The following is a 139,533-nucleotide window of genomic DNA, read 5'->3' as shown; positions in this document are numbered from 1 at the left end:
TTATTCTCCATTGAGTTTTCTGTATTTTCTACACTGAAAGCTAGAAGTTCAAAGATATACTGGAACAGAGCTGAATGCCTATGAATTCCAATTCTACACATTTTAAATTTATTTAATGCGTCTCTGGTATCACCCCAATAACAACAATAATGGGCATTTAGATTGTATTTTTTCATGGAGTAATATGTCCAAAGGCATTTCATGTAAACATAATCAGACACAAGTTAACCTCAAACAAAAGAAGATGATATAAAGCTCTGTCAAAGACAGATTTAATGAAGTACCTTAAAGTATGAGAGAAAGGGAACAGAAAAATAGTGGTTATATTATTACTGGGTTAGTGATTAAGAGACCTGGACCAATGACCCAGAAATGTCAGTTCTATGTCCTGCTGTGACAATGGAGGAATTTAGATTTGTTTCTAATCAAGTTGTTCAGGAGGTGTTTTTACACATCTGGAGCAAATGGAATATGAACCCAGGCCCCCTGACTCAGATAGGGTCACAATTACTGCTCCACAACAGCCCTAATGGAGGAACTTAAAATTAATCAATCAAACCTGAATTTATAAAAAAAATTAGCATTAGTAATGGCAGTCACAATCACTATACTTCTATGAAATCCATCTAGTTTGCTAATAATCCTTTGGGAAGAAAACCAATCCTTAGTACTCTTGATCTGGCCTACATGATACCCACTCCATAAAAATAAGAGGATGATATCCATTGGATAATATGCAGAAAATGCTGATGGGCATGTACACAGGGATGCTTCGTGCCTTGTGTAGTTCATTGCCCTTTGGTCCAGCAATTTTCTCAGTTCTATTAGACTGCTATAAAAGAGCTTTATAAGATCAAAAACCAGGCAGAATAACCAGCATTGACTTGAGATGTTGGATTCATGAATGTCAAAGACTCTCTTACATCCGCCTCACTAACACCTGGGAGTTGTCAAAAAATTGGGAGAGCTGATGAACCTGAGTGAATGTTTAATAGGGATGTATTACGGTCAGCAATAAATCACTCTTGTACATTCTTTTGGTGTCTTTCCCTGTTCAATCCTCTGCAGTGATGTCCACCTGGCTACATCATGATTGTTGGAGGGCTGCATACTCCCTTTTGGGAAAGATGCCCTTGAGCAGTTCAGGCCTTAAGGTTGGGCTTTTGACCATACCATACCATCTGCATTGTGAATAGCAGTCTGGGTGGGCAGTTTGACAGACAACTGTGGGGACACTGGTGGGAGGGCATATGCTGACATCCTGAACAAGGACAACAGAACTTTGCAGAATGGCGCCAATGTCACTCCCTTTGGAAATGCCTCTGATCAGTTGGAGCAGAGCTCACTACATTGAAAGATCCTTTTTGCACTAATATTCACAACTGTGATTGCAGCAATTTGAGCATGGTTGGCAACAAATTGAAATTTCATGATCTCTGTTTGAATTTCTACTGCAGCACTCAAACTTGCTTCTGTTATGCTCTAGGTGTTATGATGCAGACACACCATGCTCTGGTGTGCACATGTTCTCATGAAGTTAGCTACAAATTCAATGCTGAAAAGATATATTCCAAGCTCTGTACAATGGGTCAAGTTGGAGCCAAGCTCCTCCATGCTATCTGACAGTAACAGTAGGCAATCTATCATGTCTGTTAACACACAAAGCATTTCTGCATATATGTTCATCAGCTTTTTCTGGATACTATCCAATCGATATCCTCTTAGTTTTATGGAAAGTAACCTACATACACACTCACGTTGAGGTGGTGGCACATATAGAATTCTTTTGTGTCTATCTTTGTGCAATTTAGTCATGCCCAATATGTCATCATATGTGCATACAATTTCTATGCTAGTGTCTTAAGTACGTGCAATACTAGTGCCTCAAATGATGGCTGCACATGTGAGTTCTGATTGATGGTGTTTCTTTGTCATCAGTGGCTTGCTCTATTTGGTCTTTACAATCTATCACCACTGCCTAACAAATGGTAGTTCTTGGATGTCTGAAAGCAGAAAGGCTCAAGAATAAAGTTGAGGTCTGTACTGAAATTTGTTACAAATATCAAATTGTAGGATTCATATGTTGTAGAAATATAACTTCTTAATTTCAGGAATTCATGTGTTACATGCAAGATAAATTTAAAAAGCATGGGTTTGACAAACTTGTAAACACCATTAAATTAGTACAATTCAAAGGCTGGTCAACATTTAAAGGGGTTAAAGTTAGAGAAGTGAAATAGTAAATGACAGGTTACCCTCAATTGGTTTTGTAATGGAGTGGCAAGTCTGGTAAAATTAAAGTTATTCCCTGTTAGAGATACAAATTCTTTACTTGGGTCTCAGAATCAAAGGGATGTTATTGAAGGTAAATTTGATTTCCGTGAATCACTGTCGAGGACCATTGCCAGAGGTGCCCATTAGTGGGGAGACATTTATAGGGAGGTTTCCTGGTTTCATATTTATTTATTTTTTCCACAGAAAAATGCAGTGAGAGTTTGGATCAGTTTGGAAGTAGTGTCAAAAGTGTTTTGGAAAAGAATAAGACCATAAAAAGTAGGAGACACAGTGGACCATTTGGTCCATTGTGTCTGCTCTGCCATTCAGTGAGATCATGGATGATCTGCTGATCTTCAACGACTTCCCTGCTTTTCTCCTATTACCCTTCATTTCATTACGGATCAAAAAATCTGGCAATCTCAGCCTCAACTATGGGTGAGCCTTGATATCACCCTGTGCTAAAGAATTCTACATTAACTACCTTGGTTGAAAAAATTCTCTAAATCTGTCTTAAATTGAAGAAACTATGTCTGCATTCTCTAGAGTTTCAAAGAATGAGAGGTGATCTCACTGAAACTGACAAAGTTCTTACAAGGCTTGATGTAGACAAAATATATCCCATGGTTGGTGATTCAGGATAAGAAGCAGGCCATTTATGATTAGGATGAGAAGGAAGTTTTTCACTCGTAAAGTGGTGAATCTTTGAAATTCTGTACTGCAGCAGGCTATGGAAATTTAGTCATTGAGCAGCCTCAAGACAAAATCAATAGTTTCTGGAGACTAATTCCATTAAGAGAGTGGAGATAGTGGAGGAAAATGGCATGGAGGAGATGATCAAAAATGGTGGAGCAGGCTCAAATTGCTTGTTTCTATACTCCCAACTTAAAAGTTATTGGCCTCCATTGACATCAAATGTGTTATCTGCCAATGTACATCATTATGGAATGAGAGGCATGTGAGATCTCAGAAAGTAGGTTGATAGTTATAGTCGTTAGCCATGGTCTCTGCAATGACTACCCAATTATGACCACCACCATCTACTTATTAGAGATGAGGACATGCAGCTGTGACTAACCCTTACCTTGCTTCCAAATTGTTTGTGTGATTCCTTGAGCTGGCCCATCATTGCAGGAATCATAGTGATCAGGCCCACTTAATTTCAGTCAAAGTATTGTGTTAGTCTCCTGATGGCAGCAAAATCTCACCCAATTAAGTTGAAGGATGGCTCATTAATGAGCCATTTGACACTTATTATTACTGTACATATGATGTGACAAATGTAGGAAACTTGAAAATTGTATATAAGACTTATTAACCAAATGATACTCTATTACCTGCATGTAAAATTGTTAAAACATCAATCAGCAGAGTGGAGGGATTTCAATGCATGGGGAAGAGAAATAGTATTGTACAGAAATATATGAACGTGAACTGTATTCCTATTATTACTAACATATGCCTTGTTCAAAATTGAATAAACAATCAAGCAATTTGAGCATGGTTAAAAAAAAAATTATTACTGGTGTATCAGGGTTAAATAAAAGTCGCACAGCTTTCCTCACTTCCAGGTGCTGTGCGGCAAGAGATTGTTATCTCCCTTGTCTGGGTCTCTTGCTAAGATTATAGGACTCAGGAGGAGGAGGGGCACTGAAAGTCAGCACCTACCGTTTTGCCAATACCCCTTTGATTCTATAAGTATATGAGAAATAAAAGGATGATTGGGCCAAGAGTTGAGAGTGAGTTGCTGGAAAAGCACGGGAGGTCAGGCAGCGACCGAGGAGCAGGAAAATTGATGTTTCAGGCTGGAGTCCTTTATCAGGAATGAGACGGGGAGCCTTGGGGGTGGAGAGATAAATGAGGGGGCTGGGGAGAAGGTAGCTGAGTGTACAATAGGTGGATGGTGGTGGTGGTAAAGGTGATAGGCTGGAGAGAATTGGATAGTGGGAAGGAAGGTTGACAGGTGGGACAGGTCATGAGCTGGAAGGTTGGAACAATGATAAGGTGGGGTGAGGGGAAATGAGGAAACTGGTGAAGTCCACATAGATGCCATGGGGTTGAAGAGTCCTGAGGCAGAAGATAAGGCATTCTTCCTCTAGGTGTCGGTTGGTGAAGGAGTGGCGATGGAGGAGGCCTAGGACCTGCATGTCCTCGGTAGATTGGGAGGGGAAGTTGAAATGTTCGGCCAAGGGATGGTGGGGTTGATTGGTGCGAGTGTCTCTGAGATGTTCTCTAAAGTGCTCTGTGAGAAGGTGTCCAGTTTCCCCAATGTAGAGGAGACCGCATCAGGCGTGATGGATACAATAAATGACGTGTGGACGTGCAGGTGAAACTCTGATGGATGTGGAAGGCTCCTTTAGGGCCTTGGACAGAGGTGAGGGGGGAGGTGTGGGTGCAGGTTTTGCAATTCCTGTGGTGGCAGGGGAAGGTGCCAGGAGGGGAGGGTGGCTTGTTAGGGGACATGGACCTGTTGTGGAGGGAACAGTCTTTGCGGAAAGCAGATAGAGGTGGGGAGGGTGCTGGGGTCCATTTGTAGATTGTGCAAATGTCGGTGGATAGTGTGATTTACATGGAGGTTGGTGGGGTCAAAGGTGAGGACCAGGGGTCTTCTGTACTTGTTGCTGTGGAGGTTGGTGAGGTGAAAAGTGAGGACCGGGGGGGGGGGGTTCTGACCTTGTTGCGAGGACCAGAGGGGTTCTTCCGCCTTGGGACCCTTCAACCCCAGGGCATCAATGTGGACTTAACCAGTTTCCTCATTTCCTCCCCCCCCCCCCCCATTCCAACCTTCCAGCTCAGCACAGCCCTCATGACCTGTCCCACCTGTCAATCTTCCTTCCCACCTACCAGCTCCACTCTCCTCTCTGACCTATCACCTTTACACCCACCTTCATCCACCTACTGCACTCTCAGCTACCTTCTCCCCAGCCCCACCCCCCTCCCATTTATCTCTCCACACCAGAGGCTCCCAGCCTCATTCCTGATGAAGGGCTCTGGCCTGAAATGTCGATTTTCCTGCTCTTAGAATGCTTCCTGACCTGTTGTGCTTTTCCAGCAACACACCCTCAACTCTGATCTCTGGCATCTGCAGACCTCACTGTCTCCTAGGTTTAGGGCCAGTCAAAGACAGAAGTGGGAAGTTGTGTGTGGACCCTGTGGAGATCGGAGAGGTGCTAAATGAATATTTCTCATCAGTTTTCACTCAGGAAAAGGAGAATATTGTAGAGGAGAAGAATGAGATACGAGATATTAGACTAGAAAGGATCGAAGTTAGTAAGGAAGAGATGTCATCAATTCTAGAAGGAGTGAAAGTAGACCAGTCCCCTGGGCCAGATGGGATTTATCTGAGGATTCTATGGGAAGCTAGTGGGGGGAGATATTGGAGCCATTGGGCTTGATCTTTGAGTCGTTATTGTCTACAGGTTTAGTACCAGAGGACCAGAGGATTGCATGTGTTGTGCCCTTGTTCAAGAAGGGGAATGGAGATGACACAGGTAATTATAGACCAGTGAGCCTTACGTCTGTTCTAGGAAAAGTTTTGGAAAGGAATGTGAGAGATAAGATTTATGATAATCTCGCAAGCAACAATTTGATTGCAGATAGTCAACATGGTTTCGTCAAGGGTAGGTCATATCTCTCAAACCAGAGTTTTTTGAGGTGTCTAAGCAGGTGGATGAGGGTAGGGCAGTTGACATGGTGTACATAGACTTCAGTTGATAACGTTCCACATGGTAGGCTGTTGGAGAAAATGCAGAAGTATGGGACTGAAGGTGATTTAGCAGTTTGGATTAGAAACTGGCTTTCTGTAAGAAGGCTGCGAGTGGTGGTTGATGGAAAATATTCAGCTTGGAGTCCGGTGTGCCACAAGGATCTGTTTTGGGACCACTGCTGTGTGTCATTTTCATAAATGACTTAGACACAGGCATAGGTGGATGGATTAGTAAGTTTGCAGATGACACTAAAGTCGGAATAGTGGACAGTGTGGAAAAATGTTGCAGGGGGACTTGGATAAACTGCAGAATTGGACAGAGAGGTGGCAAAGGGAGTTCAGGGAAGAATAACAGGAAGGCAAAGTACTGGGTCAATGGAAAGATTCTTGGTAGTGTGGATGTGCAGAGAGATCTTGGAGTCCATGTACATGGATCCCTGAAAGTTGCCACCCAGGTTGATAGTGCTGTTAAGAAGGCATACAGTGTGTTAGGTTTTATTGGTAGAGGGATTGAGTTCCAGAGCCGTAATGTCATGATGCAGCTATACAAAACGTTAGTGCGGCTGCACTTGGAATATTATGTACAGTTCTGATCTCCCCATTACAGGAAGGATGTGGAAGCATTGGAAAAGTTACCAGGAGATTTACCAGGAAGTTGACTGTTTTGAGGGGAAGGTCTTATAAGGAAAGGCTGAGAGACTTGTGTCTGTTCTCATTGAAAGAAGAAGGCTAAGAGGGTATTTGATCAAGACATACAAGATAATCAGAGGATTAGATAGGGTAGACAGTGAAAGTCTTTTTCCTAGGATGGTGATGCCAGCTTGTACAGACAGATGTCAGAGGCAGGTTCTTTACTCAGAGTGGTAAGGGTGTGGAATGCCCTGCCTGCCAATGTAGTTAACACAGCCACGTTAGGGAGATTTAAACAATCCTTGGATAAGCATCTGGATGATGATGGGATAGTATAGGGGGATGGGCTTAGATAAATTCCCAGGTCAGTGCAACATTGAGGACCAAAGGACCCGTTCTGTGCTGTAATGTTCTATGATTGACATGCTTCTCTTGACGAATGGAACTTCTATCACTCGGTCCTGAATCCCATGGAAGGCCCGATGCTGGTCTCTAATACCATCATGCTTCTGAATTGATCAAGGTTCCCCATTGTTTGAATAGTGTGCAAAATGCCTGTCAGATCACCTAATTCCTTTGCTTACAAGGGAGAGGGAATCAAGCCAGTGAGTTGTTTCAAGGAAAACAGTCCTAACCAATCTGCCTTCACAGCTGAAATTTCTCATTCCTGGAAAGATTCTTTGAAATGTCTTGCCCGGAAGTAGATGTAGTTCTTAAGCGGAGGCTGAACTGCTGTCTTATTAAAGTTTAGCTTAACCTAGTTTCCATACTCTCTGCCTCTGCTAATAAAGGTTAGGATACTCTGTTAACTGCTCTCTTTGACTGTGATATAGATCCAGGTGCACGAGAGGATGATTTAGCTCATTGAGTTTGCTGTGCTATTCAGTGAGATGATGGCTGATGTGACAGTAGTCAACTCCACATTCCTGCCAAATCCCCATAACCCTGGATTGATTTAAAAATCTGTCCATCTCAGCTTTGAAGATATTTAACCCAGCCTCAACAGCTTTCTATGGTGGTGAAGAATTCCATAGATTCACTATCTCCTGAGAAGACATTCCTTTTTATTCTTGTTATGACTGGGTGATCCCTTACTTTGAGATTATGCCTTCTGGTCCTGCTGGTTTGTCTTCAAAGAATTCTAATAAATTTGTCAGGCATTGATTTTCCCTTTATGAAGCCATGATGATTCTTGATATATTAGGTACTTCCAAACACTATTACATCCTTTATAAAAGGCTTCTATCATTTTCCTAATACAATAACATATTAAGCTAACTGGTCTTTAGTTACCTGTTTTTGAATTAAGGCTGTTGGTAGTTTTCCAATCCTCCAGTATGTTTTCAGAATCTAAGGATTCTTCAAAAGATTACTACTAGTGAGTCCACTATTTCTGTTGCTGCTTGTGTTAATATCCTAGGATGCATCTCATCAGATCTAGGGGACTCATTGGCTTTCAGCTTTATTAGTTTTCCTAGTACCTTTTCTCCGGTAATAGGTATAAAATATATTCCCTCTTCCTTATTTGCCCCTTGGTTGTTTCATAGTTTTGCAATGGTGTTAGAGTCTTATACCATGAAGACTGATCCAAAGTATTTATTCCCTCTGTTCCTGCACCCTCTTTAGTTTTGTCCCCTTCATTTTGTATCTGTTCTCTGTGTTCTTCCTACAAAAATGAATCACCTCATATTTCTCTGTAATGAAATTCACTTGCCACTTTTACATCCTATCCACCAACTTGTTCTTTTAATATTCTACACTGTCATCCACACAGTTTAAAGTGCTTCCACGTTTTGCACCATCTCTAAATCTTTGTATGTCAAGTCCTGTGTCACTGATATATATTTAAAGAGAAGCAAAAGGCTTATCATTAGTCCCCAAAGAACTCCACAACAAATCTTGGTCAAGCTTAAAGAACATCCATTAACCACTACTTTATTTCTTGTCACTTAACTAAATCTATATCCCTTTTATTCCAGGAGCATTCACCTTCCCATTTATTGGAGCTCACTTGTCAGCATTGGCTTCCAGTATCTGACAGAATGGCTTTAAGTAGTGCAGGTGAAGTGCTACTAGTCTTGCAAAAACCTAAGCATGATCACCATCAGGAAGCACGTATACTCACACGAGGAGTAAGTGAGGGCTGAAAATCGGAGTCGAGGATGTGGTGCTGGAAAAGCACAGTCAGGCAAGGAACATTTCAAGCATAAGCTTTTCATCAGGAATGAGGCTTGTGGCCCAAGGGGGCTGGGAGATAATAGGAGGGGTGGGGTATTGGTGGGGCTGGGGGGAAGGTAGCTGGGAGTGTGATAGGTAGATGAAAGTGGGGGTGAAGGTGATAGGTTAGAGAGGAGAGAGATCCAACCTTCCAACTCAGGACCATCGTCTTGAGCTCTCCTAACTGTCTATCATCCTTCCCACCTATCCACTCCACCCTCCTCTCCAGCTTATCATTTTTACTCCCACCTTCATCTACCTATTACATTCCCAGACACCTTCCCCCCACCCCACCTCTCATTTATCTCTTAGCCCCCTTGGGCTACAAGCCTCATTTCTGATAAAGAGCTAATGCTCAAAACATCGATTCGCCTGCTCCTTGGATGCTGCCTAACTGGATGTGTTTTTCCAGTACCACACTCTTCAACTCTATAGTCACACTGCATGTAATTTTCATTTAAATTAGGCAGCACCAAGTTTGTACAATGGTCCCATTAATTTAACTGGTTATAGGGGTCTGACAAACTTGGACTTTGTAAGGTTTGTGGCAGAATTAGATGAGGCCTACCTCAACATCCGGAATGTCCCACACCATGTTTTATGCTTTTGATGAGTGGTACAGTGAGTTTCTCATTAGTCACTGGTAAGTTGTCATTAAGGGGGATTATTGGTTGTTAATGGCCCAAATTGGCCTTATTAATATTCTTTGACTCACAGAGTCATAGAGATGTACAGCATGGAAACAGACCCTTTGGTTCAACCCGTTCATGCCGACCAGATATCCCAACCCAATCTAGTCCCACCTGCCAGCACCCGGCCCATATCCCTCCAAACCTTTTCTATTTATATACCCATCCAAATACCTTTTAAATGTTGCAAATGTACCAGCCACCACTTCCTCTGGCAGCTCATTCCATACACGTACCACGCTCTGCACAAAAACGTTGCCCCTCAGGTCTCTTTTATAAACTTTCCCTTCTCACCCTAAGCCTATGCCCTCTAGTTCTTGACTCCCCCACCCCAGGGAAAAGATTTTTGTCTATTTACCATATCCATTCTCCTCATAATTTTGAAAACCCCTATAAGGTCACCCTTCAGCCTCTGACGCTCGAGGGAAAACAGCCCCGCCTGTTCAGCCTCTCCCTATAACTCAAATCCTCCAACCCTGGCAACATCCTTGTAAATCTTTTCTGAACCCTTTAAAGTTTCACAACATCTTTCCGATAGGAAGGAGATCAGAATTGCATGCAATAGTCCAACAGTGGCCTAACCAATGTCCTGTACAGCCGCAACATAACCTCCCAACTCTGTAGTCAATACTCTGGCCGATAAAGGAAAGCATACCAAATGCCTTCGTCACTATCCTATTTACCTGCGACTCCACTTTCAAGGAGCTATATTTCTGCACTCCAAGGTCTCTTTGTTCAACAACACTCCCTAGGACCTTACCATTAAGTGTATAAGTCCTGCTAAGATTTGCTTTTCCAAAATGCAGCACCTCACATTTATCTGAATTAAATTCCATCTGCCACTTCTCAGCCCATTAGCCCATCTGATCAAGATTCTGTTGTAATCTGAGGTAACCTTCTTCGCTGTCCACTACACCTCCAATTTTGGTGTCATCTACAAACTTACTAACTGTACCTCTTATGCTCACATTCCAAATCCTTATTAATAAACTTTCTATCTCACCCAATGTGATAATCAAGAGATATGTCAAGAAATGTCAACATGGGAATCAGAGAAGGTTCTTGGGAAATTCAGTTCTCTGTTGGTTCTGAAGGACCTCTGTGGGTTTGGAAGATGTTTTCAAGGATCTTTGGTGTTTAGTGGAATTAAGTGGCAGATCTATCAATGAGTTCAATCAATAATCCAGGTTAATAGCATCTTGTTCAAGTTTTAAAACAACACATTTGTCATATAGAAGTGATTTGATTCAAATCTACCAACTTTTATGATGATTTTTGTGGGATCAAGAATAAGAGTTATCTTCTTCCACAACCCAAAATATCTTAAGGCCTGCTGTTTTATTCCATTTGATAATTGTCTCCCCTGGGTTTCCTCTGTGTCTCACAGATGTTGTTAATTAGTTTGTTTGTTTATCTTTTGTGACATTATGCCAATTAGAATTGTTTGCTAAATTCAACTAATTTGCTAATTTTCCAAAAAAACAGTAATGGGAGAAATAATCAATAACCTGTTTTTGTAATATTTGTTGAGAGACATATTGTTTTTGACATCAGAAGACCTTACTTTTTCTTCTTGGAATTGTGCCCTGGCACTTTTTATGTTCTTGTGAGATTGCAGACAATTTGATCTGCCAACAACAACTTCCATTTATATAGTGTCCCTAAGAATGTTTTAAAGTCCTTCACACATTAAATTGCTTTGAATTAAATGACAAGTTGTCAATATTTCACACATACTGCAGAGGTTTGTCATATTCTTCAGTTTTACCTTCAGACGTCAAATTAATGCAAGACTTTGATCCTTGCACTACAGTATCTCATATTAGTATTTCATTTATACAATTCTTTACACTGCTAAAGCAGAATCTAAAGTTTTCATCCTTTACACTTAATAGGTGACTAAATGTATTCATAAACAATATAAATTCATACTCTATTAGTGGGATGCCACCAGCAATATGGTATTTGTTATCATTTGAAAAGAAAATTTAAGTGTCACAAAATGTGATTACTGTAAGTTTACATAAACCAGTCAATAGGTAGAAAATACCTTTCAGTGCTTCAAAATAAATCTTATTTGGTATGATCTTTACATTCAATTCTGAATTACATATTTAATTGTAATGCATGATAAACTAATATTAAATTACATCATTTGAGCACATTGAATGGAATTCTGAAGAAGTCATGCTGAATTTGAAATGTTAAATCTGTTTCTCTCTCCATAGATGCTGCAGACATTGAGTTAATCCAGTACATTTTGTTTTTATTTGTTTTCAAGTATACCGCTTTAAAATGGTAGTGATAATGGAAAGGATATTATCAAGGACATGTCAAATTTCAGATTTATGAAAAAGTAATTGAAAAAACTCATCACAATGTTAAAAGCAGATGGTTACAGCATTTTCATTGTTGGATTTTAGAACATGTACATATTAAATTTTACAATAGTCCAACCATGACCACGCTTCAAAAGATTCCATTGGTTGTAAACTGCTTTTTATTATGCTGATGTCATCTAAAGTACTTTTTCACTCCCAAAGCTTCAAGCTCTTAAAGAGACCCGAAAAAGAACAGATCTCTCTCAGTTCAATTCGGTATCAAGTGTCATTGATCTTTATAGTGATGTTCTATAATCCTATAATCAAAGATCAAAAATTGGTTAAAGTGCCTTAGTCACTATCCTAAATCATTTTCGACTGTAAATGAATGTACTTTCTATATTCTCAGTGCTGAAATGTGGAAAATGTTCTGATTTTTGTCATTTTTAAAAATATGCAAGGGTCATAAGGGCTAGATTTTGCCATGGTCTTCAAGAGCTTGACATTAGAATTAAATATGCATCTAAGCTCATCCTTGCCAGCAGAGTGAATGGCTTACCAATTTTCTGAGGCAGCCTCCTAACTGACCACTTCCACCATTCTTGACTTGATTGGTCTAATTGAAGGTTGGCAACCTGCCAACTTAGTGGAGCTATACTTGCTGGGCTTTGTAGCAGTGCATAAATTACAAAAAAAATCTCACTTTAGGGATGGAGGCAGAAACCCCTCTGCTGGATCAGATTTAGCCACAATGTGACCTTTTATATTCACAGCTTCATCAATGGGTCATTGAGCCTTTGTCTCTGATAATCCCTCAGGGCTGGCGGTGTCCACATTCACCAATGGCAAAATGCTGGCAGACTGCAAAAGTGTACATAATTGGAACTGTCAGAAGGATTTACTGCCTGCCCCCAAGGATATCTAATTCTTAATTTTTTCCACCAGTTGGATTGTATTAAAGAGTTGTTTTGACATGGACACTGAAATAACTCCACAGAGGCCGGTATGCCATCACTAAGTCACCCTTTATTTACATGTCCCTGACACACCCTCCCCTATTTTTTTCAGTTCCTGTACCGCTAAGCTTCCAATCACTTGCCTGTGCCTACCACTGTCTTCTACATGGCAGTCCCAGGGAACAGCAATAACTGGGATTCTGTTATTTCATGGGCCAGACATCAAAGATGTGGTTGTGGATGTCTCAGTTTGACACATGGAGGAATACTTCAGTGAGATAACCTCATTACCTAAATATTCTGGCATTTCTTGTCAAATCCTGTTGTATCTTGTCCAACTCCAGAGTAGAATTTCTTCCTTTTCTAAAAAATACTGGATTAACAAATACAGCACACAGAAACTTTAACAATAAATATTGTGCAAAATTCCTAATACGGTGGAAGTGTATAATTGAAAAAAGTAGCTTCCAGATGTCAGTGTAAACATTGATTGAAATGTTTAAACTAAACAAAACCTATTTTAATCACTTCTATATAACAAAAATGCTTGTCATGTGCATTTGCAGAGTTTTTGCTACCTTAGAGTATGAGCACAGTTTTCCATTGTAGGAATTGTCTCTGGCAGTCTGGATGATCATTGATTTATGGTGTGAGTAATGCTTTCCAAACATCAGCTGTAGCCAGTCTGCTCAGCGACTGGTCCTCAGTCTCACCCAGATCATTCATTTCCTCTTCATCTTTGGCCTCTCTCCTGTATCTTCTGGTAAGGTTTTGATTTACTCTTCTCATTTAACAGCTTTCAGAAATTCAGAAAAAGAAGAGTTCATGGTTAAATGCGATCCTAACACTCATTGTTAGAGCCAACATTTCTTCAATGATTTTCGGGTTGGAGATGGCACAGATTCTTTGGCAGCTACTGTGTTATTTCTGAGCTGAGCAAAGCAGGAATCTGCATGTTGAATCGGTTGATTTTAAGGCTTATTTGTTTCTTCAATACTAACCTGCAATGTGTGAGCATGACCTTGACATTTTTGCTACTGCAGCAGAAGCAGAGAATCATTGAAGATATAATAGATATTCACAACTTGGGACGGGTAGTGATTCTTACATTGCCAGTTGAAGTTCTTGTAAAGGCTGAAACTGTTTTGACTTGATAAAGACAATCCATTTGTGAGCACTGTATCAATGTTAAATGTCTTGCTGCTTTGGCATAGGGCTGGTGGTGTTGGCCATGTGTGAGGGTTAACCATAAGTTGCATCTTTGGGAGACTATCTTGGAGTTAGCATGACAGTTCATGACTGAGAATATTTAGCTTCTTCTGAACCTCACAAAATTCTTTTAATTGCTTAGTTGATCTCTTTTCAGGCTGCATAGACTAATAGTGCAATGCATGCTCTCATTGGTAGCTTCACAATCATGGAGTGGTGCAGAAGAAGGTCATTGGGTCTATCATACCTATGCCAATTTCCTGCAAAAACAGCTCACTTCCTCCCAGATCCTGCCTTCACACCATAGTCCTGAAAATCTTCTCAGGTGATCATCCAATTCCCTATTTGAGAGCCATGAGTGAATCTACCTCCACCACACTGTCAAGCAGATATTACAAATCCCAACCACTCCCTGGGTAAAAATAAAATTCATGTGTCATTTCTGGTTTTTTTGCCAGTCACTTTAAATTGGTATCCTTTCTTAACCCTTTCATCAATGGAATATTTTCTTCCTATATACTCTTGTCATGCAATTTGGACATATTCATTTTGACATAAAATCCAGGGCATCACTTTGATGCTACACAGGATTGATCAGAAATGTCTGTAGGACCTTGCGACAGAGATTACTGAGATTGGCAGGACATGTATTTGAATTCTCAGCCATATACCCCTCCATAGAGACAATAGAATGAAAACAACACCAAATGGAAAAAAAGATGCTCTGGTGAAGTACATTTTTAAGAAGTACCTTCAAGTTTGGGTCTCTGGATTAAAAAACACAGGGTCACCCCCCCCCCCCCCCAAATGCCCAGGAGAATTCAATCAGCAGGATGACCAGTCAGAGGCAAGTTACCCATTTAAGCAGAATGGAGAAAATCTCTTTGGAGTGTTCCTCCAATCACAGGCTGGTTCTCCTCTGTTCGTTAGTGATCCTTTTAATAACCTATGATCAGAGGAGTAGGAAGCATTTAGAAAAGTAGTGTAGGCAGTGAGGGTTTTGCTGGGGGAGCTAGAGCTGCCTTAGGCTGGGGGGGGGGGTTGGATTTTGAGACTTTTGCTTGGACAAGGATCTTGGGGATTTGCCATGTACCATGATCTTTGCTGGGCCATAATTGAGGCTGTCTACTTGGGGCAGTGGATGGATGTTTAAAAGAGGTTTGGAGAGGGAAGATGCGGATGGTACGAGAGGGATGTGGGAAGAAGAGGAAACTTCAAGAGGGATGGGAGGGAGAATGGAGAAGTGAGGACTGCAGTTGCTGAAGATCAAAGTTGAGAGTGTGGTGCTGGAAAAGCACAGCAGGTGAAAGATAAACCGCCCCCCCCCCCTCCTATTTATATCTCAGCCCCCGGCCCACAAGCCTCATTCCTGATGAAGGGCTTATGCCCGAAATGCCGATTCTCCCTCATCTTGGATGCTGCCTAACCTGCTGTGCTTTTCCATCACCACGTACTCTACTCTGGGAGGGAGGATGGGAAGGCTGCAAGAGGAATGAAGAGAGGACAGCTGCAAAGGAGATGGACAGAGATGCTGCAAGCAGGTGAGAGAGGGGAAACAAGATGGAGGCAGACAATGATGTACAGGAGTATGAAAAGTGTTAACCCTGTTCAAACTCAGCTAACTTTGAAAATTTGAAATCATAGAAGTATTGAATTCCTTGCAAATGACTGTGGAATTCATTTTTGACCCCTGTGAGACATTACCTGAGTCATAGAGATTGAAATGAACCAGAGTGGTGGTGAAACTTTGCTGCTCAATGTTTTGCATGGTATCAAAGGAACTAAGTCCACATATGGCCACACATATCCTTCTTCTCTTCCTCCTCCTCCCAAAAATGTTTCCACAAAGCATTTGGGAAAGGAGGAAAATGCAACTTGAAAGTTGACTTGATTCCAACCTCCACTTTCAAATAAATTCACCAAAGTCTAACTCAGTGTGTGTCACCAGAGATGAACAGGAAGTTAGGGTTAGTGAAAATCCATTTAGCTCAATCCTCGTTTCTTCCACATTCCCTAGTAATCAGAGCTTGGGGCCTAGTCTGCCTCTCTATAACTCTGCTTCTTAGCTGAAATGGCAAAAAACAGTTTTATTAGTCAGCTCAGCTCCTTGGCACTTTTAAATGTTCATTTTTACTGATTGTGTTTATTATAATTATTATTTTATTACTTTGGAAATGGGTTACTTTTGTACCAAATGTTTTATCTCTGAAAATCCATCACCATTCCCTCCTAAATGAGAGAAATACTGAAATTGATTGCCCACCCCATGCAGAAAGGTTGGTTAACCCTGAAATGGATTAGTTGTAGGTTCAGTAGTCCAATATTTAAATGATAAGTGTCTACAAAGTACTTTAGAGTCCTCTTAATGATTGACTAACCAGATAAATCAATAGGGCAGGATTCAACTTATCACCAGAAGGTTTTAGACTATATTTGGCCCCAGGGAGCCCAATAGCAGACCTTCCTCAGAAAGCAGCAATGGTAAAGAAAACTATATTCCATTCTATATAAACATAAGAAGGGAATATCTACTATTTTGTTGAGTTTGCCTCCCTGAAACCAACATTAATTCTTGGATGTCTAGAAAAGAGCCAATAAATGTGTTTAAGTTGAAATCTTAATAGATGGATTTTGCAGTCAGTGACAGTGAGTTGGTGATAACGTTTGTCATTGACATCAAAGAAAGGTGCCCACTAAAATCGTGAGATGGGACTTACATAGAAGAAGGTGATAGGAGCAGGAGGAGGCCATTTGGCTCTTCAAGCCTGCTCTGCCATTCATCACAATCATGGCTGATCGTCCAACTCAATAGTCTAATGCTGCTTTCTCCCCATAACCTTTGATCCCATTTGCCCCAAATACTATATCTAGCTGCCTCTTGAATACATTAATTGTTTTGGTATCAACTACTTCCTGTGGTAGTAAATTCCACAGGCTCATCATTCTTTGGGTGAAGAAATATCTTCTCATCTTTGTTCTAAATGGTCTGTCCAGAATCCTCAGACTGTGACCCCTGTTTCTGAACACACCCATTGGGGACATCTCCCTGCATCTACCCTGTCTGGTTCTGTTAGAATTTTATAATTCTCTATGAGATTCCGACCCCCCCCCCCCTCCGCTTCTTCTGAACCCCAGCAAAAACAATCCAAACCTAGTCAATCTCAGTTCCGCCATCCTGGAATCAGCCTGGTAAATCTTTGCTGCATTCACTCAAGGGCAAGAGTATCCTTCTTCAGAAAAGGAGATCAAAACTGCACACAATATTCTAGGTGTGGCCTCACCAAGGCCCTGTATAACTGCAACAACACATCCCTGTACTCGAAACCTCTCACAAAGAAGGCCAACGTACCATTCGCCTTCTTTACTGCCTGATGTACCTGCATACCTTCCTTCAGCAATTGTGCACAAGGATATCCAGGCCTCATTACACACTCCACTCTCCCAATTTACAGCCATTCAGTTAGTAAACTGCCTTCTTGTTTTTGCTTCCAAACTGAACAACCTCACATTTATCCAAATTATACAGCATTTGCTATTTATTAGCCCCCTCACTCAACCTGTTCAGATCATGCTGAAGGATCTCTGCATCCTCGTCACAGTTCACAGTCCATTGTGGACATAATCTTCATTTTAATTTGATTCGGGAGCAAATTACAGGAATCTCCAGTGACCAGTAACATTATTTCATCAAACAGGCAATGCAACTGATCATATTGAAGTGTTCTCAGTCAGAGTATACCAGGAAGTAAAATTATCCTACACTTTTAATAACTCTTAAAAGCAAAATGAAAATTGTGACATACATATAGGTTAAGATGGGGGCTGAAAGAACCATATACCGTTGTCAGTAAGGATAGGCGAAAATACCTCCACATACTAATCCTCAATACGGGTGCCCGCAAGGCTCAGTTCCTTACTGTACTCCTTATACACTCATGACTATGTGGTCAAATTCAGCTCTAACTCCATTTACAAATTTGCTGATGATACTACTGTAGTGGGTTAGATCTCAAACAACAAAACAGATAGACACAGCTCAGTGCAATGGTATAAAGACAACAATCTCACAGTTGTGCTAGCCACTGTGCCACTCAGAACATATCCATTGCCATGAAGAATAACCTTTGTTAACAAAACAAAGGAGCTGGTTATTGACTGAAAGAAGCAGAGTGGAGGACACTCCCTTTTCTGTGTCAGTGGTGCTGAGGTGGAGTTGGTCGAGCGCTTTAAAGTGTAAATATCACCAATGATCTATCCCGGTCCATCCATGTTGACACTGCTGTCAAGAAAGCACACCAACACTTCTACTTCATGAGAAAGTTAAGGAAATTTGGCATGTCCACAAAGACTTTTACCAATTTTTATAGATGCACCATAGTTGGCATCCTTGCCAGATGCATCACAGCTTGGTTTGGCAACTGCTATGCCTAACATTCCAAGACTGCAAGAAATTACAGAGAGTTATAAACATAACCCAGTCCATCATGAAAACCAGCCTTCCATTGACTAAGTATACACTCTCCTCTGCCTCGGGAAAGCAGCTAACATTATCAAGGATCATTCCCACTCTGGCTATACTCTCTTTCACCCTCATCCATTGGGCAGAAGGTACAAAAGTTTGAAAACATGTTCCAACAGATTCAAGAACAGCTTCTTCTCCAGTGGACTGTTATCAGACTTATGAACGGACATCTCATGTCTTAGAGTTATCGTTCTCTGCACATTCTATGTAGCTGTAATACTACATTCTGCATCCTATTCTATTACCCTGATGTACTTATATAAGGTATGATTTGTCTGGTTAGCATGCAAAACAATACTTTTAGAGTCATAGAGTCATTTTCACTATATCTCAGTACATGTGATAATAATAAATCAAATCAAATAAAAAATATCATGGCAATTTGTTTTAAAAATTAATTTTTACAATGTTAAGTTTTTCTATCTTTTAAATATTTGATGTAGAAATTTTTTTCAGGGTTTGAGCGCTTATTGAGCAACAGTCATGATGACGTACATCATTAAAAATACAGCTGTAGCTCATTCAACAAGGCATAACCTTTCTAAGAGTTCGTACAGTGAGGCATAAAAATAGAAGTTTTAATTTAGTGGAATGATTTATAAAGATTTCAATCTGTGGAAATTTCAATGGCACACATCTGTGGAGGGTCAGAGCAATAGTGACAGCAACATCTGAATTTCTATGTTTACCTGCTAATGTACAGATAGCAGAAATAATTATTACTTTAAAAGGTGAACGCAGACAATTTTGCTGATGGTTACAACTATAAAAACTGGTTAATTGTGATCTGATGTTACGACATGAAGCCCATGACTTAATTAATTTGCATCAGAACGGTGGACAACATGTCCTATTAAAGGTATCCACGCTGCCAATTTTAGTTCATTCAGAATAGAACCCGACAGTGTGGAAACAGGCCATTTGGCCCAACAAGTCCACACCAACCCTCAGAGTATTTCACCCAGACCCATTCCCCTACCCTATTACTCAACATTTCCCCAGACCATGGCACGGCGGCACAGTGGTTAGCACTGCTGCCTCACAGCACCAGAGACCCGGGTTCAATTCCAGCCTCGGGCGACTGACTGTGTGGAGTTTACACATTCTCCCCGTGTCTGTGTGGGTTTCCTCTGGGTGCTCCGGTTTCATCCCACAGTCCAAAGATGTGCAGGTTAGGTGAATTGGCTATGCTAAATTGTCCGTAGTGTTAGGTAAGGGGTAAATGTAGGGGTACGGGTTGTTTGCGCTTTGGCGGGTCGGTGTGGACTTGTTGGCCCGAAGGGCCTGTTTCCACACTGTAATCTAATCTAAAGTAATGAGTACCAATGCATCTAATCTACACATCCCTGAACACTATGGGCAACTTAGCATGGCCAATTCACCTAACCTGCACATCTTTTGGATTGTGGGAGGAAACTGGAGCACCCAGAGGAAACCCACGCAGACACGAGAAAAATGTGCAAACTCCCCACAGACAGTCGCCCAAGGCTGGAATCAAACCTGGGTTCCTAGCACTGCGAAGCAGTTGTGCTAGCCACTGTGCAACTCAGAACAAATCCATTGCCATGAAGAATAATTCAAATTATACCATTATGACATTAAAAATCTGACAAGCTTATAAAACCAATGAATTAAGTCTATGTTAAAGAGTTAAATACACAATTCATATTTCCCATTTAACCTTAATAGCACACCAGTATTACTCCTGCCTATGAAATTGGGAATCATCCATTTATTCGATCATTTCAGCCATGTTACATTTGTTGCACTAGATGGCAGTGCAGTCCATTTTAACCTAATCCTTCCATGAACAGTGATCATTTTGAGGTAACTCAAGATATAGTTAGCTTTCAATTTCCTTCTACTAACACCATAATCCTGAAATTCCTATTAAAGCATCTTGTTTGAGTCCATGTCTGAATCCCTCCAAGTAGGTTGGGCCCTGCTATTGTACGCAAATACTTCACAGCAAAATTAGAAATGGCATTCTATATGACTACATCAATGGTAAACAGTGTCTCATTACCCTTCTCAATCTTTCTGTGCCCTTTGACACAATTAACCATATTGCCCTCTGCAGTGTCATTCCAACATCTTCCTAGGAGGAAGATTATTATCTACTACCTAGCAACAACTCCATCCCTCTTCCTGGCATATTTGAGATGATCATTTATGCATAGCATTATGAAGACTGTATATTTCCACTTCTGTACCATTGTTTGGCTCCTGACTCCATTTTGCCAATGAATGCCTCACCCAGGTCTTAACTTGGCTATTCCAACTCTCACCAGACCAGCTATCTACTTCATACACTCCAAAATACTTGAACTCATCCAAAACATAGATAGAAACATAGAAAATAGGAGCCGGGGTAGATCATTCAGAGCTTCAACATGATTATGTCTAATCAGCCAACTCAGTACCTTGCTGTCTCTTCCTCCTCATACCATTTGATCCCTTTAATCCTAAGAATGTATTTAATTCCTTCTTGAAAATGTTCATGTCCTAACATGCACCAAGTTTGATTCAACCATTTCCTTTGTGCATGCGAGCCCACATTGGTTTCTAATTTTAAAATTCTTATCTTTGTTTTTGAATCCCTTCTTCATTTCATTCCTCTCTAGCTCTGTAATCTCCTCCAGTTCTCCAAGGTAGACAATATTGCAACACTTATCTCTTGAGCACTTAAAAATTTTAATCACTCCACTATTGGCAATTGTGCATTCATTAGAAGGATCATAAAGCTATTTTTTGTTCATTCATTGGATGTGAATATTGCCGGCTGGGCTAATGCTGATTGCCTATCTGTAATTCCTTTTGAGAATGTGGTAATGAGTTGGCTTCTTGAACTGATGCATTTCATTGTATATCCACAATGCTATCATGGAGGCAGTTTCAGGGTTTTGGCCCAGTGAGATTCAAGAATTGGCAATATATTTCCAAGCCACTCACCATCTTGACTTGGAACAGAACGTGGTGGTGTGTCCATGCCCTTCTAGATGGTAGTATTTGTGGGTTTGGAAACTGTTATCTATGGAGCCGAGGTGAGCTACTGTAGTGCAACTTATACTGAGCATTGGTGGTGGAGGAAGTGAATAGTTATGAGTGTGGCACTACTAAAGCAGGATGCCTTGTCCTGGATGGTGTCAACCTTCTTGAGTGTTTTGGGAGCTGCATTTTCCCAGGTAAGTAAGGAGTATTCTATTGCAGCCCTGTATTGTGCCTTGGAGGTGGTGGACACTCTTCCCTTAAGTGAGTCAGAAGATGATTGCTGCAAGATTCTTAAGCCTCCTCCATTTAGATAAATGTGAGGTGCTGCATTTTGGATAAGCAAATCCTAGTAGGACTTATACACTTAATGGTAAGGTCCTAGGGAGTTTTGCTGAACAAAGAGACCTTGGGAGTGCAGGTTCATAGCTTCTTGAAAGTGGAGTCGCAGGTAGGATAGTGAAGAAAGCATTTGGTATACTTTCTTTTATTGATCAGAGTATTGAGTACAGGAGGTGGGAGGTCATGTTGCGGCTGTACAGGACATTGGTTAGGCCACTATTGGAATATTGCGTGCAGTTATGGTCTCCTTCCTATCGAAAAAATGTTGTGAAACTTGAAAGTGTTCAGAAAACATTTACAAGGACATTGCCAGGTTTGAAGGATTTGAGCTATAGGGAGAGGGTGAATTGGCTAGGGCTGTTTTCCCTGCAGCGTCGGAGGCTGAGGGGTGACCTTATAGAGATTTATAAAATCATGAGGGGCATGGATAGGATAAATAGATAAAGTCTTTTCCCTGGGGTGGGGGAGTCCAAAACTAGAGGGCATAGGTTTAGGTTGAGAGGGGAAAGATATAAAAGAGACCTAAGGGGCAACTTTTTCACGCAGAGGGTGGTACGTATATGGAATGAGCTGCCAGAGGAAGTGATGGAGGCTAGTAAAATTGCAACATTTAAAAGGCATCTGGATGGGTATATGAATAGGAAAGGTTTGGGCTGGGTGCTGGCAGGTAGGACTAGATTGGGTTGGGATATCTGATTGGCATGGACGAATTGAACCGGAGGGTCTGTTTCTATGCTGTACCTCTCTCTGAGTCTATTTATACACTATTAACAATGGATACTGACTCAGTAGCTTTCTCTTAAGTGACAATTTTGGCCCATCACATCTGTACTGCCAAAGATACACTAAATCTACACTTTCCAGCACTAAGGTTTTTATAACAAGCATGTAATTATATATTATAATGTACACTTGGGTTAAGGCGATTCTGCTTTTAATCATATTTAACTTTAAACTTGTTGCGAGGATGGTGACATTTAAAAATGCTAAGTCAGCATATCTTTACAGCAATGTCATGATATTAACTTAAATTCGCACTGATCTCTTTTTAAACAGAGGATGAAAACAGCATTGAGACCTAGGAAAACTTTGAAGTATTGAATCTGAAGGTGATAGTGGTGTGGACAAGAGTTTTGGCAGTAATTTATTTTTGGACTTAACCAGTAAATTTATGGAGCACATTATGGAGTTGCAAGTAGGTGTCTTTCTGACAGAAGGAACATCGGTTGAAAGATCAGTCCAGGATTGAAAAGTATAATAGGGGTGTAACCAGTTTGATAAATCTTGAATCAGTAACTGTCAGTCACTGGGGTTGTACCATTGGGGTGGCACGGTGGCTCACTGTTGCCTCTCGGCGCCAGGGACCCAGGTTTGATTCCCACCTCAGGTGACTGTGTGGAATTTGCACATTCTCCCCATGTCCGTGTGGGTTTCCTCTGGGTGCTCTGGTTTTCTCTCACAATCCAAAGATATGCAGGTTAGGTAAATTGGCCATACTAATTTACCCATAGTGTTCAGGGCTATGTAGGGTTAAGTGCATTAGTCTGGGGTAAATGTTGAGTAGTAGGGGAATGGATATGGGTGGGTTACTCTTCGGAGGATTGGTGAGGACATTTTGGGCCGAAGGGCCTGTTCAAACACTGTAGGGATTCTGTGGAAAAAAATTAATTGTCACATTAACACAATTTACTTCATAACATCTCATAAAAGTAGCAAATATAATCCTTCTATTCAAGAAGGAAGTAAGCTGTATGTGGGTAACTATAGGCCAAATAAAATGACATCTATTATCTGGAAGGCGTTGGAATCATTAAAGGGATTATACCTTAGAAAGACATAAAGTAGTCAGTAAGAGCCAATATCATTTAACTAAAGAGAAATCATGTTTAACAAATTTATTCGGGTTCTTTGAAGGAGTTACATGTAGATGAGTTATAATTGGGTTTCTAGATGAAATTTGATAAGATGCCACATAAATGGTAATTTGCAGAAAATAAAAGCTATCGTGGTGTAACGGGTAACACATTGCATTGATAGAAAACTAACTGGCTGACAGAAAATAGATAGTATGCATAAATAGGACATTGTGTGATTGGATGGGATGTGTGGAGTCCTGCAGGGGTCTATGTTGTGAACTCAATTTTTTATAACTTGCATCAATGATTTAGTTGAAGAGAGAAAAGTTTGAATCCCATTATAGGTAGGAATATATTGTCTGAAGAAAACGTATGGAAGTTGAAGATCGATGTCTGGCAGATAGAGTATAATGAGTTTCCTCTTTATTGTGATTGAAAATAAATCTCACTCTCTATTCACAGTTTTCACATAATCCTTTACTAGCTGCTCCTCTATTGGTGACACTTCACTGATCAGATTGTGGCTGAAGCTCCTGGCTTTGTGGGAAATGCTGGGTCCTCACCAACATGTCCCACTATCCAGTCTTCCTCTTAAACTCAGTCTTCCAAGTCACCCCTCATCTTTGCCTGAGCCTAAATCTATCAGATCTCAATCTTTCATTAGTAGGCTCAGTTCAATTATTGCCTCTTAATTTGAAGACTATATTTGATCTAGACTGATTTAGTAGAATACCACAAGGAATTGACTAATATTCTGTGCAATGGAGGATTTTTAAATGCATATTTAGGTAAGAAATTTGAAGTGTTGCCTGAAAATTTTGGGGGTTGTCAAAATTACTTGAGGAGATTTGTTTTATATAACTGCAAAAAATGCTGCAGATGCTATAAATCTGAAGTAGAAACAGAAAATATAAGAAATATTCAACAGGTATGAGTTCTATACCTGACGCCAAAGTGAACAGTGTGATGCACCAAGGCACCTATCACAAGATGTCAAATTCACTTTAAAAAAGTGGAAAATACTGTGAACACTCAGTGGCTCAGGGCTGATTATAAATGAAAGGTTGATTATTTCTGCCCTCTCCACCAACACTGACTGACTTGAGTGTTTCTGCAGCATGTTCTGTTCGTATTTCAGATTTTCAGCACATGCTGTATTTCATTTATACGTTGTCTTTCGCGTGTTCATCTCTCCAGTTGGACTCTCTGGACAAATCATAGACGAACAGAATGATGTTATAAATGTTTTTTTTGTGTGAGAGAGAGTGGGTTGATTTGGCACCGCGACAAGACAAACACTCATTTCCAAAGCTGTCGAGGTAAAAAGCTAACGGGATGGAATGGTCAAATGACCTCGGTGGAATTTCACTTGCTATTTGCAGAGCACCGTCCCCTATAGCCTGGCAACATGCTGATGATGGCTGTAAATCCAATATCTTATTTCAACTGCCTGGCGTCTTCCAAACACTCATTTCTCAACTCTGGAGCAACAGAGAGAAAACTTTAATTTACTTTGCAATCAATTTACCAAATACTACATCTTCCTCTGACTCATACTCTGATTCAATTCTAAATTCCCTTTTGTCTTCCGCGTGAGGTAGACTTATTATTCTGTGCCCCTCTCCAAGGAGCTAGGGAACTTTTTGGTAATTGTGCTTCTCTCACGAAAAACAATGCATCTTTCCCAGAGCCAGTGAACCGATTGTGGCTTTTAGATAAGCTAGATGCAGTGCGTTGTGTATGTGTGCCGGAGCAGGTATTTAGCTTCCATGCAGCGGGGTGGGGGAGGCGAGTTTGCAGGCTCTCTCAAATGGTTTGAGAGGCTGACCATTCTCCGAGGTTGGAATCGCGAATATCCTAGCTCTCCCGGCATCCTGCACGCAGGGCTGCGATGTGAACAGAGCCTGTGATCGCAGCGGTTGGCCAGAGTGTGGGAATCAGTGTGCAAGTGGGGGAATATGATGATGTCAGCGGGCGACAAGTTTCTCGCTTAGTTATGGCGGAGGTCAACTTGAGAGAGTTGGCTAACCTTCGGATTTCCAACACGGCCGCGGGGATCGGCGCCGAGTCTTCGCCCGGCTCCCTCGACCTTTAAAGGGACAGCGATCGGTGAAAGAGTGAGTGCGGTGGGTGCACCGGGAAAGGGTTAAAGCCGCCGTTTGTTCCCTGTTGTCTGGTTTTACTTTGTTGTTGGCTGTCCCTATTTGCAGGAGGGCCCGAAGCGTCGAGTCTGTTAGGCTGGTCCCAAAATACCTTTTAAGTTTTGTTTCCCCCATCCCTCCTTCTCTCGATCCGAAAGGCGTAAGGCCGTTTCCCACTTGGCGGAACTCGGCAGCGACCATTGTAGAAGTTGTGTGTGCACACATTGTGCAGTGTCCCTGAGTGTGCAGGGTCAGCTGCTGCCTTCTCCTCCGTTACACTTAACTCGACCTATTGTGTGCTCACATCTTTTCCTTACAAAATTCACCGAGTTCGGAGTTGGGGTGGAGGCGGACGGATGGTTGGAGGAAGTAAACTTAGAATATTTTGAGGGGCAGAGAGAGAGAGAATCGTCTGCTTTGAGTGCAGATGTTTATTCGAGCAGAAATATCGTCAACGCACGCCGGGGCTTCATTCGGTTCAAAACCCAAAAATCTCGCCAGTGACCCAACTCCAGAGGGTTGTCACTCTCGCTAACTAACCTGCTCTGTGACTGTGAGAAGGTTTACTTGTTTCAGTCACCAGAGAGAATTCACGCGTGTCCCTAAACCACTAACATACAGGCAGGGTGGTGCTGGTCTGTCTGTCTCTGTCTGTGTGCGTGTTTGCGGGGTGGGTGGGGTTGTGAATTTTCACCCAACTGTGCAGGCAAGTAGTTCTGTTGTGCGAGGCTTCTACGAGGGGAAACACCCATTCTGGAAATAAACTCCAGACGTAGGGATCCTTTCATACTAATCGTTTATTAACTAGTAATCTTTGGGTGTGAACCTGGATCATCCAGATCGAAGTTTGATAATGGCAGTACGGTCACTAGGAGCCAGACTTCCTTGAAATTGCTGAAGTATCTCTTAAGTATTTTTTGTTGAAGGCAGAAGTTCAGTCAGAAGGCCCACAAAACATTACATCAGTATAAATGTTACAGTGTCTATCCATCCCTCTGCTCTCCCATGCTGTCGATTCATATTATATTAAACAATACATTGTTATAGAGTTTCCTGACACCAATGATAACTTCAAGCAAAACATTTTTGAACCATTGCTACTTGTTGCTATATCCAGTTTAGTACGTTTTCCTTTTAAAAATAAGCTTGGTTTTCAGGCGATTGGCTGCTAATTGGCTACCAGCACTTCCTCCTATGCAGGGGCATTGCTTGCAATTGAAATATTTATATTTGGTAAATATGGTTTTCTGGTATATACACTATAAAACTGAATGTATTATCACCTGGTAGCACAGTAAATACTAAAGCATATGTAGGATTAAATGGTTTTCATTGACAAAACCATAGATTGAGAATAGTGTACCTTTTTGTTTTTGCAAACTGAAAGTACTGGAATACACATCTTCTAGAAATGATCCAACCTGTTTGTTTTGGGAATCTGTAGAGTGTGTTGATTCATGCATCTGTTTGATAAGCCAGTCAGGAGGTAACATTGAAAGGTATGGTGTCATATGACTATCACAGTGACATTCCAATTTTTGTCTGTAATGATCCCCAGGGGGCACCTTTCTAAATGGGTGTAGGACTGTTGAATGCTGTGTGCACAATGGACTATCTCCCACACACTCCTACTACTATCTGTGGGTTTGTATAAGAAAGCATTTTGTAATTGGCATGTTTTATTTGTGAATGAACTATCAGCAATCTTGGATAACATCATCTATCAGACCAGGAAATATTAGAGGACAATACAAAGAGTTCTACTGTGTTTTGTGATGTTGATCTGGCAAGCAATCTGTATGCAACAGCCTAAAATACACCACCAATTCTGATGCTGTCCTTGCTTAAATATGTGAGAATGGAACTGCAGAAAGACTGATATTTCTTTGTGTGACCCTATGAATAGGAGTTAAACAAATTTGCATTCAGTTAAAGTTCTGTGAATAACGACCCATGAACAACAGTCACTGTTTATGCTGGTCTAGCCTTGGGTAGGTCAATTGTAGAAATAAGGTCACACTGGGAGAGATCTAGATCTTGACACATAAGCAAATCATGCAGGAATTTGGATATATGTAGAAGTATTTATTTTACCATAGGTAAGAACTACTGCATACATTAAATAAAAGTTCAAAAATATGCTGCAATGTTCGAATTCGCCTTTCAGACTAGAATGCTGTGTTATTCCCTGGCTGGCTAGATTTATTAGTCAGGCAGCATCTGAGGAGCAGGAGAGTCGACATTTCAGGCAGACGCCTTTCATCAGGAGTGATTGGGAGGGAAGGGAGATGAGAGATAAATAGGAAGGTGAGGGTGGGACTAGTAGTAAGGTAGCTGGGAAGGTGATAGTTAGAGAGGCATGGATAGAGTATATAGACAAGGTCTTTTCCCTGGGGTGGGGGAGTGCAGAACAAGTGGGCATAGGTTTAGGATGAGAGGGAAAAAAATGTAAAAGTAAAATAAAAATATATGAATAGGAAGACTTTAGAGGGCCAAGTGATGGCAAATGGGACTAGATTAGTTTAGGATATCTGGTTGGCATGGACAAGTTGACTGAAAGGTCTGTTTCCATGCTGTACATCTCTATGACTCTAGATTCTGGTGGGGGGTGACTGTGATAGGTTATTGGGGAGGGTGGAGCAGATAGATGGGAAGGAAGATGGACAGGTGAAGAAGACATCTGCATATGCAGTCCTCACTTTCTCCTAAATTTATCGACTAATTGTGTTTATAACTATTGATCAGTACCAATCTAGCACTTTAAAAGAGGAATTCTTGGTACTCTAGCAAGCAAAGGAGTTTAAGAAGGCAAGACTATAGTGGGTGAAAGCACTGGGGTGGGAAAGTCCAGAACTAGAGGATGTAGGTTTAGCATGAGGGGAACGATTTAAAAGGCACCCAAGGGGCAACCTTTTCATGCAGAGAGTGGTTTGTGCATGGAATGAGATGCTAGAGCAAGTGGTGGAGGCTGGTACAATTATAGCATTTAAAAGGTATCTGGATGAGTGGGTAAATAGGAAGGGTTTAGAGGGATATGGACCAAGTCCTGGCAAATGGGACTAGATTAATTTAGGGTATCTGAGGAGCATGGACAAGTTGGACTGAAGGGTTTGTTCACTTTCCATCTCTACGACTCTATGACTAAAAGTAATAGACCGTTCACAGCGAAGTATTGAGTATGTCTAGGTGCTTATGGTGAGCAGCAGTTAAGGAATGGCTAAGTATGAATTTGAAGTGGAAGATGAAAGCCTTGCAGTTAATTCTCAAGGACATGGCTTGTTAATGAAACCTAAGAGTGATAATGGGAAATTAGGTTTTTATTGTGAGAAAAAGTTGTTGAATCATAGATTGTGAATGCATAAACTTTAGGCTGGAATGAATAATTTAGGATCATGGTTGCCAAATTGCTGAAATGAAATGAGAATTGACCAACAGAGAGTTTTTATTTTGGAAACTCGGAAGTAAATCTAACACGTGATTGTGATTCCTACCAAATTTGAACATTATTCTGTGAAGTCATTATATTTCCATTTATAGCTGATAGAGTAGTGTTTCTGCCAATGTTGCATACCCAGTTTGGCATGTGATGGTATATTTTTAGTTCTGTACAGTACATGGTATCACATGTCAATAGTTCAGAGCCTATTATGTATAATAAAGTGACTATCAATCACTACTGTGTTGTGTAGTTCTGTTTTCAGAGAATAGTTCCTTTTTCACATATGTTATTTTCTGTAATTATCAGATTGATAAAGCTGTTTTGGAGTAATTAAAGCTATAGAGTTAAAAAGCACAGAAACAGACCCTTTGGTGGGACTGTGGTTTCCAAGTTACATAATCCCATCTTTCACCTTTATTTACTCCTGTCTTTCACCATAACAGATTTAGGCTCGTCCAAAACAGTACTGTCCATATCCTAACTCTCACATCATCCCTGTGCTTGTTGAATTAGATTTGCTGACTGTTAAAATCAACTAAGTAAAAACAATGACTGCAGATGCTGGAAACCAGATTCTGGATTAGAGTGGTGCTGGAAAAGCACAGCAGTTCAGGCAGCATCCGAGGAGCAGGGAAATCGATGTTTCGGGCAAATACCTGGGGACATTCTTATTGTTGTTTTCAAATGCTTCTATTGTTTCACTGCTCTCTCTAACCTCCTTGAGTTTTATAGCCTTCCGAGAACTCTTGCCAGCTCTGGCCTTCTATCCATTCCCATTCTCTCTACCTCGTTCATTTGTGGTGTGTCTTTAGCTTTTTAGATCATAAGCTAGTGAATTCCCTCCTTAAATCTCTCCACACCTCCCATTCATTTAGATCCTTCCCAATGAGCAAATTTTTTGTTGTCTGTACAAATGACTGCTTTCATCCTTGTTTCCAAATTCCTCTACGACCTTGTGTCGCCCTAACTTTGTAATCTTCTTCAACCCCACAACCGTCTGAGATATCTGAGCTTTTCGAAATTTGGTCTCTTACGCACTCCCCTTTATAATTCCTCCATCACTGGTGGCCATGCCTTCGGTTGTCTAAATCAGAAGCACTGGAAATCTCTCCCTGCACTTCTGTGTCTCCACTTTCCTTTGTTAATGCTTTTCTTAACACCTCTCTCTTTGACCAAACTCTTGGCGATCTGGTGCAATAGTTTTTGTAGGTTGGTCAAATACATTGTTTACTAATATACTGCGAAGTGTGTTAGGGCATCTAATTATGCCTAAAATGTTAAATATATATTTAAGTTGTTTGTTATTATTCTGTGTTTGATTACACTTTAGAAAAGGGCCTTGGGATGTTTTACTTCAGTAAAGGAATTAAAAGAAAGTTGCTGTTGCTCAATTTCTGTATATCTCATGAGCTCTGGTTACTGTGTAGGAATAGGAACCAAAATAGGAAACAAAGGAGAACAAACTTTTGTTTTAACATTGAGGATGGTAAATTTATAATGACACCGTGTTGTAATCTTGAAAGAGTTTGGAAGAGCAACTGAGCCTCAATTTTTCAGGTGGTAAAATACTGGCTGTCATCCAGAGGACTGACTGGAACAATTGAGAGATTTAGTTATATACTTAGATTTATGGAGGGTGGGATCTTATTTGTTGTTGGTCAGGCATTTGTAATAGATTTTATTTGTTAACTTTTCAGGTCGATGATCTTTTGTTGATGAAAGATCATTGACTTGAAACATTAATTCTATTTCTGTCTCCACGGATGTTGCAAGATGTGGTGAGTCTGACCAATCTCCTGCACATCTGTCTTCACATCTTCCCTCCTTCCCAGAACAATGATAGGATTCCCCTCATCCTCACTTGCTACCCCACTTGTCTTCACAATCAAAGTATCATCCTTTACCATTTCTGCCATCACCCAAACTCTTCTTTCCCTCCTCCACTCTCAGCCTTCCACAGGGACCATTCCCTCTGTGATACACTGGTGCACACTTCCTCACTCCTCATGGAACATTCCCAAGCAATGCCCATTCACCTCCTCCCTTCCCATTTTCCAAAGCCCCAAACCTTCCAAGTGGAGCAGTGTTATACTTATATTTCTTTCAGTCTAATCACACTGCAGTCTCTTTTACATTGGTGAGACCACGCAAAGACTGGGTAACTGCTTTGTGAAAAACCTTCGCTCTGTCCATAATAATTAATCTGACCCTGCAATTATTTGCCATTTCAATAAGGCATCTTGCTGTCATGCTAATATTTATGACCTGGACCTCTTTCACTGTTCCAGTGAAGCACAATGCAAGCTTAAAGAACAGCACCTCATTTTTCACTTAGGCATTTTATAGCACCTAAGGGGAGAAAGTGAGGACCGCAGATGCTGGAGATCAGAGCTGAAAATGTGTTGCTGGAAAAGCGCAGCAGGTCAGGCAGCATCCAAGGAGCAGGAGAATCGACGTTTCGGGCATAAGCCCTTCTTCAGGAATGAGGAAAGTGTGTCCAGCAGGTAGGGAGGAGGGACTTGGGGGAGGGGCGTTGGAAATGCGATAGGTGGAAGGAGGTCAAATTGAGGGTGATAGGCTGGAGTGGGGGTGGGGGCGGAGAGGTCAGGAAGAAGATTGCAGGTTAGGAAGGCGGTGTTGAGTTCAAGGGATTTGACTAAGAGAAGGTGGGGGGAGGGGAAATGAGGAAACTGGAGAAATCTGAGTTCATCCCTTGTGGTTGGAGGGTTCCTAGGCGGAAGATGAGGCGCTCTGCCTCCAACCGTCGTGTTGCTATGGTCTGGCGATGGAGGAGTCCAAGGACCTGCATGTCCTTGGAGGAGTGGGAGGGGGAGTTGAAGTGTTGAGACACGGGGTGGTTGGGTTGGTTGGTGCGGGTGTCCCAGAGGTGTTCTCTGAAACGTTCTGCAAATAGGCGGCCTGTCTCCCCAATATAGAGGAGGCCACATCGGGTGCAGCGTATGCAATAAATGATGTGTGTGGAGGTGCAGGTGAATTTGTGGCGGATATGGAAGGATCCCTTGGGGCCTTGGAGGGAAGTAAGGGGGAAGGTTTGCATTTCTTGCGGTTGCAGGGGAAGGTGCCGGGAGTGGAGGTTGGGTTGTTGGGGGGTGTGGACCTGACGAGGGAGTCACGGAGGGAGTGGTCTTTTCGGAACGCTGATAGGGGAGGGGAGGGAAATATATCCCTGGTGGTGGGGTCCGTTTGGAGGTGGCGGAAACGAAGGCGGATGATACGCTGTATATGGAGGTTGGTGGGGTGGTAGGTGAGGACCAGCGGGGTTCTGTCCTGGTGGTGGTTGGAGGGGCGGGGCTCAAGGGCGAAGGAGCGGGAAGTGGAGGAGATGTGGTGGAGGGCATCGTCGATCACGTCTGGGGGGAAATTGCGGTCTTTGAAGAAGGAGGCCATCTGGGTTGTACGGTATTGGAACTGGTTCTCCTGCGAGCAGATGCGGTGGAGACGAAGGAATTGGGAATATATTGGGGAGACAGGCCGCCTACTTGCGGAACGTTTCAGAGAACACCTCTGGGACACCCGGACTAACCAACCCAACCACCCCGTGGCTCAACACTTCAACTCCCCCTCCCACTCCACCAAGGACATGCAGGTCCTTGGACTTCTCCATTGCCAGACCATAGCAACACGACGGTTGGAGGAAGAGCGTCTCATCTTCCGCCTAGGAACCCTCCAACCAAAAGGGATGAACTCAGATTTCTCCAGTTTCCTGATTTCCCCTCCCCCCACCTTGTCTCAGTCAAATCCCTCAAACTCAGCACCGCCTTCCTGACCTCTCCGCACCCACCCCCACTCCAGCCTATCACCCTCACCTTAACCTCCTTTCACCTATTGCATTTCCAACGCCCCTGCCCCAAGTCCCTCCTCCCTACCTTTTATCTCAGCCTGCTGGACACACTTTCCTCATTCCTGAAGAAGGGCTTATGCCCGAAACGTCGATTCTCCTGCTCCTTGGATGCTGCCTGACCTGCTGCGCTTTTCCAGCAACACATTTTCAGCTATAGCATCTAGAACTCCTGTATGGAATTCCACAACCATCAGAGCCTGATCACATGATATATCCTTCATTTTTCTTACATTCCATACTCCCCCCACCATGTCTTGCTTATGTCTTGTTTACTTGCTTCTCAGTAGAGAGGATCCGTTTTCTCCTTCTAATATTAAATTTAAACCTATTTTACACCTCTATTTCTCTTTTCACCACAATTAGCAACTCCTTTACCTTTTGCGCTGTACCTCCACATGTCTATCCCTCTGGCTCCTCCCCTTCTGTCAAAAACATCAACATCATTTTCCAACCCTTTTCGGTTCATACCAGACTAGAATTGTGAACACTGTTACTGTTTATAAAGGTTCTGCCAGACCTACAGAGTGGCTCCAGCATTTTCTATGTTTGTTTCATATTTCCAGCATCCACAGTATATTGCCTAAGAAGTGATGTTTTCATTTTTGGTTTATGAAATAGAGATTGAAATTGGATATTATTACCTGGGTATATATTGATAAATCTACTTTAAACTTCAGAATTATTTGTCTAAATTTCCTAAATTTTACTCCAGTATTCTATTTATTGATCACTTAAACTGCTGTTTACTAGCTGAATCTTGATTTCAGGTAAGTCACCCAGTGAGACTGAAGTGAATCTGAATGAGAGTAGATGATATTGTTATTGTTAACACCAATTACCAAGAACAGAGTCTCCTCACATACATATGTCTTTCAATAAAGAACTGTCCTGATTTATTTAATATGAATAGCCCATTGAAAAATTGTAAAATTTATAATTATAGAACAAATTATGAGTGGGTTTGATAAAACAATGGGCAGAACCTGTTACATTTAGCAAGTGAATTAATAAATAGAAGTCATGAATGTAAAATAATTAACAAAATAGGCAGTGAGGAAATGAGCAGAACGTTTACATGGTATTGTTAAGATCTGGAATAAATTAGCTGAAAGGGCGATGAAAGTAGAATCAATAGGAACTTCCAAAAGACAACTAGGTATGTGCTTGAAGAGAACTAATTTGCAGGGTTATGGTGAAAAGACTAGGATGTGGGACTAAATTGGACATCTCTTAGAAAGCACTAATGCAGGCATGAGGATCAAAATGATCTGTTTTGTGCTGTATGAAATACTTACTAATGGAAATGGAATACTTTGAACGTTGTTAGATGCGTAAATTTCTTAATGGTTCTTTTTGAGTTCTGGATTGTTTTTGATGAGTATATGTGAAGTTTTTCCTTGTAATACTGATACAAGAACCAAAAAAGTTATATAAAATCACATGCAGAGAAGGTAAAGCATGGTTTTATGACAAGATTGAAATGTTCTGTTAAATGTTTTAAATGACTTGTATCAGTTTTTACTGCTGTGGCTTTTTATTGTATTCTACTGGGTAATTTTGTACCTCTTTAATAGATTGGAATGTTTCTGTTATCGGAGCTTTAAGCTTACATTGTTCACAGGTTATCACGTGTACTGCAAACTTACCCAGCAATGTTTTTCTCCTGATCAATTAGAATAAAAACATGATTTTGCACCTTTGAAACAGGGGCAGGCTGTAAATGTACAGGCACATGTAGCTGAAGCTTAGTATCACTGAAAGTGATGGTTGTATCAGAGTATCAGGAATACTTCATATGAAATGTGATTTTTAAGTATGAAAAGAATGTTTGACATCTTTCACTGGCACTGTGACACAGTGGTTAGCACTGCTGCCTCACAGGGCCAGGGACCTGGGTTCGATTCCATCCTTAGGCGACTGTGTAGAGTTTGCACATTCTCCCTGGGTCTGTGTGGGTTTCCTCCAGGTGCTCCTGCTTTCTCCCACAGTGCAAAAGATATGCAAGTTAGGTGGATGTGCAGGCTAGGAGGATTAGTGATGGAAAATGCAAGGTTGCAGGGAAACGGTAGAGGGGTGGCTGTTGGTGGGATGCTCTTTGGAGGACCGGTGTGGACACAGTCAGCCTGCTTCCACACTGTAGGGTTTCTATGATTCTATGATATGCAAGTATTATGTACGTAAACCTCAACAGTGAGTCTGGGAGCATCACCTCTTTGGCCCCATAGGAGGTTCCATAGGACTGGAGAATGGCGAGTGTTGTTCCTTTGTTTAAGAAGGGAAACAAGAGATAATCCAGGTCATTACAGGCCGGTGAGCCTGATGTCAATGGTGGGAAAGCTGTTGGAGAAAATGCTGAGAGACAGGATTTATTCATATTTGGAAGCGAATGGACTTGCCCAAAGGCAGCATGGGGTTATGCGGGGAAAGTCATGACTCACCAACTCGATTGAGTTTTTTGAGGAGGTGACAAGAATGATTGACAAGGGAAAGGCAGTGGATGTTGTCTATATGGACTTTAGTAAGGCACTTGTTAAGTATCTCATGGCAGGCTGGTACAAAAGATAGAGTCTCATGGGATCTGGGATGAGCTGTCTGGATATAAAACTGACTTGGTCATAAAAGACAAAGCGTAGTGGTAGAAGGGTGCTTTTCAGAAAGGAGATCCGCAGGGATCAGTGTTGCAACCTTTGTTGTTTGTAATGTCTAAGTGATTTGCAGGAAAATGTAGATAGTCTGATTAAGTTTGCAGATAACATCAAAATTGGTGGAGTTGCAGATAGTGAGGAGGATTGTTAAAGGATACATGGGATGCAGATAGATTGCAAATACGGGCAGAGCAATGGCAGATTGGTTTAATACAGACAAAGACAAGGTGATGCATTTTAGAAGATCAAATTCAGATGTGAAATATATAATAAATGGCAGAACCTTTAGGAGCTTTGACATACAGAGGGATCTGGGCATACAGTTCCACAGATCCCTGGAAGTGGCAAGACAGATGGATAAGGTGATCAGGAATCACACTCATCTTCATTGGTCGGGGCATTGAATATAAAAGTTGGTAAGCTATGTTAAGCTGTATAAAATTTAGTTAGGTCACATTTGGAATATTGCATGCATTTCTGGTTGCCACACTACCAGAAAAATGTGAATGCTTTGGAGAGGATGCAGAGAAGGTTTGCCCAGATGCTCCAGGCCTGGTCTGGAGGGTTTTAGTTATGAGGAGAAATTGGGTAAACTCGGATAGTTTTCACTGGAAAGACAGAGGCTGAGGCTCTGATAGAGCTGTACAAAATTATGGGAAGCATTGGTAAGGTGGATAGTCAGAAGCTTTTTCCCTGGATGGAATGGTCAACTACAAAAGCCACAGGTTCAAGGTGAGAGGGGGAAAGTTTAAGGTGGAAGTGCAGGGAAAAGTTTTCAAACAGAAGGCGGTGAGTGCCTGGAATGCGCTGACAGTGGAGGTGGTGGAAAAAGGCATGTAAGCAATGTTTAAGGTGTATCTTGATAGTCACATGAATGGGAAGCCAGCAGAGGGGTAGACACTGTTTATGGGCAATAAACTGTTCTAAATTAGGGCTAGGAATCAGCACAGGTTTGGTGGCCAAAAGGGCCTGTTCCTGTGCTGCATTGTATTGTATCACCACTGGCATGAAACTGCCCTCACTGGAATGCAATGTACATGCACTCATGAACAACATCAAAGTGACCACTGTGGTTGATTTCCCTGCCCTAGACAAGGTTTGCTGAGGGCAGGTTTAGCACCCTTTTGCCCCACACCATCATCCTAGTGGAAATCAACTGATGCAGCATAGCCCTAGTTTGGAATTGTTAGACTCGTCTGGCCATTTGGCTCCATTACCTGCTGGATAAGTTTTTATGAGATGCTAATAGAGAGATCGTAAATGTAATAAAGAATGAAATGTAGATTGCTGAGATTAAGTTAATACATCTGTCTTGAAATAGGAATTTTATTCATCTTATTCTCACTCCTTACTCGTATTGTCTTGAAGGTGCTGCTTTATGCTTTATGGGTGTTAGTAGTCGTTGCTTGAGTGATTTTTCTTAGTTTGGGAGCTTAATCAATAGTTAGATTACCTGACCATCAAACTATCATACTGAGACACACTTTGTGAGCAGAAGCTCAGCCTGAGCAATTTTCTTTCACTTATCTAGTCCTGAGATGCTCTAAGTCTGGCTGAGTCAGTATGAAAGCAAAATATCAAACCTTAATCTTTTGTACAGTTTTTGAAAATTTGCATTGCTGTAGCGCCTTTAACATGCTAAAATGGCCTGAGACTTTGCAGAAATTTTATCAGCCTAACTTGACACAAGAAGATGCTGGTTGGATTGCTGGATGATAAATTATCTTCAGCTGCGACCTCCCAGTTGACTGCACCATCAAATTAAGGATAAGAGGCAGGTTCTTGAAACATGCCCAATTAGAGATTAATGCTTTGAGAAGGATGGCACCTCCAGTGGAAGGGATGGGCATTCCTTCAGCAGAAAGGACTGATTGATAATGCCTCAAAATGGAAGTGTCACTGGAAATATAGGTAACATTTCAGAAATAAAGATTCAAAGCTGGTAGCTCCATTTGGTTGGGGCACCAATGAGGCCTTCCCTTCCAATGACACTATCATTGTAGTGTGGAGCCTCCTGCTCCAAAGATTACCAGGCCTGCTGCCAAGCGTCTGCCTCCATGCAGCCACCAGACTCTGCACATGACAGAAGACATCTCCAATATCAGGAAGATATGATTGGTGTCCTCTCTGTTGCCTTCATTAAGTTCTCAATGGATGATTTTTGACTGTTGGAAATGGAGACACTACTCATTCTCATCCAGCTCCAGCACGACTTCTTGGAGGCAGGAATGTATCAGGCTGCTGACCCAGCACCCTTATTTACGGGTCCTGAATTCAAATCCTGAATTTTGTGGGATGGGGAACAGTCCATTTGGATAGATTACAAAAAGGAGGTAGGTTTTAAGAAGGTTTTTAAATGAGGAGATAGATGGTTAGAAAGGAATTTCAGAGTTTAGGACCTGGACAGCTGATGACCCGGCAGGAGGCTAAATAAGACCGGAAGTAGAGTCGAGAGTGGGGTGCTGGAAAAGCACAGCTTGCTCTAAATGTTGATTTTCTTGCTTCTCGGATGCTACCTGACCTGCTGTGCTTTTCCAGCACCACACTCTCAAATCTAATCTCCAGCATCTGCAGTCCTCACTTTTGCCTAGGACCAGAAGTAAGCCATTCAGCCCAAGGATTCTGCTCTACCGTTTCATGAAATCATGACTGATCTGATAATCCACAACTCCACTTTCCTGCCATTTTCCCCATTACTCTTGATTCACTTACAATTAAAATCTGTCTATCTCAGTCTCGAGGTACTCAACATCAATAGCCTTCCATGATAAGGAATTCCTCAGATTCACAACTCTCTGAGAGAAGAAATTCCTTATCTCTTGTCTTAATTGTGTAACCCCCTTATTCTGAGATTATGCCCTCTCATCCTAGACTCTCCTGAGGGGAAATAATCTTTCTGCGTCTGTCCTGTCAAGTCCTCTAAGAACCTTGTAGTTTCAATAAGGCTTTATCTCATTCTTCGATATTCCAACAAGTATTGGCCATGCCTACTGAATCTCTTCTCATAAGACAGTCCCTCCATACCTGATGTCAGCCTGGTGCACTTTCTTTGGACTGCCTCCAATGCCAGTATATCTTTCCTGAGATAAGGGCCCCAAAACTGTGCACATTATTCTGGCTGTGGTCTGAAAGATGCTTTGTACCATTTTAGCAAAACCTCCCCACTTTTATATTCCATTCCCTGTGAAATAAAGCCAACATTCCATTTGCCTTCTCTGTCACCTGCTGAAATTGGATGCTAACCTTTTGTGATTCAAGGATGAAAACTACCAAATCCCTCTGTTCTTTAGCCTTCAGCAGTCTTTCTCCATATAAATAACATTCCTTCCAAAATGCAAAACCTCACATTTCCCCACATTTTATTCCATTTACAAAGTTTTTGCCCTCCCACTTAACCTGTCTATATCCCTCTGCAGACTTTTTGCATTATCCTCACCAATTGCCTTCCCACCTGTTTTTGTGTTATCAACAAACTTGGCTATAGTTCATTCACTTCTGTCATCCAAGTCAGTAATATACAGAGGAATCTCGATATCTGAATATCAATTATCTGAATTTCGGATTATTCGAAGAAGGTTTCAAGGTCCCACAAAAACATTACATCAGAGAGTAAGTGTACTCGATTTACTTGTACTGAGGAACATGTGAAAATGCTGGCAAAAACAACGAAACATAAAACAGCTCAAGCGTCAGTGATTGGATATATTTTAGGCAAGGGTTGTTACACAGCCCTTTGCAAAAGTATTTTACAGTATTCCTGTCACTTTACCGGACAGTTTATTAAAAACAAGGCTGAGAACATAAATGCATACGTGAGGCGGTGCTTCTGTCTTTCTATCACAAAACTGAGTTCCCGGAAATTGACAAATGCTCTTGTGATCGTAGAAGCTGTTCGGGACCTTGTTTAATGCTGGGATTAACCCGTAATTTGCAGACTGCAAACATTAATTTGTTTAAATAGCAGACTCATTAAAATTACAGACTTAAACAAATTCTCCAGTAGAGCACAGCGTTAGAATTGTATAGCTTCCCTTGTTTAAGGTAAAATCGATACTCTGAATAATCGATTATTCAAGTGAAATAGAGCCTGTCCAACTCGTTCGGATAATCAAGGTTCCTTTGTATATTGTAAATAATTGTAAAACCAGCATGTATTCCTGCGGCATACCACTGGTTACACATTGCCAGTTTGAAAACTTCCTCTTATCCCGACTCTGTCTTCTTTTAATTAGCCTATCCTCTATCCATGCTAATTTACTACCTTTAATACTATGGGCTCTTATTAAGTAACCTAATAGGTGACATCTTATAAAATAAAGTCATAGAGATGTATAGCATTGAAACAGACCATTCGGTCCAACCCGTCCATGCTGACCCAGATATCCCAACTCAATCTAGTCCCACCTGCCAGCACCTGGCCCATATTCCACCAAATCCTTCCTGTTCATATACCTGTCCAAATGCCTTTTAAGTGTTTCAATTGTACCAGCCTCCACCACTTCCTCTGGCAGCTCATTCCATATCCATATCACCCTCTGCGTGAAAACGTTGCCCCTTAGGTCTCTTTTATATCTTTTCCCCTTTCACCTTAAACCTATGCCCTCTAGTGCTAGACTCCCCAACCCCAGGGAAAAGACTTTGCCTATTTATCCTATCCATGCCCCTCAATTTCATAAACCCCTATAAGGTCACCCCTCAGTCTCCAACGTTCCAGGGAAAACAGCCCCACCCTGTTCGGCCTCTCCCTATAGCTCAAATCCTCCAATCCTCCAACATCCATGTAAATCTTTTCTGAATCCTTTCAAGTTTCACAACATCTTTCCAATAGGAAGGAGACCAGAATTTCATGCAATATTCCAACAGTGGCCTAACCAATGTCCTGTACAGCTGCAACATGACCTCCCATCTCCTGTACTCAATACTCTGACCAATAAAGGAAAGCATACCAAATGCCTTCTTCACTATCCTATCTACCTGTGACTCCACTTTCAAGGAGCTATGAATCTGCTCTCCAAGGTCTCTTTGTTCAGCAACACTCCCTCAGACCTTACCATTAAGTGTATAGGAGTTGCTAAGATTTGCTTTCCCAAAATGCAGCACCTTGCATTTATCTGAATTAAACTCCATCTGCCCCTTCTCAGCCCACTAGCCTATCTGGTCAAGATCCTGTTGTAATCTGAGGTAACCCACTTCGCTGTCCACTACACTTCCAATTTTGGTGTCATCTGCAAACTTACTAACTGTACCTCTTATGCTCGCATCCAAATCATTTACGTAAATGACAAAAAGTGGAGGACCCAGCACCGATCCTTGTGGCACTCCACTGGTCACAGGCCTCCAGTCTGAAAAACAATCCTCCACCACCACCACCCTCTGTCTTCTAACTTTGAGCCAGTTCAGTATCTAAATGGCTAGTTCTCCCTGTATGCCTTCAGATCTAACCTTGCTAATCAGTCTCCCATGGGGAACCTTGTTGAATGCCTTACTGAAGTCCATATAGATCACATCTACCGCTCTGCCCTCATTGATCCTCTTTGTTACTTCTTCAAAAAACTCAATCAAGTTTGTGAGACATGATTTCCCACAGACAAAGTTATGTTGACTATCCCTAATCAGTTCTTGCCTTTCCAAACACATGTACATCCTGTCCCTCAGGATTCCCTCCAACAACTTGCCCACCATCGAGGTCAGGCTCACCGGTCTATAGTTCCCTGGCTTGTCCTTACCACCCTTCTTAAACAGTGGCACCACGTCCGCCAACCTCCAGTCTTCCAGCACCTCACCTTTGACTATCGATGATATAAATATCTCGGCAAGAAGCCCAGCAATCATTTTTCTAGCTTCCCACAGAGTTCTCTGGTACACCTGATCAGGTCTGGGGGATTTATGCACCTTTAACCGTTTCAAGACATCCAGCACTTCCTCCTTTGTAATATGGACATTTTGCAAAATGTCGCCATCTATTTCCCTTCAGTCTATATCTTCCATATCCTTTTCCACAGTAAATACTGATGCAAAATACTCATTTAGTATCTCCCCCATTTCCTGCGGCTCCACACAAAGGCTGACTTGCTGATCTTTGAGGGGCTCTATTCTCTCCCTAGTTACCCTTTTGTCCTTAATGTATTTGTAAAAACCCTTTGGATTCTCCTTAATTCTATTTGCCAAAGCTATTTCATGTCCCCTTTTTGCCCTCCTGATTTCCCTCTTAAGGATATTCCTACTTCCTTTTATACTTTTGAAAATCCAAATATGTTATATCCACTGCTTTCCCTTTGTCTATTCTGCTTGTTACCTCCTTAAAGAATTCTAATAAACCTGTCAGGCATGATTTCCCCTTCATGAAGCCATGCTGACTCTGTTTGATCATATTATGCATTTATAAATGCTGTACTATTGCATCTTTTATAATAGCCTCTAACCTTTTCCCAGTAGCAGATGTTAAGAAAACTCGTGTGGACGAACATGGGTTGTTGGGCTGTAAAATAGATAGGGACAGAATTTAATTCCCTGTTGCATGATGAGTTTGGGGATGAGGGGTATTTGATCAGGGAGGAGTGAGCTGAGTGATCTCCTCATAGCCTTCCTGTCTTCACCTTGATTAAGGCCATAATAGGAAAACATTTGGATGACTGCCATCAGTTGAGGCTTAGGTGGGAATTAATGCCCCCAACAGCTTTGTCCCACCATTTCTGGTATTAACTCCATGGCAGACAGGGGACTTGCTTGTGGGAAGGACTCTCATTGTGGGGGTAATCCCTTATTCAAAGGCACTCAGTGCTTGATTGCTAATAGGATCTGGTAATAGGAAGAGTGAACCTGATGAGAGTCACTCCACTGTCCTTGCTGCTGTGTGTCTTCTCTGAGCCCCTCCCACAGCTAGATAATCAGCTCGGGCCCAAATAAGATGGAAGATTGCAAATGGCAAAGTTCAGTGGACTCTGTGGCAGAAACTGAAGGCTCATACAGAGCTGAATCTCATGCATGCAGTCTGACAATACAGTCAGTGCTGGGTTCAAGTAATCTATCACCTTAATTTACTTGGAGATCATTCATATGATCCTTGTGAATTAAGTAGTATTTGGAAATTCCAGATATTGACATGCAGTCAATTCAAAATTAAAACTCATTCTTCATGGGATGTGGATATCTCTGTCAAGGCCAACATTTGCTGCCCATCCCTATTTGCCCTCAAGCTAAGTGGCTAGCTCAGCCATTTCACAGAGCAGTTTAGAGATGGCCAAATTACTGTTGATCTGGAATTATGTGGCCAGATCAGGTAAGGATGGGGACAACAAAAGTTCAGATGCTGAAATCTGAAGTAGACAAACAGGAGGCTGAAAGAAGACAGCAAGCTAGGTAGCAAAAAAAACATAATTGGAGTTGTGTATAGACCTTCTAACAGTGGTCAGGACCAGGGACGCAACATGTACCGGAAAATAGAGAAGGCATGTCAGAAAGGCAAGGTTACATTGATCATGGGAGACTTCAATATGCAGGTGGACTGGGTAAATAATGTTGTTAGTGGATCTAAAGAAAGGGAATTCATGGAATGCTTACAGGATGGCTTTTTGGAACAGCTTGTCATGGAGCCCACAAGAGAGCAGGCTATTCTGGACCTAGTGCTTTGCAATGAACCAGACTCTATAAAAGATCTTAAAGTAAGGGAACCTTTAGGAAGTAGCGACCATAATATGATAGAGTTCAGTCTGGAGTTTGAAAGGGAGAAGGCAAAATCGGATGTAATGGTGTTACAGTTGAATAAAGGTAATTATGAGGGCATGAGAGAGGAACTGACTAAAATAGACTGGAAGCAGAGGCTAACCGGGAAGACAGTAGAGCAAAAATGGCAGGAGTTTGTAGGTATAATTGAGGACACTGTACAGAGGTTCATTCCCAAGAAAAGAAAGATTAACCGGGGAGGGATTAGACAACCTTGGCTGACAAAGGAAGTCAGGAAATGTATTAAAGAAAAAGAGGGATCCTATAAAGTGGCTAAGAACAGTGGGAAATCAGAAGATTGGGAAGGATACAAAAGCAAACAGAGGATAACAAAGAGTGTAATAAGAAAGGAGAGGATCAAATATGAAGGTAGGCTAGCCAGTAATATTAGAAATAATAGTAAAAGTTTCTTTCAGTACATAAGAAACAAACGACAGGCAAAAGTAGACATTGGGCCACTTCAAACTGATGCAGGAAGCCTAGTGATGGGAGATAAGGAAATAGCAGGAGAACTTAACAAGTACTTTGCGTCAGTATTCACAGTGGAAGACATGAGTAATATCCCAAAAATTAAAGGGTGTCACGGGGCTGAGTTGAGTATGGTTGCCATTACGAAAGAGATAGTGCTAGAAAAGTTAAAAAGTTTTAAAATTGATAAATCTTCTGGCCCCGATGGGATACACCCTAGAGTTCTGAGAGAGGTGGCTGAGGAAATAGCAGAGGCATTGGTTGAGATCTTTCAAGAGTCACTGGAGTCAGGAAAGGTCCCGGATGATTGGAAGATGGCTGTTGTAACCCCCTTGTTCAAGAAAGGATCAAGGCAAAAGATGGAAAATTATAGGCCAATCAGCTTAACCTCGGTTGTTGGTAAAATTCTAGAATCCATCATTAAGGATGAGGTTTCTAAATTCTTGGAAGAGCAGAGTCTGATTAGAACAAGTCAACATGGATTTTAGTAAAGGCCTGACAAACCTGTTGGAATTTTTTGAAGAGGTAACAAGTAGGTTAGACCAGGGAAACCCAGTGGATGTGGTCTATCTAGACTTTCAAAAGGCCTTTGATAAGGTGCCACACGGGAGGCTGCTGAGCAAGGTGAGGGCCCATGGTGTTCGAGGTCAGCTGCTGGGATGGATTGAGGATTGGCTGTCTAACAGAAGGCAGAGAGTTGGGATAAAGGGTTCTTTTTCAGAATGGCAGCCGGTGACGAGTGGTGTCCCGCAGGGTTCGGTGCTGGGGCCACAGCTGTTCGCATTATATATTAATGATTTGGATGAGGGAACCGGGGGCATTCTAGCGAAGTTTGCCAATGATACGAAGTTAGGTGGACAGGCAGGTAGTACTGAGGAAGTGGGGAGGCTACAGAAGGATCTAGACAGGTTGGGAGAGTGGTCCAGGAAATGGCTGATGGAATTTAATGTGAGCAAGTGCGAGGTCTTGCACTTTGGCAAAAAGAATAAAAGCATAGACTACTTTCTAAATGGTGAGAAAATTAATAAAGCCAAAGCACAAAGGGATCTGGGAGTGCTAGTTGAGGATTCTCTAAAGGTAAACATGCAGGTTGAGTCCGTGATTAAGAAAGCGAATGCAATGTTGTCTCTTATCTCAAGAGGGTTGGAATATAAGAGCAGAGATGTATTACTAAGACTTTATAAAGCTCTGGTTAGGCCCCATTTGGAGTACTGTGTCCAGTTTTGGTCCCCACATCTCAGGAAGGACATACTGGCACTGGAACGTGTCCAGCGGAGATTCACACGGATGATCCCTGGAATGACAGGTCTAACATATGAGGAACGGCTGAGGATACTGGGATTGTATTCGTTGGAGTTTAGAAGATTAAGGGGAGACTTAATAGAGACGTACAAAATAATACATGGCTTGGAAAAGGTGGATGCTAGGAAATTGTTTCAGTTAAACGAGGAGACTAGGACCCGTGGATACAGCCTTAGAATTAGAGGGGGTCATTTCAGAACAGAAATGCGGAGACATTTCTTCAGCCAGAGAGTGGTGGGCCTGTGGAATTCATTGCCACGGAGTGCAGTGGAAGCCGGGACGCTAAATGTCTTCAAGGCCGAGATTGATAGATTCTTGTTGTCTAGAGGAATTAAGGGCTACGGGGAGAACGCTGGTAAGTGGAGCTGAAATGCGCATCAGCCATGATTGAATGGCGGAGTGGACTCGATGGGCTGAATGGCCTTACTTCCACTCCTATGTCTTATGGTCTTATGGTCTTATAGCATGGCTTCTAGCCTCTTGTTTGTCTACTACTGATCAAGTAAGGGTAGTAGCTTTCCTTCTCTTCCCTCAAGGAATTTAGTGAACCAAGTGGTGCTTTTGCAATAATCAATGATAGTTTCATGGTCATCATTACCAAGACCAGCTTCCAATTCCACTTTTTTTAAACAAAAAATTGCTTGAATTTAAATTTTATCAGCTGCCATGGTTGCATTTGCGCTCATGCACCCAGTATGTTACTGCCAGGGGCTCCGATTATTAGTCAACTGCAGTCCCAAAATGGCAATTTTCGTTCATGTAGCAAAAATGTTGTGATTTTCAAGTATAGTCTGTTTGAATGTGTGTGTTTTTTACTATTTGGAAGATTTAACAATATTTTTTACAAAATATTTAGTAATTGTCTTTACAGTTGATGATGAATTTCAGATTCCTTGTAAACTTAGAGAACTAGACTAGGTGATCGCAGGGTAGATAGATAATATATTTCTAGGCAACAACTAGTAATAAAAATAGACTGTCAGTGACGCATTTACATTTAAAGTTCAAATGTCTTAGTACTAATACTAAACTTGGTGATGCTGTGACACAATTGCCTTTTTCACCAACATTTTAGTCATTTGAAAATATATTTAGCCCAATAAAACCCAGTGTTTGGAATTTGCAAATTGGAAAATGGCCAGATCAATCCCTGAATTAGATTAACTGGCATCAAATATCATGCAGAGTGCTGTTGCAGATTGATTTGGCTTATGTTAAATTCTAATATTCCTAAACTGAGAATAGAAATGCTTAAAGTTATTGGTGTACCAAGAAGGACCTCCACTGAGCTGAGTGAAAAACTGAAATATTTTTGGCTACAGTGACTTGTTTTCACATAGGCATTTTCGCATTGCCAGACATTTGAAGTAACATTCAAAATTACTTTATGGAACAAAGATTATTGACTTCAACCTGGAACTTGTGTTAAAATAGCTCAAATTTGTAAAGTTTAAAACAAAAAATTCCACTCACCTCTGCGATGTTTCACTGAGCAGAACTCTGGGAGCAGTTTACCTATTCAAACTCTTGAAGAGAAAAGGGTATAAAGTATCTCAAAAGCCTTGCCAATAGAAACATCGATCTACTGCATGGTCTATTCAGTGTTCACTTACACATGCTATAACATTTCTTGCCATCACCTACAGTTCATGAAATGTGTTAATTAATTTATTCACCCAAAACAATAATTAACAAGAGATTTGTATTTCAAAATGTTGAATGATTTTACGCTTTGTAATCAATAATATACTATTTTCCACCATTTTGGGAATGTTTCTTTCCAGAGCTAGACAAAATTGCATGTAGCTCCTACTTTATAGCATTGGACCAATGAAATTAGTATGGTGCTGGAAAAGCATATCAGGTCAGACAGCCTCCTTCAGGAATGTGAAGGACTTATGCCTAAAATGTCGATTCTCCTGCTTCTCTGATGCTGCCTGACCTGCTGTGCTTTTCCAGTGCCACACTTTCTGACTCTGATCTCCAGCATCTGCAATCCTCAGTTTCTCCCAATGAAATTAGTCCTTGCTTCAAAAGTATAGGAGCTTGATTAGATTGCAGATGGAGCACTGTGTGCAGTTTTGATCTCCTAATCTCAGCAAAGATACTATTGCCTTAGATGGAGTGCAACAAAAACTCATCAGACTTGTTCATGGGATGGTGGGACTTTATGATGAGATTGGACAAACAGCCTTATTCTCTGGAGTATCAAAGAATGAGAGGTGATCTTGTTGAAACCTACAAAATAATTTAAGGGATATAGAGAGTAGTTACAGGTAAGATACTTCTCCTGGTTGGAGAGTTTAGAACCAGAGGTCACAATTTAACAATAAGAGGGAAGCCTTTTAGGACTGAGATGGGAAGAGCTTTTAACTCCGAGGAATCTTTGGAATTCTGTACCCCTGATGGCAGTTTAATAAGAGGTTGATGATGTTTTGATTATCAATGGTGTCAAGGATTTTCGTGTGAGTAAAAGACATTGAAGTGTTTGATTAGCTATGTTCATGTTAAATATCAGAGCAGGCTTGATGGGATGAATGGACTACTTCTGTTCCTAGCCATTCGTTATTAGTATAAGAAATTAAAAAAGATTATGAAAGTTAATTCCCAAATTATATACTATACTAAACTCTGAGTGAATAGGTTCTTCCTAGATCAACTTTTAAATGTGCTTTTCATTCTCTTAAAAGTATATCCTTTAGATGTTTGTTACTTTCTTAATTTCAAAGCATTATGCTATTACTACATAATATATAAACCTAACTCTGAGTATGGGTACAGTGCATTTTTTTGTTTTATTTTTGTCAGCTAGTTCAAACCTTTTATTTAATGAAAACAATCTGTATATGTACCATTTTGCATAGGCCTTGTTAATTCAGTGCCGACCAAACTTTCAGCATGGGAATGTCCTTGGCATGATGCCAGGAGACCACATTGCCAGAAGCAGGGCATAATACAAAATAGTTTTTGTTGCAGTCAGCACTTTCTAGCATGGTTCTAAAAACAGAACTATAGTTTTACTGTGTGAAGCAATCTTCAGACTCTAAGACTGGTTTCCAGATTAATTAAAGATGATATATTTTAATGTATGATTATTTGATGTAAATGCACCATAAAATGAGCTCTTGTTTCATATCTAAGATATTTACATTGTGTGTTCAATGTTTCTATAAATGGATATTATTCTAGTATGGAGGGGGAGGGAATTGGCAGGGTGCGATTGCTGCCTTTGAGTAGGCAAAGTTATACTTGTCGTACTTTTCATTTAAATGTAATGTGGTATTCCTGGGACGAAATGAAACAAAATACCATTTTGTATTTAAAAAGATAAGAATGGTGCCACAGATTTGCATTTTTTAAATTTGTGCTTGCTTTGGAGGAGGTTTTTGGCATTTGTCTACACTACTCTTGACCAATGGTAACAGTATGGAAAACAATGTATCATCAGGATGCATTTTGTTTTGTTACAAGTGTGTGATTTGCGGTGCAATTTTCATTGTCCGTTGTGAAGGTTTTTATTACATTTTCTTTACAGAAAAAAATCTGTTTCATATTAAATCTGCATACCGTATCTTGAACAAAACAGAGGTTAAGAATTAAATTGTCTTGCCATGGTTTTGGATAAACTCAACATTGAACAAATTTATGAGCATAGCAAATAAGAGTAGAAGTAGGCCATTCAATCCCTCAAGTCTTTTCTGCCATTCGATAAGATTATTTATTTACCTAATTGTTCTATACTCTATTTAGTTTTACAAAGCAGTTTTTACAACTGGTATAAAGAATGAAACTACAGTTTTAGCTTCATATTATAATAGAAACAGGAACAGGAATAGGCTATTCTGCCTTTTGAGCCGGATTTGCCATTCAGTGAGACAATGGCTAATCTGTGGCCTAACTCCATATATCTGTCTTTGGCCTATATCCTTAATACCTGTACTTCACATGAGATCATCTATCCCAGATATAAAACTGACAATTAGTCTGGCATGAACTTCCATTTGTGGAAGAGAGTTCCAAACCATCCTTTACTAAATCTCTTCTGAACAGTTTAGACCTAATTCTTCAACTGTATCCCGTAGTTCTAGAATCTGTGGAAATAGTTTATCTATCCAGCCTTTTCCTGGTAATACCTTCAAGACTTTGTTCATACCACGTACTATATATTTCAAACAAATCACAAGTGAAAAAAGTGTGTTCCATTTATTTTATTTTATTTTGATTATATAACGTTGCTCTAAATATCATCAGAGCTGTTGTTTCACTAACCTGCGTGTTGACAGATTGCCACTGGTAGCAGATATCATCCAACTATTTTTCTTTTTTGGCAGTCCCTCAGGGGTGAAGATGACTTGGGGGAAGTGTGCTCTGTGGTGTCTGGATTGTCCAACCTTGGAGCTGCAGACTGTGCCCCAGGTGGGTGTTTGAGGAGAGGATGCTCTGCATTCTACACCCTCTTTCTGATGTTTGTGCTTGGATCCATGTGACCCACTCAGTAGCGCTCAAAGTAGTTGTTGCCTACACAGATGCTTCTTCTCCAGTTTTGTGTGTTTTAGGGCACGTGATTCCCATGTGTCAGTGGGAATGTCGAGGTTGTTCAGGGAGGCTTTCAGGGCATCCTTGTACCATTTCCTCTGCCCTCCTAGTTCTCGCTTACCATTGCAGAACTCAGAGTAGAGCACTTGTTTAGGGAGCTTTGTGTCAGGCACATGGATAGTGTGGCCTGCCTATCACAGCTGATACTACATGACCAATTTCTCAAGCCTTCAATCATAGGGAACTCGCTGAACATATTGTTTCATTTTTATGAAGCAAACCTGTCATTTTTGATCATGAGACTTCGACTGTTTTATTGAGTGCAATGATTGTGGTTCCATATAAATTTGATTAACTTAGGAACTGGGGCTATTGTTAGTTCTTGGATTTTGATGCTCCATTTCTCTAGTAAGCAAAATGCAGTTAGATTAGGTGGTGAGAAGAGTTTATTCTTCCATAGGGTGATTCATTATCAATTAGCAATTGATAACCTATTTTTCAATGTTTCATGAAACAGAAATCCTATTATCATCAAAAGTTCTTCTTACTCCATCCTTTGAATTTTCTTAGTACCATATTTGCATTGTAATAAATGGATGTCTTTACAACTGTTTGAACTACACAATCAACAAAATAATTTTATATATTTTTGTGTGATTCCTATTTGGGCATTCTAATTTTGTGATTGGTGGTTGCATAAATTAAGAAAAAAGTACAAATTGGTTTAGGATTCAATATATGTTGCAATCTGAGAACTCCCCGGGTTGTTTAACGGATTAGAACTGTGCAATATCTGTGATGTAAGCATGATGTATTGAATTTGGGAAATTACTTAATAGCACACTAAAGCGACATCTACAATCTAAGGAATGTAAACTGTTTAAATTTCATATCTGATCAAATTTCATTACCGTATTAGATTCAGATGATGTGACGCAATTCTGCAAATTAGGAAATGAACAAAAAAAATCTGAATCCTTAAATTTGTTTTTAAAAAAAGCTTTGTTTAAAAATGTGATAACATTTTCCAGATGTTTTGATATTACATGCATCATAGACACGGATTAACTGGAACAAAATAATGAGTACAATGATGTGTTTGGTGAAGCAAATATAGTTCACTCATATTTTAATTTTGCCTTAAAACAAATTTCACGACAGTATTAAACCATTGAGCTAAATTTACAGGAACAAATCTTCCCACCACAACTATATAATCTAGCCCATACTAATTATAGATGTAGTCCAGAACTTGTAATTGTTTCTGTTGTTACTCACTTAAAAGGATTGTTTTTACTGATGTTCATGTGGCTTAAAGGCTGGAGTGCTGGAATCACAGAAGTAAATACTTGTTGCTTTCTTTTGACAGCTTGCTGTCTTGAAAACTAAATGTCCATCAACTGTGATTTGTTTGAGTTTCCTCTATTGTGGTGAGTCTGTCAATTATCTAAAAATATACCTGTTTGAAAATACTTTACAGTTTTGAAACTAATATTTAGACCACATAGATTTGCAGCTTAAATCAATAAGTTATGAATAAAGAAAAAACTTACTCAATGTTGATCTTAAGTAAGTATAAAATTTAATTTAGTGACTGTTTCAAACTCGATTCATTGTTCTCTGAACACAATGTCAGCATCACGTGTTCTGAGATTGGTTCAAGTGTTATTTGCTCCATAATACAAAAACTTATATTTTCTAGCACTTTTCATGCTCACCAGATGCCTCAGTGCTTTACAGCGACTGAAATGCTTTTAGAAGTAGTCATGCAGAAAATGTGGCAACCAATTAAAACTCATCAAGTTCCCACAAATAGCAATATTATATTGATCAAATAAAATGTTTTAGTGATGTGAATAATGGATAAATATTGGCCAGGACACTGGGGGAAGTGTCTTGAAGTAGCAAAGTGAGATCTTTTATATCCACCTGAATAGACATATGTGACTTGGTTAGCCATCTCTTTCAAAAGATGGCATCCTTGAAAGAGTAGCACTCCCTCCTGGGACAGCGCAAGGGGAGAGGCGGAGATTGGCTGAGCAGCTGAGTGTTGGTATGGAGAGGACTGGAGGCTTGGAACGGAGCGGGGATGGTTGTTGGTTTGCAGCCTGGCCTGTGTGACTATACCACTTGCAGAGACCCTGCGCTGAGCTGCTACATGTAATGTTCATCTGAAATATTTTACCTTACTGTAATGTTAATCCTTTAATGATGGATTAATATTACTTCTAACTTATTTTCAAACCCTGTAAAGTAACACAACTACTTTTTTATTCCTCTGTTGTATCCAAGATTTGTACCCAGGTACTTGTACCACAGATGGCGCCATTAGAGGCAGCCATAGTAAAAGCTTTTCACTGTACTTCTACAATGGAGCATGCGTGACAATAAAGGATATTCTATTCTATTCTATTCTCAATATTGTATTGGAGCTTCAGCCTTGATTTCTGTGCTCAGGCACTGCACTAGGACCTGAATTAAAGACCTGTGACTCAAAGGTGAGAGTTTGATCTACTGAGCCACACCCATCTGGTAATGCCTAGACTTGTGTGAAGGGCAATATTCTGGACAACTTGTGGCAGAACTGTATCCTACAGGATTGCTGCTTTTGAGAGATTCACCTTTTAACTTGTTTGGACACTGGTTGTATCATTGCTGGAATCTGACTTTTTGGCAACTCTGGTTGACTTTGAGCTGGACTTTACACCCCTGCTGGAATTGTTTAATGCAATGGACTTGGTGGATTCATGTATAATGAATTTGGAGTTTGAGTATGTCGCACACTAACTGCCTGTTCTGAGGTCCTATTGCGACTCTTGTGGTTAATTAATGGCCACTTAAGGACTACAATGTGCCTTTACTACATGTTGGACAGTGGAAAGTGGGAAAGAACAGTTGTTGAAAAAAATGGGAAGGAGGGGGCTTTACTCCTCTGGAGAAGTGTCCTGTATGCATTAGATCTCATTACTGTACCCTACTTTCTATCCTGGTCTCCAAAACCCATCCAAAACAGATCGGGACTTGCCTGTCTCCAGCATCCATGCTGTCGTCTTTGTCAAGAGGCTTGCAGTCCTAATAGTGTCCCTGAGATCTGCTACTGCATGGACTGTACAAACAGTTGCAGAATAGCCTTTCCTTTAAGTCATTTTGCAATCAGATTTTCTAATGCCGTGCTGTCCATCTGTAAAATTCATGCCAGATTTATTTTTCAAGTCTGCTGCAAGCCCTGAAATCAAATTTAGATAAGCAATGAGGCAATGTAAGACTGTTGGTAAGATTCAGCACAATCAGCATTGTTACATATGGGGTTCATAGAATTTGAAGTGATCTTTGACATGCATTGGTTGGTGGGAGTCTGAGTACTAATAAGAGGATTGACTGTTTTTAAGGATGTGACAAATATGTTCACCATGTTCTCTATAATGGAACTTCCGCTTTTCAGCGTAGGTATTAGTGATTTCGAGGATATTTCGATCTCCCAAGTCAACAGATGACTGGGTCTTAGAGAGCACAGTAACCTGTGAAGATGGAGCAAGAGGTTGCAAGAAGGTGCTTTAAATCGGCAAAAAACTGCTGCAAATTAAAGAACCGATAGGATTGAAGCTTCTCATATTTTGGCTGTGCCATTTTCAGAGATTTTGATCAAAGGTTTCACTTCATGCGCCACAATCTCTTTCATTCTTATGCTGTTCACCTCATTAATTATATTCTGGGTTCCATGGTACCTCTTCCATTGAATTAGGTGCAACTCTTGCAGTGTATTTAAGCCAGTTCAAATGCTGTAAGCTGGGAACTACCATTCATAGTCTGCCGCTTGACTGCTATTCCAGAGAAGGTGGCTGAAAAAGGGAAACTAGTATCCTATTTCACATTTAGAGACCATGGGGTTTTGGAAAACAGGATTGTCATCGTGCTTCTGGACTACCAAAAGAGGCCAAGGTAGTTGACTCTAAGTCTCAATCGAGATAACTATTGGGATAAGTGCAGTATCGCTGATAAAAAGAAAAGCCCAGTGATGAGAAAGCAGATCATTGAGCTTCTGTACTTGCAGTGGTACATTCCACCTGTTTCTCTCCGCTACCTCACACACACATTATAATCTGTGCGATTGCGCATAACTTCTTCCCCAAGGCTAGTGGTCTACCACTCCCACTATTGCAAGCAATACTCTTCACTCAACAGCTTTCACCCACCTCATTTTCCCAAACTATTAAGTGTCCTCTGTGCCTTCTCCTTACTCACTCAGAACACTTGAACAACTTTCCCGCATCACCCCAGTCTTTCATAGAGTCATAGAGATGTACAGCATGGAAACAGACCCTTCAGTCCAACCCGTTCATGCCGACAAGATATCCCAACCCAATCCAGACCCACCTGCCAGCACCCGGTCCATATCCCTCCAAACCCTTCCTATTCATATACCCATCCAAATGCCTCTTAAATGTTGCAATTGTACCAGCCTCCACCACATCCTCTGGCAGCTCATTCCATACACGTACCACCCTCTGTGTGAAAACGTTGCCCCTTAGGTCTCTTTTATATCTTTCCCCTCTCACCCTAAACCTATGCTCTCTAGTTCTGGACTCCCCAACCTCAGGGAAAAGACTTTGCCTATTTACCCTATCCATGCCCCTCATAATTTTGTAAACCTCTATAAGGTCACCCCTCAGCCTCCGACGCTCCGGGAAAACAGCCCCACCCTATTCAGCCTCTCCAAATAGCTCAAATCCTCCAAACCTGGCAACATCCTTGTAAATCTTTTCTGAACCCTTTCAAATTTCACAACATCTTTCTGGTAGGAAGGAGACCAGAATTTCACGCAATATTCCAACAGTGGCCTAACCAATGTCCTGTACAGCCGCAACATGACCTCCCAACTCTTGTACTCAATACTCTGACCAATAAAGGAAAGCATACCAAGTGCCTTCTTCACTATCCTATCTCCCTGCGACTCCACTTTCAAGAAGCTATGAACCTGCACTCCAAGGTCTCTTTGTTCAGCAACACTCCCTCTGACTTTACCATTAAGTGTATAGGAGCTGCTAAGATTTGCTTTCCCAAAATGCAGCACCTCACATTTCACTGAATTAAACTCCACCTGCCACGTCTCAGCCCATAGGCCCATCTGGTCTAGATCCTGTTGTAGTCTGAGGTAATCCACTTCGCTGTCCACTACACTTCCAATTTTGGTGTCATCTGCAAACTTACTAACTGTACCTCTTATGCTCGCATCCAAATCATTTACGTAAATGACAAAACGTAGAGGGCCCAGCACCGATCCTTGTGGCACTCCACTGGTCACAGGCCTCCAGTCTGAAAAACAACCCTCTACCACCACCACAAAGGTCTTCTACCTTTGAGCCAGTTCAGTATCCAAATGGCTAGTTCTCCCTGTATTCCATGAGATCTAACCTTGCTAATCAGTCTCCCATGGGGACTCTTGTCGAACCCGTTACTGAAGACCATATAGATCACATCTACTGCTCTGCCCTCATCGATCTTCTTTGTTACTTCTTCAAAAAAACTGTCAAGTTTGTGAGACATGATTTCGCATGTTGACTATCCCTAATCAGTCCTTGCCTTTCCACATACATGTACATCCTGTCCCTCAGGATTCCCTCCAACAACCTGCCCACCACTGAGGTCAGCCTCACCAGTCTATAGTTCCCTAGTTTGTCTTTACTGTCTTTCTTAAACAGTGTCACCATGTTAGCTAACCTCCAGTCTTCCAGCACCTCACCTGTGTCTATCGATGAAACAAATATCTCCGCAAGAGGCTCAGCAATCACTTCTCTAGCTTCTCAGAGTTCTCGGCTACACCTGATCAGGTCCTGGGGATTTATCCACCTTTAACCATTTCAAGACATCCAGCACTTGCTCCTCTGTAATCTGGACATTTTGCAAGATGTTACCATCTATTTCCCTGCATATCTTCCATATCCTTTTCCACAGTAAATACTGATGCAAAATATTCATTTAGTATCTCCCCCATTTTCTATGGCTCCTCACAAAGGCCGCCTTGCTGAACTTTGAGGGGCTCTATTCTCTCCCTAGTTACCCTTTTGTCCTTAATATATTTGTAAAAACCCTTTGGATTCTCCTTAATTCTATTTGCCAAAGCTATCTCATGTCCCCTTTTTGCCTTCCTGATTTCCCTCTTAAGTATACTCCTACTTCCTTTATACTCTTCTAAGGATTCACTCGATCTATCCTGTCTATACCTGACATATGCTTCCTTCTTTTTCTTAACCAAACCCTCAATTTCTTTAGTCATCCAGCATTCCCTATACCTACCAGCCTTCCCTTTCACCCTGACAGGAATATACTTTCTCTGGATTCTTGTTATCTCATTTCTGAAGGCTTCCCATTTTCCATCCGTCCTTTTACCTGCGAACATCTGCCGCCAATCAGCTTTTGAAAGTTCTTGCCTAATACCGTCAAAATTGGCCTTTCTCCAATTTAGAACTTCAACTTTTAGATCTGGTCTATCCTTTTCCATTACTATTTTAAAACAAATAGAATTATGGTCGCTGGCCCCAAAGTGCTCCCCCACTGACACCTCAGTCACCTGCCCTGCCTTATTTCCCAAGAGTAGGTCAAGTTTTGCACCTTCTCTAGTAGGTGCATCCACATACTGAATCAGAAAATTGTCTTGTACGCACTTAGGAAATTCCTCTCCATCTAAACCTTTAACACTATGGCAGTCCCAGGTGATGTTTGGAAAGTTAAAATCCCCTACCATAACTACCCTATTCTTCTAACAGGTAGCTGAGATCTCCTTACAAATTTGTTTCTCAATTTCCCTCTGACTATTATGGGGTCTATAATACAATCCCAATAAGGTGATCATCCCTTCTTTATTTCTCAGTTCCACCCAAATAACTTCCCTGGTTGTATTTCCGGGAATAACCTCCCTCCGCACAGCTGTAATGCTATCCCTTATCAAAAATGCCACTCCCCCTCCTCTCTTGCCTCCCTTTCTATCCTTCCTGTGGCATTTGTATCCTGGAACATTAAGCTGCGAGTCCTGTCCATCCCTGAGCCATGTTTCCGTAATTACTATGATATCCCAGACCCATGTTCCTAACCATGCCCTGAGTTCTTCTGCCTTCCCTGTTAGGCTCCTTGCACTGAAATAAATGCAGTTTAATTTATTAGTTCTACCTAGTCCCAGCCTGCCCTGACTGTTTGACTCACTTCTGTTCTCAACTGTACCAGTCTCAGATTGATCTCTTTCCTCCTGGGTCTATCACCTCCTCCAACCCCCCCCCCCCCCCGCCGACCTTACTAGTTTAAATCCTCCTAAGCAGTTCTACCAAATTTCCCTGCCAGTATATTAGTCCCCTTCCAATTTCGGTGCAATCTGTCCTTTTTGTACAGGTCACTTCGACCCCAAAAGAGAGTCCGATGATCCAAAAATGTGAATCTTTCTCCCATATACCAGCTCCTCAGCCATGCATTCATCTGCTCTATCCTCCTATTCCTGCCCTCACTAACTCGTAGCAGTGGGAATAATTACTACCCTTGAGGACCTCCTTTTTAATTTTTGCCTAACTCTCTGTAATCTCCCTTCAGAATCTCAACCTTTTCCCTTCCTATATCGTTGGTTCCAATGTGGACAATGACCTCCTGCTGGCCCCTCTTCCCCCGTAAGAACATTCTGCACCCTCTCTGAGACATCCTTGATCCTGGCACCAGGGAAACAACACACCATTCTGCTTTTTCTCTGCTGGCCACAGAAGCGTCTGTCTGTACCTCGGACTTTGGAATCCCCTAACACAATTGATCTCTTGGAAGCCGACGTACCCCTCGTTGCATTAGAGCCAGTCTCAATACCAGAAACTTGGCTGTTCCCCTGACAATCCATCACCCCCTACATTTTCCAAAACAGCATACCTGTTTGAAATGGGTATATCCAAAAAGACTCCTGCCCTAGCTGCCTACCTGTATTACCCTTCCTGGAGTTAACCCATCTGTATGACTGTATCTGAGACTTTCCCCCGTTCCTAAAACTGCCATCCATCACATGCTGTTGCAAATTCCTCATCGCTTCTATCTGTCTCTCCAACCGATCCATTTGATCTGATAAGATTCGCATCCAACAGCATTTCTGTCAGATATAATCCGCAGCAACCATTAAACTCTCTTTAAACTCCCACATCTGACAAGAAGTACGTATCACTGCAAAGGCCATTTTTGCTGCTTCACAATCTACAGACCCAGAAAATAGCACCGTCTTATTTCTCTACAAAACACTGCCCCGGGTTAAATTAATAGCTATGGCTTATATTTTAAGTTTAATCAAGAGACTTATCTCCAAAAACATATAATCAAGAAAGAACCCACTGTACTCACTAATGCAACCTTTCTCTTGGACAGACTTAAAACAACAATTAACTTATCTGATTCTGTGCTGTGAACTTCGCCCAAACCGGTTCCTCCAAGCTTAGTTGTGAAATTCACTGTTTGTTAATTTTCCCAGATGCACTCCGATGTCCAGCGACACATGAATTCAAAAACAACAAAGGCAGTAACTGTGCAGTCGCTCTCGCTCTCTCCCCTCCCCTCCAGCACCTAAAAAAAAAAAAAGGAGCAGCTCTTACAGCCAGAATGTTTTCCCATCCTCCATCTTGGATTACTCAGAATCGTCTCACCACTTCTAATTCCTCTTTTTCCAGGGTGGTGGTGCCTTGCAAAATCACCAACATTCACAAACAGTCCTCTGTGTCCCCCCATGCTGTATCATATTCCACTGCTTTCCAACCTTTTCAGTTTCAAGACAGACTTCGATGAGACAAATAACTCGATGGCACATATGCCGATTCTCTGTGCATACGTGGTTATTGGAAGTTTACACATGTGGCTCTGGAGGCTTGTGGATGTGCGGTCGATAGGGATGCCTGGTATCAGGAGACAATGCCTTCAATAGTAGGCACTCAGGCTCTGGGGGAGGTTGGAAACATAGGCATGATCTCAGCACCCGGGTAAAGTAATGCAGCTTCCTGAAAATCTCATGACACATTTCACACCTTGGTCACAACATACCGGTTGGAACACTGGGACCTACTCTTATATTTGAAATTGTCCCCTTCACAGTCATTGTCGCATCTGCATCCCTGCTGACTGGCTCTAGTCATCACACTTGAGTTTCCCACTTTGACCCACACTCTCAGACTGTAGCTCATAATTCCCCTTGACATTATTACCCTGGCTTCTTAGACTATTATTAACAATGCCATTGACTGAGTGTGGAAACATCCGTTGACTGACCATCATTCCCTCCACTAAAGAAACTCTGAGGACATTCAAAAATGACCATTTGTTTGAAATACATAGAGTGTTTGGCCCGTAAGCTGCTACCACATACTGTCGATGTGACGTGCTTGTGCAACAATGTAGAATCATGGAATTCCTACAGTGTGGAAGCAGGTTGTTCGGCTCATTCAGTCCTCACCAACCCTCCGAACAGCACACCCACCACTGTACCCTATCCCTGTAACCCTATATTTCCCATGGCTAACCCACCTAACCTGCACATTTCTGGACCCTATGGTTATACATCATAGGGTCAGTGCTCAGTGCTGGCAACATGTTTCTAGCTTTCGGTCTGTACTAAATGGCAGGGAAAGGAGAGATATTGCAAGTGGTTTTGTGAGTATAAAATGAGTGAGCACTTGAAAGGAAGCTCAGAGCCCTGAGATGCTGATACATGAGACAGCTGTCTGACTCATGTGCCCAAAACCGCTTGGCCAGAGAATTACAGTGTAATGTGTTGGTGAGTATCCAATGTAGTCTGTGATCAGCTACGATGATGTGGTGAGATCAGTGTTTTACCAGTGCTGACTTCCATGAATGGAAGATGGAAGTGGTCGCTGCTTATAGAGTGTATCTGTATGATGTTTAGAAATATTGATCGCCATGAAGGCCTGGAGAACACACGAGTGAGCCCCAGTCTCCATGTAACCGCTCAAGACCTCCATGTGGGAATTGGCACCATCTAGTTTCTCAACAGTACTTGGGAAATTCACAAACTGCATGAAGCGAGATTAGCTAACAGTGAGATGCAAATGCACAGAAATAAGGCCCTTGCCACTTAGGAGTGAGTTTCTCATTTATCTGTTGAAACCTGAGGATGAAAATCGGATATGTTTCTTGACCTTAAGAGTCCCGTTTGTCCAGTCGCACTACATTCCTCCAAATTTTTCCCCATTGCTCTTGCCACTTTTTGAGAAGAGTCTTGAGTTCTTCTATATTCACTTCAGAAGAAGGACAGGACCTTGGTTTAATTAAAGATGGCATTTCAAAACTCCTAGCACTCACTCAGTAATTGTTTGTCAGCCTAGATATTATTTTCAAGTGTGTGGGATAGGGCTTGATTCCCTAAGCATCTGTTTATGTTGAGATAACTCTGAGTCAGAGCTGACACCTGGCTGATGGACCCAAGATAGGAACATATGATATTATCCACGTTGAATTGGAAAAAGACCAAGCAGAATATTTTCTAAGTGGCAAGAGACTGGGAGCAAAGAGGTTTAGATGTCTATGTAAGCAAACCACTAAATGCTGGTGCAGAAGGGTAAAAAAAAATCTAAACAGCTAACAAAATGTTGGCTTTTATCTCAAATAAGGTGGATCTCAAAGGTATGGAAATTACGCTTCAGTTGTTTAAATGTCTAGTCAGACTCCATCTGAAATATTGTATACAGTTTTGGGCATCAAACCTGAGGAAAAGCATGCTGACCCTTAGTGGAGATACAGCAGAGATTCATCAGATTGATGATTTTAAGACCACAAGTTCCGTAAACCTAGCCACTATTCCCTTGAGTTTAGAAAGTTGAGAGGTGATGTAATAGATGTGCTTAAAATATTAAATGAATTCTACAGAGCACTTCTTCTGGCTTGGGAGGCCCGTAACGTATAGCATAAACTTCAAAATACAGTAGTCCATTTTGGAGTGAAAATCAGAAAGACATTTTTTCACGTGAAGTGTAATACAGATCTCAAACTTCCTTGCTCAAAAGGTTGTGGATGGTGTGTCAATTAAAAATTTTAAGATTGAGATCAATAGATTTTTCTTTAAGAAAAGGGATGTGAAAAAACAACAGTTTCTAAGCTCATTGCTACCCTTGCAAAATAAGTCAGAATGTCCAATAACTGTCACCGTGACAAAATGCTTTGACTATACTTATTTAATTGCTAATTGTTCTTCAGAGAATAAACGTGTGTTTGGATTATTGATTTAAATTTTATGGTGATGATCAGTATTCACTATTATTAACCCACTGAAACTGGCAGCACCTTCGGAAGTCTGCACATGTGCAGACTAATGCAGAAATGCTGTCGACTGACCAGAGTTAATATTTGTGAATTATCTGATTTCTTCACTTAAAATAAAAAAACTCACACTTTTAAAGAAAAGTTTGTTTATCTTTATGTTGACTCTTGTCTTCATTCAATCATCATTTATTTTGTTAACTGAAAAATAGAGGTAGAATTAAAGGGTAATGAGATGCTTTGTCATGATTGGCTGCTTACCTTGCTTGGTGACATCAGTGCTGTTGGATGGTTGGAAATCTTCTTGTATCCTGCCATCTGGAAAGAGAAGGTACAGAACTGGACCTTTTGGAGTAGCTTTCTGTGAGATCAGGCGCAGGCACTATTGCTTCGCTGTAGACTGTAAAATGTAACCCTGTAAATATTGTATATGTGTGTGATGACTTGCATTTTTTTGTGCTATTTTTGTGGGCGATGCCCCATATGGAATAGGCTGGTTATACATTTTGTTCATTGTGTATGTAATATTAACTATTTGTTATATATTTCTGCTCCTTTTATCTCCAGTTTCTCAGTCTTCTGGGTGTGTCCTCATTGCTTAGAGTTTGTGCACTCAGTGGTCATCCTTCAGAATGCTGTCTACATGCACATAATTCATGTGAATCTTAATGTTGAATGGCACCTAGGTGTTTCATTGTGGAAGTTATCACAACTTAACCCATCCCTGTCTTTACCAAATACCTACATGTGCACACCGTCATTAGGGATCCCCAAGTAATCATATGATCAGCTTGGTCAACTCTTCTCCTGTACAAAGGAAATTACCAATTTTTCTTGCCACAGCAGAGATTAGTTAACTATAATCAATATTTGTACACAAAGAATGTCTTTCTTGTTATAAGGATGGTGTCCCTCTTACTGGTTACAGCAGCTACTTATTTCTCATCCAAGTAAGGAGTATCACAGCCAGTCAGACACTGTCCTTGATCAATATCCAAAATGATAGCTTTCTTCACCAAAGGGTTATGAATAGAGGGAGAGTTCTCTTTGCCCCCTTCTTGTAATCCAGAAATGCCCTAGCTAACTCTGCATAGAATAAGACTTAAATTTGGAATCTTTGATAGATGGTGTACCTTTAGTTCCATGTTTAAAAACTAAACCATTAAGGACCTGAAAGTAGTTGCTTATGTGGCACAACCCGTCAAAAAAATGTTTAGCTGTGATGCAATTCAGAGAAATCCTTACAGTACATCTTGTGACACTTTTGCTTCATTCAGAAGATGTTGACATGACTGGCTAGGCTAGCATTTATTTCTCATCCCTAGTTGTCTTGGAGAAGATGATGCTGAGATGTCATCTTGTCCTTGGGGTATAGGGTTACAAAGAGCACTGTTAAGAAGAGTTTCAGGATTTTGACTCCATAGCAGTGAAAGAATGGAGATAAATTTTCAAGTCAGAATGGTGTATGGCTTGGAGGGGAACATGCAAGTGGTGGTGTTTCAAATATTTGCAGCCCTTGTCCTTCTAGGCATAGAGATTGCAGGTTTGGATGATGCTGTGGAAGGAATCTTGGTGAACCACTGCCATGCATCTTAAGATAGCAGACACTGTTGTTATTGCATTTTGGCAATGAAGGGAGTCCATGCTGCATGTGATGGGTGAGGAGTTAAAAGTCCTGGATGGTATCAAACCTTTTGAGTGTTTTTGGAGCTGCACTTACCCAGAAAAGTGGAGACTATTCAATCACATTCCTCACTTGAGCCTTGCAGATGGTAGACAGACTTTAGGGAGTCTGGAGGTGAGTTAGTTGTCACAGAATTCCTAGCCTCTGACCTGCTCTTGTATCAACAGTATTTATATGACTGGTTCAGTTCAGATTCTGGTCAATGGTGACTCCTAGGATGTTGATAGTGGGGTATTCATTAATGAAAATGCCATTGAGTATCAAGGGATGATGGTTAGATTATCTCAAGTTGAAGATGGTCATTGCAGAGCACTATGTGGGATGAATGTTACCTGCCACTTAGCCCAAACCTGGATATTGTCCAGGTCTTGCTGTATATATCTGAAGTCTGGTGGTTAGTGCTGAACATTGTTCAATCATTGAAGAACCTCCCTACTTCTGACCTTTATGCTGGGGGAAGAGCCATTGATGAAGCAGCTGAAGCTGGTTGGGTCTAGGACACCCTCCTGAGGCACTTCTCCTGCAGTGAAGTCCTTGGGCTGAAATGATTGACTTTCAACAACCACAAACATCATCTTTTGTGCAAAATATCACTCTGACTAAAGGATCATTGACTTCAGTTTTGCTCGGGTTCCTTGATGACATGCTTTGTCAAGTGCAGTCACTATCTCACCTTTCCTCTGAAGTTCAACTCCTTTGTCCGTGTTTGGTGAAAGCTGTAATGAGATCAGGTGCTGAGTGGCCCTGCCATTACCCAAATTGAGCATCAGTGAACAGGTTATTGCACAGAAGTACTGCTTTGTAGTACTGTTGATGACCCACTCCATTACTTTGCTGATATTTGAGAATAGACTAATAAGAATTTCCACTCATTAAAACAATGTTGTGTGGTTTCTGCCGTTGAGATGGATAATTTCCTTCAATACAATGGTTGATGTCAACAAATTGATATTGATAATCTGGTTTTTGTCTCTTAGATGGTTTGTGGTCATAGGTAGGGGAAGCCTTCTTTAATTTGCAGTAGAGTGCATGTCTTGTTATTTATCTTAAAAAAAAAAAGACTTCTGAGGCATAAAATCAGTCTCTTGCCTATTGTCAATGAAATCTGCTAAATGAACTTAATCAAAATAGCATGCCACACAGGAAATGTATGATTACGGTCAGCTGCATGGTAGTGCGACATCTATATGTTTTAAGCTCTCAACTTTCATGATGCTTGCTGCGAATGTTGTGTTGATTTGCTTTGTTTTTTTTAAAAGATTTGTTTTCATTGCTGTGCTATATTTAGCTTGGTGGCAGCTAGATCAAAGGGTTCACTTGTTGCCAAAGACACTGAGCAAGCAGAGTTTACAACCTAGAACTGGTTCTGGAATACTGCAGTGAATGCAATAGCAAAGTTTATACTTTAAACCCATTTTGTGATTACAGTATATGAGGATTTAATAAGTCAGTCAGGGAACTGTCCAGATGAACATGGACTTGAAGAGCAATCTCTATGGTTGGCAGAGATTGGAATCAAGAGTCCAAAGCAGTTGCCTTTGTTCTAAGGCAGACTGATACAAATGAAAGCCACAACGCCTCATTCTTTGCTGCATCAGTATGTCAAACAACGTTATTTTGGGTATTTTCTGATGCTTGATGAATGTTGAATTCTTGGGCAAGCCTGTACAGAAATCAGAGAAGCACCTTGTTTTAATTTGTGTTTTGCTTTTTTTTTCTTGCAGATCCCTTGCCTGTCTGATCAAAATGGAGTATAACCTGGGTTTCTGGAAATCCACCAGCAATGGTTTTAGTCCACAAGATTTTTTCCATGATATTTCTACATCCGTTTCTCCCACCTTTGCTCATCACTTTGCGTATCGTCGGGAATCTGAGGATGGGAAATTGACAGAGGCTTACAAAGCAGGGAGCACTATTCGGGTTTACTTACCAAACAAGCAGCGTACTGTGGTAAATTTATGTTCTATTACTTAAAAGCCAAATAATAGGCAAAGTTTTTATTCTTTTGGAAATTTTGGTTTTCTGTAAAGGCATAATTGCTTTTAAGGAACCATTTTCTTACTTGATAGTACAGGAATTGCACTAATATTCTTTAAAGTATCTGCAAAGTGATGTGATCTCACAGTGCTAGCTAGATGAGAGCAGTATAGTGTTACACAAATACTTCCATTTAGTACTCATCTTGTAAAATTAAAATATGATTGTATAGCTCAAGCTGCTGAGTACTGGCTCTTGGCCAGAATGGATAGGATGAAGGCTGAACGTAAGGACGAGTAAGTAAGAATTCCCTTTCATGGATTTGCTTATTTTTTTAAAATAGGGCCAAAAGAAAAATGGTAGAAGCTAGAATCCAGTTGTGATATGGATTATTTAATCCTTGAGTGACTTTGAAGGCTGCCCTGAAGAAAAGTTACACCGCCAAGACATTTTTCAACTCTGTCCTCAACAGTGTTTCATCAGATAAATAACACCTTTACAAGAGAAAATTAGTCAGAATTCAGTGATCTATATTTAATGAGGCTTTTAACAAAAATTGAATTTCCTTTTATGTAGTTTAGTGGGCGGCACAGTGGTTAGCACTGCTGCCTCACAGCGTCAGAGACCCGGGTTCAATTCCCGCCTCAGGCGACTGACTGTGTGGAGTTTGCACGTTCTCCCCGTGTCTGTGTGGGTTTCCTCCGGGTGCTCCGGTTTCCTCCCACCATCCAAAGATGTGCAGGGTCAGGTGAATTGGCCATACTAAATTGCCTGTAGTGTTAGGTAAGGGGTACATGTAGGGGTATGGGTGGGTTTCGCTTCGGCGGGTCGGTGTGGACTTGTTGGGCCGAAGGGCCTGTTTCCACACTGTAATCTAATCTAAACAGGCATAGACAAAGTCAGCTATTCGATGTCTTTTCATTTACGTGAAACTATAAAGGTTTGTAGCAGCAGAAGTACTCTCCTGAATACCCTTAGCTATACTTACTATTAAGACTGCACAGCAAAGGTCAAATTAATCTAAAACTCATTTTAATTTTTAAATACTGTTCCAGCTTGCTATTGGAGTAACTTCCCTCCAGAAACTCTGAAGTAATACTAGAAACAGATGGTTTGATCAGCTTTCCCTTTACTCCCTGAAGTGCTGTATAGACCTTTTATATAACTTAAAGAATAATGGGTATAGAATCTGGAGTAGAACCTAACTTCATACTGGACTTCATTCAGTCAGTATTGACAGGAAATTAAACTTTCAAGTTATCTTGTGTAGTTTGTCTACGGAATATTTGTAACTATTTATTGTATCTTTTTGCTCAATACTTTTTCCCATACTACTTAGCTCAATTTGTATTGACAGGCCATTGAAAATTTAAGGCACACCTTTATTTCATGCGGAAGTGTGAAACCTAATTCTAACTTTTTGCAAGAGGGTGTTTCTTGAATGGGTTAAGGTCTCACCTCATAACTGACTTCACAGTCAATAGAAAGCTGTGAAAATTGGCAAGTCTCAAGTCTCAGTAATAGCTAGTTAACATTTGTAAATACAAATAAAAAGAAGTTTAAAAAATCAGAAGGCAAAGAGGAACTAAGAAAATAAGTTTTGTGGAATGTAAAACCAAGCAATAAATAATTTTACAAGACTATCAGCAAAAATTTAAAAATCACACAATACCAGGTTATAGTCCAATGGGTTTAATTGGAAGCCCTAGCTTTCGGAGCGCCGCTCCTTCATCCTCCACAACCACCTGATGAAGGAGTGGCGCTCCGAAAGCTAGTGCTTCCAATTAAACCTATTGGACTATAAACAGCTGTTGTGTGATTTTTAACTTTGTACTCCTCAGTCCAACACTGGCATCTCCAAATCATCAGTAAAAATGGTCGTATTACAATAAGAAATTGAACTGTAAGGGATGGACAGGAAAGTACCATGAATATTGATGGAGAAATGGCAGAAGTTTTAAGTAGAACAGGTTGACATGACATTGATTAATGAGATGAGCAATGAGATAAGTGCATTTGAAAGATGAAGGAATGCATTAAACAAACTAATTAAACTCAAAGAGGATAAAGACCCTGTTTCAGATGGATTAAATCCACATAGTCAATTGAGAAAGCCATCTACAACTTGCCCACCCTGAATTTATTAATAAAGGAGGCAAGAAGGCAGTAGGGTCCATATCTGATACCATCCTGTCCATTTAAATGCACATTGCCATTTTGAAAGGGCCCATGAGTTATGAAAATGAAAACAAATGTTTTGCTTGTGGGGAAGAGAGTTATTAGAAGCCACCAGTGTAAGATAATCACTAAGAAATCCATTAGGGAATTAAGAATAAACTTATTAACCGAAAGAGTGCTGAGAATGTGAAATTTGGTACTTTAGGGAATGGTTTAAGTGAATAATACTGGGTGAACCCCTATCCGCAGGTCTGGTTACCCTGCTTTCAGTTACCCGCGGTTTACCGCACCCTGAACATATAAAAGCGAATGTTCCAGAACCGGGGACCAGGAGGCTGCTGGGAAGGTATGTTTCCCATTTAAGTGAATGGGTCTGCACCTATCTGTGGTTTCAGACTTCCACGGTAGGTCTTGGAACATATCCCCTGTAGGTAACGTATAGGTGTGCTTAAGGGGAATTTAGGCAAGAGTTTGAAGGAGAGGGGAATAGAGGGTTCCAACAATTGAAAGAGAAGGTATGAGGAGGCTCTAGTGGAACTTGAGCACCACCATGGACAGGTTGCGTCAAATAATCTGTTTCAGTGTTGAATATCATGTGGACTCTTATGTATGTAAACATTGTGTTGATACAGATTTGAGTTCCTAATAAGGAATCATTATGCTGACTGGATTTGGCTGTAGTGAATATTCTGTGACAGTGAAGCAGTAAGTGGACAATGATAACAGGGCATTTAGTCACTATGGTAACAATTGTGGAAGAGTATTTAATGGCAGAAATAAATAGCAATTAGTCTTTTTTCACTTGGTGTTGCTCCATATGACAAATTAGAGCAAGTATGTTCATGTTGCTTTGTTGTTCAGAAAATTCCATTCAGACTTGGCAACTATATGGACTATCATTAAATGGATCCTTATTAGTGAATAGAATAATAATTTCTGATTTCCAGTGGGTAATTTATGAGAGCTTATATTTAATCCTTTTGCAAACTTTAATTGCTACCAACCGCTCTATTCAAGCATCAGGACAATAACTCGATTTAGTGAACCGCACCCAGACCTCCACCTATGTTAATGAGTAAGATTTATTTACGCAAACTGTATATAATATACTGACTTATTATCCATATAATATATTGGGTTTCTCCAGAATGCTGAGCAACACTTGTGAGGGTGTCAAGCATTTTGAATTTATTAGCCTTGCAGCGTAGGGTGGTGTTGAAAAGACTGAATCAAAATGATCACTAACTCTATCCCTGATTCTGAAAGGTGAGAATGAACAGAAAAATCTAAATTTACAAAATTCTCTGAGAGGCCAAGTACAGTTAAAACAGCCAGAGCATTTGGGAATTAAATGTTTTACAGAGTAGACGCAGTAGGATAAATTTAATTAAGGCGATGGGAGTCTCACTGACTGGCTGGAGAGCAGTGAAAACCTTGCATCATCTCCTGTGGGGAAAGTCTGCAGTATTGAGTACCAGTCAGGAGAGCATGGGGAAGGGTTGCTGCTAGTGGAAGGGCAGGCTATCAGAAGGGAGTGATGGAGTGGTATTTGGTGGGCCCCAGGTCCCTTGAAAGATACTGTGTGCCCTCCCACATCCATCACCCCACCTCTCTCCATAGTCCAATTTTCAGGCTTTCTGTGTGGTGACTGCCTCAGTTGCCACTTGTTGAATACCCATGGCAGTGGGCTGAGGCCTTTAAATGAGGATTAATTACCCACTGAATTGTCTCATTTGGCACCATGACGGGAAGTTGTCCATGAGCTTTTTCACCCAAGATGTATTCAGAGCAGAGAGGGAGGAAGCTAGAGGTGGGGGTCCTGACCCCGTACCTTTATTCCAAATAAATGACACCTCCTCCTTGCTTTAGGTAAGGGCACCCCACCCAGTAGATTTCTTGCATCCCACCCTGTTCAAGGAAGAACAGTGCAGTAGAATTATGTAATCAAGACTTAAATTATTTAAAAATGGTTAAATGTAAGTTGACAGTTGTAATGTAAATTCTCTGCCTTACTGACCTGTTGCCCTTTTTATATGTGGTATTGCAGGTGAGCGTGCGACCAGGCATGACTGTGCAAGACAGTCTGAAAAAAGCTCTAAAAGTCCGAGGTCTTCAGCCAGATTGCTGTGCAGTCTTCAGGCTGCCACAAGGATGGTAATGATTTTCTGTTCACTTACCATGAGAAGTAGCTGGCTGGTTTAGTATATTCTTCAAGAGTGGAGTCAAATGTACATTAGACGCTGAATAAATTATTGATAGCGTATTTAAAACGTCATATTCAGTTCCAATTCATTCTCCAGTAATGAAACAATTGTGAATTGTTCTTGCACCCCGCCTGAGGAATTTAATATGACTCCACTATAGGAAGACAAAGGCGTTCCATGCTGTATAAAAACAAGTCTTTATATCATATAATTTTAAAAGATATGTTATGAAAGGAGTTTCTCAATTACATTAAATACCATTGCTTATCAGTGTGACCAACTCTTGTTAGGTTGTGTGCGAGCGCACGCACACAACCTAACTCCCACATGTGCCCAATGGTTGCAATGCTCATGCTTACAGAAAATAAGCAGAGGCAAAGGCAAGAGCAGACTCCCACAGATTGCCCTAGAAATACAGGACAAAGGCAGTCAAATAAGGGACAATCTTTTAAAATGTGGGACAGCCTGTCACACTTCTGCTTATTTTGTTATGCTGCAGTTTCTAGCATGAGTTTATTTGGCTTTGGTAACATGCCTGTGAAAGTATGAGCCTCTATTTTAGACTTTTTGGCAGAAGGCCCAAACCATTTTGCTGATCAGGCCTCATTTAAATGTATTTGGCAAGCTGTCTGTATGAACACTCACGGCTGCTTGTTACTTTGGAAAATGGGAAAATTTAGTGCGCTTCCAGTACTAAAGGAGAAGGCTAGGTCAGATTGTGATGCAGCCTGGAATGACACAGTGAATTATTCATTTGCATAGCAGATGGGTGGTAAAGGATGTCAGTGAGGAGCAGTTTTGCACATTCTGAAACTTGAAAATGTTATATAGGATGCCTTCTCCTCATTCCTGATTTGTTCACTTTTAAGGGGCACCAGTTCTGTCAGTTTTTCTCTCCATATAATGCTTGGGTTTTGGTCTGAGCAGAGACTGTTACCCAGTTATGTGGTATCGTAAGGCTTCTGCCAAACCATCTAAATTGAGGAATGTTTGAAAATCATAGTAGAGAAATGTCAAACAGGAGGTACTTGAGACTGAGTTCTTGTGAATTTGATCTCTACTTGCCTGTTCCTAGTGAAAAATGGGGTGTTAGAAGAATTACAATTTAAATCAATATTATTCAAAATGCTCACCACATAATTGATGAATCAGCTACTGACTTTGTGGAAGGTTTCAGTGGTTTGTATAACAATAGGTCTCACTTGCTAGATTGCTATCTGTTATCTCCCTATTGGATCAAGATGTGGAGGTGCCAGTGTTGAACCGAGGTGCACAAGGTTAGAAGTCACACAACACCAGGTTATGGTCCAACAGGTTTATTTGAAATCTCAAGCTTTTTGAGCACTGCTCCGTCACCAGGTGAAGTGAAGAAAAGCACACAGGCGCAGAATTTATAGGCAGACAGATAAGCAGAGAGATCAAAAGATCTGGAAGTACTGGACAATGAAGGGTACTCTATCGGATGGACCGGAGAAGCTAAACCATGTTCTTTGCTGGCTTCAACATGTCATCGATGATGATGAACATCTTGCCAAGATCATCCCTATGCCTCCACTTCTCGCCTTCAACAACTGCTAAACCTTAAACAGGCCATCGTTCACAGCGAACTACCCAGTCTTCAGGACAACATCGACCACAACACTACCCTGCCACAGCAACCTCTGCAAGACATGACAGATCATCAACACGGATACGACCATCACGTGTGGGAACACCACCCACCACGTACATAGCAGATACTCATGTGACTCGGCCAGTGTCGCCTACATCATACATTGCAGCAAGGATGCCCCCAAGCATGATCTATTGTTGAGATCATGCAGACGCTACAAGCAATGGATAAATGTACACTGTGCAACAATTGCTAGACAGGAATGTTCCCTCCCAGTTGGGGAATAGTTCAGCAGTCAACGACATTCAGCCTCTGATCTTCGGGTAAGCATCCTCCAAAGTGGCTTCATGATACACAGCTACACAGAATTGCCAAGCAGAAACTGATAGCCAAGTTCCATACCCATAAAGGTGGTCTTAACAGTGATTTGGGTTCATGTTGTGCTACATGTGAGCTCACCACACTGTTTTGTATTTATGAAATCTTCCTCATTGTCCTGTTTTGCTGCCATCATCTTAATAACTTATGATATCTCTACCTTAATTAGTTTGTACAGTTTTGGATAACTTGTCATTTTGGTTAGAGCCTTGGCGTGCAACTCTTATTCCTATCATGTTATTCCAGTGATTTGGTTTGTCTCCAGCACCATCTTATTTTTAATGTTTTGTAATTAACTCCCTGCCTCAATGAATCTGATTATAGGTCATCCCGTTACTTGCTATTCAACCTGTCGACACTCCACTCACACCATTTATATGATCTTTTGATCTCTCTGATTATTGATCTCTGCCTATAAATTCTGTGCCTGTATGATTTATTCACTTAATCTGATGAAGGAGCAGTGCTCTGAAAGCTTGTAATTTCAAATAAACATATTGGACTATAATCTGGCGTCATGCAAACATTGGATTAAGGAAGAATCAATCATGTTACTGTGAGATAGAAGTTAGTCATATGTCAGTCCATGACTATGGTAATCAGAATGTACTTCATTTGGCAGGTTTCTAGTGACCTTTGACAAAGTGGCCCTTAAGATTAATGAGACACAAATAGCTATATACCATTTGTTACCTTCATTGTTCTTGTTCTTTCTGTGCTTTCAAAAGTTGATACACTTATATTTCTGGGATCACACTGTGAAAGCAGAGCCATTCTTCAGGAAGTCAGCGGTCCGATTGCTCCTGCAATTTACTTGCTGAATCTAACAGGGTACAAAATATTTTGTTTTCAGAGGGCTCTACTTGATGGCTACACGTTTTAATTTTCAGGGGCTTCCTTTGGTTTTCAGGGTACTTTTTCATTCTCACTAACTAGGTGATGCAATCACATAATAACATTACATTCTATATTTGTGTTCATACTTAAGGTATTTTGGGCTTTCACCAAAGTTGAATTAGAAGGATTCATTAATATCTTAAATAATTATCAACCTCATTAAATGTCAAGCCACAACACACAGGAAAATATTAATTTCCTAAACACCACAGTATTTAAATTCACACAAGACAACAGGTCTTAATTATCAACTAAAATGTTTCAATATAACACACAGAGACAAACCGCCATTACCATAAATACATGTTCCACAGACTGGTGAGCTCATAGTACTTCCACTGCACATGTACAAAGCTGGAATATTTTAAGTAGGCATTTTTAAAATCATTTTTCCTGCATCTTCAGACTTAATCTCTGATTTCTATTCAACAATTGATTCATTGTTCGTGACAGTAGCATTCAGTGGAACTCTTGAACGTATGGAGATATTTATGCTGATGATAGGGTTTAGTGGGGTGAAAGGAGTGAGTTTGACAGATGGAGACAGTGTCTAGAGACTGAGAAACAAACAAAGGCATCGCTGGTGATAAGCTGGGGCAGAGAAATGTGTGAGAACAAAAAGTGAGTCATTGAAAATAGGTTGGCTCTGATAGGAGCAACCCAAAGAGACTAGAAACTAGTGGTATCGGGATAAGTAATGAACTGGCCTATCACCAGCATTTCCTTTGTTTTCTCCTCCCTTTTCTCGGCACTTCCCTCCAAGTATTCAAATCAATCTGCCCCCAGCCCCGTCACCAGCATAAACACTATGATTTCCCAGCTGCTTTCAGTTCTGACAAAGGGTCACTGGACTCAAAATATAACTCTCTTTCTCTCTCCAGTTGCTGCCAGACCTGCTGAGTTTCTCCAGCACCTACTGTTTTATTGTTGTTGATTTTGACAACTGTCTGCCCTCCCTGTGAGTGTGTGCTCAAGGTGCGGTTGGTGTCGTGGTGCATGAGACCCTTCACCCCCCCCAATCCATAACACCCAATGAGGCACATAATATCTAGCTTCCTTGTCTCTTGTACCCATTCCCCCCAATAACCCCAGCTTTCCTTCGCCCTGCTCATTGCCATTTGCAAAATCTTCAACTCCAACCTAATTTCCCAGACCCAGTGGGCAGATGGTTGCCTCATCAAAAAAAAAGTGCTTCTCCACTCCCTCTTTCGGTACTAGTAAAGCACTTAGCCTTGGCCTTGTTCTACATTCCAGCCTCGGCAAAACAGTGGCTGGCTCCCAGCCTGAGGCTCTCACCCCTTGCTCCCTGTGTACTATCCCTGGACCTCAGCACTTAACCCCTGGACTTCAACCTCCTGCTCCTGACTCTCCGCTTCCAGCACTCAATATCCTGCTGCCCCAGTACTAGTAAGCCTAGTAAACAGGAGAGAAGGTACCTGTAATTGAGGGTGAGACCTTCATTTCAGGCTTTCATTCCATTCTATCTAGGGGCAGTCTTTTCTCTCGCTTGTCACTGACGTGAGTTAATTTCCCGGGGTGATTTGGAGATTTCAGGAATGGCTTCACTGTGTCTTTTGAGTGTTTGGAATCTAGTAAACACAGTTTTGTTTAGCTGGGAGTTAAGCAGCTTTTTCAAAACATTTGAAGTGTGACGGCACTGAATAGTGGAGGAGAAAGTGAGGACTGCAGATGCTGGAGATCAGAGTAGAGACTGTGTTGCTAGAAAAGCACATCAGGTCAGGCAGTATCCGAGGAGCAGGAAAATTGATGTTTCTGGCCGGAGCCTTTTCCTGATGAAGGGCTGTGGCCCGAAACGTCAATTTTCCTGCTTCTCAGATGCTGCCTGACCTGCTGTGCTTTTCCAGCAACACACTTGGCACTGAATGGCTGCCAGTGAGTGTGACATTTTGGACAGCTGAGGTAATACAGCAACATCTGAATGTGCTCCGCCTTCGTCATATTAGATCTGCTAAAATTAATGACTGAAATTAATGGGGTGCATTTTTTTAATAAAGAAGAGATTATAGACAGTGAGCCAAAGTTCTGTGATAAAATTGTAAAGGGAAAAAATAAGATAGAAGCAGGGAGTTTGTTTCCACTATTGGGTGAAACTAGAACTTGGGGGCAAAGCCTCAAAGTAAGAGGGAGCAGATTTGAGACTGAGTTGAGGAGGAACTTATTCACCCAAAGGCTTGTGAATCTGTGGAATTCCCTGACCAGTGAAGCAGTTGAGGCTACCTTATTGAGTGTTTTTAAGGTGATGATTGATAGACTTTTGAACAGTAAAGGAATTAAGGGTTATGGTGAACAGACGGGTGAGTGGAGCTGAGTCCGTGAAAAGATTAACCATGATCTTATTGAATAGCGGAGCAGGCTCGATGGGCCAGATAGCTGACTCCTACTCCTAGTTCTTATCTTCTTATGAATTGTGCAGACATTGTGTCAGATGTGGCAGCGCCAAAGAGCAGAAGCAAAGCAAGAGTTGGAGCACAGAAGCCATCATGTAGCTATTTGTCAATACATTCCCATTGTCTGCTCCCTCCAAACCCCAGAGTCTCCTAATATATTGATTCTTCTAAAACATCGACAACTCACTCTTGAAGAATTTTGTTTATTGTGCCAAAGACTGGTTACTTCTATCAGATTTATTTTCCATTGTCTTATACACTGTCAGAAATAGAATTCTTCAATTTTTGAGAGCATTTACAGTAGGCTAGCTCACTGAGACAGTTGGTTTGCTGCATACTTTTAAAACTATTCCTTTGGCTTTTACAGTGAATGTATTGATCTTGTTTGCTGACCATTTAAAACCTCAAAGCTATTTTCAGTGCATCATCTTTGGTTTGTTTCCTAATCACCTTACCTCTCCAGTTCTTAACTCCTTCACCACTTGGAATAATTTACAGGAACAGACCCTTTGGTCAACCAGTCCATAATACCAAATTAAACTAGTCCCACCTGTTCATGCTTAGCCAGTATCCCTCCAAATCTTTCTTAAGAGTGTACTCATCCAAATATCTTTTAGACATTGTAATTCTACCTACATCTACCACTTCTTCTGGAAGTTCATTTTTCTGTGTAAAAAAAAAAAAAAGTTGTCCCTCGTGTCCTTTTTAAATCTTTCTCCTCTCACCTTAAAAATATGCCTTCTCGTCTTGAAATCTCCACCATCAGGAAAAGACTCTTGCCATTCATCTTGCTGATATCTCACATGATTTTAAAAACCTCTACAAGGTCACCCCTCAACCTACTACATTCCAATCAGAAAAGTATCAGCCTATCCGGCTTCTCTCCAGAACTCGTGTGTACTCATGATTTTCAACGCTTTGAACAAAACTTCTTTCAATCTGCTGTTGCCTTAGCCTCAATCAACATTCTTGTAACAGATCATTTAGTCATTATCATGTTGTTGTTTGTGCAAGCTTGCTGTCTGTGATCAGCTGCTAGATTTCATACATTTCAACAGGGATTACATGTCAAAAATACTTAATTGGCCATAAAGTGCTTGGGATACCTTGCGGATGTGAAAGATATTCAATCCTTCCTCCCTCCCTCTTTCCTGCCTTCACATCCTTCCAAAAGTGGCCCAGAATATGATGTGATGCTCTAGTTGAGGCTAAATCATTGTTTATAAAGGTTCCTTTTTACCTCCTTGATTTTGTACTCTGTTCCTTATTTAATCAATGCAGAATCCTCTATGCCTTTTATACCATTTTCTGAAAATGCTCTTCAGTAAATTGTGCATGTGTATTCCTAGGTCTGTCTGGCTCTGCATACAATTTAGAATGTATCCTTTATATTTTCTTCACACTTTACTAATTAGATTTCATCTGCCATGTATCTGCCCATTCTCCCAGTATGTCCATGTCCTCTTGAAGTTATACATCTAACAGTTCATGCTTCTTTGTGGACCTGCAAATTTTGAAATTGTGCCTTGCACACCCAAGTCTAAGTCATTGATGAATATTAAGAAAATAGGTGGTGCTAGTGCTTCACTCTATGGGTATCCTGAAGTATATATTCCCCCCAGCCTGAAGAAAAAACACCAACTCATCACTACTGTCTGTTTTGAGGTACTCAGCAAACTTCATATCCATGCTACCACTCGCTGTTTTATTCTGTTGCCAGCAAGCGTTCCCACAGAACATTGGACATTATGGCAGTCTGTCCTTTTACCAGTCTCTAGCAAGCAGTAAGGACATGCCAGGTTTGGCCTAGTAGAAACAAGAAGAACCTGCTTCTCAGGAGGTACCAGAAGCGAACAGACTAATTTAGTTGGGCCAGTCCTTGTTGATTTAAAAATTCTACCCCTTAAGTGGAATGACTCAACTGAAATTGAATTTATTGTGCCAAAGACTGGTTACTTCTATCAGATTTATTTTCCATTGACCTATACACATGGAAGTTGAAACTTTATTGCTGGAACAGCACAGCAGGTCAGGCAGCATCCAGGGAACAGGAGATTCGACGTTTCGGGCACAGGCCCTTCTTCAGGAAATAAAGTTTCAACTTTGATCTCCAGCATCTGCAGACCTCACTTTCTCCTATACACATGGAAACATAGTCAATGTAACTTCCTGTGACCTTGTGATACATTACGAGTGTAAGAGAATGGGCACAATACAAAACACCTTTTAGAGGTTTATATGCATTATATTGACCTCACCAACCTCCTCTGTTTCTGCATTAAAATGCTCAATCAAGTTAGTTTAAGCATGAAATAATAACAGGAATTGTAGGAAAAATTCAATAGGTCAGACAGCATCAATGGAGAGAAAAACAGTTAACATATTAGTTTGATGACCCTCCATCAGTTAAAACATGATTCTCCAAGAACAAATCCATTCTTGTCTTCCTTGATTAGTCCATATTTGTCCAAGTGACTGCTTGTTTATTTTGTCCAAGATTATAATTTCTCAAAGCTTTCCCACTGCCAAAGTTAAAATGAGTGGCTTGCATTTTCTATGTTTGTCCTTATTTATTTGCAGTTATCCAGTCTTCTGCCAACACAGTATGTAAGGTTGAATGGAAGAATCTTTCTCGTTTTTGTCCTTTAGCAACTTTGGACACAACCCTTCTACTTTTGATTTGTTGATTTTTAAATCCACCTATCCTTTCAGATATCTTGTCTTTATCAACTTGCAGCACATTCAGCTAGCCATCCACTTAGTCTCATTCACTATGACTCTGGCAGCATCCTCTTTCTTGTAAAAGACAGGTATAAAATGTACATTTAATACCATGGCCATGTCTCCAGTCTCCATGCATAGATCCCTTTTTGGTCCCTCATTGGTCTCAACCTTCTTCTTACTGCCCCTTACTATGCATATTCTTGTAGAATAGAAAATTAACAAACAATGAAATTCACAACTAATCTTAGAGGAACCTGTTTGGGAGAGGTCACAGCACAGAAACAGAAGTGAATATTTAAGCGTGGCCTCACAAAGTCTGCAGTAGTGAGTAAAGTGGGTGCTTTCTTGATTATATGTTTTATTGAGATATGACTCTTGATCAAACTTAAAATATAAATCATAAGTATTAATTTAACCTGGAGCAGTGTTTTGTAGAGGAATAAGACTGTGCTATTTTCTGGGTCAAAAGATTGTGAAGAAGCAAAAATGGCCTTTAGTAGAGTGATATGCTCTTCTTGTCGGATGTAGGATTTTAGGGAGAATTTACGGGTTACTGAGGATTATATCTGCCATAAATGCTGTTGGTTGTGAATCCTGTCAGATCGAATGGATCAGTTGGAGAGACAGTTAGAGGCAATGAGGAATTTATAACAGCAAGGGAATGTGATGGATGGCAGTTATAGGAAGGGGGAAATGTTGCAGATACAGTCACATAGATGGGTTAACTCCAGGAAAGGTAAGAGAGGTAGGCAGTTAGTGCAGGAGTCTTCTGTGGCTACCCCCATTTCAAACAAGTATGCTGTATTGAAAAATGTAGGGGGTGATGGATTCTCAGAGGAACATAGCACGAACAGCCAAGTTTCTGGTATTGAGACTAGCTCTAATGCAACAAGGGGTACGTCGGGTTCCAAGAGATCAGGTGTGTTAGGGGACTCTCTAGTCTGAGGCACTGACAGACATTTCTGTGGCCAGCAGCGAGAAATCAGAATGGTGTGTTGCTTCCCTGGTGCCAGGATCAAGGATGTCTCAGAGGGTGCAGAATGTTCTCAAGGGGGAAGAGAGGCCAGCAGGAGGTCATTGTACACATTGGAACCAATGACATAGGAAGGGAAAAGGTTGAGATTCCGAAGGGAGATTACAGAGAGTTAGGCAAGAATTTAAAAAGGAGGTCCTCGAGAGTAGTAATATCTGGATTACTGCCGGTGATACGAGCTTGTGAGGGCAGGAATAGGAGGATAGAGCAGATGAATGCATGGCTGAGGAGCTGGTGTATGGGAGAAGGATTCACATTTTTGGATCATTGGAATCTCTTTTGGGGTAGATGTGACCTGTACAAGAAGGACAGATTGCACCTAAATTGGAAGGGGACTAATATACTGGCATGGAGATTTGCCAGAGTTGCTCGGGTGGATTTAAGCTAGTAAAGGAGTGGGGGAGACCCAGGGAGATAGTGAGGAAAGAGATCAATCTGAAACAGGTACAGTTGAGAAAAGAAGCGAGTCAACAGTCAAGGCAGGCAGGAACAAAGCAGAGAACACGCTAGGACTGATAAATTAAACTGCATTTATTTCAATGCAAGAAGCCTAACAGGGAAGGCAGGTGAACTCGGGGCATGGTTAGGAACATGGGACTGGACTATCATAGCAATTACAGAAACGTGGCTCAGGGATGGACAGGACTGGCAGCTTAATGTTCCAAAATACAAATGCTACAGGAAGGATAGAAAGGGAGGCAAGAGAGGAGGGGGAGTGGCATTTTTGATAGCATTACAGCTGTACTGAGGGAGGATATTCCAAGAAATACATCCAGGGAAGTTATTTGGGTGGAACTGAGAAATAAGAAAGGGATAATCACCTTATTGGGATTGTATTATAAACTCCCTAATAGTCAGAGGGAAATTGAGAAACACATTTGTAAGGAGATCTCAGCTACCTGTAAGAACGATAGGGTAGTTATGGTAAGGGATTTTAGCTTTCCAAACACTATGGTAGTCCCAGTCTATGTTAAGTGTGTACAAGGAAATTTTCTGATTCAGTATGTGGATGTACCTACTGGAGAAGGTGCAAAGCTTGAGCTACTCTTGGGAAATAAGGCAGGGCAGGTGACTGAGGTGTCAGTGGGAGAGCACTTTGGGCCCAGCATTCATAATTCTACTGGTTTTAAAATAGTGATGGAAAAGGATAGACCAGATCTAATAGTTGAAGCTCTAAACTGGAGAAAGGCCAATTTTGATGGTATTAGGCAAGAACTTTCAAATGCTGATTGGGGGCAAATGTTTGCAGGTAAAGGGGTGGCTGGAAAATAGGAAGCCTTCAGAAATGAGATAACGAGAGTCCAGAGAAAGTATATTCCTGTTAGGGTGAAAGGCTGGTAGGTATAGAGAATGCTGGATGACTAAAGAAATTGAGGGTTTGGTTAAGAAAAAGAAGGAAGCATACATCAGGTATAGACAGGATAGATCGAGTGAATCCTTAAGAGTATAAAGGCGGTAGGAGTATACTTAAGAGGGAAATCAGGAGGGCAAAAAGGGAACATGTGATAGCTTTGGCAAATAGAATTAAGGAGAATCCAAAGGGTTTTTACAGATACATTTAAGAACAAAAGGGTAACTAGGGAGAGAATAGGGCCCCCTCAAAGATCAGCAAGGAGGCCTTTGTGTGGAGCCGCAGGAGATGGAGGAGATACTAAGCGAGTATTTTGCATCAGTATTTACTGTGGAAAAGAACATGGAAGATGTAGAATGTAGGGAAATAGATGGAGACATCTTGAAAAATGTCCATATTACAGAGGAGGAAGTGCTGGATATCTTGAAATGCATAAAAGTGGATAAATCCCCAGGACCTGATCAGGTGTACCCTAGAACTGTGTGGAAAGTTAGGGAAGTGATTGCTGGGTATCTTACTGAAATATTTGCATCATCAAAAGTCACAGGTGAGGTGCTGGACGACTGGAGGTTGGCTAACGTGGTGCCACTGTTTAAGAAAGGTGGTAAGGACAAGCCAGGGAACTCTAGACCAGTGAGCCTGACGTCGGTGGTGGGCAAGGTGTTGGAGGGAATCCTGAGGGACAGGATGTACATATATTTGGAAAGGCAAGGACTGATTAGGGATAGTCAACATGGCTTTGTGCGTGGGAAATCATGCCCACAAACTTGACAGTTTTTTGAAGAAGTAACAGAGAATTGTTGAGGGCAGAGCGGTAAATGTGATCTATATGGACTTCAGTAAAGTGTTCGGCAAGGCTCCCCATGGGACACTAGTTAGCAAGTTTAGATCTCATGGTATACAGGGAGAGCTATCCATTTGGATACAGAACTGGCTGAAAGGTAGAAGACAGAGGGTGGTAGTGGAGGGTTGTTTTTCAGACTGGAGGCCTGTGACCAGTGGAGTGCCACAAGGATCAGTGCTGGGTCGACTACTTTTTGTCACTTATATAAGTGAGCATAAGAGGTATAGTTAGTAAGTTTGCAGATGATACCAAAATTAGAGGTGTAGTGGACAGCGAAGAAGGCTACCTCAGATTGCAACGGGATCTTGATCAGATGGGCTAGTGCTGAAAATGTGTTGCTGGAAAAAGCGCAGCAGGTCAGGCAGCATCCAGGGAACAGGAGAATCGACGTTTCAGGCATAAGCCCTTCTTCAGGATGGGCTAGTGGTCTGAGAAGTGACAGATGGAGTTTAATTCAGATAATAAGGGCAGTATGGTGGCTCAGTGGTTAGCACTGCTGCCTCACAGCACCAGGGTCCTGGGTTCGATTCCTGTCTGTGTGGAGTTTGCACATTCTTCCTGTGTCTGCTTGTTTATAATTCATATGAAAGACCAACACCTCATTCAGAAAATGATCTACTTGACAATCAGTTTAGTTCTGACTTACCATAAATCAGTGGTTCTTTTTATAAGTTCTGCATCCTCCCAGATGTGTCTGCATCCTCCGGGTGCTCCAGTTTCCTCCCACAATCAAAAGATGTGCAGGTCAGGTGAATTGGCCATGCTAAATTGCCCACAGTGTTAGGTGTGTCAGTCAGGGGTAAATATAGGGTAGGGGAATGGATTTGGATGGGTTTCTCTTCGGAGGGGCGGTGTGGATTTTTTGGGCCGAAGGGCCTGTTTCCACACTGTAGAGAATCTAATCTAATCAAAAAAATGTGAGGTGCTGCATTTTGGGAAAGCAAATCTTAGCAGGATCTATACGCTTAATGGTAAGGTCCTAGGGAGTGTTGAAAATGTGTTGCTGGAAAAGCGCAGCAGGTCAGGCAGCATCCAGGGAACAGGAGAATCGACGTTTCGGGCATAAGCCCTTTTTCAGGAATGCAGAAAGTTTGTCCAGCAGGCTAAGATAAAAGGTAGGGAGGAGGGACTTGGGGGAGGGGCGTCGGAAATGTGATAGGTGGAAAGAGGTCAAGGTGAGGGTGATAGGTCAGACTGGGGTGGGGGCGGAGAGGTCAGGAAGAAGATTGCAGGTTAGGAAGGCGGTGCTGAATTCGATGGATTTGACTGAGACAAGGTGGGGGGAGGGGAAATGAGGAAACTGGTGAAATCCGAGTTCATCCCTTGTGGTTGGAGGGTTCCTAGGCGGAAGATGAGGCGCTCTTCCTCCAACCGTCGTGTTGTTGTGGTCTGGCGATGGAGGAGTCCAAAGACCTGCATATCCTTGGTGGAGTGGGAGGGGGAGTTGAAGTGTTGAGCCACAGGGTGGTTGGGTTGGTTGGTCCGGGTGTCCCAGAGGTGTTCTCTGAATCGCTCCGCAAGTGGCCGGCCTGTCTCCCCAATATAGAGGAGGCCGCATCAGGTGCAGAGGATGCAATAGATGATATGTGTGGAGGTGCAGATGAATCTGTGGCGGATATGGAAGTTTCCTTTGGAGCCTTGGAGGGAGGTGAGGGGGGAGGTGTGGGCGCAAGTCTTGCACCTCCTGCGGTTGCAGGGGAAGGTGCCGGGAGTGGAGGTTGGGTTGGTGGGGGGTGTGGATCTGACGAGGGAGTCATGGAGGGAGTGGTCTTTACGGAATGCTGATAGGGGAGGGGAGGGAAATATATCCTTGGTGGTGGGGTCCGTTTGGAGGTAGCGGAAATGACGGCGGATGATGCTCTGTACATGGAGATTGGTGGGGTGGTAGGTGAGGACCAGTGGGGTTCTGTCCTGGTGGCGGTTGGAGGGGCGGGGTTCAAGGGCGGAGGAGCGGGAAGTGGAAGAGATGCGGTGGAGGGCATCGTCGACCACGTCGGGGGGGAAATTGCGGTCCTTGAAGAAGGAGGCCATCTGGGTTGTGCGTTTTTGGAACTGGTCCTCCTGGGAGCAGATGCGGCGGAGTCGAAGGAATTGGGAGAATGGGATGGCGTTTTTACAGGGGGCAGGGTGGGAGGAGGTGTAGTCCAGGTAGCTGTGGGAGTCGGTCGGTTTGTAGTAGATGTCCGTGTTGATTCGGTCGCCTGAGATAGAAATAGAAAGGTCGAGGAAGGGGAGGGAGGAATCTGAGACTGTCCAGGTGAATTTGAAGTCGGGGTGGAAGGTGTTGGTGAAGTGGATGAACTGTTCAACCTCCTCGTGGGAGCACGAGGCGACGCCGATACAGTCATCGATGTAGCGGAGGAAAAGGGAGTGTTGCTGAACAAAGAGACCTTGGAGTGCAGTTTCATAGCTCCTTGAAAGTGGAATCGCAGGTAGATAGGATAATGAAGAAGGCATTTGGTAGGCTTTTCTTTATTGGTCAGAGTATTAGTACAGGAGTCGGGAGGTCATGTTGGGGCTGTTAGGTCATTGGTTAGGCCACTGTTGGAATATTGCATGCAATTCTGGTCTCCTTCCTATCGGAAAGATGTTGTGAAACTTCAAAGGGTTCAGAAAAGATTTACAAGGATGTTACCAAGGTTGGAAGATTTGAGCTATAGGGAGAGGTTGAATCGGCTGGGGCTGTTTTCCCTGGAGCGTTGGAGGCTGAGGGGGGACCTTTATAGATGTTTATAAAATTATGAGGGGCATGGATAGGATAAATAGGCAAAGTCTTTTCCCTGGGGTGGGGGAGTCCAGAACTAGAGGGCATAGCTTCAGTGTGAGAGGGGAAAGATATAAAAGAGACCTAAGGGGCAATGTTTTCAAGCAGAGGGTGGTACGTGTGTAGAATGAGCTGCCAGAGGAGTGGTGGAGGCTAGTACAATTGCAGCAGTTAAAAGGAATCTGAATGGGTATATGAATAGGAAGGGTTTGGAGAGATATTGGCCAAGTGCTGGCAAATGGGACTAGACTGGGTTGGGATATCTGGTCGGTATGGACAAGTTGGATGGAAAGGTCTGTTTCTGTGCTGTACATCTCTGACTCTATGACTTGTAGATTCCCTTTTCATGTGAGCTGTTGTTATCTTTTTGTACTCTCATTTTGCCTGTCTTTTTCCCTTATTACATCCGCTCTGAATTTTCTGTATTCACTTTGGTTTTCACTTGCATCATCCCCTTTCTTTTTCAGCTTCATCTTATTCTCGTCTCTTGTTTTGTCAATTCCGAATCTCTGGATTTGTTTGCCTCCATGTTCTGCAATAGATGCGACTAGCAGTAGACCATTTCCATTCGAAATTCAGAGATAATTTTGTTTTTGCCTGATTTCTTGCATTGTATAGACAAGCTGAAGCTGTCAATGGAGAGATGTAGATGTATTGCAGGCTGAGTTGCAACAAATGAAACTATTGCACACAGATTCTAAGAAATGAGATCTTGTATTTTGCTAAAAATGCAAGACACTAATATCATCCTGTAATGTTCTTGAAGATGATGCTCGATTTTTAGCATTGTCTAATTGCAACACAAACTCAGTCTATATTTATTAATGTCAGAACTTATAAAAAGAACCACTGCTTTATGGTAAATCAGAACTAAACTGATTGTCAAGTAGATCATTTTCTGAATGAGGTGTTGGTCTTTCATATGAATTTTAAACATGTTGTGATCAGTGAAGTGTTATCCGTTTGACAACATTCTTCTTTATGTAATTAATTTATACTAGTTGTTCACAGGCTGTTGGAGGATATGTGATTTTATAATGGATGAGCAATTTCATTTGACAAACTGTATTGCATAAACAAGGCAGCAGAACATAGAGTCTAAAACAGAGATGTTCAACCTTTCTGCCAGTGAGCAGAGTTTGGAAAGATAAGGTTTTCCACAACAGTAAACATCCCCAAGACTCTATCGTTCTATGAATTTTAGAAAAAAAAATCTAAAACAATAACTTGATCATTTTAATGGGTAATTTATAAAGATTAATATTCAAATGTATCAAGCATCAGAGACAGATAATAAAACCCTTCTTTAGCTGTCCAAGTTGAGGGATGCAGAGAAAAAAGGAAGCAGAATTGGTATTATTGCTAGACTATTATCCAGAAATGGAAATGTGTTGCTGGAAAAGCGCAGCAGGTCAGGCAGCATCTAGGGAACAGGAGAATCGACGTTTCGGGCATTAGCCCTTCTTCAGGAATCATTCCTGAAGAAGGGCTAATGCCCGAAACGTCGATTCTCCTGTTCCCTAGATGCTGCCTGACCTGCTGCGCTTTTCCAGCAACACATTTCCATCTCTGATCTCCAGCATCTGCAGACCTCACTTTCTCCTCAAAGATATTATCCAGAAACTCAGGCAATGTTCTGGGGACTCAAGTTCAAATCTAGATGGTTGAATTTGAATTCAACATTGTTTAAAAATCTGGAATTCAAAATCTACTGATGACCATGAAACCATTGTCAATTATTAGAAAAACCAATCTGGCTCACTAATATTCTTCAGGGAAGGAATTCTGCCCTCCTCACCTGGTCTGGCCGACATGTGACTCCAAAGCTACAGCCATGTGGTTGATTCTCATCTGTCCTCTGAAATAGCCTAGCAAACCACTCAGTTGTATCAGTCACTATGAAGTCTCAGCAAAGAAATAATAACCAGATGGATCACCTAACATCGACCTAGGGAACAGAAAAGACAACGGCAGAAACAGCCCTGTTGAATTGAATTGAGTTGAATTTATTGTCACGTGTACCGAGGCACAGTGAAAAGCTTTGTCTTGCAAGCAGTACAGGCAGATCACTGAGTTAAGTAGCATAGATAAGTAAATAATAGGTAAACAGCAGCAAAAACAAAAACATAGGTACAGGTGAATGTTAAGAGTTTTTGAGTCCATTCAGTATTCTAACAACAGTAGGGTAGAAACTGTATTAAAACCGGCTGGTGTGTGTGTTCAGGCTTCTGTACCTTCTCCCTGATGGGAGAGGTTGTGGAAAACATTGCCGGGGTGGGATGGATCTTTGAGAGTGCTGGTGGCCTTTCCTTGACAATGGAGCTGGTAGATGGATTCTATAGATGGGATTTTGGCCTTTGTGATTGTCTGGGCTGAGTTCACCACTTTCTGTAACTGTCTCTGATCTTGAATGGTACAGTTGCCATACCAGGTAGTGATACATCCAGACAGAGTGCTTTTGATGGCGCACCTATACAAGTTGGCATGGGTATTCGCTGTCATGCTAAATTTCCTCACCTGCCTGAGGAAGAAGAGACGTGGTAGGGCCTTTGTAACCAGTGTGTCCACATGAAGGGTCCAAGAAAGCTTGTTGTGGATGACCACTCCCAGGAGCTTGACACTCTCCACTCGTTCCACCTCTGTGCTGTTAATGTGTAAGGGGACATGAGTAACATCCCACCGAAAATCAATAATGAGTACCTTAGTTTTGCTGGTATTGAGAGCTAGGTTGTTCTCAGTGCACTCCATCTCCCGTCTGTAGTCTGTTTCATCACCATCTGAGATTCGACCGACTATGGTGGTGTCATCAGCGAATTTGTAAATGGCATTAGTCTGGTATTTGGCGACGCAGTCATGGGTATACAGTGAGTACAGTAGGAGGCTGATTATGCACCCGTAGGGGGGCTCCAAGGTTGAGTGTTAGTGAGGATGAAATATTGTCCCCAATCTTTACTGATTGTGGCCTGTGGGTTAGGAAACTGAGGATCCAGTTGCAGAGAGTGGGGCTTAGTCCGAGATCACTTAGTTTAGTAATCAGTCTCGAGGGGATAATAGTGTTGAAGGCTGAACTGTAGTCACTGAGTAGGATTCTTATGTAGCTGTTCTTGGTGAGAAGATATTCTAGCGAGGAGTGAAGGGCAAGTGATATGGCATGTGAGGTGGATCTGTTGGTCCAATAGGCAGATTGGAGTGGGTCAAGAGTAGTGGGGAGGCTGGGATTGATTAATGCCATGACCAGCCTTTCAAAGCACTTCATGACCACTGAAGTTAGGGCCACTGGGCGGTAGTCATTGAGACATGTTGCATGAGCCTTCTTAGGCACAGGGATGATGTTGGCCCTCTTGCAACAGGCAGGGAGAGTGGCCTGCTGCAGGGAGAGGTTGAAGATGTCTGAGAAGACCTCTGCCAGTTGATTTGCATGTGCTCTGTGTGCATGGCCTGGTACTCTGTCTGGTCCTATCGCTTTCCTTGGATTCATACGAAGGAAAACTGATCTGACCTCTGATGCAGTGACCCTGCAAAGTGATCCTTACTAACATCTGAGTCTAGTGCCAAAATTTGGAAAGCTCTCTCTCAGACTAGTCAAGTAACATAGTCATACTCACAAAATCATATCTTAAAGACACATGTCCCAGGCACATATATCACTATCCCTCGGAATGTTCTGTCCCAACGGCAAGACAGACCCAGGAGGGGTAGCAGCTCAGTGGTATACCATCGGGAGGGAATTGCCTGAGGATTCCTCAACTTTGACTCCAGACTTCATGAAGTCTCAATAGCATCAGGTTGAACATGGGCAAGGAAACCTCCTTCTGGTTACCACATACTGTCCTCCCTCAGCTGATGAATCAGTACTCCTCCAAGAACAATTGGAGAAAGCACTGAGGCTGGCAGTGGCACGAAATGAACTGGGTGGGGTATTTCAGTGTCTAGCACCAAGAATGTCCTGGTAGCAGCATTACTATTGAGCTGGTCAGGTCCTAAAGAACATAGCTGCTCGACTGGGTCTGTGGCAGTGGTGAAGGAACCAGCTAAGGGAACAATATACTTGACCTCATCCTTATCAATCTTCCCAATGCTGATGCATCTGTCCATGACAGTATCGATAAGAGTGACCATTGCTTGGACCTTATGGAGATGAATTACCACCTTCACACTGAGAATACCATGCATTGTGTTGTGTGGCACTATCGTCTTGCTAAATGGACGGATATAGCAATTCAAGACTGGGCATTCATTAGGCACTGTAGACCATCAATAATAGCAGAGGTGTACTCCAGCACAATCTGCAACCCCATGACCCAAAATATCCCCTGTTACCATCAAGCCAGGAGATCACTCCTGGTTCAATTAAAAGTGCAGGTGCTGCACCAGGTATGCCTAAAAATGTGGTGTCAACCTGTTGAAGCTACTAAACAGGACTATTTGGATGCCAACAGCATAAGCAGCAAGGGATAGACAGATCTAAGCAATTCCACAACCAACAGATCGGATCCAAGCTCTGCAGTTCTGTCACATCTTATCATGAATAGTGTTGGGCAATTAAATAATTCACTGGAGGAGGAGGCTCCAAAAATATTCCCACCCCCAATGATGGAAGAGTTCAAAATATCAGTGCAAAATTAAAGCTGAAGCATTCGCAGCAATCTTTAGCCACGAGTGCCATGTGAATGATCCATCCCGGTATACACAAGTGGAGCCCAGCATCACAAATACCAATGATCAGCAAATTCAGTTTACTCCACGTGATATCAAGAAACGGTTGTAGGCACTGGATACTGCAAAGGCAATATCTTTTGGCAACATTCTGGCACTAGTTTTGTGCTCCAGAAGACTTGTGCTTCAGAACTTGTCGCTCCCCTAGTCAAGCTACTCCAATACAGTTACGACCTTGGCCTCTCCCTGACAATGTGATAAATTGCTCAGGAATGTCCTGGACACACAATGCAGTTTAAATCCAACCCAGTCAATTACCACTATTTGGATGGGTATATGAGTAGGAGGGATTTGGAGGGATATGGATCAGGTGCTGGCAGGTGGGACTAGATTGGGTTGGGATATCTGGTCGGCATGGACTGGTTAGACCGAAGGGTCTGCTTCCATGCTATACATCTCTATGACTGTATGACACCCCATCAGTCTATTCTCAGTCATCGGTAAAATTATGGAAGGTGTCATCAACAGTGCTATCAAGCAACACCTGCTCAGCAATAACTTGCTCAGTGATGCCCAGTTTGGGTTCTACCAGGACCACTCAACTCCTGACCTCATTACAGCCTTGGTTAAAACAGGGACAGAAGAGCTGAGTTTCAGAGATGAGGTCAGAATGACAACCATTGACATCAATACTCGGTCTGACATCAAGGTTGCCCTAGCAAAACTGGAGTCAATAGGTATCACAGGCAAATTCTCACTGTTTGGAGTCATTCATACCAGGCACATAAGAGGACGGTTGTGATTGTTGGAGGTCAGTCATCTCAGCTCCAGGAGTTCCTCAGAGTTGTGCCTGGTGCCTAATCAGTGGCTTCATCAATGACCTGCCTGCCATCGTAAGGTCACAAGTTTGGATGTGTGCTGATGATTGCACTACATTCAGTACCGTTTGCGACCCCTCAGATACTCAAGCAGTCAATGTTCAAATGTAACAGGATCTGGACAATATCCAGGCTTGATCTGACAAGTGGCAAGTAACATTTGCATCATGTAAATGTTAGGCAATGAATATCTCCAGTAAGAGACAATCTAACCACTACCCTTTGACATTCAATGTTGTTGTGATCACTGAATCCGCCACAATCAACATCCGGTGGGGGGTGGGGGTTAACCATTCACCAGAAAATCAATTGGACTCACCACATAAACACACTGGCTACAACAGCAGATAAGAAATACTGCCTTGAGAACTCACCTCCTGACTCTCCAAAGCCTTTCCACCATCTACAAGCCACAAATCAGGAGTGTGATGGAATACTCCTCACTTGCCTGGATGGGTACATCTCCAAAGTTTGACACCATCAAGACAAAGCAGCCCACTTGATTGGCACCACATCCACAATCATTCATTCACTCCACCACCGACGCTCAGTGGTATCAATGTGTACTACCTGTATCTGCAAGATACAGTGCAGAAATTCACCAAAGATCCTTAGATATCACCTTCCAAACCCATGACCACTTCCATCTCGAAAAACAAGGGCAGCAGATAGAAAGGAGAAAGTGAGGACTGCAACATCAATTCTCCTGCTCCTCGGATGCTGCCTGACTTGCTGTGCTTTTCCTGTACCACACTCGTGACAGCAGGTATATAGGTACATCACCATTTGCAGGTTCCCCTCCATTTCACACACCATCCTAACATGGAAATATATTACTGTTCCTTACTGCGGCTGGGTCACAATCCTGGAATTCCCTCCCGAAAGGTATTTTGGGTCGATCTACAACATGCGGACTGCAGCGTTTCAAGAAGGTAGCTCACCAACACCTTCTCAACAACAGCTGGGGAAAGGCAATAAAATGCTGGCCCTCCAGAAATGTCCATTTTCCCATGAGTGAATTTAAAAAAAAAAAGTCTGGCAGCATCTGTGAAGAGAAAGCAGAATTGACATTTTTGGTTCAGTGACCCTTCTTCAGAACTGCCAATTAAGAACTAATAAAGAAGAGTCATTGGACCTGAAAATTAACTCTGCTTTCTCTCCACAGATGTTGCCAGACCTGCTGAGTTTGTTTGAGCAATTTCTGTATTGTGTTTTTGATTTCCAGCATCTGCAGCTTTTGGGTTTCTTTTTGCTTATCATGTATCGTACTTTGATAAAAGGCTCAGCCGGCTGCACAGGAGACCACGGTGGATGAGTGTGATCTATATAATTGCCAATGTAAATACCTTAAAACATTTTGCTGTAAACATTTTGTACTTGTGTATATGGATTTAGAATTTTCCTGAGAGCCAGATTTTTTCATTTAGTTCAATCAGTAAATAATAGAAAATCTGGAGCACTTTCAACGCTCTAGTGTGAAAATAGAAATGACTTCAGAATTCTTGATGTTTCAAATGATTCCGATTTTCCACATTGACCTTCTGATCCATGGTATCTTTCTCTGAGTAGCTCTTGTTAATATTGTATATGGTGGTGTAATTTTTGGAATACTAATGACAGCAGTGTGCAATGGTGACTTGTGAGTTTGAATATTTGATACACTATGATTTGGCGATGTCAAGCATTTCCAGATGTCAGGAGTGAAATAAATGATGGAAAATCATCAATCAATACCGCATCTTGTGGAAGATTTCCAAGTAACATTATTGAAGATTTAGGAAAAATTTAGCTGTGCTCATGATTGCTGCTCCTGAAGAGTGTGCATAGGGGAAAAACTCTTTGAGAAAGGAGAGAATTTCACCATTTGTAAGAAAGATTAGATTAGATTACTTACAGTGTGGAAACAGGCCCTTCGGCCCAACAAGTCCACACCGACCCGCCGAAGCGCAACCCACCCATACCCCTACATTTACCCCTTTAACCTAACACGATGGGCAATTTAGCATGGCCAATTCACCTGACCCGCACATCTTTGGACTGTGGGAGGAAACCGGAGCACCCGGAGGAAACCCACGCAGACACGGGGAGAATGTGCAAACTCCACACAGTCAGTCGCCTGAGTCGGGAATTGAACCCGGGTCTCCGGCGCTGTGAGGCAGCAGTGCTAACCACTGTGCCACCGTGCCGCCCATATTAAAGACATATTAATCTCTCTTGCTCTATCTGCAGCTCAAAGTATCGTATAGATTGGACCACTGATGCTACCTCACTGATTGGTGAAGAACTGGTGGTTGAGGTCTTGGACCACCTCCCTCTAACTACCCACAACTTTGTAAGTACTTCAACTTACTTTTGAGTTCAGTTTGCACACTCTTTAATAGCATTGCCAATTGAAATAGTTTTCATTTTTATCTTGTTCAAAGGTCCGCAAAACTTTTCTGAAGTTGGCATTCTGTGATATCTGTCAGAAATTTCTTCTAAATGGCTTTCGGTGTCAGACCTGTGGCTACAAGTTTCATGAGCACTGTAGCACCAAAGTGCCTACCATGTGTATCGACTGGAGTAACGTGAGGTACTTGTGAGAACTTTTGAAATGTTAAGTGGTTCTTCAGGTTGAACCTCTCTTGTGAGGTGGAAAACTGTGAAGATAATACCTTTCTTTATATACAATTAGATTGTGCCTTGTATATAAGCTCTGCAGAGCTGGTAATAGCTGGGAATATTGAATCAAAACAATTGGCTCTTTGTATAACCTGTAATTTAAATAATAAGGCATTCAACTCACTTCATGATCTTGGGGTCTGAGTCCTGGCTTTGAATGGCATTATGGACTGGATTTTAGGTTCTGTCACTGGTGGTTTTGAAACAGGGCTATATCAAATCCAGCCCATGGTCTTCCCACTGTCTACCCAGTTGCCTCTGACCCGTTTGAAACTTTAGTGGAGTTGACGAGACCATGGAAAAAGCTCACCCAACCATAATCAATACTTTACGTGCAGTGGAGGGAGCCAAAGCTGATGTGGGAAGTCAAAAGGGATGGTATCAAACAAGGGGGATACAGGTTCCTGCTTAGTGGGCTTGGACACTTTGGAAGTATGCACAATGTCCCCAAGATGGTGACTGCATTCCGTTCCCCCACTTTCTAATCCTTTCCTTCTTGAATCCTGTCCATTATTTCTTTAATCCTGCCCATTTAAACCCTAATCCCAGAACTGGACAAAAATATGTTGCAAGGCAAATGGTGAGGATGATAAACAGAATGGTTCTGAAGAAGGCATTCTGGATTCTAAACATTAATTCTGTTTTTCTCTGCCAGACCTGCTGACCTTCTCCAGCATTATCTGATTTAGATTTCTGGCATCTGCAATATTTTGTCTTTTATTTGAATATTGTTTAAATGAGGAAGGACTGCAGAAAGCTACAGCACATAAGGATTTGGGAGTCCTTGTGTATAAATCGCAAATATCTGGTATCCAAATTCAGCAGGGAATAGTGAAGGCAAGTGGAATGTTGGTCTTTACTTCAAAGGAAAATGAGTGTAATAAAGAAATCTTGCTAAAACAATACAAGACACAAGTTAGGTCACAGCTGGAATACTGTGGACAGTTTTGGGTGCCGTTGTCTAAGGAAAGATACAGTGGCCTTAGAGGAAGTCCAGAAAAAGTTCACTAGGTTGATCCCAATTATGGAGGGATTGTTTTGTGAATAGAGGTTTATAGAATCATAGATTCCCTACAGTGTGAAAACAGGCCCTTCGGCCCAACAAGTCTACACTGACTCTCCGAAAAGTAATGCACCCAGACCCATTCCCCTACCCTATGAGTAGGCTGAGCTTGTATTTATTAGAGTGTAGAAAAATGAGAGACAACTTTATTGAAACTTATAAGATTTCTATGGACTTAACAGGTTGGCTGCAGAGAGATTGCTTCCCCTTGTGGGACAACTAGGACTAGACGGAATAATCCCAGATTAGGGGGATGCCCATTTAGGACAGAGATTAGGAGGGTTGTGAATCTGTGGAATCCTTTGTCATAGAGGGCTGTAGAGGTGAGCTTTTTAACCTTGATAGTCGGATCTTCACACGGTAAGGGAATCAAGGTTTAATGGGAAGAGACAGGAATTGAGTGGAGTTGAGGATTATCAGATCAGTCATGAATGGTGGAGTAGACTCAGTTGGCTGAATGGCCCATGATTTCTGGTGTTATGGTCTCTTGAAATACCTTAGTCCCTGCATGAGCAGGCGGAGATGGAGCCTGCCGAGTGTGTGAGATGTGACGGTTGGAGGGCCTTAGCATTTTTATTGTTACTGAGATGAAGTCCCACAGCACTGAGATGGACCTTTTTAAATATCCTACCTCAGGATCTACTGTGGCTATGTCCAGACTTTTCCTAGGTTAGTTGGCCTAACTTATCCAGCACTCATCCTTGTCAATGAAGATCTCATGCTTGTGGACATTCTCCTTATTTGCTGAATCTTGCCCCCATCTTGAGGGTGAAAAGCTCGGTCATAGTCTGTTAATACCACACTTCAGCAGACATTTGATTATCCTCTCCTAATCCTCCTGCAGCTTACCTTTCATACCCATTGTAAAGGAAAGAAAGAGTTGATGTATTGTGACCATTATTTAGCCCCTTTGCCACAGAGTACTGCAATCCTGTGTTCCAAATACAAGGGACTCATGGCTGTGTTGGCCCTTCTAGTGACTTTATCTCAAAAGACTGCTGTTTTTAAGCCATCTCTCTTTATTTTTTTCATGGGAAATGCATTTCTTTCTTGAAATAGGTATGTGATAGTTTTGTAATTTATCTTGTATTCAGGGACATCTTTTTTAATTAGTTGCTGTAAATAAATTAGGTTTTCTATTGAATTCTTTTTAGCGCATTTTTCTATTTTCTGTCAGAGCTTATCAAGCAACCACACCAAACTCCAAACTCTTCTCCACTTCTGATGGGGTAGTGCCATCTATTAGACAAATGACTACACGGCGAGTACGTGAGTCTTTTTCTCGACTTCCTGAGAGGTAAGTGAAAAGCACTAAAGTGATTTCAAAGGAGAATATTTAAATAGGCTTGTTGTCTACTTCCTTGACAGTTCTTAGCATGTGCTTGTTCTCATTTTCAGCTTGCAGTACAGGCATTCCACCTCCCATGCCTTCAACTGTCCCATGCCTTTCTCGTCTACTGAAGGTCAGCTCTGCCAGCGGCAAAGGTCTTCATCCACTCCCAATGTTCACATGTCCAGCACCACCATGCCAATTGATAATAGCATTATTGAGGTATAAGAATTCTTATTCTTGTTCCTTTGATGGAACTCCCTGAACTTGCATGTCTGAAAAAACAAGAGTAGCTGCTTTGAACTTTTATAAGCTACTCTTGGCTGTGGTTAGTAGATTTTATTTTCATATGTCATTAAAAATAATTAATCAGTTAATTTTCACACATTTTATTAGTAATAGTTCCCCATATTGTCCACTTTATTAGAAATACTTGCTCTATTTTTCAAAGTTTTTGCAGCCATTGTACCATCATAGCTTGAGCGCCAGGGGAAATTGTTCCCAAATACTTTAAGCACAAAAGATGCAAAGGGCTGTCTAAGATAACGTCTTACAATAGGAACGCTTAAAGAGAAAGTGTGGTAGAAATTTGAAACTATTTTTCATGATTGTTATATCAATTGTAAGTTTTAGATCTGAGATTGATAGCTTTTTGTATGCAAAGGTGTTTAAGGGATATAGGACAAAAGTCAGGTATGTAAATCATGATCTCACTGAATAGCCTAACGGGCTCAAGGCCCTAATGGCCATTTCTGTTCCTATGTCTTAAATTGGAATGCCAGTTTCGCATATGACACCATTTTGGTAAAAGAGTTGAAAGGCAACTCTAGAAAAAACCCTGCTGGATGCTAATGCTCATTAAAGAGGGTTGTACAGTATTTTGGTGCCTAGCAATTTCACAGTTGCCCTTTCTTAACAGCAACCAGCTATTTAGGACTAAACTGTTATTGATATTGGTAAGGTATTTTATGATTACTGTTGCTGGAACTGTGGAAAAAATGCATCTGAAACACCAGTGGGTGTATTTCTGGGGCACTATCAAAGATTCACCAATACTCAACCAAGATTAATTCCAACATCTCTCAGGATTTTGCCTAAAAAGAGTAAGTGCTGTGTGACTTCAGCTAATTGGACACCTAATGAGTCATCAAGAGAAAGGGAGTGCTTGGCCATGAACATTTCGCTGAGGGATTCCATTGGTTTCGATGAGGAATGGGAACAGGACTTGAGTTGAGGTACCAACTACTGGAAAAGAGTGGAACAGAAGGACATGTTCGTGCCTCTCATCATCTCCCTAAACCACTGCAGGTATAGACATGTCTTGTCCTGCACAAAGATCATCAGTTCCATATCTGATAACCCATGTGCCATCTCCCTCCATCACTGATCTTATCACCAACATCTACCATGTACCAGCAAAGCATTCTTCAGTTGATGGTAGTTACAAGGTTGTCATTGTAGTAGCTTTTTATTTATTCTTGGTTTTATTTTATTGAGTTCAAATTTTATCATTTCTCATAGTAGGATTTGAACCCATGTCCTCAGTATATTAAACCAGGGTTCTGGACTTTTAGTCCAGTGGCATTACCACTTGGGTCAAGTCTTTCCTCATCTTTTCATTCTTCGTCTACCCCAAAGTTATTTTATGGTACTTCATGAACCATGAACATTTGACCATGAATGACTTATCCTGTAGTTTCACCTTGTCCAAGTCTCTTTGGTCTGAGGCATCAGTCTCCAACAGCATTCCTTACTCTCTTGAAGGATATAGAGGATGCATGGGGTTTGTATTTCATCATTGCTTGGGAGGATGAATGGAGTGGGATTGCTTTTGCTTGTAGACAAGGATACTTCTGTACCTCTGCCAGGAAGAAAATGTGTGTTGTCATAAATGGGAGACAATATTTTTACTTCCAAATTTAGAAAATGTTTCTCTACAGCAGTATGGGCAGCAGAGTGGATGGCAAGTTGTATGACTTCCTCATATGTGTATGTCATTTTTTTTGAAAAGCTCACTTTCTTTCTTCAGGTGGTCTGTACTCTTGGCAAGGTTTGCTTCTCCTAGGTAACATTGTGTGAATCTAAAGGAATATTTTTTAGACATTAGGTCATGCCTATATTCTGATGGTGATTGGGGAGGTTGAGCATACTGAGTAAATATGAAATGCACTATAATCTCCCAAGGAAAACGATTGCAGGTTCTGGTGAAATTGCAGCAGCAGGTGTGAGAGGACACTGTTTTTAGGTGGGTGGAGTTAATGCTTTGGACCGTTAATCAACTGAAAAGGCATCCTATTAATCATGAGTCCTTTTGAGAACCATCCTCCGCTGTGCCATTCCCAATGAACCAGCATTGCTCCATGGTGTCACAACCCAATGAGATCCCATGAGGTCTAGGAACCACAAAAAATCATGGGCTGCTTTGTATTTTGTGATGTCTGAGATATGGAACAAAAGAGAGAGAGAGATGCAACCCTTGTGGATTTGGGCAACAGTCTCAAGAACAAAGCCTCTATTTTCCTAGCTCAAGGTGACAGGTTTCTCATGCTACTGTGATTAATATGGTTGTGATCCAATATCTTTGTAGGAAAGCTGACTATTGTGCATGGCTGGTGAACTGAAATGTGTTAAGTGTGCCAGGCATGCACACTATTTCCATTCGCATGGGTGTTTGGCTACAACAAATTGTTCTCTGGAGCCACACATCTTGGATTACTCCACTGGGGTATGCTGGTATGAGAGGAAGGCAGGAGAGTTTAAAACAAAAATGGCATGTTTAGAAGGGATATTTTGTAGTACGTTTGGGGGGATAAACTGCAAAGAGAATGATGACTGTGTGCATCAATGCACTGCATTCACAGATCTCTTCAGTATGGCAGAATGGCACAAGACAATACTGCAGTTCTGGCCAAGGTACAACTGTGGAGGAACTGGTGCAGAGGGATTGAGCAGCAGCAACAGCAGGCACAGATTGCAGAAGAGTTTGTAGAACTGCAAAATCCAGACAACCAGGGCACATGGTGACAAAGAGCATTGAGCAGAAACTGAATCTATCAGCAGAGGCAAGAACATCCTGTTCCAATATTTCCACCGTTGTAGTCACACAAGAACATATGTGCATATATAGAGAGCTGAAAACTGCGTGATACCTGAGGAAATGTGACTATCCCTCAAGGGGAAGTGACATGAAGTTACAGGCTTGCTTCCAGACTTAAACCCAGAACGAAAGAATATGCCCAAAGCCATTTCCTTTTATAATCTTTTGGATTATTTATTTGAATACATGGAATGAAAATTGCATTGAAAATTGGAATGTTTTCATGACTGTTTCCATTAACTCTGTGAATATTGGAAATTTCATATATACATATATCTGCCACTTTTTACATCTTGACCAACTATGGTTTCTTCAGTTGTTATTTATTTGTCAAGCAATTTGTTGTAGAAAAGCATTAATAGTCATACAAATCCTGAAATCTAACACTTCTCTGGAAAATTTGCAAAGGTATTGTTCACTTTTCAAGGTTTATAGTTTCAGTGGAAGGGGGTGCAGTTAAATTGTTTCAAGTCTGGGTGATACCAGAGTCTTCTCTGAATTTGAAATGTAGTTCAGAAAATTTATTGCAGATTGCTTAACAAGGCAAAAAGTGCTTTCAAAATGATAAAAGCCAAAGCAACTAGATTGCTTATTGCTCCTGTTAGTTTTAGAATTGTTACTTATGGGTTTGTCATCAGCCTGTTATCAGCAAAGATGATTGATTAATTTTGAGTGTCAACCACAAAATGCATCAACAGGTTAGCATTACAATGGCATTATGACCTTTTGAACAAGAACTCATGAAGTTAGACATATTCTAACAGTCAGGTATACAAGGCAGACACAGTAAAGGAAGCAAAGAATGTGTTCTGGATAGGAAACTTGAATTTCCATGAACAAGCATGTCCAGGGACAGCAGCACTGTTCACCAAGTTGGCTGAGTCCTGAAGGACCTGTCTGTCAAACTGAAGCAACTAGAGTTGACCACGTCTTTGCCAGTCTGCTTGTGATAGATGCATCTATGTGTGACTGTATTGCTTGGAGTGAACAGCACATAGTCTTTGCAAACTCAGAGTCCCCTCTTAATTTTGAGATTGGACCCTATTGTTTTGGAAGGCACAATCAGAGGACCAACTCTGACCAATGAAGAATGTAGAAGAGCATCCCAGAAAACAACATTGAGCACACTAAAAATAAGTTGCCAATCTGGGGAAGTTGCACCACAAAATTGCATGCATATTAAACAACAGAAGTAGCCTGCAACTGACAGAGTTAAGCATTTCCAAAGCTCCTGTCACATGAAATTGATTGATGTTGGACAATTAAATAACTAATAGGAATGGAATGTCCCAAGAAAACCTTCATACTCAATGATGGTGGAGCCCAGCATATGAATGCAGACCATAGGCTGAAGGGTTGGCAAGTACTTTCAGCCAGGCATGCCAAGTGGATATTTCACTTTTGTTTCCACTGAGCTCCCATCATTAGACCTCCCTTTGTTCAACTAATTGACTTATTCTGTGCTATCAATAAGTGACTATTGGTATTGCATTCAGTAAAGGCACTCAACAACATTTTGGCTGTGGTGCTGAATGTTGTGCTACAAAACCAGCTGCAGGTCTAGCAAAACTATTCCAGTACAACATTCAATATCTGCATCTACCTGACTAAGGTGAGAAAACACACAGATGCATCTGAAAGCTTTTGGAAGGTGTTGTTGAAAATGCTATCAAACAGTACTCACTTTCCAGTAACATGCACACTGATGCCCAATGTTCATACTGTCAGGATCATTTGGCTCAGACATTCTTAATGCCTTGGATCGAGCATGTACAAAAGTGCTGACTGTCAGAAATAAAGTGAAAATGATTGTACTTGACGCTAAGACGACATTTTCTCAATGTAGCATTGGAGAACTCTTTAGAAATTGAACTCAGTGGGATTTGGAGGCTGGTGGGTACGTTTCCTCGAGTCAAACCTAGCACAGATAGTGTTGTGGTTATTATGTACCAATTGTTCTTAGCCCCAGAACATGCCTCCAGAAATTCCTCAGGGATTTGACCTAGGACCACCCTTCTTCAGCTGCTTCATCAATAACCTTGTCACTGTCATTGGTTAGAAGTGTTGTTTTCATTCTTACATGGCATGGATAGGGAATTGGCTGTCTTGTAGAAGGCAGAGGCTGTGAATAAAGGACTCTTTTCCAGGATTGCAGCTGATGACTAAGTAGTGGAGTTCCACAGGGGTCAGTGTTGGGACAACTGTTTTTAAAATTCATTCACGAGATGAGGACCTTAGTGGCTGAGCTAGCATTTATTATTCATCCATAATTGCCCAGAGGGCAGTTAAGAATCAGCTAGATTGCTGTGGGTCTGGAGTCAAATGTAGGCCAGACCCAGTAAGGATGGCATTTTCCTTCCCTAAAGGGAATTTGTGAACCCGATGGTTTTTTTTTTAACAATCAGCAAAGGAGTAATGGTCTCCTAGACTCTTAATTCCATATTTTCACTGAATTGTATTCAACTATATACCGTGGCAAGACTCGTCCCCAGAACATTACACAGGTTTCTGGATTAACAGTCCAAGGAGAATACCACTCGGCCCATCCGCTCTCCCCATTCACATTATACATTAACTATCTGGATGAATGAAATGAGGACATTGCTGCTAAAATTACAGATGACACAGATGGGTGGAGAGTTCAGTAGTGTTGCGGAAGCGGGAAGGCTGCAGAAGGACTTGGGCAAACTAGGAGAGTGGGCAAAGGAATGGCAGATGGAATACATTGTGAAAAAGTGTGATGTTATGCACGTTGATAGGAAGAAGAGGCATAGTCTATCTATATGATAAGGAAAGGCTTCAGAAATCTGAAACACTAAGGGACTTGGTAGTCCTAGCTCAAGAGTTGGCAATTAGGAAGGCAGATGTTAGCACTCATTTTGAGGGCTAGAATACAAGAGCAGAAATGTACTGCTGAGGCTGTATAAGGCTCTGCTCAGGCCACAATTAGAATACTGTGAGCAGGTTTGAGCCTGTATCTGAGGAAGGTAGTGCTAGCCTTGGAGGAGGTCCAAAGGAGACTTACAAGAATGATTCTGGGAGTGAAGGACTGTTGGCCTGTATGCTGGGAAGTTGAGAAGGACGAGGGGAATCTCATTAAAACTCAGAATACTGAGAGGCCTAGATAAAGTGGACATGGAGAAGATGTTTCCACTAGTAGGGGAGACTAGGAACTTAGGGCAATGCTTCAGAGTGAAGGTATGGCTCTTTAGAGCTGAGATGAGGAATTTCTTCAGCCAGAGGATAGTTAATGTTTAGAACTCATTGCCGCAGAAGGCTGTAGAGGTCAAGTCATTGAGTGTATTTAGCACCAAGATAGGCGTTCTTGATTAGCAAGAGGATCAAAGGGTTACATGGAGAAAGGAAGAGAATGGGGTTGAGAACCATCTCCACTTCCCAGTACAAATCTATTTTCCAAACTCTGTTAAAGCAGTTACTTTGAAATACTGATCATTCATATATTCACTTGTGTGGGTTTATTGTCTACAAATTTGTTATTTTTATCTTTAACATGTGAACTTCTCATAAAGGTGTAATTCAAGCAGGAGATGCATGGTTTCTTCATGTCTAACTGGTTTCAGTTCCTTTTGATTAAAGATGTTACTTAAGTTTAGACTGATTTTAGACTCCAATAAGCTAAATGCATTAACTAATTTTTTTTTCAATTCTTTACATATTTATTGTGGTGATAGTCAAATAATATATTTGTTTACTTTTACAGGATGTAATTAGAAGTCACACTCAAAGAGGTAATTTGATAATTATTTTTATTTTCTTTCTAATGCCACTGCCTGATTTTCACTGACTGATGTTAGAGAGGTTGGAGCCTTATGCCAAAGTGCTTTGAGCAGACATGCTGGAATGATACACACTTGATTCACGCCATCCTTTTCATGTGGGAATGTATCAAAAAGAGTGGTGTGTAATCAGAGTGGTTGCTGACTGCAAGTTAATGTATCATTCCCTTTACATTTTCCATACAGTACATTTTACCCTCCCTCACATTTTAAAAAATTTGTTCACTCTCGTGTCTGATAAGCATGAAAATTCACTTCTGTGCTGAAGTCTTCAAACTAAGTTACTGTGAAATAAGTTACTGAGTTACTGAGTACACATTTTCTTAATTATGACCAAGGAGTTTAGGTTCAGTTGACAATGGCAAAGGCTTAAGGATTCCCAAAGTGTGGGCAGAGTTACTCCTTTATTTTGATTAAATATATTTCAGATAGCTTGCCAGCAAAGATAGGATGACTTTGCCTCTATAGCATTGATGTGCAAGGTTAATGCATCTAAGTTGGAAGCAACTCAACCTCCATCTGATGAGGTTTATGTATAGGTGAGAGAGTCTTAACTAAACATTATTAGTGTCCTCGACTACTTGGAACTTCCTGGTTCAAGTATTTGATTGTTAGTTTGTCAGAGAGGGTTGTCCTGGTTCCTCTTTTCTATCATCAAGTCAACTTGGAGCCGAAAGAAACTTCAGAAGACTCCCCTCCAAGAAGTGTAGTCAATGATTGCATAATGGACAATAGGGGTTATGTGTTGACAAATAATTTTTAGTTGGGATTTTTACATAAAGTGTTACGGTATTTCAAACTTGCGAGAATGAAAATCCAAAATTATTTATGGGTCAGCTGAAACACTTTTCTTTTTTGAAAAAATGAAGCCCAGTAAGAACTGTAAACCAATGTTTATGTTTTCTTCAGTTCCTGCACCAGCACTGTCGAATAGTCCGCCCAGTTTAAGTCCAACACGTGAATCTAAGCAGAAGTCTCCAGTTCAAACTCACAAAGATAGAAGGCCATCAGTGACATCAGAAGGAATAAAGAAGATTGTAAGTCAAAGGAAACTGGTGAAGCACATTTAGACCTGTCACATATTGCTTATAACTTTGGATTTGGGAGTCTTTGGGATGTACATAAGTGAAAATATTTTAGTGGATCACTGCATTCTTGGAATAGTTATATCAAGCAGTTGCACTCTTTTATAGTTCTGCTGGTACTTTAACAGACATTCTCCCCATAAATCTAGAAACTACCTTTTCTCAATTTATGCTCTGGCCCAGAAGTTTCTGACCAAGAGTTTCTAGAAGATGAGAAATAATAGCATTTAAAAAAAGAATTGATGGTGTAAGCAGTACACTTGCTTTCCCTTTCCCTTTCAAGTTTTTACTTTTCACTAGCTTCTCTTGTTGATGATGTTAGCTCTCCTAGGGTATGATTGCAAGCCATCCTCTATTTTCAATGTGAGTGTTATTCATGAGTGAGCTTTGGCAGGGAGTGTTTCTAGGTGGCCTTATAATGATGGACGCTGCAGTTGAATTGCAATCCTAACTCTCTCACACCTATTCAAACTCTAACAGTGGTAATTTCTGGATATTAACCTCTACTTACCAATGCTAGAAGGTCCTTCTTTCCTTAGTCAATTAATGCTGAACCCATTTTTACTCAACTCAGCTGAGGTCACTAACTCAGCAGCTTTGACATGGAATGGATTGAGGTAGCCCTTACAAACATATTGTCCATCATTTTGTTTGCAGAATTGTATTTGAATAACTTGAGAGTTAAACCCTAATGACATTTCAGAAGGTTAATGGAGTATGATTTTTGATCAATTAATGATTTCTGTCAGGAAAATGAGTGATTACATTTTTATTTTCTAAAATATTTTATGCCATTGTTTGATGCCTGTTATAGCGTCCACGTGTTCAAAGAGATTCCAGTTACTATTGGGAAATAAAAGGAGAGGAAGTTGTATTATTAAAACGAATAGGCTCTGGATCCTTTGGAACTGTGTTCAAAGGGAAATGGCATGGTAAGGAGCTTATAATTCTTTTTTTGTATATCCATCCAACATCTTACTGTTGTTACGTTTTTTTGTTTTATAAAGTCTACGATTTGGATCATAACAAATCTTGAACTACACGGGTGTACCTACATAGCATTCAAATATTGGAACACTGTATTTTTATCCGTCAAATATGTAACTCTGGAAGAAAATCCATCTGATTTTCTAAACTTGTTGAGGTATCCATTTGGAAAGGTATTTTGCCCTTTGTGAATACCTTGGTAAAATTTCTTTTTCCATTGAAGTTTATATATTAATCAAAATATAAATATGAAGGTTGTTCGGGTTAGGGAATAAGCTATTCCCATTGTGGACATCAAGCACTCCAAGTTCAGCTGGAGCATAGCTATGTGCAAAGCTTGCTGTACCTTTACCTAGCAAAGAGCCTTAACCTGAATTTCCTAAAAACATGCTTTATAGAAGCAGTGGGATATTTTTCCTATTGATCTACCTGCCACCTTTCTGATTGAGTTTGACCAATTTTTAACTTCCTATTCTCAGTAAGTCGGCAGTGAGGGTGAGACCAGACATTTATTGGCCAAATCTCATTCCCCAGCCAAGGTGGTGTTTGTCTGAATTTCTTTCGTTATTACTATTTCATCCAAAAGAAAGAAAGAAAATTGGAGGGCGTGCAAGACCAGGGGACACATCTATGCAGCTTAGCACTCAATTATAGATGGAAAAAGACGAGACCTGGGAGTAATTGATTGCCATTCTATCCACCAAAGTTCATTCTCTTCACCACTGATGCATGGTTGCAGTAGTATGTACAGTCCGCAAGGTGCTCTGTCAGCAACACACCAAGGCTCCTCTGACAGCAGCTTCCAAACCTGCCAACCTCAGAAGGTCCAAGCCAGCAGGTGCAAGGGACATTGCTGGCTGCAATTTCTCTCAAGGTCACACACATCCTCATTTGAAAGTATATCACCATTTCTTCACTGTCACTGGGACAAGATCCTGGAGCTCCCTTCCGAAAGTCCTGTGGATGGTCCCACAACACAAGGACTGCAACAGTATAAGAAGACAGCTCACCACTGTCTTCTCCAAGGCATTTGGGGATGGGCAATAAGCCTGATCCAACCAGTGATATGCATGTCCCGCAAATGCAGAACAAAACAAAAAGTCTTGAATCATCTCCATTTGAGTTTGATTTATGGTTGTCATATGTACAAGCTACAGTGAAAAGTTGTTTTGTATGTTATACAGGCAAATCGTACTATACAAAGTGCATCAGGGTAACAGAACATAGTGCAGAATACAGTGTTACAGCTCCAGAAAAGATGCAGAGAAAGAGGTCAACATTAATATTTGAGAGGTCTATTCAAAAGATTGAAATTAACAGGAGAAAGAGATGGTGAATGATATATTGTAATCCGGAAAGAAAAATTATGGGATTGTGAGTGACTCAAAGATTGGTTTTAATGAACATATAGCTCAAGCTCCAAGCTGAATCTTAAAACCACGTTTATCACAGAATTTTATACTTGCTTAATTTTTTTAGGGAAAACATTAGCCTAGAGAGAATAGGCTCTGGTTAGTGCAGTGTTTGACTCCTAACCTGCCTGCCATTGCATATGGCATTCTGAAGAAGGGCCGAAACATTAACTCTGCTTTCTCTTCACAGATGCTACTAGAACTGCTGAGTTTTTCCAACAATTTCCAGCAGCTTGTGTCATGTGTATGGGTTTATCCAACGGTTGCAGGTTGATGGCCTAAGTTAGGTCACAATTGTTCATAAAACACCATGTGAAGTGTTCCTTGTAGTTTACCCTTCCACTTGGCCTTTTGAACATACCTGCTACTGCCTGAACCAACTGAAAAATTGAATTAAATTGATGCCTTTTTTTTTGTATAAGTGTTTATCTAGATATCATAAAGCTGGCATTTAGACTTCAACTCAATTCCCCTCTTTTTAAAAAATTTAATAAATAAACACAGTTCCAAATTGACTTTTCCTTGCCTTGCTTGTGGCTTACTGGAGAGAATATGATTTGGAATTGAAAACCTGACCGCAGTGGGTGGGTGTTTGAGAATATGGGTGAATTGGCCTGTCTCTGACTGGTTATTTATACTGCTGATAATAATGAATGGTTTGTTTAGTCTGATTAGCTGAGGAAGTTTGCAAAAGTACCGTAATGGAAATGTAGCAAGTTTGGTCACATATAGCTTCACTTAAATGTGAAAATGCAGAACAGGTCCAGAGTTGGAGCTGAGCACTAATCTGTATTGAAATCTAACTGGATATGCCTCCTTTTCTTTCTAGTATGGCAGCTTTACAGTTTAGAACTGTTTACCAGCTTTGGAAGATTATATCGAAAGAAACCACTGGTTTATTTTGTTTCTACTGCTTTTTTTTGCTGAAGCAGAGCAAAACTAATTACTGCTCTCACTCTGAAGTCCTGCTTTTTTATTTGCTCCAAAAGATTTATTCTCTTAAAAGATGCAATAGTCTCTGCTGCAGTTTCTCCATATAGTAAAGTTTGCCTTTGTGTAGTTTTACCTCTTTTTCTTATGATATTTTCATAACTTTATCTCCTGTCTCTGTCTCAGGAAATTAGGTATTTGAACACTCAGCCAAATACTTCAGCATCTTTCCACTAAGGACATACTTCTGTTTCTTGTTTTTCCTTCCAAGATATATTAATACCTCACACATTTCCACATTGAATTGAACCCTCTGTCTCTTCCACTAACCTGTTTATTTTAAGCATCATATGGGAAATAAGGCACTGGCCAGTGCCAAGGCAGGATGTAGTTTCTTCATCATACAATCCATCTCACTGTTAAACCTTCTGCTGTCATTAGCAAACAAGCTCTTGATGCTGCTTGTACCATTTCTTCAGCGTTGTACCATTTCTTCAGCATTGCTGCAGGTTTCAGGCTGTTTACCCTTACAACTGCATCTGAGGAAAATTTGGTTTTTGCCAAAGCCTTCTGTTATAAGTAAAAACAAAGCCAAGAACTATTTATAGTACTTTCTAAAGAAAGTGGGCAGTTCAACACTTGAAATTTTTATTTTGGATCTGGCATGCAAAGTATTGCTTAGTCCATAGGTTAAAAATGCTGAGGATGATTCTCACTTTGATGACTTGCTTACATCACTGGAAGAGCCAAAGTTAAGAAAAGCATCTGGAAGGTACAAAAGTAACAAAGATCCCTTTTAACAAAGTATTTTTCAAAATTCATAGTTGAAAAGTGTTGTTGGAGATTTTATTTTAATTTTGTATAATACTCAACACACCCTTGATAAGTTAATTCACCCATTTCTCCATAGAACTGCATTTTCCTGATTCCTTGCTGATCTTACTTTGGAGATGGAGAATAATTAAAATTTGTTGATCAGTTTTTCAATTTGTTACTTTTGAATCCAATTTATTTTTCACCAAGGAAGTTGCGGAAACTAAAAAGATTTTACTGACAAAATATTAATGGTCCAAGTATGATGAGATGAACTGAGATATAGACGGCCTTGTATTGGTTTTGCAGTATAACTTTCATTTAAGTGCTCTCTTATTATGTGATGATAATTACTTGGTTAAATTTTAAGTAAATACATATTAACATGGCATAATGACACTGAGATTGAAGATTAAGTTTCAACATCATGATCTGAGACCAAGTAATTTATTTGTTTAAAGTACATAATGTTTGGTCACACAAAGTAATCATTTTATATCAGCAGTCAAAGTAATCATCATCATATTTAAAGGGTTGATCGTGTGGTTCTGTGGTCATTTGAGGCATTTGGGCAAAGCTACAAAGCTGTGCTGTCGGTGGAGAAGCCTGCTTCATTTCCATTCATCAAGGGCATTGTTTGATTTCAGTTTCCCAAAGCTTACATAGGCTCCCTTTTTCTTTTTGACTAATCTTTTGTTATGGACCAGGCCAGACCCCCTCAAAATATTTCAAGAAGGTAATCTAGACCCTAACCTTTTCTTATTTTACAGGCTGATGTGATGTGGGTATTCCAGGTTGTTATGCAACTGGTCAAACCACTCTGCTTTAGGCAAAACAGAATTTATTTAAACACTACAGTTGAAACACGAATAAAAGAAAGCAAAATTTAGAATATCTGAACTATTGGAAAACTTAACTGTCACGATACGTAAACTTAACTAATTAACTATTCCAATACAGGGAGGAGAGAGTGTGGTGTTGGAAAAGCACAGCAGGTCAGGCAGCATCCAAGGAGCAGGAGAATTGACGTTTTGGGCATAAGTCCTTCATCAGGAACATACAGTAACATCCCATAAACACACCCCTTAGCAAAAAGTAAATTCAAACACAGATTCACATAGGCAGGAGGGAACAACTTCCAGAGAGAGATTTCAGAAGAAAATCAGTGGAATTCTTTACTGAAGTTTGCAACTCCCCTGGACTCTCACATCATGTGACTGCCACAGCTAAAAATAAACTACAGTAAAACCTGAAGTGGGTGAACTGGTCACCCCCTTTCCATTGTTAAACTAGACTCTTGGGTACCTCTGCTTTGACGACCTCTCTTCAAAAAAAAAACAAGGGTAAAATAACCTTTTTAAAAGTGACAGCATTGTCAACTTTCAATATCTGTTATCCAAGGTTCCCGAACCTTGCCATCCCTGTCCTCATCAAGTTGTTGTGAACTTGGTATTTCAGGTGATGTAGCTGTAAAAATTCTAAAGGTGACAGATCCAACACCAGAACAACTTCAGGCTTTTCGGAATGAAGTCCAGGTACTAAGGTAAGGAAAATTGAAAGTTATTCCAGTAACTTGAATAATAGTCCTCCCTTAACAATTACTACCAGAAATGAAGATTAACAGATCATTTCTCTCAAAGCTTTATATGAAATAGCAAGCATAAGGTGTGATTTATTTATGAATTATAGAATCCCTACAGTGTGGAAACAGGCCATTCAGCCCAACAAGTCCATACCGACCCTCCGAAGAGTAACCCACCCAGACCCATATCCTAGTACTCTACATTTATCCCTAACTAATGCACCTAACCTGTACATCCCTGAACACTATGGACAATTCAACATGGCTAATTCACCTAATCTGCATATCTTTGCATTGTGGGAGGAAACCAGAACACCAGGAGGAAGCCTACGCAGACATGGGGAGAATGTGGAAACTCCACACAGACTCACCCGAGGCTAGAATTGAACCCAGGTCCCTGGCTCTGTGAGGCAGCAGTGCTAACCACTGGGTCACCGTACCGTCTTATGTGGGTTAATTTACTTGATCATGACTGTTGTAGTATTGGTGCAACAGCTCACCTCAATACAATTAGCCACGGATAAAGAATGGGTCTGGGTGGGTTAATCTTCAGAGGGTCGGTGTGGACTTGTTGGGCCGTAGGGTCTATTTCCACACTGTAGGGAATCTAATCTAATCTAAAACCTGGCTACAGAGGAGAAAAATTGACCATAGTTTGAACTGCGAATTACAAATCTGTGAACAATGATTAATAGGGAATGACCCCTGGTCCAACCAGTCTATCCCCACAATTGCAATACCTTGCATATTACAACATCCTTCACACTCCAACTGAAGCCACGCACCTGAAGGCTAGTTTGCTATAGATATCTGGGAAATCGCCTTTGCACCCATCTAGGCAATTAGACTAGTCGAGGCAATCCGCTGCCCTGAATTCCCTGACTAAGACATGATATGCAAGCCGCATTTGAGGCAATTCAACATGTCAACTTCTCATTACATTAGATGAGAGCCTGTTCTAGAGGTCTTTTACTATCTGGGAAGAGAACCACCTTCCTGTAGCTGAACTAGATCTGACCTTGTACAATATAAAATTTTGGTCAAACTGTAACTGAAACACAAACTGTTTCCGTCACTATCTTAGAAGGTCAATCAGATTATCTCTATATGTACACATGTCTCTAAAGTATAGAATTCCAATGTTTAGCTTATCTTGATAACTTAAAAAAACTGTGTACTAGGAATTAGTCCTGTGACCCACCTGTACAACCTCTTCAAAGCTTCTTAATCATCTCCATTGGAAAAGGTCAGAACTGGATACGTTGCTCTAGGTAAAGCCTGACCAAGATTTTCTGCAGGGCCAACAAACCATGTTCCTGAATACAACCCAGCACCCTGATTTTTCAGTTTCACTGCATTGCTCATGAATCTTCAGGATTGCTTTCCAGAATCTGGAATAGAAATTTGCATGTTAAGAATCAAAATTTTGTCAACTAGCTTTTAGATATTACCATGGTTAACATGTCAAAGGTATGGCTGTCTCAAAAGTTATTCAGCTGAGCAAATAGTCAACACTATTTGAGTGGTGAGGAAATTGGTAAAATAAAAATATAGAATACGTAAAATTCAGTTTTCATTCTTATCAGACATTTTTAATGGCAGGTGTTTTTCTGATTGTAATCTGTTTTCCTGTCACAGAAAGACACGACATGTGAACATCTTATTATTTATGGGCTACATGACCAAGTTTAACTTGGCTATTGTTACCCAGTGGTGTGAAGGCAACAGCCTCTATCAGCATTTACATGTGCAGGAAATAAAGCTGGAGATGTTTCAGCTCATTGACATTGCTCGCCAGACAGCCCAAGGGATGGAGTGAGTACAACTTTATATGATCAGCATTCTGCTATACTGACAAATACTTTCTGATCTTATTGTGTACCTTAAATCAAAATGTTGTTCTGGTGTTATTTAGTTCCACATCTAACTCTTCAGGTGATTCTATTCTTACAACTACATTTTCTTTAGATATTCTGGTATTTTCATCCCATGTTGTGTTCATTTTATGAAGCTATGCAAATAAATCTGGTCTGAATAGATATCACGCACTGAAAAAGCCCACTGCAACAGTTCTGCTTTAGGCCTAGGGTTTGTACAAATACTTTTAATATCCGTTCTTTTGTTGAAACAGGATTTTTTTGTTGGAATCTTTAATGCCACATGGAGCTAAATTGTGGCTCAGCTGATAGTACTCTCACTACTGAGTGAGACAATTCTCGGTGTATGCCCAGTCAAGATAATTGCAAGACAATATCCTGGCTATCATTTCAGTGCAATAGTGAGGGAGTGCTACAATATTGCTGATGTTATCTTTTGTATGAGAGGCCCTGCCCTTTCTCAGGTGGATATTAAAAATCACGTAGCACCATTTCAAGCAAGAGCAGTGGAGTTCTTTGTGATATTCAAGCTAATGCTTACTACTGCCTCAATATAACTACAGTGGATTATCTGTTATTTGCGGGAATTTATTGTGTGCTTTTAGTTACTGGTTTCTTATGTTAATGAAATGTTATTTGAAACATTTAGCTTTAAGCCATTGGATTATCCTGAAGTTATAAAAGCTACTACATAAACTTCTTATTTAGCTCTGAAACATTAGTTTCATGAGAGCTCGGACCACAAATTGTACCAGTTATATCACTAGTGAATAAACTAGTATTGGAAGGTCTAAGGTACTGCTGGCAAGACAGATAGAACAGAGATTGCAGCTCAGTGATACAAGTGGGCAGTGACTGGACTTGGGAGTCTTCAACAATGATTGTGGATCCCACTAAGTCTCTTGTCATCAGGTCAAACGTTAACAATGAAATCTGCTGATTGCCACCAACTGCTCTCCCTGAGTTTGTCAATTGGTACTTCCCATTTTGAACACCATTTGATAGAAGCACTGAAAGCAGCAAGGGCACAGAATGTACTCCGGTGGGGCCTGCATGTGTATCAATAGCTATAGTCTCCCTAATTTACTTATTGGTGTGGATCTCTGAGGTCTGTGCACAGCAATGATTTCTAAAACCAGAAGCCAATGCATCAGTGCTGTGTACAGAACATTGGAGTGACAACACTGATCAACAGAGTGACTCAGTAGCACCACTCTTGACTGAATTTGCTGAGTCCTAAGAGACATATGCTAGACTGAGCTTGCAGAAGATTGTGAGAGAATCAATACATACTTCGCTTTGTCCTGACAATCTTCCTGTTGCAGCTGGAGATATCCATGATAGTATTGACAGGCGTGATCTCAGCAGCATCCATTTGGTGATGGAGTCTCATCTTCTCATTGAAGACCTGCTACATTGCAATGTGTAACATTGTCACCATACTAAATGGGATGATTCAGAATACATCCAGTAGCTTAAACTGGGTATCCATGAGCTCTGTGGGTCATTAGCAAAGGAAGACTTAGATTTCACTGTGACCTGCAATCTCATGATGCAGTACATAGAAGAAAGAACATTACAGCGCAGTACAGGCCCTTTGGCTCTCAATGTTGCACCGCCCTGTTAAACCCATCTGAAGCCTATTTAACCTACACTATTCCATTCTCGTCCATATGTCTATCCAAAGATCATTTAAATGCCCATAAAGTTGGCGAGTCCACAACTGTTGCAGGCAGTACGTTCCACGCCTCTACTAATCTCTGAGTAAAGTAACTACCTCTGACATCTGTCCTATATCCATCACCCCGCAATTTGATGCTATGGCCCCTCATGCTAGCCATCACCATCCTAGGAAAAAGGCTCTCACTGTCCACCTGATGTAACCCTCTGATTATCTTATATGTCTCAATTAAGTCACTTCTCAACCTTCTCTATAACTAAAACAGCATCAAGTCCCTCAACCTTTCCTCATAAGACTTTCCCTCCATATCAAGCACCATCCTAGTAAATCTCCTCTGAACCCTTTCCAAAGCTTTCACATCCTTCCTATAATGCAGTGATCAGAACTGCACGCAATACTCCAAGTGTGGCTTCATCAGAGTTTTGTACAGCTGTAGCATGACCTCATGGTTCTGAAACTCAATCCCTCAACTAATAAAAGCTAACACACTGTATGCCTTCTTAACAGCCCTATCAACCTGGGTGGCAACTTTGAGGGATCTATGTACATGAACACTGATATCTCTCTGCTCATCTACATTACCAAGAATCTTACCATTCACCCAGTACTCTGCATTCCTGTTACTCCTTCCAAAGTGAATCGACTCACATTTTTCTGCATTAAACTCCATTTGCCACCTCTCAGCCCAGCTCTGCAGCTTCTCTACGTACCTCTGTAACCTACAATATCCTTCAGCATTATCCACAACTGTAGCAACCTTAGTGTCATCTACAAATTTACTAAACCATCCTTCTACGCCCTCATCCAGGTCGTTTGTAAAAATGACAAACAGCAGTGGACCCAAAACAGATCCATGCTGTACACCACTAGTAGCTGAACTCCAGAATTAACATTTCCCATCAACCATCACCCTCTGTCTTCTTTCAGCAAGCCAATTTCTGATCCGCTAAATCGCCCTCAATCCCATGCCTCAGTATTTTGTGCAGTAGCCTACCATGGGGAACCTTATCAAACACCTTACTGAAATCTATATACACTACATCAATGGATTTACCCTCATCCACCTGTTTGGTCACCTTCTCAAAGAATTAAATAAGGTCTATGAGGCATGACGTACCCTTCACAAGACCATGCTGACTATCCCAAATCAACTTATTCCTATTGAGATGATTATAAACCCTATCTCTGATAACCTTGTCCAACACTTTACCCACAACTGAAGTAAGGCTCACTGGTCTATGATTACCAGGGTTGTCTCCACTCCCCTTCTTGAGCAAAAATCCCTCACTCCACCATTCTTATCAAGCCAGGAGAATAACTCTGATTCAATGAAGGGTGCAGGAACAGCACCTGGTGGAACTGAAAATGAGGAGTCAACCTGCTGAAGCTTCAATATTGGGGCCACATGAATGCAACAGTTAGAGCCAAAAGTCCCCAGAGCCAACAAGTCAGATCAAAGATCTGTCATCCAAACATGAATGATGATGAACAATTAAATAACTAACATAAGGAAGAAGTTCCAAAAATTTCCCCTTCCTCAATGAAAACAAATGACTGTAGAAGACAAAGCAGAAATGTTGAAATGTTCTTCAGCTGGAAGTAGATGATCCACCTCTGTCCCTTACAAACAACTGTCTTCAATTTCAGTCTAAGCAATATCAAGAAACAACTAAGCATAAAAACTACAGGCCTCAACAAAATACTGACAGTAGTATTAAAGACTTATGCTCGGCAGTTGACTTGGCTCAAGCCAACAGGCATTAATAAAGTTGAAAAATTGTCCTAGTATCTCCATAACATGCAGAACAAATACAATCTGTCCATTTAACACTCCATCAGCCTATTCTCAATCATCAGCAAAGTGACGTAAGGTGCCAATAACGGAGTCATCTTTTGCTACTTACTGAGACATAGCCTGTTTTCCAGAGGTCAAGTTGGTTCCAGCTGAACTATTTTGCTCCAGATCTCATAACGGCCTCGGTTCCAAAGAGTTGAATTCCACAGGTGAAGTGAGAGACTGCCCTTGACATCATGACTGCAAAAGATTGAATGAGGCACCAAGGAGCTGGAATTATACCTGTAACAAAGGAAATATAATTATGGTTGCAGGCTAATTATTTCAGCTCCAGAACATCACTGTAGTAGCTTCTCAGGGCAACATTTAGCTGCTTTTATGATACTGGTTTTATTTTACCTAACTTCTTTAACAATAAATTTCTCTCTGTCATAACTTCTGAAATGGGGATTTTACTGGTGATTGTCCAGTATTCAGTTCCATTTGTAATTGCTCGAATAATGAAGCAGTCTTTACTCGTATACAATAAAATCTTAATGACATACAGAATTGGCCTCCTAAATGGTAAATAACAACTTGTACCTGACAAGAGCCAGGGCAACGATCATTTCTAACATTTAAGTGTCCAACTGCCTTCCATTGGTATTCAATAGTATTACTGCATTGAACCACCCACCATTAATATCCTAGAGAACCACCATTGACTGGAAACATCATGGGACCAACCGTTTACATATCATGAGGACAAGGGTACTTCAGAGTCAGGATGTTTTATAGAATAAACTCTCTACCTGACTTCCTGCAGCACTGTGGGAATGTCTTGCTTTTCAGACAACAAGGTTGAGGAAGGGCACATTAGCACCTTCTCAAGGCAGTGAGGGATGAAAAATAAATCCTGACCTCGTAAGTGACACTTGCACCCTGTGATGAATGTGAGGGTATCATGAATCCAAAGGAATTATCTTTCTATTTATTTCAGAAATGAGTTAATATTTATGATGAACCTTGGGTCCATTTATGTAGATTCATTAGACAAACTTGCTGAACTTTTCAATGATGCTTATGTAAGGCTTGTATAAAAGAGTAGGATTCATGGAATTAATTGAAAACCATTTTCCAAATTGTAAAATAGTATGACAATGGAAAGTAAATGACTATATCCCTGTTGAGTTCAATTTCTGATTCTTTATATAAAGAATCAAGAGAGAAATGACAATGGTGTAAGAGAATGGAATTCTAGAGTCCCAGGTTGACGAATACAAGTAGAGCATTATCAGTGTAAAAATTCAGAATCTGCATTCTACTGTTGTTGTACCTATCTACTTTTTAATAACCTCTTTGTATACACTATCTGGAACAATGTTGTGCCTCAGTTTCCAAACTGTAGTTCTAAATATTAGTTTCTGTTACTGAAGAGTTCACTGCTGAAGAAACAGAACAGGGTGCACAGACCCTGTTGTTTAATTGTATTGAAGTTGAATAAGTGAACACCACTAATCCAGTACAGTGGTTAATTGTGCTTGGTGATAAATAAATTGTTTATTTGAAAAAAATCTAACTGCAACTCATAAGGCACTTGTGAGTTGATTGAGTGTTGTCAATAGTACTCTTGTCACTGAAGACTGTTCTGTAATATTAGGCAGGGGCCTGTAGATATCTGACTATATTGGAGACCCACATTTTCAGAAGTTTCGGTCAAATTTGTAATTTGATCAGATTTCTCTTATTTTGTTAACAGTAGGTTATCAGCTCAGATGAACCAAAACTTATAGTAGCTGCAAAAGAACAGAAGAACATTAGAAATAAGAACAGTAGTAGGCCAAACAGCCATCAGAGCTTCCAAGATTCAATGAGATCGTTACTGATCTTCAACTTCAACCCCATTTTCCTGTACAACATTTGTGCCCCTTGATGTTTTTAATATGCAGAAATACAATGATCTTCATTTGGAATACACTCAGTAACTAAGCCTCCCCAGCCCACTGGTACAGAGAATTCCAAAAATTTGAAAGGGTCTGATGCTTGGCATTCCCTTATTCTAAAACTGTGTTTTAGACTCTCAGCTAGGGGTGCGGCATGGTGGCACAGTGGTTAGCACTGCTGCCTTACAGCACCAGAGACACGGGTTCAATTCCCGCCTCAGGCAACTGTCTGTGTGGAGTTTGCACATTCTCCCCGTGTTTGCGTGGGTTTCCTCCAGGTGCTCCGGTTTCCTCCCACAGTCCAAAAATGTGCAGGTTAGTGAATTGGCCATGCTAAATTGCCCGTAGTGTTCGGTGAATGGTAAATGTAGGGGAATGGTTCGGGGTGGGTTGCTGTTCGGAGGGTCGGTGTGGGCTTGTTGTGCCGAAGGGCCTGTTTCCACACTGTAAGTAATCTAATCTAGAGGTAGTATCTTTGCTGCATTTAGGCGAAAGTGAGGACTGCAGCTGCTGGAGATTAGAATCTAGATTAGAGTGGTGCTGGAAAAGTGCAGCAGGTCAGGCAGCAACCAAGGAGCAAGACAATCGATGTTTCGGGCAAAAGTACCCTGGCAAGCCCTATAACAAATTTGCATGTTTGAATAAGATCACCTCTCAATCATCTAAACTCCAGACAGTAAAGGCCCAATCTCCTTCATATTTCCTCAGAATAGTTCCTTCATCCGAGGAATTAGTTTGATGAAACTTTATTGCATTCCTTCAGTGGCAAGTGTATCTGAAATTGCTTCAGGTGACAGTTCTATCACTATTATATAAAAGTAGCCTTGAAATTCCATGTAGTCAGATGAACTAGAATCACAGAACCTCTACAGTACAGTACGATGCCATTTGGCTCACCAAGGCGAAAGTGAGGACTGCAGATGCTAGAGATTAGAGTAGAGAGTGTGGTGCTGGAAAAGCACAGCAGGTCAGGCAGTATCAGAGGAGCAGGAAAATCGATGTTTTGGGAAAAAACCCTTCATCAGGAATCACCTTTAGCTCACCAAAGTCTGCACCAGCCCTCTGAAGACCAGACCCACCCCCGCCCCCCCAACCCCCGCATGGAACTTTTACCATGGCTAATCCACCTAACCTGTGTACCCCTGAACACTCCAAGGCAATTAAGCTTGGTCAATCCACCTAATCTGCACATCTTTTGGACTGTGGGAGGAAACTCAAGCACCTGGCAGAAATCCATGAAGGAATAGGGAGAACATGCAAACTCTACACAGACAGTTACCCAAGATTGGAATTGAACTCTGGTCACTGGCACTGTGAGGCAACAGCACTAACCACTGTGCTATCATGCCACCCCTTTCATACGCTACTTTTATGCAAAGTGTAGTGTGGCCACAAAATATTTAAAATAGAAATTCCTGGCTATTCAAATTGTTCTCCTGTCTTTAAGAGTCTGACTTGCATATAATAGAGGTACTGCTCTGGGGTGCATATATGTATAAATTGTTCAACATGCAGATTGTAGTCTGGGGAAGCAACAGCTAAGTAAGGAACAAAGATTGGTCAAATCAGTTGACTGCTAACTTTATTGGGCTGGATCTATGAGCCCATTTTTAACTCATAATTTATTTCTGTGCCAAGCTATGAGACGGTTTAACAGAGAGAGGTTGTGAGAGAGAGACAAGTAGGCTCAAGGGCCAAGTAAATGGAGAGAAGATGCCTCATTTTTCAGAATCTGCCATGCAAATCCCTCTCCATGAAAGAGCAAAGGGGAAACAATAATGTCCCGTGTCCACAACAGTAAATCTATGAAACAGGCTACTTGTACAGGTATTGCAGATTCCAAAAGATACAATGACAGATGCATGGAAAGTATTGCTTAACTTTTTTTGCATTATTTCTGTTGGAGACATAGGTTTACTGATGGGAAGAGAAAAACTACATAAATGGCCAAAGTATCACAGCCTGAACATAACAGCCTGACTGTGTGGTTTGCTTCTTTTACAGTTACTTACATGCAAAGAATATTATCCACAGAGACATGAAATCAAATAATATCCTTTTTTATTTGTTATTTGACCTTTTATTGTTTATTCTTTAGAGGAATTCAGCTGGATGATATACAGCAGAAATAAATGCCAAATTTCGATGAGTGCCAAACATGAGATTTTTCAGGATAGCATCATGAAAAGTAATGGAATTCCCATCCCCATCCACACAAATCAGTTTGCTTTATTTGCAGCTCAGGTTTGAGTCTTGCTTTCTGTAGCATGTTACATTCTCACCTAACTCACTGATATGCACCCTTCTGAATACCCAACTGATGACTAGTTAACAAAGGGTGATGCAGATTACAAGAGTCATTTTAATCTATGGCGTTATGGGCGATGACTAATTTAGATTCTGAGTTCCCCTGTGTTATTACATAGAAATTTAGTGTCATTCACATTCTTCTTTCTACAGCCAGATTCCTGAATAGGCAGTTTCATATTGATAGGCTACTTAGGACACAATTAGTGATCTTTTCAACATCTTTCATAGGACAATCAATGAAACAAAATTCACTTGATGGAAGAAAGTCCACGAATAGTGCATGCACTCTGGAGTCAGCATTGATTTGTATGGCTGTTTCACATTTTGTGTGACTATACAGTATTCGATTCAAATAGGGAACTTGGTCTGTACAATATAACCAAAATATGTAACTTCTGGGTGATTTCTATTGGGAACAGCCCTGGTTCACTGAGGTGTGTGGGATAAAATCTAGATAATATGTGGAACAGTAGCAATGTAGCGATTGGATAAGAAAATGATTGAATATTGTTAATTATTTGGCAAATACATAAGACACAATATAGTATTTACAGTGGAGATGATTGTATCAAAGCAGTTGCTTATTAGTGTGGAAAACTTGCAAATCATCAGGTATTTACAAATTTCAGGCTACATGACAAAAGGTCATGTCTGATTGTCTTCTTTATTTCTTTTTAAGTTGCCTGATTGGTTCTTCATTAATTTTTAAGTTTGTTTTGAATTTGTAATAAAATTTGACATCTAGAGTATGATGGATATGTGCTAAGTGTTTTTGATATCATGTCTTTACTTATCTATATTTTTAAGATTTTAAAAAAATTAATGATTCTTATCTGTCACACTTCCTTCCACATCCTCTGGTGTTTGTTACAGTAATGTGATTCTCAAGGTTCATTGCAACACTCAAGAAAGTTTATGAAGCTATAAATTCAGCTGATCAAATCCCCAAATACATTTTGAAATGCTTTTCACCTGCCATTTATTCTTCACTTTCCTGAAGAGTTCAGAATACTATTTTTATTTTCAATATGTTCATTAGCATCTAAGATGTTCATAAGTTTAGAGCTGACACATAGGATGGATTAAGTTATCATTTGATATTTGGCAGCTTCCTTTAACAACAAGTGGAGTTAATCATAGAAGAAAAGTCTGTGTACTGTACCTGTGTTTCTGTGGTACTGTAGATGAATGAGAGAATCATTAAATCATGGCATAGGTGGCTATTCAGAATGCTCATTAAGTCTATGCCACATATTTCAAGGGACAATCTATTTATTTCCAATCTCTGCTTTTTAATACTATCCCTGAACTTTTTTTCTCCTTCATAAGCTTGCCAACTGTCTTTTGAAGGCTACTATTGGATCTGTCCCCACCTTCCTATTGAGCATTGCATTTTAAATCCTGTCCACTTGCTTTAAAAAGATTTTTTGCCAGTTCTTTTGCCGATCATGTTAAATCTGTGTCTTCTGGTTATCAACTCTTTAGCCACTGAAAAGTTTCTCTTTATCTAAACCATTCATCATCTTAAGTGCTGCTGACAAATTTTCCAGTAGTCACCACTAGCCTAAGGTGGACGGTGCCAGCTCTGTGTACCTACCTAGCTACCTGTAATCCTCAACTCCCTAACCTTTCTAGTAAATCTTTTCTCTACTCTGTCCAAAGCATTAATGACCTTTCTAAAGTGTGGTGGCTGAAACTGTACACAGGTGGGGCTGAATTACAACCTCATTGTGCACCCCTAACTTACAGTAAAAAAAACTGAAGAGAATCTACCCCAAGAAATTCACCCTATCTTCATTCTTCTGTGAAGGTACATGAAAGTTTATAAATGATGGTCCTTTTATGATGAAGCAGCACATGTTCCTGCAATGATAGGAATCGTTCACTTATTTAAAAGCCAGTCCTTATGGGAGGTGATGGCCTAGTGGTTATTACTGTTAATGTTCTAGGGAATTGGGTTTGAATTAACAAAATAACTTAAGAAATAGGACCAAGAGTAGACCATCTGGCCCTTCAAGCCTGCTCCTCCATTCAATAAGATCATGGCTGATATTTTCGTGGACTCAGCTCCACTTACCTGCGCTCTCACTGTATATCTTAATTCCTTTATTGTGCAAAACAGATCTATCTTAGCTTTAAAACCATTTACTGAAGTAGTATCAACTACATCACGGGGCAAGGAATTCCGTGGATTTACAACACTCTAGGTGAAGAGGTTCCTTCTCAGTTCAGTCCTAAATGTGCTCCCCTTAATTTTGAGGTCATGCCCTCTTGTCCTAGTTTCACCTGCCAGTGGAAACATCCTTTCTACTTATATCTTATCTATTCCCTTCATAACTTTATATGCTTCTGTAAGATCCCTCCTCATTCTTCTAAATTCCAATGAATGTAATCCCAGTCTACTGAGTTTCTCCTCATAAGCCAACCCCGTCAACTCCAGAATCAACCGAGTGAACCTCCTCTGCACTCCCTCTAGTGCCAGTGCATCCTTTCTCAATAAGGAAACCAAAACTGCACACACTACTCCAGGTGTGGCCTCACCAGCACCCTGTATAGTTTTAACATTACCCCCCCCCCTGCTTTTCAACTCAATTCATAGAGTCATAGAGATGTACAGCATGGAAACAGATCCTTCGGTCCAACCCGTCCATGCCGACCAGATATCCCAATTCTATCTAGTCCCACCTGCCAGCACCCGGCCCATATTCCTCCAAACCCTTCCTATTCATATACCCATCCAAATGCCTCTTAAATGTTGCAATTGTACCAGCCTCCACCACATCCTCTGGCAGCTCATTCCATATACGTACCACCCTCTGCATGAAAATGTTGCCCCTTCGGTCCCTTTTATATCTTTCCCCTCTCACCCTAAACCTATGCCCTCTAGTTCAGGACTCCCCCACCCCAGGAAAAATACGTTGTCTATTTATCCTATCCATGCCCCTCATAATTTTGTAAACCTCTATAAGGTCACCCCTCAGCCTCCGACACTCCAGGGAAAACAGCCCCAGCCTGTTCAGCCTCTCCCTGTAGCTCAGATCCTCCAACCCTGGCAACATCCTTGTAAATCTTTTCTGAACTCTTTCAAGTTTCACAACATCTTTCCAATAGGAAGGAGACCAGAATTTCATGCAATATTTCAACAGTGGCCTAACCAATGTCCTGTACAGCTGCAACATGACCTCCCGACTCCTATACTCAATACTCTGACCGATAAAGGAAAGCATACCAAATGCCTTCTTCACTATCCTATCTACCTGCGACTCCACTTTCAAGGAGCTATGAACCTGCACTCCAAGGTCTCTTTGTTCAACAACACTCCCTAGGACCTTATCATTAAGTGTATAAGTCCTGCTAAGAATTGCTTTCCCAAAATGCAGCACCTCGCTTTAATCTGAATTAAACTCCATCTGCCACTTGACCCATTGGCCAATCTGATCAAGATCCTGTTGTAATCTGTGGTAACCTTCTTTGCTGTCCACTACACCAATATTCCTTTAGCAATGAAGGACAAAACTCCATTTGCTTTCCTAATTACTTGTTATACCTGCAAACCAACCTTCTGTGATTCATGCACAAGGACACCCAGGTCCCTCTGCATAGCAGCATGCTGTAACGTTTTATCATTCAAGTAATATTCCGTGTTACTGTTACTCCTACCAAAATGGATGACTTCACATTTATTAACATTGCATTCCATCTGCCAGACCTTTGCCCACTCACTTAAAGTATCTATGTTCCTCTGCAACGTTTCACAGTCCTCTGCACACTTTGCTGTGCCACTCATCTTAGTTTCATCTGCAAACTTCAACACACAACACATGGTCCCCAACACCAAATCATCTATATAAATTGTGAATAATTGTGGTCCCAACACTGATCCCTGAGGCACACCACCAGTTACTGATTGCCAACCAGAATAGCATTCATTTATCCTCACTGTTTGCTTCCTGTTAGTCAACCAATCCTCTGTCCATGCTAATACTTTACCTGGATGCCACGCATCCTTATCTTTTGCAGCAGCCTCTTGTACAGCACCTTGTCGAAGGCCTTTTGAAAATCTAGGTACACCACATCCACTGGGTCCCCATTGTCCACCTTGCTTGTAATGTCTTCATGGAATTCCAAAAGATTTGGTAAGCATAGCCTGCCCTTCATAAACCCATGCTGTGTCTGCCCAATGGGACAATTTCTACCTAGATGCTTTGCTATTTCTTCTTTGATACTGGACTCAAGCATCTTCCCCACGAAGAGATTAAGCTAACCAGTCTGTAATTCCCCATCTTTTCTTGACCTCCCTTTTTTAAGCAATGACGAATCATTTGCTGTTTTCCAATCTGCTGGAACTGCCACAGAGTCCAGCGACGTTTAGAAAATTACCACAAGTGCACTTGCTATTTCTCCCACCATCTCTTATTGTACCCTGGCATGCATTCCATCAGGGCCAGGAGACGTATCAATTTGTAGGTCCATTAGCTTGCCCAAAGTAGGTCTTCCATAATAATGAATTTTTTCCAGACCTTCACCTACCTTTGTCTCTGTCAATTTCTGGCATGTTATTGGTGTTCTCCACTGTGAAGACCGATACAAAATACCTGTTCAATGCCTTGGCCATTTCATCATATCCTCTAACTAAATGCCCTTCCCATCCTCTAAAGGACCAATGTTTACTTTAGCCACACTTTTTGTTTTATATGTTTATAGAAACTTTTGCTATCTGTCTTTGTATTCTGTGCTAGTTTTTTCTCATGTTCTACGTTACTTTTCTTTATAGCCCTTTTTGTAGCTTTCTGTTGATCTTTAAAGTTTTCCCAATCTTCTAGTTTCATGCTGTCTTGGCCACTTTGAATGCCTTCTCGTTCACTTTGATAGTCTGCCTTATTTCCTTAGACACCCATGGCAGTGTACCCCTTTTCTTACAGTCCTTTCTTTTCACTTTCTTTTCTGATCACTTTGAAGAATTGCTTTGAAAATCCACCACTGCTCATTAACTGTCCCACTATAAAATATTTGTTTCCAGTCTACTTTAGCCAAGTCCTCCCTCATTCTATTGTAGTCTCCCTTGTTTAAGCATAGGACCCTGGAATTGGATTTTACCTTCACACTCTCGATCTGTATTCTAAATTCAACCATACTGTGATCATTCCTTCCAAGAGAATCCCTGACTATGAGGTTATTAATTATTCCTGTCTCATTAAACAGGACCAGATCTAGGATAGCTTGCTCCCTCATCGGTTCCATTACATTCTGTTCAAGAAATCATTTTCGCAGATACATTCAACAAACTCCTCCTCAAGGCTATCCTGAAACTAACTGATTCGACCAGTCGACATGTGGATTAAAATCCTCCATGATAACTGCCGTACCATTTTTACAGGCAGTTTTTTGTTTATTGCTGCCCCAATGTGATGTTATTATTTGCTGACCTATAGTGACTTTTTCTTCTTAGAATTTCTAATTTCCACCCAAATGGATTCAACCTTATTCTTCATAGAACCTATATTGTCTTTTGGGACCACCCTGATGTCATCCTTGAATATCAGAGCTACACCACCTCCCTTACCTTCCTGTCTGTCCTTCCTAATAGTCTGATACCCCTGAATATGATACCCCAGTTGTGACCATCCTGTAACCATGTCTCCATAATGGCTACTAAATCATATTCATTTGCGATGATTTGTGCCGTTTACTCATCAATCTTGTCACAAATGCTATGAGCATTCACGTAAAGTGCCCTTATGCTATTTTCTTGCCCTCATGATTTTGAACATTTCTAATAATATCTCCTGAATTATCCTTCCTTTTTACTTCTTCCATAGTCTGCCTTGTACTTAAACCCTCCTGCACACAAGCTAACCTGTTGCTTACCTTTTTTTTAACCATCATACTTGCTGTTATTTCTCCCTTGCCCTTCCACCCGACTCACTAGTTTAAAGTCCCAGTGGCCACCCTATTTATCCTTTTCGCTAGAACTCCAGTTCCAGATTGGTTCAGGTGGAACTGTCCTATTGGTACAAATGCCCCGGTTCCAAAACTGATGCCAATACCCCAGGAAACAGAACCCCTCTTTTCCATACCACTCCTGTTTACTTCTCTAATTTTTTTATCCCTAAGCCAAGTAGCACGTGGCTCAGGCAGTAATCCGGATATTATGACCCTTGAGGACCTATTCCTTATTTTCACTCTTAGTGCCTGATACTCCCCAAGCAGGTCCTCCTTCCTAGTCTTGCCTATGTTGTTTGTCCCACAGTGGACCTCAACAACCGGATCATCCTCCTCCCGCTCCAATATCCTTTCAAGCTGGTCAGAGACGTCCTGTGCCCCGGCAGTGGGCAGGCAACACACCATACAGGACTCGCAATCTGGTTTGCAAAGGATACAGCATCTGCAGACCTCACTTTCTCCTTGCAAAGGATACTATCTATCCCCCTAATTACAGAATCCCCTATAACTACCACTAGTCTTTTTGCTCCCCTCTCTTGAATGGCTTTCTGCACCATGGTGCTGTGGTCAGTTGGCTCATTCTCCCCACAGCCCTTTTCCTCCTCCACATAGGGAGCAAGAATCTCGTCTGTTGGATAAGGTTATGAGCTGAGGCTCCCTCATTCCTGAATTCAGGATCCCCCTACTTGCCTCACTCTCAGTCACACCCTGTTGTCCCTGATCACTAACTGAATTTGAATTACTTAATCTACCAGGTGTGACTGCCTCCTGAAACAAAGCGTCCAGGTACTTCTTCCCCTCCCCGATGTGCTGCAATGTTTGAAACTCAGATTCCAGATCATCAACTCTGAGCTGGAGTTCCTCCACCAACTAACACTTGCTGCAGATGTGGTCACTGCAGTTCACAATGGGATCAGCCAGCTCCCACATCATACAGCTACAGCACATCACCTGCCCAGCCATCTCGGATTAGTTAATTACTTTATTAATTTAAATAAATTGAGTTAATTAATTTCTAATACTTCTCTACTGTATATTAAATAATAGATAAATGAAAAAAGAAAAACATCCACTGAATCATCCAAAGTCTCTACCTCTAGACCAGGAGGCCTGGGTTTATGTCCTGCCTGCTCCAAAGGTGTATAACAACATTAGTCAAGGGTAAATGTAGGGGAATGGGTCTGGATGGGTTGCTCTTCGGTGGGTCGGTGTGGACTTGTTAGGCCGAAGGGCCTGTTTCCACACTGTAGGAATCTAATCTAATCTCTGAACAGGTTGATTAGGAAATATCAAAGGGCTGGTTTTTCCTTTTAATGAGTGTGGGGCGCCGTGATGGCTGGGGTGCATTTTTTCCCCTTGTAATTCCATTTTGATTTAGCCCCTTCCTTCATTTCCTACCTGTCCCTTTTGATTTGTTGTGCTACCCCTGGTTGGCAGTGCTTGTAAATTGTTCATTGTTTAATCTGGCAAACGAGCAATTTGATGGCTGGTGTGCAAAAATAGAGCTAAAGTTCTGCAAGGGGGCAATGGAATAGTGGAAATGGATTGTTTTTAATTTGCTATTAAGTAATCAAACTAGCAATTTGCTGGTCAGTTTGCAAAGAACAAGGACTGGTCTTCTGTGCCTGAGGCCTGGGTACACCAGAACATAAGAACTGGGAACAGGAATAGGCAATTAAGTTCTTTGAATCTGTTCTACCATTTTGCATGATCATGACTGATCTCAGCTTGGCCTCAACTCCACTTTCCTGCTGGCTTTCTATAACCCTTCAACCTGTTACTAATTAAAAATCTGACCATGTCCTCAAATTTATTCAGTGTCTTGGCAACCACTGCACTCTGGGGTAGTGAATTCCACAGATTAATGACCCTTCAAGAGAAGTAATTTCTTCCCATCTCTGATTTAAATCTGCCATATCTTATCCTAAAACTGTGACCTCTCATTCTCGATTGCCCACATGAGGAAACATCATTTCTATGTCTACTTTGTCAATCCTCTTTAGCATCTTAAATACCTCAATGGTCTTCTCTCATCTTCTAAACTTCATAAGACAAACACTCCATTTCTGGATCCCCTAGTAAATCTCCTTTCAATCTCCTTTGAATGCAGCTACATCCTCCCTCAAGTAAGGGGACCAAAACTGTATGCAATTCCCCAGGTATGGTCTCACGAATACCTTGTACAGTTGTAGCAACACTTCCCCCTACTTTTATATCCTATTTCTTTAGCAAGTCATTTGCCACCTGATCCACTGGTCTGTCATGACATATCTGAACAGGTTGATTATAAACATCTAAAATTGGTAGGTCAATTACAGTAGGGAATAAAAGGAAGTTGGTTAGGTAGGGGAGAGAGCAGACTGGAGTTTCTATTGATCTGTGAAATGAGTAAAATTGTGACTGACACCTGCTTTGTTAAATGAATGATTAGCATTTTAAAATTTCCATTTCAAAATTATAAGTTCACATTAAATAACAGGAACAACAATGCAAACCCAGCATGGTATACTGCAATGCCTCCAAAGGGGAGAACTGTAAGTCCAGCTTCCCAAGTTGAGAGCCATTGTTCAATCTAGATATGCGCCTAGGAATTTGCAATGGATAATAAATGAGAAGTGAATCTTAAACCTATTAATATATTATTGAAATACAGAGAATTATTATTTAATTCAAGAGGGACGGGTGTTTATTTGGATTGTGCAACATCCTATAACCTTATTAACTCAATACTCTTGTATGCTTGTGACTAATTTTTAGATGTTAAACGATTTCAAATATATTTGTTATTTTTGCTGTTCAGCGTTCTGCCCATCTCTGCCACAGCGAGTAGCTATACTCAGAATGAAAACCAAATACATTGTTACAAAGAGCTTTACGGAATATTTCAGACAATTAGGGGCAATATATCGAGATGATTCAGCTTGATATTACCTGGATGCTTGAATGTTAACATTTTAGTGTCAGAATTAGTCCATCAATTTAAAATGGGGAAACAAATGTTAATTGACGGTTAACTAAAATTTAAACTGGACCAAATGTGTTTCTAAACATTACACAGCTAGTTAGTCAAACAAGGAAATTAATGCAGTTTACTATTGATTCATTGACATCTTTATTAGTGAAGGAATATTAACAAATAAACAATTCTTGTGGTCATATCCTTACCACTGAACAAGGAGGGCTGATTTCAAATCCCATCTGCTTCAGAGGTGTATAATAACATTGCTGATTAGGTGCATTGAAAATATCCATTTTACCTCTCGACCCAAAGGTCCAGGTTCAAGTCCCAACTGCCCTAGAGCTGTGTCACAATGTGTCTGAACAGGCAAATTGAAAATGATTATTAACACATAAAGTGAAACTTCACAGACACTTGATAATTTTATAACTGTCTTAGATTACTAAATGCTCTTATTGGTTGTGTTTGTCATCTTTTCATAGATTCTTGTATTGTTATTACAATTATACAGCAAACCATATAATGACTTTTAATTATCATCTTTTTAATATCTGGATTTTTTCATACACTTTAAAAAAACTTCTGAAGATTTGTTTTATTTGTGTGTGATTTGTTCTATCTTAGAAAGCGTGCACACAGTCTTAATTTCGACTGGTACTTATGGTGCTAGAACATTTTTTGGATGTCCATTCAATAGTGAATTCATGAAGGAATCCACTACCTTATATTTACAAAGTGCGAATTGAGGAAAAATTACTTTTACTGTGAAGTAAAAAGAGGAAGTTAAACTAAAGCTTAATCAGTTTTTAACATTTGGACAGAGGTTACTGGAAACAGTTTTGTTTTACCAGCAGTACACTGCTGCTGTCGACAGACATTCTCCTTAACAGAAGCTCAGACATCTTTCTTCATGAAGGCCTCACTGTGAAGATTGGAGATTTTGGCTTAGCAACTGTGAAATCTCGATGGAGTGGGTCCCAACAAGTAGGACAGCCAACGGGTTCCATTCTTTGGATGGTGAGGATATGCATGCTTTCATTTTCCTTCTAAAGGACAGTGGATGTTTAGAAAACTGGTTTAGTTGTGTATGTTGAGATAAATGTCAAAACTGTGGTTTTGTTCAATAGGCTTCTTTCTTATCCCGAGACCATAAAAATCAGATCCATAACCTGAGACTTATAAAGCTTTCATTCAGGAAATGAAAGACCATGTCTGTGTCAAACATTGATTATTAAACAATGAGTTATAAGGGTCCAATCTTGTTTTTGTTAATAATACATAATCATCAAATGTTCTATTCATGATCTTAACAGCAATTTCTGAACCACAGTCAAACAACCTGCCTCCAAACCTGGAACTCCAGTTAGAAAAGGAGCAAATAGGGCAAGAAATTGGGATCTCTGCCACCTGGCTGTTTGTACAGCACGAATCAGAATGTCTACTGTTAATTTGGTATTTTATGTACACTACTATATTTGACTGTGAATAGTAAGCACTCAGTGCTAAACTTGGTTTTTATCTTATCTAAAGGACACTAGACTTTTTTCTCAAAATACTTTTAATTAGATTCTATTTCTAAATTGAATTATAAATTGACAATACTATTGAAATCTTTGGAAAATTCATTACAGTTGGAGACATGACTATATTGTCATAATAGTAACAGACATATAATTTCTTTCCAATCAGAATAACTTTCTGCCTAATCTCAATGCGGTATTTACAGTCCTGTATTGCGAACAGGCAGACTTTGCACCTCTATATTCAAAGATGTAGCCTCCTACATCAGGGTCTGGATGCTGCTTAATGCTACTGAAGAAATGGCAAATGTAACTGAAATTGACTACTTTTTGTAAATTGGACCAATTGACCGCGGTTTAATAGAAAAAAAACTCTTTGAAACCTTCACCATTAGATTTTTCTTTCTCTCAGCAACCATGTTCTTTCAAATAGAATATTCCAGCTTGTAGACAATAATGTCTACTTTTCCTCTTCATAACAAAATATTCCATTTTGATGGGTGATGTAAGGAAACGATTATTTTCTTAGAAGTGTTAAGTAAAAATTAAATGGGATGGAGAAACATAGTGATTTGGGAATGCAGATATATTCTTTGTTAAAAGTGGCATTACAGATTTATAAGTCCATAAACTGTGAAGTGTACTTGTTTCATTTATGGAGGAAGAAGGATAGAAGCTTGTTAGATTTAAATGTATTGATTTTGATTGCAGTTTGAACACTGCTGTGTTGATCTGGACCTCCAAACTATGAAAAGGATATTTGTAGCATTAGAGAAAATGCAGGAAAGATTTATAGCATGTTATAATTGAGAACAAAGAACTATGAAAATTAAAGAATGAATAGATCTGATGACCTGTCTTCAAAATGTATGAAGTGGTTTGATATGGCAGACAAGGAGAACAAATGGCACAGACAGGAGATAAGCGAATACAGAATTTAAGAGCGGTAGGTACAAACAGCTTGCTGAGAATGTGGAGCTGTTTGCCACATGGATGAAAAAGGTAGCTTTGCTACATTTAAGGGGAATCTTCATGCATTCTTCACAAATCTTGCTTGATGGAGTCAACGCTAGGTGGGTTTGAGTGATGTAAAAAGCTGATCTTGGCCTGCTTAGTGTATATGAACATGCATTGAGCAGAGGGAGAAAGGGTAAATATTCATTCCTAAGGTAAGAAAGCATGAATTAGATTAAGAGTATAGTACTTCAACTGCTGGTTCTCATTTGAAAAGACTTCAACAATTCTTTTGGTCTGTTCTGATTTGCCTTTTCTAGGCAAGATTGGTTGAATTCTTCCTGTAGACCTTAGCTAACTATTCAGATTCGGCAGGTCGTAAATAATGTAGAATCTTTGTTAATATCTCCCATTTTAATTGTTTTCCTTCCTTTCTTACAAACTAAATATACTTGCTCATGTGATATAGTTCAACAATTGGTCATCTTCAACTGCACGATTTATTTTTACAAAGTTGAGTGAAAGAATGTTTTCTAAGGTTTGCATTTTGTGAAATGTATGAAACTCTTAGTTGAGTCCCTTAACTAAGCAATGTAACTTATTCCATGGAACTTTCTCAGGCACCCGAGGTCATCCGAATGGAGGAAGTTAATCCATATAGTTTTCAATCTGATGTCTATTCGTATGGCATTGTACTATTTGAACTAATGACCGGAGAGCTGCCCTACTCCCATATAAACAATCGAGATCAGGTAAGAAGGAAATATGTTCTAGCATGCAACTCTTTAAAAACAATTAGGTACTTTGGTGTTCACCTCCTTCTTTGCCCAAAACTGTTTTAATATGCTTTCCCTGTCACATACTACGGCAGACTAGTGACTTATTCTGCACCTCTGATTATGGTGCTGCGTAATTAGATGACATTGAGAGGGCATCCAGTCTTGGCTCTTAGTCATTATTCTTCTTCCCCTGCCCTTCATCCCCCAGTAACAAAATGCTTTCTGATGATGACTCAACATGTGATTTTGCAGGGAAATGTAGCAATAATGACCTGCAGTTTGTGGTGCATACGCCATAAATTTTGTTTAATTGTGTTGGAAGTGTACGATTTTAAAGATGTCAAAAGCCTAAAAGATGGCCAAAATTCATGAGTAAATTGCATGGGAACGTCTTTGCTGGGTGTGATCATGTTATCTTCCAGTAGGAGTTCGCAAGTAAAGATCAGAACCATTTGTTCAGGAAGCTTCTGCTCTGGGCAATTGAAACCAATTTCAGAATTCCAGTTGGTGTGCTGACTGAAGTTACCTAACTGAGTAGAGACTTAGAAATTATCATTGGAGTCTACCAGTCTGCATGGTTTGGTACTACAACAGGCATTTTACCTCATGGAAATGCATCTGTTTTACCAATTTCCTTGCAAAAAAAAAATTAATTTCAAAGCAACAAAATAATGAACTATTTTGATGCCTTTGCAAATTCAAAGCTGCAATTTTATTATGCTGTGAACCCAAGTTGTAATAAGTTGTAACAAGGATGGACAATAAATTGGACCAGTCAGTAATGCCCACATGCTATGAATGACTAAAACAAATTATAAAATTTGCTGTGTAAGCTACACACATGGAATGTGGGTCTCAATTTTGTGAATGCTATTCCTGCAACTGCATGTCTCTGCAATGAGACGGAATTTCAAAAACAATAAACCTGGATTTACATAGTACCTTCTCATGTAGGAAAATATCTCAAGGTTTTGGAAGCCCAAGGGGTTTTACTGAGCCCTATAACAATAGATTCAATATCATTTAGAGCTACATGTAAATAAACAAAATAATGAAAATTAATGTACAGAGATATATTGGGTTGCAATTAATTTGAGTTATTATGTGGACATTTGGTTATTGAAATGATCTATCTCTAGAAATAAAATTAGATAAATTGTAACCGATTGGAACAAAACCCTTTTGTGACTACATGGTTAACTGGGCACTGGTAAATCGAAAATGACAGCAAAAGAATTCCACATTGCCACCAGTCATGTAAACAAAACATTAATAAAAGCATAAATATAAAATCAAAATGTACAGATGCTGGAAATCTGAAGTAAAAACAGAAACTGCTCAATTGGTCTGGTAGCACCTACGGAGAGAGAAAAATGGAGCTAATAGGCAGAGTCTTGTGCCCCCTCCATGGTGGGGTCTGAAAGATGATCGGGGTCAGGGTCTATGACAGTCTGGGCCCAATTCTGCTTTTAGTCTGTATGTTGATCCGGTGGGAGAGTAGTGGTTGGGGGGGGTTTCCTGATGAAGGGCTTTTGCCCGAAACGTCGATTTTCCTGCTCTTCGGATGCTGCCTGACCTGCTGTGCTTTTCCAGCACCACTCTGATCTAAACTCTGGTTTCCAGCATCTGCAGTCCTCACTTTTGCTGAGTGGTGGTTGGAGTCCCTCCTACTTTCCTGCCTCCACCTTAAGTCCATGGTAAAAAGAGCCAGGAAAGCCGATCTTGCCTGGCTCATATTTGATGATCTGGGGTGGGCAATTAGTGAGCACTGCAGGATCTCATCCCATAGCTGCTCATAATAACCCAGGAGTGAACAGTGGGTTCACAACAAGCAAACATGTCCATGGTAGTTTGTGTGCTTCCAAGTGGTCGCTCATTCAATAACTTTCAGTGCCTGCTTGAGGGAAATGGGAGGTCTATTGCGAGCTAGCCCCTGCCCTTGCCAGCAATGTCCATCCATCTTGCCAGACTGTAGGGGAACTCACCCATTAGGAGATGACTGGCGGTGGTTTAACTTGAGGGTCATTGCTTCTCAGGGAGGGGAGAGGTTGAGCCGATGCAAGAATTCAACCCACACTGTTGGCATCAGTCTGCATTGTAAACAAGCCGTCCATCAAATTAAGCTAACTGGCTGTAACAATCCTAGGCCTCCTGTGCCTTCAAAGTATTGCTCAATAATCAGAGATTGACAGTTCTTAGGAGGCGAAACTTCTATTCCATGTTGGCCTTAATCACAGTAGATGACCGGCTGTTCAATGCCAGAATGGAAGAAGATATAGCAGGCCTATCCAAAATGAGGTGATGCATTCTCTTGCTGGCTCTCCAGTAGGTGACTGAGGTACTGTTGCCCCCTGACCAGATTTATCCTAATGTATCAGTCTGCTAAACAGTAACCTGAAACTTTCATTCTATTTTACTCTCCACTTCTGCAAAGCCTACTATTTTCAAGATTTTTATCTTTTGCTTTATTTTCAGCACTTTGTTTTTGCAATTAAGCATTTTTTTTTTGGTAAATATATTTCGCATTCTTTCACTCATTGATTAAACACAATTTTAATATTTGTATTTACCTTTGTTTTCATGTGATTAGATTATTTTTATGGTGGGACGAGGATTTTTAACACCTGACCTCACTAAACTTTACAAAAATTGCCCCAAAACAATGAAGAGACTTGTAGCAAACTGTTTGAACAGAAATAAGGATGATCGACCCCTCTTTCCTCAGGTAAGATTAAAGATATGGAGAGCAGCTGCTGCTTTACTGATAATAGACCAAAGAAATAAGATGTGCCTCATATTTCTATTTTGTATTGGTTTTAGAGGCAAATAGACAGGTTTGCAAACTTTTCCTCCTGAGCAAACTAAATCAGAAGAGTACATGTAAAGGTTATATTCAACTTGTAATTTGGTGAAATCTTGAGAATTATTTGCTGTTTTAATCATTCAAACACAAGAGAATTATTTGGAGGGAATCCAGAGAAGAATCTCTGCGTTAATCATAGAATCTTGGACTGAATGAACACTGCAATGTAATCTCTTTGATTGAAGAGAGAAGTGTTATAAAATATTGGTGAATAAATCTTTTCCCTGGGGTCGGGGAGTCCAGAACTAGAGGGCATAGGTTTAGGGTGAGAGGGGAAAGCTATAAAAGAGACCGAAGGGGCAACTTTTTCACGCAGAGGGTGGTACGTGTATGGAATGAGCTGCCAGAGGATGTGGTGGAAGCTGGTACAATTGCAGCATTTAAGAGGCATTTGGATGGGTATATGAATAGGAAAGGTTTAGAGGGATTATGGGCCCGGGCGCTGGCGGGTGGGTCTAGATTGGGTTGGGATATCTGGTCGGCATGGACAGGTTGGTCTGAAGGGTCTGTTTCCCTGCTGTACATCTCTATGACTCTATGAAATGGTGTAGAAAAGATGAATGCAGTGCTTTACCTCCAAGTAAGCCAAGACAATTTAACAAGATTACATAGGTGAAGCGTAAATTCAGTACTAATATCAGAACTAGCATTAAACAGATTTCCTAAAAAGCGTAGGAGTTATTCAACCAAAAAGAAAAAAAATCAGAATTCACAAATTGACACAATTATTTAAAGGCATTAAATTAAAATGCACCAACTTAATTGAATGTGATGGCATTATGAGAAAAAAAATTGAGTGCTCTTCTGAATTCTCCTCTTGATTTGTGAAGACCCTTCATGAAACCAGTACCCTTTGAAGAAATGAAAGATGCTGGAAATCAGAAACAAAATAAAAATTGCTAGTAAAGCTCAGCAGGTCTGGAGCATCAAGTCCAATGACCCTTCTTCAGAACAGGTTTTGGAATGTACTCAAAATGTTAACCCTATTTTCTCTTCACAGTTGCTGGCAGACCTGCTAAGTTTCTCCAGCAATTTCTGTCTTTGTTTGTTTCAGACCTCCAGTACCTATAGTTCTTAGTTTTATTATAGGAGTTACTTAAGCTGAATACCTGTATTATCTCTTTATTTTGTGATTAGGAAATCATTTAAGCATGGCTCATTGAAATTAAATACTAGTAAGAGTTGGACATGGAAAACACCATGTTGCTAACAAATTATAGAAGCTTGCATATCAAGTACTGGAGAAATGATCAAAATCACAAATCATATTCCTTTTTTTTAACTCTTCTTCCTTCTATCACTCTCAACAGGACAGATTTTATTTCTAGTAAAAACGAGTCTGTACTTATATAGTCCCTTTAAAATAATGAAACATCCCCAGCTGTTTCATTATAAAACTGAATGTACCCAAAGGAGATAATTTAGGTTAGATATCCAAATGCTTTGTCAAAGAGGTAGGTTTTAAGGAGTGTACTAAGTCAATGTAATGAGGATGAGTAGTGTACAGAGGGAATGTCTAAGCAACTGAAGGCATGACCATTATTGATTGGGAACACAGAATAGATGAAAATTAGAGGACGACAGATGTCTTGGATGATTGTGAAATACAAGATGAAGAGATTTAAATTAGATCAGAACTTTAAAACCGAGTCGTCGCTTGATCTGGTGCCTTTGGAGATCAGTGAGCACAGGGAAATGAGGGATCAGGATCTGGTGTGAGTTAAGACATGGGCAACAGTTTTGGATATTCTCAAATTTATGAAGGATAGAACGTGGGAGACCAGCCAGGATTATCTTGGAATAATGGAGTCTGGGCATAGGCAATGCATGAGAGCATCAGCAACAGATGAGCTGAAGTAAGTAATATTTTAAAGGTCAAAATAGCAGTCTTAGGCCAAAAGAGCTCAGAAGCCCATCTCAGTCAAAAATGACACCAAGATTGCAAACAACTAACTTAACCATGAACTCTTACCATGAAGAGGGACTGAGTTGATTCTAGGGAATGGAATTTGGAATGGGGACTGAAAACAATGGTTTCATTCTTCCCAATATTTAATTGGAGAAAGTTTAAACTTAGTATAAATATCAGATAATTTAGCAGTAATTTGGAATCAAGAGAAGTGCTAATGAAGTAGAGCAGGATGTCACTAGTGTACATGTGAAAACTAACACCATGTTTTTGGATGATGCAACCCCCTTGGTGACATGTAGATCAGAAATAGGAAGGAGCCATGGATAGACCCTTTGCAACAACAAAGGTAATGTTAAGGGAACAGGAGGGAAAGCCTAGTGATTCTCAGGCTGAGATGAAATAGGTAGGAAGAGAATCACGTGACACAGTTCCATCTAACTGGATGAGCAGAATGGTGAGGCGTTGGAGGAGAACGGTGTGATCAGTTCAGTCTAAGGCTGCTTTTAGATTACGAAGGATGAGGATGGAAAGTGTATGTCAGTCATGTGGGATGTCACTTTTGACTTTGAGAGCTGTTTCAGTTCTCTGACTTCTTTTTGCAGAATGCTGATTACTGCTGCCTTTTAAAAATCAGTGCTCAATTCTTTCTCCCTTAAATCAGAAAGTGTTTAGAAACACAGCAGGTCAGGCAGCCTCCGTACAATGAGAAACAGAGTTAAAATTTCAAGTCCAATGACTTCTCTGGAACTGCTCTAAAGAAGATTCATTGGACTCAAAAAGCTAAGTCTATTTCTGCCTCCAAAAGATGCTGGCAGACCTGCAAAGTTTTTCCAGCACTTTTTATTTTTATTTTAGATCTCCAGCAGTACTTAATTTTTATTTGTCTAGCTTCCTTTTCTGTATGAAGTGTTGTAATGAAATGGTTACATGTGTTGATTTTGTATTTTATGAACAAATTGAATTTGGACCTCCACGAGTTGAATTTAATTTTAGAAAATACTTTTGGGTATTACATTATTCGTTCAATGTGCTGTAAACTTTACATGTAACAAACATTTTGATTTTAGTTCTGACTTTAAATGTTAGGGATGGGGGTGGCTCTGAGCTTTGCTGGGGATGAGTGTAAATAGCCTTGGGGCACAAGGATTCAATTTCTGTTGTTAATTTGCATTCCCACAGGTAGGCTTGATTGACTGACTCTGCAAGTTTAGGTTTCACCTTATATAATCACTTTGCATTCTGCATCTAGAATTCCAAAAATGCAGGCGATGATTAATAGCATCAAGGTTGAGTAATAATTAGATTATAGAAGAAATGGCATTTCTAACCAAGTTAATTGGACAAAGCATTCCTACAGCACTCAGATGTCACAAAACTTTCTTAAAAATAATTATTGCAAAGAATCTGATTAAATCCTACTGTGAGAATTTAGCTAAAATGAGTAATTGTTTCTAACCACGATTTTATTTAAATTGCCATTCCTGTAATTTAAGTTAGATAAATTATTTTTTATTCAACATGTTTAGGAGTGCCATTGTTTAATTTGTCTTTTTAAATGAATTTTTTTCTTTCTGAAATCGTTACAGATTTTATCTTCTGTTGAACTATTGCAACATTCATTACCCAAAATCCACCGTAGTGCCTCTGAACCCTCTCTACATAGAGCTGCACACACTGAAGACTTGAATCCATTAACCTTAACGTCAACAAGAGTGGTGGCTTGCTAACTGATCTCGAGTTGAGAGCAATGGAGAAAGCTGTGTCGTTGAATTTCTTTGGGTCATATATGCAACATCCATTCACTTGTAATCAATCCTGATACTGGTATTGTTCAGGTTAACAATACTAACTAGCAAGGTAAAAGTACATCCACATCATTCAATGTGTGGAATCTTGATAAACGTCATGAAGCCTTTTTCAGAGGTGGACAAACTGACTTGTACACCTTGTCTGCAGCTGTTTTACCCATTACTATGCTCATCAGCAAATTTCAGACTGTGTGCTGGCTCCAGGTGGCTGAATTGGAAACAACCACATTACAGCATACCACATGATGATCCAAGCACCAAAAAACTTGATTATTAAAGAAGACACTTATAAAGAAAATATTCACTGCTTTTATATTGACTTATCAAATCTGAGAACTAAAGGTGGACTAATGCAGTAAACCGTGAGTCAGTATGACGCAACAAATGTGTTGAAGTTGTTATAAATAATTGGGAGGTTTTTGTTTCACTTTGGTTTGGGATTTTGTTTTGCTAATGAGTGGGGATGATGTGGTATTCCATTGAATACCTGTAGAGTTGTTGTCAGTCCCATGTGTTTTAATAAAATAAGTTAATTTGAGTTTTATTCAGAATTATATGCAGTTCATTTTAATCCACTCAAAGTTTCAGAACATTCAATCGTTGAAAAATGGGATTGCATCAATTGGCAGTGTTGAAATGCCAAAAGACTATGGATATACAATTAGTTACTGTGGAGGAGCAGCATAAAAATATCCAGTAGAAAACTAGAGATTGCTGTGACCAAGTGAAACTTTTTAATTCATTCCCCATTTTGTGCAATTGTGGTTTAGACAGTAGGGCAAGCAGGCCAAACATGGCTGTTCTTCCAGCGGATAATATTTGTTTTTATAACCCATCATGCTACATTTATCAAGTTATTTCAGTGATTCTCTCTGTGTCAATTTTATTTCCTGCACCCCCCAACTCCCCCACCCCCCACCACAAGCTGTTAACCTTTTGGTAGAGCACAGCTCAATAGTTATCAAAATCAATCAAGAAGAAGAACTTTAAGATAATAAATGGCTGAAAGCTGAGTCTGAAATGATAGTAAACACTATAGTTTAAATTTATGATTCCCATAAATAATTCTGACAAAAATATCTAACTTCCAGTTGATAACAAAAAGGATGGCACAACAAGGTTACACATTTTAATTTGTAACAAACAGTAAAAGCACCATTAACCAAACACCATTTTTGAAGTTATCTTATGCTTCAAACTATGGAACAGAATTTTCCTCTTTTTACATTTATCATGACCAAAAGTACCACTTTACTGATATGTGTTACATTGTCTTTTTAAGCAGTCAAAGCAACTCTTGGCTCCTGAGGGATTTTTTTCTTTTCTCACTTTTTGGTTTTTTAAAAATTTCAGAATATCTTTAGGTTGAGAATTTTATCAGCCAACTCACCAGGTTACATGACTGACTTCATTTTTATCCTAAAGACATCTGTCACAGTATTGCCTACTTGCTTAATGACACTTGTTTATAAAACCTGATAGTACTTTCACTGTTTAGTCAGAAATCTGAGAAAGACTGGAGCAATAAGCTATTGCAAGAAATGATGTTTGTCTTTTGGATGAAACAGTAAAGTGAGGCCTGGCTGTACAGGAAATCTAATGATACTGTTTCAAAGAGCAGGAGATTGAGACCTAGTATTCTGGCCAATATTTACACTTCAACATCACAGAATCAGATAACCAGGTCATTATCACACTGCTGTATTCAAATTAGCAGTCATATTCCTAAATTACACAGCTGTAAAACACTTTAGGAAGTCCAACTGGTATTCAAAATGGAAGGAAACAAGAGTGAATTCACCTTCAGTATCTTAAACAACTGTGAAAATTCAATTAGAGGAGCAACCAATGGAAAAGTCACCCCTACGCGTAGGAGGGAAATGAGAAACAATTTGTGAAGAGTTGCTTCTCAATTCACAGATTCTGTCTCTCCTCTTCATTCCACTCTTCCAGATTGGCAAGGATGATAATTCCAAGACCCAACCAGACCAAGGCTCGTTCTGGGTTGGATTGCAGTAAGGGGCAGCTTTGTTTTCTGGTCCTGGACTGAAACTCTTGCTGTCACTCAGACTTTCAATCTATGCCCTTTTCCTCTGGCAGTAGCACAGGGCTGGAGATACCTAGATCTGCAGCAATTTTTCACTTTGATCAAAACTCACTTCCCAGTTCCAAGTCCTAAACAAAGATATTGACATTGGAAAGGGACCGAAGAACCACAAACCCAGTTATGTTGGATTTCTGTGCCTACAGAAAGTTTACACCACACTTCCAAACGTTTTAAAAGTGATTCACTTTAGCTTTAACAGTTTTTAAAAAAAATTCTATTCTTTAATTGCCGCTTTTGCAATTAGGAGAATAATTCCGTAGGATCAAAACATGGGAAGCTGATTATATTAATATCATTTACTGTTTATAAATAATGCAACAGGCCACTACCCATTTGATACCTCCAATCAATGATCTTTCTGAAGCAGGTCTTGCTAAAGTAGCTACTAGAAGGCAAAAAGGGCTATTTTTATTTTTTCACAAGATGTGGGTGTTGCTGGCTATGCCTTCTTGCCCAATGGCCAGTTTAAAGTCAACATGTTGTTGCAGGTCTTGAATTGCATGTAGGCCAGACCAGGTAAGCCCAGAAGATCTCCTTCCCTAAAGGAGGTTGGTGAACCAGGTGGATTTTTCTTACAAGTGACGTGACGATGGTTACATGGTCGCCATTAGGCTAGCTTTTAATTCAGTCTTTTAAAATTCAATTTTTGCCACAAATATGTATCCTTCAATATGCTGATATGTTCCAAGGAGCTTTACAGGGGTATTTTAAAAGAAACACATGATAGCCAGCCACTGAAAGAAATACCAGGTCATATTACCAAAAGCTTGGTGAAAGAGATTGTAATGAGGGGTCTTAAAAGAGAGAAGTGAGGTACAGAAGATGTAGGGAGAGTATTCTAGAATCTGGGGTCTACAAAAGTGAAGAGCTGACCACCAATGGTGGCATAATTAAAATCAGGGATACACCAGAGGCTAGAACTAGATATCTTGAAGGCTTGTGGAGTTGGTGGAAATTGCAGAGTAAGAGAGGGGTGAGACCTTGGAGAGATTTTAAAATTCTCAGCCATGTTTTCAAATATTGCTGAATTGGGAGTCAGTTTAGGTTAGTGAAAACCTGGGTGACAGGGGAAAAAAATTGTTTTGAGTTTTAATCGTGTCACCAATTTTTGGATGACCTCAAGTTTAAGAAGGCCAGTCAGGAATGTGATGGAATAGTCAAGTCTCAAGCTAAATAAGGCATAAGAGAGGGTTTCAGCAGATTCCACGTTAAGACTTGATAATATATGCAGTCTTTTGGTTGCCTAACTAAAGATAAAAACATTTGAACAATTCACCAAAAATACAGAAGGTACAAAAATATTATGCAACTGTATTATCTAATAAATAAATTTGTGCAAATGAAGAAAGAGCTTTTGGAAACCATACGTAGTTCCTGTAATCAAAAAGTAGCCCTCAAGATAATCTCAACACCCCTTGGGGTAGAAAAAAGGAAATGTTATCCTATTGTCATTAAATAATATATATAAATTCATGTCTTTTTGTTTTCTCTTTCCCTTTGCAACCTTCTGCTCCTATTTAATACAACAGGACATATGAGAGAAGTGCTCAACTTATAAGGAAATTTGACAAGATGGGGAGAAACTATTTCTGTTGACAGATGGGTTGAGAACTAGATTTAAAGTGAATGGTAAAAGAACCAAAGTCAACATGAGGAAAA

The 139,533-nt window shown here is 40.7% G+C and overlaps 1 protein-coding gene across 3 annotated transcripts; it reads left to right on the top strand.

The window, feature by feature from the left end:
• The first annotated feature begins 25,313 nt into the window (after positions 1 to 25,313).
• On the top strand, positions 25,314 to 136,344 carry raf1b (Raf-1 proto-oncogene, serine/threonine kinase b). 3 transcript variants are annotated; one of them, XM_087994257.1, is made up of 17 exons: positions 25,314 to 25,836; positions 64,508 to 64,733; positions 68,986 to 69,092; positions 90,917 to 91,019; positions 91,111 to 91,259; positions 93,589 to 93,708; positions 93,810 to 93,963; positions 100,560 to 100,587; positions 101,545 to 101,672; positions 102,535 to 102,652; positions 107,321 to 107,405; positions 109,083 to 109,259; positions 116,724 to 116,771; positions 126,831 to 126,948; positions 129,026 to 129,157; positions 131,775 to 131,909; positions 135,546 to 136,344. In XM_087994257.1, the coding sequence occupies exons 2-17, from the start codon at positions 64,530 to 64,532 to the stop codon at positions 135,684 to 135,686; spliced, it is 1,947 nt and encodes a 648-aa protein (XP_087850383.1). In that variant the 5' UTR covers positions 25,314 to 25,836; positions 64,508 to 64,529; the 3' UTR covers positions 135,687 to 136,344. The 3 variants fall into 3 exon arrangements, with proteins under 3 accessions (XP_087850383.1, XP_087850382.1, XP_087850381.1); XM_087994256.1 differs by having other exon boundaries at positions 25,316 to 25,827; XM_087994255.1 differs by lacking the exon at positions 25,314 to 25,836 and adding an exon at positions 64,264 to 64,404.
• Positions 136,345 to 139,533: the final 3,189 nt, after the last annotated feature.

Source organism: Chiloscyllium plagiosum, unplaced genomic scaffold (assembly GCF_037043375.1).
Source record: "Chiloscyllium plagiosum isolate Xiang-an unplaced genomic scaffold, Cpla_swu_hap1 HiC_scaffold_14, whole genome shotgun sequence".
Lineage (NCBI taxonomy): Eukaryota > Metazoa > Chordata > Chondrichthyes > Orectolobiformes > Hemiscylliidae > Chiloscyllium > Chiloscyllium plagiosum.
Note: the sequence above shows the minus strand (reverse complement) of the source record. Positions and strands in the feature narration are given on the sequence as shown.

What these genes read in the sequence shown, in the direction of transcription:
- raf1b (XM_087994255.1), top strand. Translation starts at nt 64,346, where the DNA reads ATGAAAGCCACAACGCCTCATTCTTTGCTGCATCAGTATGTCAAACAA. An exon ending in ATCGACTGGAGTAACGTGAG is followed by an intron (nt 91,260 to 93,588) that starts GTACTTGTGAGA and finishes ATTTTCTGTCAG; the next exon opens with AGCTTATCAAGCAACCACAC. An exon ending in TTGATAATAGCATTATTGAG is followed by an intron (nt 93,964 to 100,559) that starts GTATAAGAATTC and finishes TTACTTTTACAG; the next exon opens with GATGTAATTAGAAGTCACAC.